This window comes from Microtus oregoni, unplaced genomic scaffold, assembly GCF_018167655.1.
Source record: "Microtus oregoni isolate MIOR12 unplaced genomic scaffold, Mior012 000065F_ref0000479, whole genome shotgun sequence".
NCBI classification, from domain to species: domain Eukaryota; kingdom Metazoa; phylum Chordata; class Mammalia; order Rodentia; family Cricetidae; genus Microtus; species Microtus oregoni.
In genome coordinates, this window is record NW_024543875.1 from 9,697,789 (window position 1) to 9,841,967 (window position 144,179).

A 144,179-nucleotide genomic window follows, 5' to 3' on the forward strand; every position below is an offset into this window, starting at 1 on the left:
CCTTACAGCTGTTTCAGCTATCAAGGGCTCTTCTGATGGCCTCCCATATCAATTCCCACCATCCCCACACACAGACAGACAGACAGACACACACACACACACACACACACACACACACACACACACACACACGGGGGGGGGGGATTTCTCTTTGAAACTAGAGGTCTTACCATTGTGATAAAATTTTAAAAAAGATTCATAGCTATCACAAATCAACTAACTTAAAAATACTCTTAATGTGATTTATGTCTGAAAAAGCCTGCCAACCAATTTGTTGAAAACCATGCGTCAGTCTCAACATGGGTAAATCACAATGTCCTTTATTTGCAGAATTTTACTTAGTTAATTCTCACATCTTCCAGTTTTTCACTATTAGACAAAAATATGTCCTTCATACAAGCATGTAAGATATTACACAATGAATAAGAAGTAAAAATTGCCAAGTTAATGACCAAAATAAAACTGTAGTTTTAAAGGTCATACTAGACAGGCCATGAGGACTGTCAGTACTGATCTCCAATACAGATCACCTTGAACCACTGAAAGAAGAGATGTCTCAGTGCTCAGTGGTATTACACAACACATTAAAAATAAGTTAAAACCAACGTACCTTAGCACTTTTGTTACTAAAATAGGAGTAGCATAAATTTTTTTCAGATTATTCTCAAGGGGCATGAGGAACCTGGACAGAATGAAGGAAACGGAATAAGCAGGTGACCTGCTCCTGGCCACATGACCCCTTGCATGCTCTAAAACAGGAGTGTCCTGGTGGAGCAGAAGAATCTGTTGAGAGCCAGGCTCTAAGCCAAGAGCCTCACCTGCCATGATCACCTTAGAGGAAGCTGTGAAGTTCAAACTAAAGAGCAGGGATGAAGTCCAGGATGTGGAACAGGATGCAGCTCAAAGAGCCTGGGCACTGGGCCCACCAAGCAGACACTCCATGGGACTGGTCCTGGGCGGTGACTGTTGTTAAGGGGTCTGCAGTTAACTCAGTGCTGGGCTGAGGTGCCAACTGCAGACCACAATGGGGGCTGGTGCTGCCCAAGTGTGTCCTAGAGGGATCTTCACTGCCTGGGCACAGGAGTGTGGCAACTCTGGGCCAGGGGCTAGGACAAGGCAGCAAAAGCACTAAGGACAGGGAAGGCAAAGATGTGTTCTCTCGGCACCCGTGAGTGCCGACTGATATGTGCCCCCTTGTGCTCCGTTTGTCTCATCACAGTTCAGGTGCTGCTAATCCTTGGCACAGCAAGCAGTATGCACTGATTTGGCACTTTACCCCCTCCCCAAAGAAGTCTTATTGGATGCCATGTTCGAAGAGTACTAAGAATTCTGAGGACGTAACCTGGAGAGGACTATGGGATAGGGGAGAAGAGGTCACGTGACTGAGAAAGAGAACAGACCCTGCCTGCTGTTGCGGGCAGATCCACAACCAAAAGGCAAGGACGCGAGGAGCTGTTCTGGCTCAAGATAAGCAGAACCAGAGAGCCCTGGCATAAGTGAGGCTGGGCCAGCAGTGAACTCCAAGACACTGGCCAGGTCCAGAAGTTGAGGGTCCCCATTAAGGAGATCGAGGTATTTTCTGTGCTCTGACCTTGCCCATGATTCTAGACATTGCCGTCCGCTTTAGAAGTAATTTTTCAAGTAAACGCCTTTGAAAACCATTATCAGTACCTTGATTCGGACAAAGAGCTTAGGCACACCAGAGCTTAGACTGGTTGGCTTTGTTAGAGCAAGACTGCTGGCTAACTAAGGGAGAGTGTCTACACTTCATATCTCTTGACACCAAAGAACCCAAAGACTTGGACACAATACAGGAGAGATGGACGCTTAACCAGCAAGATGCCAGTCATGTTTAGAGGCAAGGTCAAGTGTGTAAGAGCTTTAGAAACGCGTCCCAGCCACTACCGCGCTGTACTGACAGCCACAGGACCTCTCTGCCAAAGCAGCCTTATGCCTTCATTTGTTCTGGTGAGGCTGAGGAGCAGGGAGATGGAAGGGTGATGTCTCTGCCCCATGTGTGCACTCTGAGGTGGTGAGCGATAACTGGAGAGGCAGAGGCACTTCCACTGAGACGGAAACTCCCCTTCTAGTCCTGGCCGGCACTTGCTGCCGTGGTGTGGGAGGTCCACTTTCTGCATTGCTCAGGCCTTGGCCTTGTGTGTTGAAAAGGACATCAAGTGCCCATCACTGTCTCTGATACCGTGGCTATGCACTCTGAGAGCTATTATCCAAGCAAAGCCTGGCTCATCCTTCAAGCAGCAAGCCAGGCTCTCTGCAGGAAGCTCTCTGTGTTCCACATTAGTTCATATTTTTAAACTTAGCCTAGTGCTTCTCATAGAATCTGAGGCAAATAACTCTCAGATATCAAGCAAAGATGAAAAGCGGCATTTTTACCACCCAGTTACAAAGCCAAATAAATTTAATATTGGGCATAAAAAATCTACATTAGCCTTCAATTCAGATTCATAGCTTATAATCAAAAGTTGATTTTATTGTTTATACATTTTACAGACAAAATTTACAAATATTATAAACTTCCAAAATGAATTGATTCTCTAAAATGTACACTCAAACATTTCACATTCTAGGGTACTGGTAACTTCCCTCTCCTCAGAGAAACCACACACACACAGGGTCCTGGCCACAGAGTCACTGCTGCTTGTTTAGCTCTCTGCAGCTTCTGAAGTTTTCTTCTATTCGAAGTGAAGATTACTGGCTTGGGAAATAGAGAAAAGCAAAAACAAAGAAGGCTGAGACATCCCCATGCAATGACACTTTGTGCCACAGAACAGGGAGGTTTTTTATCAGTGTTCCAAGACATGTCTACTAAGTAGAACTGTTCTCCCAGCGAAGAGTTCCTGCAAGCTTCCAATGAAGGGGACGCGGCCCACTAATGGTATACCCCATCTTTACCCAAGGCACTGGCTGGCCATCCAGAGATTTTACACAGATACTTCGAGCCATAACCCATAGGAACAAAGATATACTTTGAGCTGAACAAACAAAATTGGTTGAGGGCCATTTTTAAGAATTATAAATCTATTGATAGAAATCAAATTTCTAACTCCTGCAGGAAGTGGCATGAGAACACAGCAATGTGCCAGACAAGCTTTGGCAATGCGACTGTCGGCAGTGACAGAAGGCACAGGGCTATTCATGAAAAACCAGATTTCTGAAATTCCCTGACCTGGCCCCCTTCTCCCTGGGCTTGTGTCCAGCATGTCCGTGAGTTTCCCTTGAACTTAACCAAAGGAAGAAGAACAAAGACCCCAGTGTCCCTTGACAGCAGGGCCTGCAGAGAATTGGGAGCCTCCACACAGACAGACCCATAGCCCGATGTGAAGGAAAAGCCCACGGGAGCTCGGAGCTGTGGCTACGGCGTCAGTGCTGTCTGTGCTCCCACCGCATGGGCCACCACACACCTGTGCACAGCAGCCGTCAGCGCAAGGGGTGCCACGTCACTCAGAAAGGCGCACTTCCAGAGGACATGCAGTCACAAACAGATGTGTCACCATCTCCGCTGTCCACTGTGGTGAGGGTTAAGTGGCGTGTCTTCAGTATGACTCATTTTAGTTCAGCTTTTTTGTTTTGTGTCACCTGCTGAGACTCTCGACATGCACTCCAGCCTCCTGCGGGAGCCCCAGGGTGCTCAGGTTACAGGTGTGCGCCACCTCCACTCCAGGAGACATACAATTCCTTTAAGCTGGTGTATTCCCCACATTTAGGAAATGCAGAAATTTTCCAAGTTGTATTTTTAACATTGGAAGAATACAAATGGAATCCAAAAGAGGGCTCTTCATGACTCCCACGGTGGTCGAGCATGGCAGGAGACAGAAGTGCAGACATTAAGAACTCTCTGTAGCTCTTAAAGAGTCTGTGGCACATCCCCAATGCGAGTGGCTCTGTATTAGTGGAGCTTCGTTCCACTTGTGGAAGAACACAAACCTAACGACTCTCTAGACAGGAAGAGATAATCATACAGCCAGAGCTATCCAATGCCTCCCAACTTGCACCTTAGCCGAGTTCCTGGTAGAACTGAGCTCTGCAGTGAAGCAGAACAAGGTTCATGCGCAACAGCCAAGTCCGTGTAAACACAGAGCAGCAGGGCTTCGGGTGTCAGCATCACTATCGTATGTTGTCCAGATAATGCACTTCTGGATAGAGACAGTTGACAAGAAGAGCCAGCAAGCCTTTCCCATTCTGAAGGCAATGGCCGGGATGCTTTATGAAGCAGACAGCTTGCAGTATCTGATCCTGGTACTCCACATACTGCTTACTGAGTGTCATGGATTCAAGAGCAGTCAGTACCTAGAAGACATGAGAGACAAATGAACCTAGTCTGTGACTGCACACCACTGACCCCATCGTGATCCAGTTCCCCTGGAGCCTGGGAAGGCAGCAGTCCAGAAGGCAGGCTCCGGGGACACATGGAGGAGCTGAGAGGAAGCTGCATCTGCTTCTCTTCTTGAGTGTTGTTGTCTCCTTGAGGAGGCTGCAGCAGCCAGGCTAGAATTATGACTCTGTCTCAACTGCCACGGCCATGTCCCTGCCTACCTTGTCCCTGTTCTCCCTGGTCCCACAGCCAACTCTCCCCAACCAGACGCGAACCCCCTCTCTTCACAGGTACCAGCGGCATCTCCCCAGGTGAAAGTGTAGCCCACTGTGGGGTTTGTTCTGAGGTTACAGACCATCACAGGAAACAGAGTGAGCTGCTCAGTGCTGCTGGGAGCACATGATAAGGGGACCACCTCGGCGGACGAAGTGACAGGTTAAGTTCCTCCATAAGACAGACAGACAGACAGCATGCCTGGGAGAAACACACATCCCCACAACCCTCTTCAACAAAAAAGCTAAAACAGTCTCCAGATCTGTAATTTCATCGTTTTTCTTCCTTTACTGGAGAAGAAAGAGAGATGGTACATGGAGAAAACAAAAATTCCAAACCACGACCTTGGGAGGTGGGGAGCTGTGTTTTCCAAGTGCCCAAACTCAGTCACCTCTGGGATTCTGAAGATATGCACCCCAACCCTGGAACACCCACCACACATGGAGTGTGCTACCTCCTCTCCCCTCCAGTTTTTGGAACCCCTGGTATTAAAAAAATATATTAAAAGATGGATTTGCTTGGTTCAGAATATAAAGAGGAAGATGTTCTTTAGTATGGTAAACAAGCAAGAAGCTTAGAAATAAATTACTAAGCTAGTCTTAAGCAGAACTTAGGGCTCAATTTTTTTCAATGGGACAGCCCCCACATTACTAATTCTTATAATTTGGCCCCTGAATGACCGACTGGAAGAGCTGGCCCAGATGAGTTGTCTGAAATCTGAAAGCCCTGCTATCTATCAAGTATGCAAGGCCATGTGAGGAGCAGCACGTCAAGTCTAACAGACGGGCCCGCATGACCTGTGGTCACAACAACAGCAGAATCCTGATGTACAATCTCAAATACACCAGAAAATCAATCTCACCAGACTCCCAATCTACCTACACGGGCTCGTCTGCCCATCTGTGAGGCTTTATGAAGAAATTCGGGACTCCAGCAGTGAATGACTAATACCCGATGTCCATGAAAAATCTACCAATCACACTAACTGATCTTTGCTCTGTTTGTTTGTTCCTTGTTTGAAACAGGGTCGGCCCTGGCTGTTCTGGAACTCACTGTGGAGATCAGACTGGGCTTGAATTTACAGAGACCTTCCTGCCTCTGCCTCCCAGTGTTGGAATTAAAGGTGTGTACCACCACACCTGGCTTCTGATCCTCACACGCCCTAAGCACTTGCCACAACAGACGCCCTGCAGAGTGGAAAATGAGGAACTTCCTGGAGATAAGACTGGCCACGTGAACCCCAGCCCCAACACCTACCACTTACTGTGTGCACAGGGACAAATTTCCTAGCTTCTCTCTCTCTCATGTCTCCCCATCTACGAGATCAGAATAGCTACCACTCTCTGCTACAGAAGCAAGCACTCAAGGACGGCAACCACTATTTCACTATTTCAAGCTGGCTCCATACCCAATTGCCAGATGGTAAGGTGAAAACAAGTCCCAGGAACCAGACCCAGGACATACAGCTATCCACGTGTTCAGTGCACACTTAACTTCTAATAGCTACCCTTCTGCTGCTTATTCAAGCACCTGCCTGCTACCTGGTCACTCTTAGGCCTCATGGAACAGGAACCACTGCTTTGGTTCCAGGGAAAGCTCAGCCAACTGTCATTTAAGTCAAGTGAGCCATTTTCTGTGCAGTGCCAGCCCTGGTAGCAGGAAGCACACTTACCATGCTCTCCAGAACCAAATTCAACCCTAGACCAGCTTGACCTGGCCTTGTCTCTTCATTGCTCTAGTCTGGTACCTAGAAAAAATCAGTTCAGGATCTGAGACAAGCCTACCCAGGGAGCTGGCTCTGGGCTACTGTGGAGCTTCAGGCCTGGGGGGCACACGTTAGAACTGCGGCCGCCCTTCTTAAACTCCAGCCTTGAGGTTGCTGTCACTGACCTGCTGAGCTTTTGGAGTCAGGTGTAATTCAGAGCTAGGCTTCAGACGAATCTGGTCTTCCGCAGGCACCTGAACTGACAGGAAGGCGGCCATACCTCGGGCAACCACACGGAACCTTGAGTGTTAACAACAGGTCAGAAGTGAGTGACCATTAAAGTGAACAGTTTCACATACAAACCGAATTTCCCATTTTAAAAGGAAACAAGATAGCTCCATTTCCAGATCCCTTCTGTAGTTAAGCTCTTCAGGGAAACCCTACTTAATGTTTCCTTCCTTGGTTACCCAAGTAGTGTGTGTCCACTCAGATTCAAGAATGAAAGTGTTGGTAAAGACAGAATAGCTGGGGGCTGGAGAGATGGCTCAGCGGTTAAGAGCATTGCCTGCTCTTCCAAAGGTCCTGAGTTCAATTCCCAGCAACCACATGGTGGCTCACAACCATCTGTAATGAGGTCTGGTGCCCTCTTCTGGCCGGCAGACATACACACAGACAGAATATTGTATACAAAATAAATAAATAAATAAATAAATAAATATTTTTTAAAAAAGACAGAATAGCTGGACAGTCAGACACGGTACACCATGGGGCTGCTACAGAGAGACTTGTGTACCGTCTTAGTAAGTAAAACAGTTGTCACGTCACCCAGCAATCCCACTCCTAGGTATGCACACAAGAGAACCAAAGACAGACATAGCCAAAAATGCATGCGTGAATGTTCACAGCAGCATTAGTCCACAGCAGCAAAGACTGAAGCAACCCAAATGTCCAGCAGCTTCTAAATGGACAATATGGCAGATCCACACCCATGGGTGTGCCACTCAGCCACGCAAAGGAATAAAGGGATGTGGCTCAGTTGTGGGACACTTGCCAAGAATGCACAGTTCAGTCCTCAGTACCACAAGAACATTAATAAAAATAAGCAAGAACTGCTGACACACGCTACAACACGGATGACCTCGGGAAAGCATTTCCAGATACTGAAGGCCACACACATACAATCCCATGTTTAGAAATGTCCTAAGAAGAAATCAGTCCACAGTTGTCAGTGATGGGGGAGAAGGAAACGGGGGTGACTGGTGACTACAGAGCTCACTTGAGGGATATTCTACAACTAGTGATGGCTATCACATTGTGAATATCTTTCAGTGATACATAGGGAAGGGCAGAGAAACCAAAAGGAAGATAGCACCTTGGCTCAGAATGGAGGACCACCAGCAAACTCTTCCCTGCCTTGAGATTCTAAGCCACAAAACCCAGACTTGTCTTTCATCACCTCTTACTAACTGAACCAAGCCCACCATGATGTCATGACAGTTCTACACTGAGTCCCTAACAGGCCTTGATTCCCCCCAAACTCAAAGGAGGGGGACCAAGTAACCAGAATGAAACAAAGGATTGAGATATTTTAATTCATCATCACTGGCTCAAAACCAAAATGAAATCAGCATGAACCAAAGGTAGGATTTGACCTTTAAAACAAAGTTGTAAACCAAGAACAAATCAACATGCTTTTTAGAATATAAAGATGTAAACAGTCTCTAGCCTTTTGCCTTCATCTCTCAGAAACCTATGTGCCCTAAGTCAAAAGCCTATTCCAGCGTCACACCTCTGCCAGGGGCAGCTGAGGCCCACCAAGGCGGGCAGTGTAAGCTTCCTCACCTGTTGGACAGGGGTGACTTCCGGCCCAAGCCGATAGCCCCCAGAATCCCAGAGCTGAGCCTCTCCTCGGCCAGGAGGCTCTGCCTGCCCTGCAGCATGAGCAGGATCCGGATGACAGACTCTGTCAGGACTGACTCATTCTGCTCCACCTGAGCCAGCGACAGCTGCAGGACCTGATGCCACCACAGGAACAGCTTTGCTTCTTCCTGTGCGGAGCTGGGGGAGGAGCCAGAGCAAAAGAAATGTAAGGACTTTTCCCACTCATGTCTAACAGAAACTCACATTTGAGTTTTACAGGAGGGAGAAATACATTACTCTAAAGTCATATGCCAGGGCCAGCAAGATGGCACTGAGTTTAATCCCCAGGAACCCACAACTACACATACACACACAAGTAAACGAAAACAAAACTGAAGAAATTAAAATTGAAGAAAATAAAACCAAGGTGAGTTGAGTCCATTGACATTAAGTGATATTAATGACCAGTGGATGTTAACTCTGTGGAGGAAGGGGAACACTCATCCATTGCTGGTGGGAATGCAATCTTGTGCAACCACTTTGGAAATCGGTGTTTCGGTTTCTCAGGAAATTCGGGATCAACTTACCCCTGGACCCAGCAATACCACTCCTGGGAATATACCCAAGAGATGCCCTATCACATGACAAGAGCATTTGTTCAACTATGTTCATAGCAGTATTATTTGTAATAGCCAGAACCTGCAAACAACCTAGATGCCCTTCAATGGAAGAATGGATGAAGAAAGTGTGGAATATCTACACATTAGAGTACTATGCTGCGTTAAAAAACAATGACTTCTCAAATTTTGCATGCAAATGGATGGAAATAGAAAACACTATCCTGAGTGAGGTATCCCAGACCCAAAAAGATGAACATGGGATGTACTCACTCATAATTGGTTTCTAGCCATAAACAAGGGTCACAGAGTCTACACTTGGTGATCCCAAAGAAGCTAAGTAAGAAGGTAAACCAAAGGAAAAGCATATAGTTGCCCTCTTGGCTATGGGAAGTAGACAAAATTGCCGGGGAGAAAATTGAGATCTTGGGGGTGGGGTGGGATGGGGGTAAGGGGAGATGGGGAGAGAGGGGGGAGAGGGGGAGAATGGGGGGAGCTTGGGGAAGGGGGAGGATTGGGATGAAGGAAGGTTGGATGGGGGAGCACGGAAGCACGGTTCTTAGTTAAGGGAGCCACCTTAGAGTTGAACCTAGAGTGGCTCCCAGATACCCAAGCCGAGGTCCCCAGTTAGTTCCTTGGGCAGCTGAGGATGGGGAACCTGAAATGACCCTATCCTAGAGCAATACTGACGAATATCTTGCATATCATCATAGAACCTTCATCTGGTGATGGATGGAGACAGAGACAGAGACCCACACTGGAGCACTGGACTGAGCTCCCAAGGTCCTGATGAGGAGCAGAAGGAGGGAGAACATGAGCAAAGAAGTCGGGACCACGAGGGGAGCACCCACCCACTGAGACAGTGGAGCTGATCTATTGGGAGCTCACCAAGGCCAGCTGAACTGTGACTGAAAAAGCATGGGATAAAACTGGACTCTCTGAGCATGGCGAACAATGAGGGCTGATGAGAAGCCAAGGACAATGGCACGGGGTTTTGAACCTATGTAATGTGCTGGCTTTGTGGGAGCCTAGCCAGTTTGGATGTTCACCTTCCTAGAAATGCACAGAGGGGGGAGGACCTAGGACTTACCACAGGGCAGGGAAATCTGACTGCTCTTTGGGCTGGAGAGGGAGGGGGAGAGGAGTGGGGGGAGGGGGAGAAGGGTGGGAGGAGGGGGAGGGAAATGGGAGGCTGGGAGGAGGAGGAAATTTGTTTTTTTTTTTTCTTTTCTCAATAAAAAAAAAAGTTAAAAAAAAAGAGAATTTTTAAAAAAAGCAAAAAAAAAAAAAAGAAAAGAAAACCAAGGTTAAAGTGTTAGCAAAATGTTGATAAAGTAATGGGTGTTGTAATTTATAGAAAAAGCAGTGCGCAAGAGAAACACAACATGCAACAGAGCTCAGGTGGAGGGTTTTTTTATTGGGGGAAGTAAATGGGAAAAGGGGGAAGAGGGGAGACAGGCCTTTGGGGACAGGAGGAGAGGAGAGGAGGAAAGAGGAGAGGGAGAGACAGATGGAGACAAAGAGAAAGAAAGAAGGAGGGGAGGTGGGCAGGGCCCTTTTAAAAGGGAACGCAGTGATTGTGCACAGGGCACTCTTAGTGGCTATGCTGAGGTGTGAACCCCAAAGTCAGGCCAGTACAGACGCCTGGTTACTAGCAATGGGGCTGGCACAGCTACCACTGACTGAACATTTGCATGCCAGGCACTGGGCTACATCCTCTGTCACTTGATCCTCATTTATAAGAAAGTTGGTGCCTCAAATATTGTGTGAGGAGATTTAAAAGAAAAAAAATAAATCTGCTCAGAAAATTAGCTCAGCAACTAAGAGACTAAGAGTCCCCTGTTGGGATCAATTGGAGTCCTGGCCTCCAGCTGCTCTTCCCTGCTAGAGCCTTCTGATCAGAGGATGGGGTTTTCACCTGTTGGCCCACTTGACTGCTGGGTATTTAAACCTCCATGGCGCTATTAAAGAAAGGGCTTTTTACCAGTGATTATACGTCCATTTGTCTGTCTGTCTCTGTGTGTGTTTGTGTGTTTCAACCGCCAGCCCCTTGCCCAAAGCTCGCGAACTGTATTGTAGCACAAAGAGCACAGATGGAGGCGCAGTGCGTTGCAGTCCCCCAAGCATGTGTACTCCCCTGAAAGCTTGCTTCACTTTTATGCATCCCTGGGTTCTGGTTCTTGAATTAACGCTTATGTAAACCGGGATCCCAAGTAAGGCAGCGGGCAAGCATACCTTGGGTACACCTGTTCCAGCCACTTGTTTAGGATGAGGAGCACCTTCATCTCGTTTCTCAGAGTCTGCTCACTGTTTAAACACTGAAGCAGGTAGACGTAGAGAGTCAAGCAGCTGCCGAGGGCTAAACACTCCTGCAGAAACTCTTCTATGGTGAGTTCAGGGACTTGAAGGGACACCAGAATGGGGCCCCATCCTAAATTTTGATTGAGGGAGCCTAGGAAAAAAACACCAAGAGGAAATATCAGTATATGCTCATGTACATAAGAATGTGCTGTGTTGATGCCAGAGACCATGTGGATGCCTGTGGTCCGTGCTGTCACCAGAAACCATGTAGAAGTCCATGATCCATACGATCCATGCTCCTGTTAACTGTAAAGGGCAGGGAAGCTTCTTTTGAAGTGGCATCAACGACTGCAGACTCACAGTTGAGAAAGAGGGACACAGAAGGCATCTATGATAACCCCTCCCCCCAGTTCACCCACCCCCAAAACGAAACAGTCTAAACAGAAAGCCATTGAAGAGAACTCTCAACAGTTGTGAGGAGGATGCTGACCTGATGGCTTCTGGCTGGGGTGCGGGTGGGAAAGGACGCAGGTCTCCTTAAGGGGCTGGCAACTGGGAGTTTGACCGCGTTCCAGTGAGTATATGGGCAGCACAAATTAGACTGGCTCTTTTTCTCCTTCTTTTGGTGGGGAGGTCTCAAGGTTGGGGGTGGGGGCAGACCTGGGAGGACTGGGAAGTGAGTGTGCTCTGGGTTCATGATGTGAAATTCCCAAATAATCAATAAAAATATTATGAAAAAAGGAAAGTATTCTAACAACTGTTTTCACTTTAGCCTCATGTAACACATCATTTCTCAGAGTGGCCTAGAATCCAGAAAAGCGAGAGATGCCCTGATGCTCAGACTGGAAATCCTCCACCGGCTGCTACTTAGCTAGGAGAGGTTCACAGAAATTAGAACTCAGGACCGTGTGTCTCAAAACTTCCTTTCTCGTTATGTGATGATGATTAGCATCTTCAGGTACCAAAGAGTTTTAACTTTAGTCAACCCAGGCTTTTCTAAGAAAATAAATCTCTCATAAGCATTTTTACTCACTAAAGTACAGCTCATTAACCATTTTGATGTTAGTAACACAAACAAATTTGAGTCCTGAGTGTTGTCCTGAAGGCTCTCAACCCTTTGGGAGGAGTGAAGGCAGGTGCACGGTGAGATACAAAGTACCTCCACAGCAGCCAGGGCAGGTGGCAGGTATGGGCATACCCTGGAACCTCACTCTGATCTTCTTCCTTTCTTGTTATTTATAGTAATATTTCATATCTGAATATCACAGTTGAGAAGAGCCATTCTAAGCAGTCCTTAATCACCATCTCCATAGCTTGGTGGAAGAGTAAGAACAATAAAAGGATGAGGAACAGGAAAAAGTGATCCTTATAGAATAGTTTTAAAAGTGGGACAAGAAGGCTGGGGAGGTGGCTCAGCAGTTAAGAGCACTGACCCGGAGTACAATACCTAGCACACACATGGTTGTTCACAACTTTCAGTAATTCCAGCTCCAAGTGATTCACACCCTCTTCTGGCCTATGTGGCATTTGGCACAGATGTGCTACACATAAAGACATGCAGGCAAAACACCCATATACAGAAAATAAAAATAAATAAATCATAAGAAGCAAGGCAAGAAGAAATAAAAAGATCTCTATGAAAACTCCTCTCACCAAACATGGTAAAAAAGAAATTACCACATAATTAATAAGTTCTGGTTTACAGCATTTGTTTTGAAAACTGACTTTGCTATTATAACATGGTTGGTCTGACATTTTAAAGCAATGTAAAAAACAAATTAGCATTTTTTTCTCTCTTGAAACATAAGATTGAACCCAAAAGACATGGGCCACATGTTCTGATGTTGACTAGCTCTTTATGGAAAAAAATTTACTTCTATCATATATATACATATATATATGTGTGTGTGTGTGTGTGTGTGTGTGTGTGTGTGTGTGTATATATATATATATATTGTGTTGTGCGGGTGTGTGTGTGTGTGTATGTATGTGTGTGCACGTGCGTGCGTGCGTGTGTGTGTGTGTGATATGAAAATTTCTGACAGAGAGAATTAGAATAATGCCACTTTGGGAAGAGTGGAACACTCCCTGACGACAGGCTTTCGTCTTCCTGGAAAAGGTCACTCCAATGAGAACAGAAGATGGTGTCTCTTACCTTCCTTGAAGTAGGCAGTGATGCAGGCTTCTGTAATTTCTGCCATGTGGCGGACCGATGCCAGGCTTTGGCAGGCTGCTGTTAAAAGGGGCAGCACTACCAACCCATGAACCTTTTGGCCAATCCAGGTCCGAATGCTGGCACCGAGGAACTCCGCTGTTGGAATAGTTGCATTGTTCATCATCATTAGGACTTCTGTAAAGAGGCTGCTGAGGGCCATGTGGCGGGCCTGGCTGTCCATGTCTAAAGGCAAAGACAGATATGCACTCAGACCACGAGGACAGGGACAGGAAAGAGGTCATAAGAAGAACAGTTCTTATCTGTTCTCCAGGGTCGTCACACTCCTGATGTCTGACTAGGCAGAAAGGATCTGATGACAACTGGATTTTATGAACAGGAAATAGGAACTTCCTCAAGTTCCCTGAATAAAGTATGTGAGAGACTAACACGTTAACTCCCACAGCCCCTCTCAGCCTTTCCTTCCAGCTTGTCTCCATTCCTGAGTGACACCTGACGCCCAGTGGTTACACTGGGCTGGGACTCAAGTAAGCTATCTTTATTATCCTTCCCATACTCCACTGCTGTCTCTCCAGACTCACTCTTAGTCCTGCCGAGTCTGTAACTAGGAGCCCCCTCCTCCCACTTCACCTCCATTTCCTGGGGATTCTACCACCTGGTGCAGACCCTGGTCCCTCCAGCTCTTTCCTGCTTCCCCTTTCAGCCTTCTCTTCTAGTCCATCTCCATACATCATGATGTCCACCAACCCACAGAAACACTCTCTACGGGGACCCCACAGTCACTCAGGTGGCTAGAATCCAGAGTGGGCGATAATAAACAACAGGATACCCACCCAGCCAGAAGCAAACTAGACAGCCACGCCAACAAACACACCTAGCATTTAATTTCAGAAGCCTAGATCCGAGAAATACAAACATGAACAGACAAGACAATACCCATCCTCTAGAAGCCAAACCCTATCGCAACTGATCCCGAGACAAGCAATTTAGTAGAAGCCTAAGGCGAGACCTTCAAAATAGTCATTCTCTATGTTCAAGGACCGTAAGGAGGATATGAATAAATGCCTTAATAAAGACTGAAAACACAAACAGCTGAATGAAATAATGAAAACAATTCAAGACATGAAAGCATAAACTGAATAACTAAAGAAAACCCAAAATACAATAAAACTGGAAATGAAAACTTGGGAGAGATATCAAACAAAAAGCTCGGAGGTAAGCCTCACCAAGTTAAAAGATATAGAAGAGGGAATTTCAGGGCTTGAAGACAACAAGGTCGAAGAAATGGATAGCTTAGTCAAAGAAAATGTTAAATCTAAAAAAATCAAGGGAGAAGGGGAGAATGGGGGGAACTTGGGGAAAAAGGAGGATTGGGATAAAGGAAGGTTAGATAGGGGAGCACGGAAGCACAATTCTTAGTTAAGGGAGCCACCTTAGAGTTGAACCTAGAGTGGCTCCCAGATGCCCAAGCCGAGGTCCCCAGTTAGTTCCTTGGGCAGCTGAGGATAGGGAACCTGAAATGACCCTATCCTATAGCAATACTGACGAATATCTTGCATATCATCATAGAACCTTCATCTGGTGATGGATGGAGATAGAGACAGAGACCCACACTGGAGCACTGGACTGAGCTCCCAAGGTCCCAATGAGAAGCAGAAGGAGGGAGAACATGAGCAAAGAAGTCGGGACCACGAGGGGTGCACCCACCCACTGAGACAGTGGAGCTGATCTATTGGGAGCTCACCAAGGCCAGCTGGACTGTGACTGAAAAAGCATGGGATAAAACTGGACTCTCTGAGCATGGCGAACAATGAGGGCTGATGAGAAGCCAAGGACAATGGCACGGGGTTTTGAACCTACGTAATGTGCTGGCTTTGTGGGAGCCTAGCCAGTTTGAATGTTCACCTTCCTAGGAATGGACGGAGAGGGGAGGACCTAGGACTTACCACAGGGCAGGGAACCCTCACTGCTCTTTGGACTGGAGAGGGAGGGGGAGAGGAGTGGGGGGAGGGGGAGAAGGGTGGGAGGAGGGGGAGGGAAATGGGAGGCTAGGAGGAGGTGGAAACTTGTTTTTTTTTTCTCTCCTTTTCTCAATAAAAAAAAATGAAAAAAAAATCAAGACACTATGAAAATACCAAACCTACAAATAATAGCTATAAAGGAAAAAAGAAACTCAGGTCAAAGGCAGAGAAAATATAGTTATCAAAACTGTAGAACCAAATTTCCTCAACCTAAAGAAATTAGCTATCAAGGTACAAGAAGCATTCAGAACACCAAGTAGAACCAGAAAAGAAATTCCCATGACACATCATAAGCAGAACACTAAATGTACAGAATAAAGAAGGCATATTTAAATCTGCAAAGGAAGAACAACCAGATCACATAATAAAGGAAGAAATATTAGAAAACATCTGATTTTTCAATGGAAACTTTGAATCCAGAGACACTCAGCGACATTTGATAGATGGTTAGCAAGAAGTAAAAAACTGAACATCAAGAAAACAATAAAATTTAAAAATGGGGTATAGAACTAAACAGAGAGTTCTCAAAAGATGAAACGCAAATGACAGAAAAACACTTAAATATTCAACATCCTTAGAAATCAGGGAAATGAAGATTAAACAACTGAGACTTCATCTAACCCCAGTCAGGCTGACCACAATCAATAAAACAAATGACAACACATGCTGCCTGGGGCATGGAGAAAGGGAACACTTACGCATTGCTGGTGGGAGTGCAAAGTGTGCCACTCTACAAATCAGGATGGAGGTTCCTCAGGAAGCTGGGAACTATTTACTTCAAGATCCAGCTATAACACTTTTGGGTATATACCCAAAGGACTCTACAGCTTATTAAAGAATTATTTACTCATGTTCATTGCCTTTCTATCCACAATAGCCAGAAATTAGAAATAGCCTAAGTTTTTATAAACTGATAAATGGATAATTAAAATGTGTTATACTCACACAATGTAATATATTCAATAAAATAATGAAATTTGGAGGACTGAGCTAGAAATAATCATCCTGAAGTAACCCAGACTCCAAAGACAAATGTTGCCTGTTTTTTCTAATATGTGGATGTTAGTTTCTAAACCTCCAGTAAGTGTTCTATAATCTGAGTAACCACAGAGGTCAGGCACTCAGTAAGAAACCAAGAGGCAATGGGATCTTTCAGGGAAGGGAGATAGAATATAATGTTATGGAGAGACAAAGGGAAACTACACCAGGACTACTAAATAAGGAGAGGGATATGAGAGCAGAATAAAGGAGGAAATATGGAGAGAGACAAGTAACACGAAAGGCCTTATGAAAACCCATATGGAAATGTGCTACTGTAGAAGCTTCCTAAGATACATGCATATATGCAGGTAATCTAAATGGAGTCACCACATCACAGGAAAGACAATGCTCCAACTAGACATGCTACCAAGTAAAGCCTTCAGTGTCAGGAATGAGTTACATCTTCAGTTGTTGGCCAAAGGAGTCCCACTGGTAAACCCTGAACAACACAGGCATTGCCACGGCGACTCATCTCAGTTTCAAATGAACAGCAGCAGCAGTTTTGATTTATGATGAACCTCCTTACGGAATCAGCCTGTCTTTGCCCTTCTTCTCAGTAGCAAAGCCATGGCTGATTCCTACAAACCAGGCTCGGCTCTAGTGCCTCTTCCAGTTCTTGCTACACACTCTTCCCAGGGTGCTAATATTCCTTGACTTCACAGTCAGCCATGACCAACCCGAGCTCCTACTCTGCTTATGATTCTGTTATTCCTTTCGGTTTTCTTACTTTGTATTATCTCACATGACTTCTTCAACAACAAGAGGATCTGCTTGTACTCAACCATTTTAGTGGACCACTTTCCTTCCCACAGATATCTGACCAAACACCAAGCCACATTAGGCAGCTGTTTCTGCTCTCCTCACACAGGAGCTCGCCTGTACCTAACACACAGGCTCTCCTTTAGGCCCCCATCTCAGGGAGGCCCTGGGCATTATCAGCTCCCTCTAGACCTATGAAGGGTCAGGGAAAAACTAGTTTGAGTATTCTGTCTACCTTCATAAGTTTTCTCTTACACGCTATTTCTTTTTTTTTTAAGATCTATTTATTTTTTATGGATACAGTGTTTCTACCTGCATGTATGCTTGCACTGTAGGCCAGAAGAGGGCACCAGGTCTCATTAGGGATGGTTGTGAGCCACCATGTGGTTGCTGGGAATGAACTCAGGCCCTCTGGAAGAGCAGCCAGTGCTCTTAATCCCTGAGCCATCTCTCCAGTCACTATACTCTACTTCTAACCTCAAAATTCCTTATCTTTTTACTATTCTACCAATAATTATAATTTTTGGTTTTTGCATTTTATTGAGCATTCTTGGTTGTTTTCAGTAGAAGTTATTGGCAGGATGTCTGTCCACTGACCTGCTAGCAATAAATACCTCCACAGAAATGTCTTGACAAGCCGTCAGGAGACTCTGAACTTCTACTTAGGAGCTGACCTCCTATAAAGTTGCTTCCTCCAGATCATCACTTAATGTCTTATCCAGCTTGAACCTCAGTACAGGTCACTTCACATCCTCATCTGCCAGGGTCAACCTCTCCTCAAACTGTAACACTGCTACTTGTCCCAGGGGCCCTGACTGTCTGGATCAGGAGTCGTGGTCTTGACCATCCTCCTCAGCTCACAAAGCCCGCACGAGTATGTGGCTTCCACTGGTCACTTACCAGGTGGGTTAAAGACAATGACGTCATCTAAGAGCTTAGCTATTTCCTGCTCCAGGACTGGGAAGGTGACTTTTCCATTTTGTTCCAGGGTACTGAGAAACTGAACCATCTGACGAGTGAAGGCTTGGCACTTTGGAACTATGTCCTGATGAGAGAGAGAGACAGAATCCTGTCAGTCAAATGAACTGAGCGAGAAATGTTAGCTCAGTACTCCTGGGGAGCACAGCATGGCACTGACCACTTGGCTCAGTTCTCCTGGGGAGCACAGCACGGCACTGACCATTTGAGCAGAGTGATGAATGCTGTGGGACAATGCTCTTGGACATTGTAAAGATTTGTCACTCAAATTTGGTTTTAATAAAACACTGATTGGCCAGTAGCCAGGCAAACAAACTAAGCATGATGGGAAGGAGAAGGGTGGAGTCAGGAGATGCTGGCCAGAAGCAGAGAGAGCAAGATGGGCATGCTGTACTAAGAAAAGGTACTGCCATGTGGCAAAGTATTAAGTAAGGAATATGGGTTAACTTTAAATGTAAGAGCTAGTTAATAAGTGTGAGCTATTGGTTGAACACTTATAAGTAATATTAAGCCTCTGTGTGGTAATTTGGAAAGTGACTGCCAGGTATTTGGGACCAAGTGGCTCCGAGACAGGAAACTTCTGCCAATGGAAGAGGACAGATTGGGAAGCCACAAAAGACCTCATCTAGCCGGCCCAGGAAATGTGTCTGCAGCTACGCAAAACAGTGATGGCATAGAGACGAGAATGCCCCGTGCCACAAAACTGTATTAACAATGCCTTTAACTAAACAGTGATTTACTTGTCAAAAATGTTCACATTTACTCTAACTCAAACCTCCAGCTTACACTCAGCACTCTCTCTGCCTCTCTGTGGACTAAGACATTCGATTTTAAAGCCCACCCACTGATCTCCAGTCTACCTAAGGCATAGCAAGTAAATGGGGAAAGTCAAACCAAAGGACCCAGGAGGCCATGAGCACACGGTGGCCACACCCAGCTTTCCCTGCAGAGCAAGTCAGGAGATTCATGGCTAGCCTTACTAGCACGTGTTCGACCTCTGGTCCAAAGAACATGCCAATTTTTAAACCACTCACTCAACTTACGAGATGCTTCTGGCCCTCAGCAGGAACAGAGAGTCCTGCAGACACTTTTAAGAGCTTCACAACGCGTTCAGCAGAACAGTCTTGGGCCAGGATGACGGATGGTGGGTAATGACTGCTGAAATAAGCCAGCACGCTCTGGTATGACACAAGGTCCACAAGATGCCACGAGAGTGAGCTTGTCTGTCCAAGAAGGCTTAGTAAAGGTGAATCCTAAAAAGGGAAGGCAGGCTGCTTTATGTTCATTTCCCAGAAATAAATATATGTCTCTAGTTATCTGTGGGAAGACAGCTTATGGTAAGAACAGAAAAGTTAGGGAACCAAGGAGGTACACACTCAGGTTAGCATCAAGTGGAGTCATGGCAAAAGGGCAGTAAGATCTGCGAGACTTCAGATGGACTTGGGTGTACACTGCAACATGGACTTCAAGAAGCACACTGAACTAAGAATTAACAAAATAAATTATCCTGGTTCAGCAGGGTTCTCTGGATTATTTAGAGCTAGACTAAGGGCTGTCCAGTAAAGTAAGCAGGTAGCTGAAGGCACAGCTCAGATGCTGAGCATCTACTCATACTGATGTCTGTAAGGAAAACATCATCAGGAGAAAACAATGCACTAAGAAGCCACAGCTGATCACAGCTCCCCAGACTTACTGTTTGATCGACCAACTGAGCTTCCTTTGCCAGCAAAATCATCATGAAAAGCAGACAGACAACCATGCTCTGGGTTTCGGGAAGGGGACTGGGATTCCAGGCATCGGAGAGCACACTGACCCAGTTGACTCTGCAGAGTACAGACCCCAGAAACAAGAAACAGCTCTTGGGGCTTCCACGCTCCACCTGAAGTGAACAAAAAAACAGTATAGTATATTATATGTATTATACATGTTTTTAAGAGGTCACTCTTCCCCAGACTATAAATATTCGCTGATAATCGTGCCTTATATAAGTAGCTATGTGCATTCTTGAGCTTGCCTATTTGTACTTCCCTGTCTACTCTAATGATTCTAAAGAGAGAAAAGTGCCCTTCCCTGGCCCCAAGCAGATGGAAACTCCCTGTCACTGAGCCCTGGAGCTGCAGGAGTGGAGGACCTCAGGTGAGCTGGAGCTCAAGGAAAGCTCTATTGGTGAGGAGTTCTCAAACCTCAGTGTGTATCAGAACAACTGCTGGCACACCCAAGAGGTGCTGGCTTCCCCGGGATGTGCTGGAGCAGGGATGAGCAAATTCTGATGTTCATAAGGATGCTCCTGAGACCACACTTGGAGAACCACCACACTGGGACATACAATATTAATATGAACTTCCAATGTAATGCGGTATTCTAAATGTTTCCACATGACTGGTCTTTACAATCTAATATTTAAATTCTATTCAGAGGTGTCCTTGGGTGCACTATAAGTACATAATCAACCTGAAAGCTGTATTTTATAGCCCATTTCACTGTTTCTAATTTGTTTATCTTAACAAATTTAGGCGCCATAAATTGTTTTTTTAAAGATTAATATTAAAAGCCCCACCCTACTTATAAAATAAGGATGAGACTGGACTCTGGTGGTGACTTGTGTTTGCTCCCTCCTGGAAGACAACTCTTCATCCTTTTACAGTCTGTTCTCCAGCCTTTCCATCAGGCTTGCAATTTAAGAGATTCTCAGCTTCTGGGTAGGTCAAGGCTACCTAATCCTTAAAACTCCTAAAGACAGACTCTTTCGTTCCTTGGCAGACTATTCCACAGTTTAATTAGTCTTCTACAGCATCCCTCTCACTGAAAATGTGCCTTAAAGGTCATTATAGAGAGCCAGCATTCTCTCATGTGTTCGTAATGATGATTAAGAATCTACTCAGGCCCTGCACCTCAACAGCTGAACAGGATCAGCGTCCTTGGAGCTCAACTACAGAAGAGCGGCTCCAGAGCAGTACTGGGTAGGGCTTCACAAAAAAAAAAAAAAAAAAAACACCAGAGTCCCAGTACATCTTAGTAATCGTTATAAATAATATTTGTGTCTTAGTGATGTGATCATCATGAATATAGAAGTCTATCAATTAAAGCCCTGAAATGACTCAGTAGCAATAAACATGCAGGCATTAGGTGAGGAAGAAGCACAAATGGAGTAATGAGCTGCTGCTGAAGCTGCCCCGGGGCTCTTGGAACTATTGCTTCTGTTGCAAAGGTTCACACGCACACTTCTTGGTCTTCCTTGAGATTACTCCAGGTCCTTCCATGTTTATGATGTGTCCCTGCTTGTTACGATGGCTTTATCTCCCACAATCTAATTATTCACCGGCATAACCGTTGAAATCAATTTGGAGTTGAGTACTAATTCACATTTTGCCTTCAAACAACATTCACAAGTAGGCCTAACAATATTATTCAATATTATAACAATGATTATAGAGATAAACACTAGCCAGGACTCAGTAAGCTAGGGAATCACGCAGCCTTATCTCTTAAACTAGAAAATGGCCAACATGTTGGGAACAGCCTTTCTCTGGGCTTTAAAACTGGTCTGAAAGATGTGTACAAGTCACTCACTAATGCATGGCTCCCACAAGCTGCTGCTTTCCACAGTATGTACCAGAGGGTGACACAGAAGGGACACACTGGGGAGGGGACACCAACAAAGGCCGGACCTTGAAGAAGGCCTCCATGAGCCTCTGGTCAGGGTGCAGGTCCTTCCACGGGAGTTTCTGGTAAGCACTATGAAAAGTGTAGAGAATGAACTCCGGCATCTTGGGTGCTGTGCATGCTTCACAATAATGCAGCAGATGCAGCCGCAGGGCTCCTTCGTCACCTGGCAATAGCTTGTCTAGAATTGTAAAAGGAAATACAGTTCAGGTCATTTGGTTTCTTTAAAAAGGAATAGGAAAGAAAAAGAAATGCTAACACAAAACACAGACTTGTCTTCTCAAGGTGATTAGCTTTCTTCTCCAAAACTTCTAAATGGCTTTTTAACACAAATGCACACCTACAGCCGCTGCCCTCTCATGTACCCAATCCCACTCCATTGCACATCTGTCTTCATTTAGTGTTTTGAGAGAATTCCTCAAAAGAAATATTTCAACATTTCTCAAAAAAAAAAAAAGACCAACAAGAACATAAAAATGCTCAGCATTAATAAATATCACAGAAAAGCAAAATAAATTCCATAAGGGCAGGGAGATTGCTAAACAGCTAAAAGTGCGTGCTGCCGAGGCTGGCAACCAGAACTTGACTCCCGGAACCCATATGAAGGAAGGAGAGAACCAATTTCCGCAAATTTTCCTCCACCCTCACCCTCCACAGAAATCACACACACACACACACACACACACACACACACACACACACTAAATGTAGAAAAAAATTAAAATCATGATGAAGTATAACTTCACACTGGCTTTTTAATCTATTCTTATTTTATGTGGATAGGTGTTTGCAGAAATGGAAAACAGCACGAAAGCTCCTCAGAAGCCAGAGTAGACAATACTCTCAGAAGCCAGAGTAGATAATACTCTCAGAAGCCTAGAGTAGACAATACTCCCAGAAGCCTAGAGTAGACAATGCTCTCAGAAGCCAGAGTAGACAATACTCTCAGAAGCCAGAGTAGACAATACTCTCAGAAGCCTAGAGTAGACAATACTCTCAGAAGCCAGAGTAGACAATACTCTCAGAAGCCTAGAGTAGACAATACTCTCAGAAGCCAGAGTAGACAATACTCTCAGAAGCCTAGAGTAGACAATACTCTCAGAAGCCTAGAGTAGACAATACTCTCAGAAGCCTAGAGTAGACAATACACTCAGAAGCCTAGAGTAGACAATACTCTCAGAAGCCAGGGTAGACAATACTCTCAGAAGCCTAGAGTAGACAATACTCTCAGAAGCCTAGAGTAGACAATACTCTCAGAAGCCAGAGTAGACAATACTCTCAGAAGCCTAGAGTAGACAATACTCTCAGAAGCCTAGAGTAGACAATACTCTCAGAAGCCTAGAGTAGACAATACTCTCAGAAGCCAGAGTAGACAATACTCTCAGAAGCCAGAGTAGACAATACTCTCAGAAGCCAGAGTAGACAATACTCTCAGAAGCCTAGAGTAGACAATACTCTCAGAAGCCAGAGTAGACAATACTCTCAGAAGCCTAGAGTAGACAATACTCTCAGAAGCCTAGACAATACTCTCAGAAGCCAGAGTTGACAATACTCTCAGAAGCCTAGAGTAGACAATACTCTCAGAAGCCTAGACAATACTCTCAGAAGCCAGAGTTGACAATACTCTAAGAAGCCAGAGTAGACAATACTCTCAGAAGCCAGAGTAGACAATACTCTCAGAAGCCAGAGTAGACAATACTCTCAGAAGCCTAGAGTAGACAATACTCTCAGAAGCCAGAGTTGACAATACTCTCAGAAGCCAGAGTAGACAATACTCTCAGAAGCCTAGAGTAGACAATACTCTCAGAAGCCTAGAGTAGACAATACTCTCAGAAGCCTAGAGTCGACAATACTCTCAGAAGCCAGAGTAGACAATACTCTCAGAAGCCAGAGTTGACAATACTCTAAGAAGCCAGAGTAGACAATACTCTCAGAAGCCTAGAGTAGACAATACTCTAAGAAGCCAGAGTAGACAATACTCTCAGAAGCCAGAGTAGACAATACTCTCAGAAGCCAGGGTAGACAATACTCTCAGAAGCCAGAGTAGACAATACTCTCAGAAGCCTAGAGTAGACAATACTCTCAGAAGCCTAGAGTAGACAATACTCTCAGAAGCCAGAGTAGACAATACTCTCAGAAACCTAGAGTAGACAATACTCTCAGAAACCTAGAGTAGACAATACTCTCAGAAGCCTAGAGTAGACAATACTCTCAGAAGCCAGAGTAGACAATACTCTCAGAAGCCAGAGTAGACAATACTCTCAGAAGCCTAGAGTAGACAATACTCTCAGAAGCCTAGAGTAGACAATACTCTCAGAAGCCAGAGTAGACAATACTAAATGGGCTGTAACTACACAACTCAGAGCATCCACACAGACATTCTGTAACTGTGGCAGTGGCCATTCTCCTGTTGGCTTCTTAGGAAAGCAGGAGGAAAAGGTGATGGAGAGGCTGAAGGGAAGGCTCCACAGGGCACCACATGACACCTCCCTACCTTTAAGACTGCCGTGCAGTGAGTCAACGCAGTCAGTGAACAGCTGCACAATGCTGGAGGCCACCACAGCATCACTCTCTAGCCAGGGGTAATGTCGCTGTTGGCTGCTTCACAGGAAGGAAACACATGCTTAGGAACGAGAGCAAGCGAGACGGAGTTAAGAGTCTAGGGCTGGCAAGTCAGAGAACTCGGTCTCTGCAGCCTGAAGCAGAGCTGGGAACTCCTGAAAGTGAGGACACCTGTGACATCAACCCTTAACACTGACTCCCCTCCCTCCTAAGGCCAGTACTGGGTGCATCTAGTTTATTTGCACAGCTTTACAGAAGAGCCACCCAGAGAACAATTCATAGCATTTGTATGATTATGTCACCCTGTATCCTGATGCTCATGAAACAATGTTTTCATTTAACGTCAGAGTTACATGATTAAGGGGGCATCCCTGACCCAATAATTTGATATACAACTTAATTCTAAAAATAGCTGAGTTAATAGAAAATGCTGAGATCCATATTTATAGACCTACTTTATGAAAAAAATCCTTAAGTATGCAAATAAATTCAACTTCCTTACTGTAGAAAATTGGAAATTAGTGGTTCATTTTGTTCCAAAATTAATATCAAGATAATATCACTAATTAATTGGTCAGGTGAATAATTATATAAACAAAAAATGGCTTGACTTTTATATTTTATCAACTTAAATGCCTCTGTATTAAAAATTGAATCTGTGAAATCATCATGACCTGTAATAAGTATCATTAGAATTTCAGTTTCCAAAGAAATCGGAGTACATGAAAAACTACTTACTTTTCACTGTCCTCTAAAACCAGGATCCAGGGCTTAAAGAGCTGGATGATCTGTGAGTACAGGGACCTCAGCACTGAAACAGCACAGTTGTTAGAAACAAGGACCTCACTCTGCCCACTGGCTCCAGCTCATACTAAGTGCACACAAAGTCTACTGTTCCTCCCTATAAAGCCTTTGCTGACACAGACACAATATGGTTAGTGCAACAACACAGGCTTCCCCTTTCAATTGCTATGAAGAAGAGAGCTTACTGTTTATTATAGCACAACGTCATAAGTAATTTTATAATGTACATTTTTCCAAGATACATGTTTCATTCTGAACATTATCCTAGCCTAGGTAAATGATAGAAAGAAGGAGTTAGAGAAATACACCTCTTTGAACCATACCCCCACCTAGGAGGAGCATAGACAAGCTACAGCAAGCATCCTATACTCGCTGTAAAATCATATAGATATGACAAGTATATGGGTTCACACCTGTACACTTTTCCTGTTCCCTCTCCTTGACATCTGAGACGATCTCTTAATGTTCCTATCTGAATTCCTCCTATGGAAGGCACGGCACTTGGCTCCCACCAACGGGAAGCACAATACCTTCTTTGCTGCTGGCCATCGGGTTTTGGGCCAAGGAGGAGATTTCTAAGTCAATCAGCCTTTTCACAAGGTATCCCAGAAATGTCTCCACATCAGCCATATAAGGGCTCCATTTTGAGAACAATCCAAAGCTTCTGAAGTCCAGCTTGGATAGCCGAAGCTTATGAAAGAAGTCAGAAAGCCACTGGATGGTCTCCATTACCTAGAAGAGACAACCAGGCGAACACCGCTCACTAAAAGTCCACTTTGGTGCAGAATCTTCCCCAGCCCCTTTCTTCTTTTCTGTGGCTGTAGAGGAAACCTGGGGCCTCATGATAACTCGGACAGCCCACCACCGAGCCATGCCTTCAAGCCCTTTATAGTATAGCACTACTGTGACGGGAATAGAGGTTTTTTTTTGACAGAACGACAAAAAGACAGAAAAAAAATAGTAGGTTTAAATTCTAAAGTAATGAAATCTTTACTTCAAATACATTCTTCCTTTTTCTTTATTTTTGAGGTTTTTTTCTTTTTGCTTGGTTTTGGTAATGGGTCAAGCTGGTCTCAAACTCCGAGTGCTTCAGCTTGATGTCCCGAGTGCTGCCAGTGCAGGTGTGGACCACACCCAGCTTCAGGTTCTTATGCGAAGCCACCATAGAGAAAACTGAGGGCTCGGAGGGCCACACCACGGAGGGATAAATCAGATGTGCTTGGCGGGAGGAAGGTTTGTACAGGGGAATGAATGCTGGCTTTCCTTCTGTTCAGACAGGAATGAAACTCCATTCAGGAGCATAAGAGAAAAGTAGTCCAGGCAAAGGTCAAAGACGACATAGAGCTCTTATACACACACACACACACACACACACACACACACACACCAAAACAAAAACAAAAAATGCAGCTTTTAAATGTGCTTCAATTGTTTGAAAATGCACAGCAAGGAAAGTGGGAAAGAATACACAAAGTTGCCCGAGACCAAAAGCTCATACCTGCTTGTCTGACAAGAGAACCTCTGAGGCACTATGAAGCACAGAGCTGTCCGCTGAAGCTGCCCCCTGCTGGCTGCTTGGGGCATCGCATCTCAGGGCTCTCAAAGTGGCTTTCCAGCACTCAGGACTCAGCAGCTGCTCTGCAGAGCCTAGAGAAGAGACAGAGACAACATGTCTGCGTTTTTCCCAAACCACTTTCAACCTGAAACAAACAACATGTGTACTTTACAAATAAATGATGATGAAGATGATAATAATTCAATCAAATCTGTAGGAATACATGGTAGAAAAAGACAAAAGAAAAGACAAAAAAGCGACTTAACTGGGAGTGAGCTCCACAGATGCCACTGGACCCCACCCTCCGACTGTGACGAGAAATTATATTAGTGTGAGAGTGTGTGTGTGATGTGTGAGTGTGTGTGTGATGTGTGAGTGTGTGTGTGTGAGAATGTGTATGTGTGAGTGTGTGTGTGATGTGAGTGTGTGTGATGTGAGAGTGTGTGTGTGATGTGTGAGTGTGTGTGTGTGAGAATGTGTATGTGTGAGTGTGTGTGTGATGTGTGTGAGGAGTGTGTGTAATGTGTGTGTGATGACTATATGTGTGATATGTGAGTGTGTGATGTGTGAGAATGTGTGTATAATGTGTGAGTGTGTGTGTGATGACTGTGTGTGTGTGATGTGTGAGAGTGTGTGTGTATAATGTGTGTGTGTGTGTGATGTGTGAGTGTGTGTGTGTGATGTGTGTGAGAATGTGTATGTGTGAGTGTGTGTGTGATGTGTGTGAGGAGTGTGTGTAATGTGTGTGTGTGATAACTATATGTGTGATGTGTGAGTGTGTGTGTGTGTGATGACTGTGTGTGTGATGAGTGAGAGAGCAAATTTAACATGACATAGAACTCCATATGGAAATTAGAGGACCATCTTGGGGTGTTGGTTCCCTCCTTTCACCATGGCTTCTAGGAACCTAACTGTGGTCATCAGGTGAGGGTGGCAAGAAAGTCACCTGCTGAGCCATCTCTAGCCTCATCTTAACCCTTTCAGGTGGCATCTACAGAGTGGAGATGGGCTAGCAGACACTCGCTGAGCGCTTACCAACCACACCCAGATGAAGACACTTACTTTGCACCAGCAGCCTGAGAACGTCACTGTACTGGTCAGGGAACTGGTAGAGTAGAAGGTGAGTCCAGTGCTTACAGAAAAGATTAAATGGCATCAAAATATCTTCATCTGGTTCAAGGCCCCAGGCAGTAAGTGCCAAGTGAATGGACTCCAGAAGCCTGGTACGATCAGACAGAGGAGGTTTAGTGGTGTTTAACCATTGCTTAACATCGAACTAAAAAAGAAACAGAAACAAGAAGCAGTTTTATTTACATTAGAAAATTAGATGAAGCAGAGAGTCTATGCAAACTTAAAAATCAAAGGCAATCTTGCAGTCAGCTGTCTACAAACACAGAAACTAAAATTCACACACGAGTGCACACCATGACGCCACCACCTCCATCGAGTCTCTGAGCTGATGGCATGTCCTCAGCTCAACAACCTTCTTTAGAAGTATGAAATCTTACTTGGGATTGGTTAAGGATGTGATCAGAAGCAGAACACTCACTTTGAATGTTCACAGCCCTAGGTTTGACACCTAGCATCACAAAAATAAAAAACCCAAAACAAAAACCACTCACCGACTAACTATTCACTATAGGCTTACACTTCCATTCTATTTCTGAAAATGCCATACATTTCTGCCTTACTATAAATTCCCTCTGAGGCCTCATCAGAGTTTCAGAGCTGTCCTTCAGTGCTAGTGTCGGACCCAGGCAGCACCTCACGGAGCTTATTTAACAGCCATCTTTTTAGTGTCATTTGTTACCTACTTCAGCTTATAAAATTCAGACTGCTGGAATCCTCCAACATTCCACACCATAAAATAACCTGTTATAGACTGGGCTCAGTCTCTTCACCCTAAAAAGCGCCAGGGATCCACTGCTTCATAATTGTCACAGAAGCATATTTGAAGGTGCTGACATTCTAGAGGGCTTAAGTCATTGCCTTGCTCGGATAGTCTTCTGTTCAGATGAGGACAAGGGAAGCTTATTTAGACCAGGTGTATTCAAATATGAATCTGACATGTGATGACTCACAGATCAAACACCACAGGAGCAAACTCAAGATACATTTAAAAAGGTTATTAAACTCCTCTTTCACAAGGGGTATTTCATGAGGAATATTTCATGACTGTACTAAGTTTTTAAAGAAAGCCTGGGCCGGGCACTCAGGAGGCAGAGGCAGGCGGATCTTTGTGAGTTCGAGGCCAGCCTGGTCTACACAGTGAGTTCCAGGACAGCCAAGCATACACAGAAAAATCCTGTCTCAAAAGAACAAAACAAAATAAGCTTGGGATGCTGTGCTCTGAGAGTCACACTCTGAGGTAGGACTGTCTGCGCAGCACAGCCGGTGTCCTGCCCATGGGGAGGCTGTAAAGTCGGGCTAATCTGAGATCACGCAGAGTAGAAAGGACCTCTTGACATGGGAAACAACAGTTGCTTCCCATTTTCCCAGGCGTAATCATTAGTACCTTGGTGAGCAGCATGAAAATCATGTCACTGTTGTCCTCGCTTAAGAACTGCACCACTTTCTCATACAGGTGGATGAACTCGGCCGGCGCAGCATTGGGGGTGAAGAACGGGGAGAGCAGAGAGCAGAGGCGCCTGTTCTTCAGGATGGTCTGCAGCACTTTCCTGCACTCCGACCTTGTGCCACTGATAAACACCTGCACAAAATAAACGGGAGCGGCCTCTCAATTTCCCTGCCGCTTCTCTGAGGCAGTCAGTCTTAACGGTACTAAGTAAGGTAAAATAAGTTCTTGTGAATGAAAATATAAAATCAAGCACTTTTAATCCTAGCCCTAGGGAGGCAGAGGCAGGAAGAACTCTGTGAGTTTGGGGCCTGCCTACTCAACACAGTGAGTTCCAGGATAGCCAGAGTTACAAAGTGAGACCCTGTCTCAAATAATAATAGTAATGATAATAACAATAACTTAATTAATGTGGCTCAAAGGCTAAGATGCACTAGAATCTCAGTGATTCTCTAAGCAGTCTTGGGGTCAAGAAGGCTTTTCTAAGGATGATCACAATAAAAATAATAGGCAGGACTCACGGGTATGACTTACTAAAATTTTAATTTTCACTGACATACAAAAAAATCATAAAGTGTTAAAAAAAGAGTCAGAAAAATATACTTACATTGTTCTCCAAATACTAAGTCAGTAACTTAGTATTGGAAGGACTCTTCCAATCACATCAAAATCCAAAAAAGGTACAAAGAAAAATAATCAGTAAGATACACACATACACACACTCACACACATACACACTCTCACACATATGCACAATCACACAGGCACACTCACTTTCACACACATACAAGCGTGCATGTGTGCACACGCACACACTCTGCCAATAAACAAACCAAAAGACATATAATTTGAGAGAACTTTAAATACGGAGGCTCGGGAAAGAGTTCAGAAGAGTATGTGCTGCACAAGCTGGAGTTCAGGAGAGTGTGTGCTGCACAAGCTGCAGTGCAGAAGAGTGTGTGCTGCACAAGCTGGAAGACCCGAGTTTAATCCCAAGCACCAGCATGAAGAGCCAGGAGCAGTGGCTGTGTGCCTGGAACTGATGGGCAATGAGGGTAGAGACATCAAGATCACAAGCTATAATTTTATTTATGTTTTATAAATAAAGCTTGCCTGAAGATTAGAGGGTAAAACTAAGCCACTAGTGGTGGCACACACCTTTCATCCCAGGATTTGAGAGAAGAGGCAGATGGATCTCTGTGAGTTCAAGGCCACCCTGAGCTACACAAGATCAATCCAGAAACAGATCCAAGTAATGGTGGCCTACACCTTTAATCCCAGCACTAGGGAGTCACATGCCTTTAATCCCAGTGCTAGAGAGGAATATAAGGCAGGATGAGACAAGAACTTGTTCTTTTTCAGTCTAATGATTTCTTAGAGGTAGAGCTTTCTAGTAGCTTGGCTGCTTTGCTTTTCTGATCTTTGGGTTGAACCCCAATATCTGTCTCTGGGTTTTTATTAATAAGGTAACCAGCTTAGCTCAAATTGAGTGAGAGTTTGTCTCATGAAAGGTAGAAAGTGATAAAGCTCCGGTCTCCATTCATAACTATTCTTATACACATACACAGCATAACAGCAATACAACTTTTGAAAGGGCTGGCATTCTACTTCCCTTATCAGATTAGCCAAATTTTATGGCTCAATCTCCAGTTCTACAAACACTGGTCCGTACAGGGACAAAGCTTTAATAAAAATGGTAATTCCTAATGTCAGTTATGATAGTGTAACTATGTGCAAATCTCCCAGCAGGGCATCACATTACACCAAAGGCACATAATGTTATAAACTATAAATATACAGTTACACCAAATTCCTTTGATACAGCAGTCACATTTTCAGAAAACAGTAAATACTAAAAAAAATATTGTAAGAACAATTGTCTCAGCCTTATTGTAGAAAAAAGAGAGAGACTTTAGCAAAATAGTCACCCAAAAAATGTGAGCACAACACCTTACAGCATGTCTTTATCATGGAACAGACATTTGACATGAGCAGGCAGGGCTGTACTTACTAGCAAGGAAAATTAGAAGATACACTTAAGTGTACAGGAAATAACTCAGCACATATCTGTCTGAAGTGTCTATGTAAGTACCTATGTAGGGGTAAAAATGACAGAGCATGTTTATAACTCAAATTATAGCCATTTTACTACTATGCCCCGGTATTTAGAATCCTGAGAACATTTTCTTAGATTCTGGGTTCTATACTGTATGGCTCATACAGAATTAGTAGCATATTAACTTAGATGAGAAGCAAGGTTCTTAGAAGAAAATAGACTATCGTCTGGTGACACAGCTCAGTGGTGGAGCGCCTGCCTAGCATAGGCAAGGCACTGAGATAAAACCCCAGAAAAACAACAAGTGGTTGAATCTGACTGGCATTCCCATTTATGGGTATCCAAGTGATCAATTAAGTTTGATGCGAATATGTGGCCAGGGTTGACATTTTTCAAACAAGTGGATTTCCTTTACAACACATCCATAGATCTGCATGAATACCTCGCCTTTGCACTGTTAAAACAAATCAGGTAAATAAATGGTGGCAGAAACAGCACCTGGGAGGCAGTGACAGTCAGGAGAGCAGCACTGAACCCAGCTGGAAGCCCTGAGCTCATTTCTTAGCCCCAACATTCACAGGGGCATGCTTTAGAGAAGTTGCTTCATCTTTCAAAGGCCACTTGCTTCTTTTTAAAAACTTTTTAGAGCAATACTGGGGATTGAACTTAAGGTCTCATGCATGCTACGGCCCCTACTTTTTTGGTTTTCTTGTTTGTTTAACTTTTTGAGACAAGGTCCTGCTAAGTTGCCCAGGTTGGCCTTCAACTCATTCTGTAGTCTAGGCAGGTCTTTACCTTGGGATCCTAAGCAGCTGAGATTACAGGATATGCCACTAGAATCCACTCTGCTGATCATTTTCAAGACAGGAATGATATCAACTATACAGAGTCAGTGTGAAGACAAACTTTAAAAATTAATTAGAAGCTATCTTGCAAATGATAAAGGAACTTCAGCCATGTTATTATTAGTGATACCAACAATCTATGCCAAAATCTGATGTCTACCTAGCCTTCCAGATGTGCGCCATCTAATCTCTTTTGTAGAAGAAGCAACATTCTAGACAAAAAATTCTACCAAAATCATAGGAAGCCAGCAATTCTCCAAAGGCTTCTGACTATATTTAGTCAAGACCCGGGAACTCACAGTGTCTGCGCCTGGCTGCCAGAGGGAATGGTTTTACCTGCCCCAAGATCTCGATGCACGAAGTGAAGAACTGCCTCGTAGGAGGATGGCGCTGGGTCTCATCACTGACATAGTCAACAACAGTAAAGAAGAGGCTGATGCCAATTTTCTGGACCCCAGGTGTAGGCTGCAACTTATAAGCATTCACTAAGGCCCTGTGGGAAAATACGAGCACAATATTTGTCCATGGTAAATAACCCGTGTTCTCAAATGTCTCTGTTTTTCTCACTCCTCAGGCAGTATTTACAAGCGACTTCAGAGGCCTGTGCAATAACACTTTAAAAATACTACATGTGGTAAATATGTATCTATCAATTACCAAAAATTTACTTTAGATATACAGTAATAATTTTATATGTCCCTCTGGAAAATAAAAGTCAACTGCTATTCTAAGAACCAATTAACATCCTGGCACGTATTAAAGTTTTTCATATATTGTATATAATGCATAGTTACTTGACTTTTGAGGTCCTTACATTTTTCACAAGTATGTGATCTCTGTACATTTTAAAATTCAAAATATGCCTGAGGGTGAGATGGGCACCAGGCACACAAGTGGCACAAGTACATATATGCAGGCAAAACTCTAACACACATAAAACAAATAAACCTACAATGTTTTCCCTAAGATTTTCTTCTAATACTTACTTTTTCTAGTATTTTCCTAGTGACAAAAACACCAGCCTGTGGCTAACCTGATCTAATCCTTCCCAAGCCCGCCCAAGGGGGACTCAATGCCCTCCACATGCCACCCCAATTCGCTGAAGGGCTCAGCAGCTTGCCAGGATGTAGAGTGTAGTTAACTTGTTCAGCTGGCTTTAAGAAAGGTGAGTGTATGCCAGGAGCTCTCAGAGAAAACCACATAGTCATATGCAAGCCACTGAGTACCCTGGAAAGTCCTCAACCCTGTAAGGAATTGTAGTGAACTTCATTCTACAACCTGAGTTCCCAGGTGAGTGTAAAACTGAAGCAGCCAATCCCACCCCTGAGTCTATGCCCGGTATCATCCTACAGTCCAGGGTCTGCCAGACAGGAGACCCTCTGTGGACCGTAAAGCAGCACTACCAGCAGTCAAGTCTGTTGTGTGTGAGTCACAGCCACTGTGAGTAACAGAGATGGCTAAGTTCCGATAAAACCATTCATAAAAATATAGCTACTCAGATTGGACCCCAAGTCTCTAGCTTTTGATTTGCATACTAAATGACTATGGGGGATACTATGGACGATTACTATCAACAATGAAGTTGGCTGGAAGGGGACGTCACAGGACTTACGTGATCAGGTTTTCCGCATGCACAGCAGCTTCCACAATGTTAAGTGTCGGAGGCTGAGCAGCTTCTGCTTGGAACTGCCTTATTTCTTTTTGCAGAACATGAATCTGCTGGCTTACCGCTTCGTTCTCATACATGCCTTCAAACTAAGAAAAGTTCAACGAGTCAGAAGACTTTCAACTTATTATTATTTGTTTGGTTGGTTGGTTTTCTTGTTGTTGTTTTGTTTTGTTTTTGAGATGGTCTTACTCTTTGGCCCAGGCTGTCCTTAAACTCATGGCAAATCTCCTGCCTCAACCTCCCAAATGCTAGGGTTAGATCCACTGTTTCTAGCCATCAACAGTCTTCTTGTCCCCTAATATTTCTAGAATAGGTGTTTTATTATAAGCACAGTGATTTTTATGATAGTCGATAACACAATTTAACCCAAAACTCGATTAAATGTAAAATGAATGGAAAATATGTTTTTAAAACCTACTCAAGGATTATTCTATCACTCAAGACAGAAGCAGAGGATAATGAGTTCAGAGTCAGCCTGTACTACACAAGATCCTGGCTCTAAAAAAAAAAAAAATTGGGGGTGGGGGGGGGCAATGTAGCTGACAGTGATGAGACACTTGCCTAGTATACACAGGCTCTAAATCCAACCCCCACCCTGAGAGTAGGCAGAACTATTAAGAACTCAGGGGTTGTTTGTTTTAATGAAGCATCACATTTAATTTAAATAGAATTTTTCTTCTTTTTGTGCACATGTTTGTTTTTTGGTGATAAGGTCTCACACAACTCAGGCTGGCCTAAAACTCACTAGTTAGCCACGGCAGTCACTGGTTAGCTGTGGAGGACTTAGATTCCTGATTCTCTTCTGGTTAGCTGTGGAGGACATAGGTTCCTGATTCTCTTCTAGTTAGCTGTGGAGGACATAGTTTCCTGATTCTCCTCTAGTTAGCTGTGGAGGACATAGGTTCCTGATTCTCTTCTAGTTAGCTGTGGAGAACATAGGTTCCTGATTCTCTTCTAGTTAGCTGTGGAGGACTTAGGTTCCTGATTCTTGCACCTCCACCGCTGAAGTTCTTGGACTTCAGACATGTGTCACCACGCCTGGCTTAAAGGCATTTTCTTATAAAAATACCAAAAGTTGTAGCTATATATTAACCTACAAAACTGATAAGATGATGAACTAATTTATCAATCGTTAAAATATTTGACAACATATTCTCTTTTCTATCTCAAATCTCCATCAAAAACAGAACCAGCATCTCCCGCTGCTGAGGTTCTTCCTTTCTCTTCATCTTTTTTTGGAGGCAGATGGGGCAGAGGGATGAGATGGGCTCAGAGTCTCATACAGTTCAGGATTCAACATGTTCTCCAGGATCCAATTAACCAAGGCATCCTACTGCAATTAGCTAAGAGCATGTGCCAGGAGTATTAGCCTCTCTAAAGGAGTAGATGCACTGGAGGTCTGGGGAGATGAGGACCCCAGTGCACACCCTAGTCCACTCCCAGGCTGGAGAACTCTAGAACCCTGGGCTACAGTCAGGAAGTTTCCATTTCTCTGTCCTGGCATCTTTTTCTATAATCTCTTGTTGGGCAGTGAGTAAGGGGCACTGGGAAATGAGGCTACTTTGGAGAGAAGATGATATCTCTTTAATATATTTTTGTAACTTCCCCAAAACAATATGGTGGGGGGGGGGGTGAACCCAGGTCAAACAAAAACAACTGACCAACTGACCAACTGAGTTCCTGGTAAGTTGGTCTGACTCTTAGTAAGGATGTGAGAAATAATAATTAGTGGAGCTTTTTGGAATATCTATCAGAAGTCTTCCAAGCCTGAGGCAGTGGCTAACGCTGCCTTTCTCTGACAGTGGTTCTGTCTGTGCACTTCTGGTATTCTCTTTAGGATGTGGACAGATGCACAGGCTATCCTAGGCCTAGGATGCACCAAATAGATATGAGGTCGCTTCTGGTTGAGGTCAGTGGTTTCCAACTAGAAGGATTCTGTGTCACAAGTGCTGAAAGCAAAATGCCTGCGGAAAATGCTCTAAATTGGGCACCCTAGCCCAACTTCAAGGCCACAACTGTTAGACCAGATGGTCATTGCGGAGGCACAACCTATCTAACCACAAACAATATGCTGTGTCCTTTTTTAATCATTACTGTTTGGCATGTGTGTAAGTATATGGCATGCAGGCATGCATGTATGTTCACACGGTGCAGTGCACATGCATGTGGAGACCAGTGTTTGATGTCAGGTGTCATCCTGTATCACACTCCATACACTGAGACAAGGTCTCTCACTTGAACCCAAAACTTTCCGATTGGATAATCTTGCTATCGAACTTGCCCTGGGGCTGCCTCCCAAGCCCTGAGAATAGGGGCTGGCTGCCACATCCGCCTTGCATTAACACAGTGCTGGGGATCTGAACTCTGGTCCTCCTTGAGTGCACAGCAAATGCTTTACCTACTGAGCCGTCTTCTCTGCCCCAGCTGTATTCTTTTATTCTTGATTTCACATTTCTGTGCCCCACACAGATCATTATCTCAGTGGTGGAGAGAATTTTAAGCGCCCCGACTGTGAAGTGAATGGTGCCTCTGCAGATGTTCATATCTGTCACGTGGCACGAATGAAAACTCTCTAGACACAAGGACAACTGAGCCCTGCGAATACCTCCTTGGTATCAGCCCTTGAGCACAGAGTTTTAAAGGCTCGTCTCTTTCAAGTCTCTTTATCAGAAATGACAAAGGTCAGTGTGAATGGAGTTTCTGTTGACAACTATGTGCAAGGGAATCTGTCATTGGTTCAGCCCGGCCATGTCACTGACAAACAGGGGACATGCACTTAGCTGGTTGAAAGTTGTGCACCCAGCCACCTGACATCCAAAAGAATAACAGATATTCAGCTCTTGGCCACTTGGGTGCCATGCTACAGTGGGCAGCCAATTTTTTCTATTAAATTTGAACTAAATAAGATGGGGGAGGTAAAAAAAAAAAAGAAAGTCTCTCATACACACACACACACACACACACACACATACACACACACACACATACACACACACACACACACACACACACACACACACACGTACATTATGGGCAGCTGTTGGAGTGAAGGAGGTACAGGTGACCAGAAGGGAAAAGTCCCAGACAACTCTCAGAAGTTGTGACAGAAGAGCACAGTCCAGCCAGAACAGGGAACAGGGGGAGATGATCTGGAGGGGCCCTAATGGACAGGCCACTGTGAAGGGTGACTTTGTCCTGTAAGTGCAGCAGAGAATGCGGAAAGGAACAGAACATTTGGAAGGCAGAGTTTTAAATCCTTCATTCTCTTTGTTTCCCCGCTCATCTAAACTTTTTTATATGCGCTACCCAGAAGCCATCTTCAGCTACCATAGCAATGACTGTAACCCATGTAAATAATGAAAATAGAATTGATCAACTTATTTAGATGAGGCCCTCATACACACTACGCTTAAAGTCTTGAGGGGCAAAGGTTCTGCCTGTCTCCCGCAGGCATCTCTGAGCACACATGGTGTTTTACTTCACAGTAACTTGGTTATATCGGACTCACCAATGTGGCACGTCTTCACACTTTCCCACTCCACTGAAAGACTGCTTTTCTTACTAAGAATAGAGAGGAGAAGGACTGGAAGACTTCAGCTCCTGACCAAGCAGCTGGAGAAAACAGATCAAAGCAGCGTGTGGAGCCCCTCCATTTGAGTCATTTCAAGAAGACAAAGGAAAGGCTGGACAAAGCATGTCCTCTCACAAGGTTTACAAAATGGGAGGCCCTCGGTGGGTCTTTTCCACCTTTTATTTCTAGGAATGGAAAAATTGTTCACTTGAGAATAAATCAATCCTGGGTTTAGCACATATGCCCTACAATACCAACTACAACAAAAAGAGCCCAATTCGTAAATCACTCCGTTTCCTCAGGGAACAGCGCTGAGCCATGAAAGGCCACTGCTGGGACTGGAGACCACAGGAGAAACACGTCTCACTTCTCATAAAACACACGCAGCTTTTGAATACTCCAAATAAGTTATACAACATCAAAGACTTGCAGACAGCTGGAAATATCCAGAAAATTTCTATTAAGTAAGAAAATGGGGTAATATGAAATCTTTGTAGATGAACCATTAAAAATTATATTTGTAAAACTGACTATAAAATGATTTTCCATGAAACTAATGTTTAGAAGCTGATCCAGAACGAAATGTTCAATTAAGATCATGGGCTCCATAATGACTCAGACTCAGAGAGAAAACAACGTCTGTGTTAGTTTAAAGTGAGGTCTTACTGCAGTATCCGCTCCCTCGGAACACACTGCTCATCTTCAAGATGGAGCTGAAGCAGTTAAGACGAACTGGGTGGCCTGAAACACTGAATGTGAAAGCACAGGTCCTGAATGAGGGTATGAGGACTGGGACATAGCTCAGTGATAAAGCACTGCCCACGTAAAAGGCTCTGGGTTCAATCCTCAACAACATTAAGATAAAATAAAACAACACTGGAAACTGACTTCTGATGGATGGATGAATGGATGGATGCTGATTGCTAACTGGATGATGTGGCCACGATACCTGGAAAGTCTATGAGCACATGTGATTCTATTCTGTAAAAGTTAAGTGAGACACTGTAAGCAAAGCACCTCAGAGAATTCCAGTGTATACAAGGAACAGGAAGGACTCTTAACAGGTTGGAAAAGGCAGTGGTGTCACAATGCAACATCCCCTCTGCTTGTCAGGAATGAACACCAGGGAGAAACCTGTATTCAAGTGCCAGAGCCAACTGAGGTTTGTGCCCTCAGCGATAAGAGTAAGTACACCTCTTACTAGGAAAAGGTTTTGATGTCCATATTATTCACAGCCAAATATTATCCACAAAGTCCCTGCAAATAGCTAAAGAATGATTATACCACGAAGGCAACAAGCCCACAGCTTCCTACAGACACGCCCATGACTATGAAGCACCGATGATACAAACACAAATAAGACTGCCCTGATCTCGTGTGAGCCATGAGATGAACAACAACACACAGCATCATCAGCACAACCCTGACAAGAGGAAGGCAGTGCCTTTCGCTGATGTATTCCAGGTATCTACCATGCACTGGAAGGTGCCCTAAATGATCTGGACAGATGACATATACATGAGGAAAGAAAACTGTTCCTGTAGAATTCTGGCTGGCTGGGGAAAAAGGACAAGTGTCTACAAGACATTAAGGACAAGCTGTCATGAAAGGAAGGGATGTCAGTCTGACGAGAAAATACAGCTTGCAACAGTGAGTGTGGAGGCTAAAAAGGACCACGGAGGACAGAAGCAGCAGTACCATGGGGAACAGTGTAGCCACATATATTTCAGAGAGTAGATAAAGTCTAAATGGCTAAAAAACAGATTGCTTGAGAAGTGGTTGAGAATTTTCAGACAGGATCCCTCCCTGTAAAAAGTTCAGAAGCAGGCTATGGAGGGCTGGTAGACACTGGAGAGTCACTGCGGGCTTCAAGCCTGGAGATGAGGCCAGAACTGAGACTCGAGGGCTGAATGGTGAAAGAATGAACAATAGAGAGAGGGCTGTAGGCAGGAGGCTCGCGGTAGCTCAGAAGGACTTGTGGTGGGCTACTGGGAGGCAGCAGCAAGAAAAACAAAGAGAAAGAAGTCACTGTAAATTGGCTCCACAGGCCAAACCAATATATCTGGAAAGGAACAAGACAGGAAGCATGGTATGTGGTACAGGGAAGAAATAACAACCAGACTAGGCTTTCATCTTGGAGAGCAAGTAGGCGGGACTGTAGGAAGAGCAGGTTTGGGTGGTAAAACGAGATCAGTGTGGGACCTGCGAAGTTATCTAGAGGTGGGCAGGTAGACTTTCTTGGCTAGCCTCATCAATACGCCCAAACTTCACCGCTGTGGGCTTCCATTTTATTCTGCCTTGCTCTTAGCTGCCAATGAACACAAGAAAAATAATTTTATCTTCAATTCCTAGAAATATCAACCAGCAAGTACTATACAGAGACAATCAGGAATTGTTATATAACTATCAAAATGAATTATTTTCAAGTTTCAGATTACAGAGTTGTTTGCTATGTGCATGCTTTATTCCCCTGGCACATCCGCATTCTCAAGCAAATTTGAGACTGGAGACAACAGTGACACAGGAGATCTGAAGGGAAATTCTCCGCTTCTGGGTTTTCCCAAAGTGAACTACAGGCAGGGCACGGCTGTGTGACCAGCAGGAAACTAGAACATGCTTTAAGAGAATGAGAGGATTTCCAATGGCGGTACGTACGGCCACCAGACAACAACTTTCCCAAATTCTTAAAACACCTTTGCCCTTTTTCCTTTCTTGTATGGGTTTTCCCCACAACCTCCCCTCTTCAATTCTCTCTTGAAACAAGCTCTTGTTACACAGCTCAGGTTGGCCTCAAAAACTCCATGCTTCTGCCTCAGCTTCTCCACTGCACCTGGCCTCCTCTGAATGCCGCTGCCTTCGTCCCCCACCTTCCTTTATTCTAGTGAACTCGCTGGCCCTCTTTTATTAAAAAATTAGCAACACCCATTCTTTTGAGAAAGAAGGCACAAGGACGTTGGCGAATCGATGAATGTCATCTATCATCTTGCTAACTTCCCTGCAGTGGAAAGTTACTTTGAAGATATTTTTAGAATACCTTCATCTCAAAATAAACTAAACACGGAATTCAAAAGAAATTTCAATTCAGGGGTTCAGATATAAAAAACTATGATCTCATTTTCTGGAAAGAAAGAGGTGAGTCACTGTTGGCTCAGGCTAACCCTGCTCTTCCTGGTGCTATTATCCACTGCCAGACCCCAGGAGTTCACAGGCCAGAGCAAGAAACCTGTTCCTTTCACCCAAGCACTCAGGAGGAGAGGCAGGCGGATCTCTGTGAGTCTGAGGCCAGCCTGGTCTATAGAGCGAGTTCCAGCACAGCCCCAGTTGCCTAATTATATACCCTATCTCAAAAAATAAAAACAAACAAAACCCTGAGCTTAATAATAAAATATCTCTCTTTATTATGGCCAGCTACAGCTCATCTTCTTCCTATCCTGTCTAACTCCACCCTAGGCTAATGACTTTTCTCCAGCTTCACAACTTCAGCCAATTTACCAAAAGGTAAATACCTCTACCCTGTTCTACAGCACTGGAAACTAAGGGAAAATTCACTGAAAGAAAACTAACTTTTGTTAGACTCTTTGGCATCTGGCATGCTTCAATACAACCTGAGAACATAAGCTGAAGTTATCTTGACTTACAGGTCAATCCTTTAACATTAGGCGCATCCAATGAGAACAAAAAAAATCTGAAATAAACTTCAAAGGATTGGAAAATATAGAAGTCTAACAGGTTATTTTAGAAAAGATATTTTACATGAAAGCAATAGAGAAGAAACTGGTCCAGGGAAATGTGGATCTGAAAAGGAAAGTGTGGGGAAGGGCAATCAAGAATGAGCAAATAAATGACTCAATTTTCAAAGCCAACAAAAGTATGGTCATGCAAATATAATTAGGCAGCAGGCATGCCATCTCTAAACATCCCTTCCCAGCTCAGCTACTACTATTGAGAAAAGCTGCAAAGGGGAAATGTACCACCCCATTTGGAAAATGAGCATAATAAAGTAAGCTATAGAAAATGTTTAGACAGAGTCTGGTGTGAAGTAAGCGCTGCACAGACTAGCTTAGGCCCAGTTTCCATTCTGAACTAACAATATCTCAGAACAAACTTGTCTATAATTGGTGTAACAAGATGGCAGGCAGTTGAAATTTTAGACAGATTACAACATATCTCATTTGCCTACTGGAAGCCCCACTTCCCATACTTGTCCTCAGTAGCGACCTGCTGCTCATACCACCGGCATCAGCCCTGTGGTCACTTGCACAACCTTCCCCATGTGAACCATGATCACTGTTCCAGAACACCTGAAACTGACTGATCTAGCACTGGGCCTAGACAGCAACACAGAAATCCACTCCATTATTTCCTCTAGCGGTACCCAAAATACGAGCATCAAAATCTTAGGAGGAACAAGCTGAAGCATCTGGGAACCTTCCAAATGACCTTCCTCTTCTTATAAGCCACAGACTTCTGGACAAACAGAAGTTTTCTGTTAGCTGTGGGAAATTGAGGACAACTTATTTTGCTCTCTGTGTATCTTCATTCTCCCTCAAACTCTAAAACTGTTTTGGAACACAGGACACATGTTCTCCTTCTTTGGATCTTTCTCATCAAAATGCCAATGTAAGGGACTCAATTAAAATTCTCTAAATTATGAGGAAATTAACAATCTCACCTGAACTGTCACAACTGCGGCTCCCTGGCACTTCTTACCACCACTGCCTCTGCACTCCAAATGCAGGGTGGTCTGCTCTTCTCGGTTAACATACTGCTTGGGCATCGTCTCCAACAGCTCACCATCCAGGGCAACCTGCTGAGACTCCCTGAGAGCTGCCGTCCTGAAAAGCAACCCCATGTGGGAAAGAAAAGTCAAGAAAGGTTATATAAACAGTGATCAAGGGGTTGGGAGTGGAGAGATGGCTCAGCACTCCAGAGTACTGGCTGGTCTTCCAGAGGACCTGGGTGTAACACTCAGCATCAATACCCAGCATCCACATAGCGGCTCACAACCTTCTACAACTTCTGGTTCATACCCCATTACCAGGAAGGGGAGTACATAGCATGCCAATAATATGTCAGCAGACAAATACTCTTGGATGCATATAACATACAAGCATCAAATGCCTGAATCAAATGTACCCAAAGAAAAACTGTCAATAAAAGAAATGATTCACAGGGGATTTGTAAAACTAAGCTTGTTTGTTGTTAATTAAAGAGTCTTGCCCATATATATTCCTCAAGAGCGCAAGTGAGAACCAAACCTTAAACAGGTGATGATTCTGAATGTACCGTGTGAACTCCAAACAAATGACTTCTCTACCCCTTGACCATTAACATATGTCAATTTTCTAAAAACAGAGGGTGGAGAGCAAAGCAGTGATACAAGAACATAAACTTCATGTTGTCCCTCCTAACACCATCTTTCCATATCAGACAGTTTTCTGAAATCATAAAATGTCTCATCCAGAACTAAACTCAGGAACAACCCCACAGGAAACACGTGACTAACAGTGTAAGAGTACCACATGATATGGAATTAAAAACTGTCACAGGTACTGGAGCGCTGGCTCAGTAAGAGCATGTATTATATTTTCATAGCACCCAAGTTCAGTTCCCAGCACCCATTCCAGGTGGCTCACAACTGCCTCCAACTGCAGCTGCAGGGGCCCCCTCTGGCCTTTGTGGGTGCTTGTGCTCATATGCTCATTCCCACACACTGAATCACTAGGGGACTAGTGCAGTGTGAGGAGGCTGACAAGGGAGGCAACCCAAATACTAAATCATCACCTGACAAAGCAGCAAGCAGCAAGAATAATCCTCAAGGCCTCCTGGTATTACCTGGCGTGCTGCTGCAACAGGTTCAGGTCTGTGCACATCAGCTGGGTGGTATCCTTCTGACTCAGCAGCACAGCTGAGGAAATGGGAGGCACAGGAGGCCTCACAGGGTGCAGAACAAGAGGAGGATGGGGAGCCTCGTGCTTCCGTAAGTTACTTAGAACCCTTTCTTTAGCTGAAAGAGAAGCCGCAGTTACTCAGCAATGGGTACCAAGCGGTGGTGATGCACATAGATACAAAGCCCTGGTCTGTTACTGTGATAATGTTTTCAGAATAGTTCCGTAGGCAAAGGGAGCCTAGATTGACAGTTAAAGGTGGAAAGAACTACACCTTTAACCAAGTCCCTACGAGCCTAATAATAGGCTACAAGGAACTAGGTGATCAGGAGCATGGCTGGAGAGATGGGTCAGTCTATCAACTGCTGGTTATATAAGCGTTAGGACCTGAGTCCAACACAAAGAACCCACATAGAAAAGAAAGGACTAGGCCCAGTGGCTCACATCTGCAATCCCAGGGAGGACAAGGCAGAAACAGTTGGATCCCTGGGCTTTGCTGGTCAGCCAGGAGCCTATTCAGTGAGCTCCAGGCCAACAGGAGACTTGTCTCAAAAAGCAAGGAGCATAAAGACTTACACTCAAGATTGACCTCTGCTCCTATAGATGTGCACAAGCACTAACACACACATGCACCTATACAAATATACACTCTTTCCCACGCCCAATACATAGAGACTCAATAATCTCATGGTTAAAGAGAGAAATCTCATGATCTTAAAGTATTACTCTAGGCAGTCTTGCATGCCGTGCTGGTTGAACTTAATGACAGCATGTGGTGACCTACTGAACAAATTAAAGCAGCTAGCATCTGGGTAATGGATGGGATTGTTCAGAGGTTTGTAGTTTAAACCACTATCCTGAGAAATAGGTGAGAAAGGAATGGGTATTACAGAATAGAATAGAATAAAAATGTGAAATCCCATCAAGTTTTGAATAGGAAAGCTGAAAGTGTTAAGGAATGAAAATGGTTCATACAGCTCTGTCTACTCTACACCGCCACAGTCGGATAGTGAGTGTGTGTTACTCACACAGCCCTGTCTACCCTACACCAACACAGTCAATAGTGAGTGTGTGTTACTCATACAACGTCTCAGCATCCACATAAGCAGCAGTCTAGGGCTATGGAAGAGAAATGATGATGCTGGGACTCACAGCTTGGCAGGAATCGCACAGTCTCAGCCTGACTCATCAAATCAAAATATTTCTATTCCCAATAGAAAGCTCACACCAATTCCCACTTCCCTCTCTTGACCACACTACTTAACCAGCAGTTAAGTGGGAACTCAAGAATGTGGAGACCAGGGCTGTCACCTCCCAAGTCCTTTCACTGAGACAGAAAAGAAAGGAAAGGTCAAGGGAACATCAAGTCGGTAAGGTGTCAACAAAACTTAAGGGTCTGCTGTGAATTCCAATGTTGTTCCAGCTATAAGAGTACATTTCCCATTCTTGGTGAAAAATAAAGTTGATAGCCATGAATTACATAAAGACATTTGTATTGTGTGCACCCCAAACAGATGGAATTAGCATTCCAGAAAGGTCAAGTGCAGCACTGAGCTTGTATTTTTCCACTAAAACTACCATTCCTTGCACAGAGTTTGTAAAATTGGAGAGCTACCATTTGATTAGATTTATGACATTACAGGTTATAACATTAAGAGCAAAACTAGAGGCTCTTTCAAATCCATTATAACTTACTATCAAAAAAAAGGATAACATATACTCATATTATTATCATTATTACTAATTATTATTATTATTATCTGTTATTGTTTTAGAGACAGGATCTCACTATGTAGTCCTGGCTGGCCTGCAACTCACTATGTAGACCAGGCTAGCCTCAAACTCACAGAGATCCATCTGTCTCTGCCTCCCAAATGCTGGGGCTAAGACTAAAACTTCCATACCTAGTCAAGAGAATTTTTTAAACAAAAGAGAAAAAATTAAATTCAGGGTATATTTATCTATAATGACCACTCTGATCAAAACTGGTAGAAGTTATTTTTCTCAAAACAAATTTGAGAAATTGAGAAAAATAACCAGGCGTCAATCTTTCCTACAATTTCAAGTGCACATTTAATCATTTGATAAATCATATTTGATTATATAATCATAATCTTTTTTTTTTTTTTTGGTTTTTTGAGACAGGGTTTCTCTGTGGCTTTGGAGCCTGTCCTGGAACTAGCTCTGTAGACCAGGCTGGTCTCGAACTCACAGAGATCCACCTACCTCTGCCTCCCGAGTGCTGGGATTAAAGGTGTGCGCCACCACCGCCCGGCATATAATCATAATCTTAATTGAGAAAAAACTTCAATTTATCTAGAAATCCAAGCATGGGGGGTTGTCAAATGCTAAAGACTGCGGAGAACCAAGAACTAGGTGCTGAGTGTGAGCATGACCTCTACAGCCAGACACTGCCACTTCTCAGCTCTGTGACCTTCCGCCCCAGCTTCCCTCCATTCTGGGCTGCAGCGAGGACTGGGTGTATAGAGATGAAGCTTTGCAGGCTGCGTGAGACACTACAGGTAGGCAGCAACAGCAGCACTGGCATTTCTAGAGCTAGCCTGGTGTTCCTTGCTTAGCAAACGTCCAACACCAGGAAATAAACATCTGTATGGACAAGCTGAGGGCGGTCTGCTCTTCCTCTGCACCTTTCCTTAGCGTTCTTTGTATGTGCACATGCAAGTTTTACAATTACAAAAATGTTTCTGGTGGAAAAACAAGGAAAGAAAAGGTGGAATTTAAGAAAATGTTGGTGCTTTAAATGAAACGGTTCAGCAGAAGCCCAAAGGGTCTCTTTTCTCTTTACTCACTGAACAAATTGATTGGGCAAAGCTGAAATAAAAGAGGATTTCTGTCTCTCCATTTAATATGTTGTAATTGTAATGTTAGCCAACAATTTATAATTTTATTATGTCTTACATTCTAAAAATATATTCCATAATTAATGTTAAAGGTAAGCTCAGAATCAATTTTCCATGTTTTAAAATCGGACATATTCCAGCAATTCTGTGGGTTAAATGGCCTTTGTGGCCTGGTCCCGAGTGCTAACTGATCATTTAATGCACTGTCTTTCTAGAAAAATCAACTATGAGAAACAAGCAGTCGTTAAAGAAACACACCTATAGTCCTAGCACTCAGGGGAACAGAGGCAGGGGATCTCTCTGGGTTTCTTGTGAGCTACACAGTGAGAGCAGGTCTCAAAAAAAAAAAAAAAAAAAAAAAAAAGGCGAGACCAGCCTGGTCTACAAGAGCTAGTGCCAGGACAGGCTCCAAAGCCACAGAGAAACCCTATCTCAAAAAACCAAAAAAAAAAAAAGGAAGAAAAAAAAGAATCAAATGTATTTCAATTCCATCGTAAGGGGTTTCAGATACAAAGAGTTACAAAAGAAAAGAACCAACTTCTGAATGTTAAAATTGCACACCCAAAGTAACAACATTTGAAACTATACTTTAAAAATAGTTCTGTAGTTAAAGTACATTTTTAGAGTGTTGCAGAAGAAGTGAACCATGAGCCCTGGTTCTCAGCTAAAGACAGATGTAAGGCTCAGTCTGAGACAATGAGGAGTAAGCAGAGTCTGTGGGCACCTCCATGAAACAACTCTTATGGAGACTTGCCCTTATGCAATGCATAAGCAAGGATGACATAGGTGGCCACCTTGATTTGGAGGCAAATGCTGTGGAAGAACAGTGAGGCGGCAGGGAAGGGAACAGCTGTGCTGGAAAGGCTGAGTCCTTAGGCTGTCCTACTGCTCTGAGCCGTCTGCCTCCATGCTTCCTTCATGAGGGATAACCAATCACTACTCTTACGTATGCCATTCAGGGAGTAGGTTCTGTCCCTCGGTGGCAGACAAGAAAACATGGGAAGTTTCTTCCCAGAAACTTAAAATGTATTTGTTTGTTCTTTATTTTAACTGACTGTTCCCAAACCAGGACCCTTAATGAACAATTCTAATTGGAGAGATAAGTGTGGAAACCTTAACCCTCCAAGGTTCTGACTCAGACTTTCTGTCTTTTGAAGGGGTTGACGCCACAGGACTCACCCAGCAGAGGATCAGTGAAGTCCACCTGTGTCGAGGAGCTGCAGGCCAGCGAGTGCGACTCAAGCTTGGCCTGCGTCCACTGACCAACTGTCTCCTGAAACTCATGCTGGATGCGCTCCATATTCAAGTACTCCATCCACAGGTCCTAGAAGAGAACCAAAGCACTTAACCTTGGGATATGAATCATACACATACAACTATGAATTTATATCAGTGTGTGCCTCAGTTTCAATGAGGTGACTCACTAGGCTCCCAACATTAGCATGAGTTGCGCTGCAAATGACCACTAACAATCTTAACAGCAGTCACGAAACTTTTTGCTAATATACCATGATTAGAAAAAAAAAAACTTCTAAACAGCCCCACTACATGCATATTAATTGTAAATACAGACACACTACTAGGCTATTAAATTATGTACATTATAAAACATAATGAAAACAGAACATTTTTAAAGTAAGATTTTAAAGTAAATACAGGAGCTAGCTTGCAGCAGTTAAGAACATATACTGCTCAGCAGAGGACCTGAGCTCAGTTCCCAGCACCCATGTTAGACAGCTCACAACCGCCTGTAAATCCAGCTCTGAGGGAAGCAACAGCTCTGGCCTCAGTAGGCAGCTGCATGCATGTACACATACCCTCCCACAGACACACACACACGGAGACATGCAATCAAAGATGAATTTACATTTAAAATAATAAAACTAAATCTTTAAAATGTTTTTGGTTTTGTTTTTAAATAAAGATACTGAAGCTAGGCATGACAGCGCATGCCTGTAATCTCAGCTCTCAGGCTAAGGCAAGAGAGGCTTGCTGCAAATTCAAGACCTCTGGTCTACATAGTGAGTGATAGCCCATCTGAGCTACAGAGCAAGACAATGCATGATAAATTAACCTGGATTAGCAATTTAAATTAAATTTTTAAAAAATGTACAAGAAATACAGGACACAGAAAAGTATGTTAAGCTACACCACAAAGGTAAAATCAACAAAAATTAAATGTGAACAACAACGGACAGAACTAGCTGGTTTCTTCAACAGATAAACTGTAAAAGGAAACAAATAAACAGAAAACCTATAGATTAAATAGGCCCATCAACCACTCTCAAAATGTGGGTCCCAATTCCAAGTGCCAAAATGAATAAAAACAAAATCTTCAGAGCTAGAGAGATGACTTAGCCACTAAGTACACTTGTGGAGGACTTCTCTGGCAAAGGGCTTAGGTCTGGTTCCCAGGACACATGGACAGTGGATCACAACTTCTGCACTCCAGTTCCAAGGGAGCCAACGCCCTCTTCTGGCCTCCATGGGTACACAGACTAACATGCAGACAGAATACTCATACCCAGAAAATAAAAAAATAAATAAACTAAAATAAATAAATAAAAACCTTGATGGCATTTATGAGACAACTGGAATTGAATAGGCTCTAAGCCTGGTTTCCTCTATAGCTTATCTGCTTCTCTACCAGAAGTTAACTATATACTAAATCTGGAGAACGTTTGATATATAAAGATTTTTAAAGATAAGGAACACCATAACTCAACATTTACATCTATCTTTATTTTTAAGATTTAATTTTATTATTTTTAATTATTTTTAATTTAATTTTATACTTAATTGTATGTGTGTATGTGTGTGACACATATGTGTGTATAGGAATATGAGGAAACGGGACAGTACATTCATCAAAGAATTTTTTTTCCACACAACGAAACATAGTCATTAAAAAGGGAAAATAGCTGGGCATGGTGGCACACACCTGTAATCTCACCAACCTGGATAAGAGATAAGAGAATAGCACAAGTTTGAGGCTAGCCTGGGCACACAAAGGAGATCTTTTGTCAAAAATTTAAAAAAATACATAAATATAAAAAGAAGGAATAGTGAGTAGGCTGTGCTTCTGAGTTCTGCACTCCACAGATCTCCAGGGGGCGCTCACATTAGAACAGCACTCTATCAAACAAGAGGTCAGGAGCAAAATACACTAGCAATGTGGTTCTGTGGCTCCTGACTTACTTTCTCCTTCTGAACTTCAAATGTCCTAAGGATTCAAGGGTCTCTAAGCTTCTCAGTCAGGCATTGCGACCAAGTCTCAAATCACTAATTCCAAGCCGACTGAAAGACAGGGAATTAGTCCCACTGGGGTCCTGCTCACAGCCCTGTCCTATTGCAGTCAGCGGCAGCAGACCCTGTTCCTGTGTAGACCCCCTCCTGTAAACGGAGTGGCTCTGTCACCGTCTGCACCCATGTCTCTGTCAGGCATCCTCAGCATGGGTACAGACAGGATGAGACAGAGGCAGGTCAGCAAGACACAGAATGGCCCAGAACCTGAACTTACACAAATCTACTTATACAGTCGTGTGTTAGATGGTAAGCAAAGGCTGATTCCGGGAGAGAGGCAAGGCTGCTGGAGGGACAGCTCACTGGGAGAGTCCGTGTATTTGTCTGGGGTGGGTATGTGCCCATGAGTTCAGGAGCCCCCAGAGCTAGAGTCACCTGACATGGGGCTAGAAACTGAATCTGGGTTCTCTGCAAGAGCAGTTTGGGTTCCTAGTCCCTGAGTTACTTCTCTAGCCCACATGATTACTAATTTTAAAGCACCCATGTTTCCACTATCTGTAAAGACTTGATAAAGATTAAGAATGCAGAGCACAAAGAAGAAATGAGTGAGGGACAGCATTCGAGAACTTTTCCTGCTCCTCGAGCCTTTTATTGTCAACTGTATTTTGAGCCTACATATTCTTTCTCAGGGTTGTGACACCTTTACTCTGTTTCCTAATCTAGCCGGTCCACTATCATCAAGCCCACTTTCTCTACCAGGCCCATTCCTGAATTCTCCATCTCTTATCTCCCTCCAGGCAGCCGCCCTAACAGAGCTCTCTTCTGAAGGCATTTCCTCTTCTCTCTTTCCTCTCTTGGTAAACAGCTCCTCCAGATAGCCCAAGTGGGGGTCGGGAGGACTAGCCATTCTTATAGATGTAATCAATTCAAAACCCTTCCTCCAGGGCTCCAGTGAGATCGCTCAGTGGGTAAGAACACTAACTGCCTTTATGGTTCCCAACACCTACCTACATCAGGTAGGTCACAACTGCCTAAAGCTCCAGTTCCAGGGGATCTGATACCCTGTGACCTCGGAGGGCACCTGCACACACGGCTCTCTTAAACTCACTTGGGCACAGACACACTCAGAAATAATACATAACTGTTTAAAAGCCTACTCCATTTATTCAACCATTGCCATAGTCATCTAAAGATTTCAGAGCAAAACCCGAAGTCTTTGGGAAGGTGTGTGTGGCCCTAGCTGGCTCCATCCTAGCTGGCGTCTGTAGTTCTGCTTATGCTACTCAGCTGCTACATCCTCGCCACACCACTGTGGACAGGTTGTGGTTTGGCCTGGACTAGTCTTTCATCACTTAACAACCATGTCTTCCCTTCAAACATCATCAAGCTCCCACGCGTCCTTTGGAGCTCACAAGTCACTACTTCAGGCTGGGTCTCACTGGGCTCACAGGGCACCGCTGGCATTTCTCTCCCAGTCTTGATCACAGATGTGACCTCTGCACATAAGCTCCCCCTGCAGGCAGGGACTCCTTCAGATTTCTCTTACTATCTTTGGCATTAATAACCTGGCATTCAATAAATACTGGTGTAAGGAAGAGAAGAATAAAGGGAGGAAAGAAAGACAAATATATCTACTGTAGATGAAATTCTATATGCAGTGTGGAAATAGAGAGGCTTAAGGAACCAAATGAAAGTCCCCCACATCTCAGAAGCTACTAAACCATATCCAGTGCAGGGTCAGCAGCTGCCAGAATTCAGCCCCTAGATAGAAATATTTCCAAGAGAGGCCTTCTTTTCTACTTCCCTGCCTCCTTTCAGCCTAGCTCCAGAAACCTGAAGAAAACTGAGTCTACAAGTTAGGGCTGAAAAAGAATCACAGACAGTGGAGTGTGGCAGAAAGAAAACCTATTAGGACACACAGGAAGTAAAGTCAAGTGGCTCCAAAAGGACAAATCAGAACTAGACACTGACAAGGAAGCCTCTCCATCACCTCCCTGTGCTGACCTATGACCTAGGTTGTAGATCACCTAAAATGCATCCCTGTGCTTCCAAGGGTAGAGATGGTGAGACATATTCAACAACAGGTCACAACTCAAATAAGCAAGAAGACAGTCAGACAAAAGCTTTGTTCTTCAGGTTACAAAACAGCCTAGAACAAGCTTCAGGCCTTCAGATGAGGCCAGGACAGAGCGGTCAAAGGTTCATATATACACTGACTAAACCTACCAGAATGACTGTGTGATCACCATTCTGTAACAGTAAGCAGTTTTACTACTGGATGAATATTTACATTTAGTTCAATTTACATTTAGAAATGCAAAAAAAAAAAGGTATTGTCATAGTTTTACCTGCTGATTCTGCATCACTTTTGCCAGCCTGTGAATATCATAATGCTTTGGTAAAGAAGGAATATAAGTATCTCCTTTTTGAAAATTTTCATCTTCTAGCCATAATATATATACATTGAAGAGCCTAAAAGATAAAAACACAATTACATAAAATGTAAAAAGATGTGCAGTCAAATGAAGTTTCTTATATTTACTAAGAACTCTATTACCACCATCTGAGAGTAAAGAAAGGCTTCCATGAAGAAATGAGTCTAGCAGCCACTGATTCTCCTAAGAAGCTCACAGTGGGACCCTCACACACCATTAAAACAAGATCCAATGGGCTGGAAAGATAGCTCAGAGGTTAAGAGCACTGATTGCCCTTCCAGAGGTCCTGAGTTCAATTCCCAGCAACCACATGGTGGCTCACAACCATCTATAATGAGATCTGATGCCCTCTTCCAGCCTATAGGCATACATGGAGGCAGAACACCATATACATAGCAAATAAATAAAAAAAATTTTTTTTTTTTTTGGTTTTTCGAGACAGGGTTTCTCTATAGCTTTGGAGCCTGTCCTGGAACTCCCTTGGTAGACCAGGCTGGCCTCGAACTCACAGAGATCCGCCTGTCTCTGCCTCCCAAGTGCTGGGATTACAGGCGTGCGCCACCACCGCCCGGCTATAAATAAAATTTAAAACAAAACAATATCCAACTTATGTAACAGGTTTGAAAGGGGCTCTGAGAGCCCTGCTATGGATGAAGGAGTAAGTGGAGGATATGCCTAGAGGAGTGCTCATACCACATCCTAGGATCTGAACTCAGCTTTGCTGTCCTGGTTGAGTCAGACAGAGCCAGTCTTAGTGCTTGGAAAATACCAAAAGCTAGTTTCTATCCAACTGCAAGCACTTGCCAGCTTAAGAGCAATGGCCACTCCTGTCACAAGGAAACCATAAATAAACCTGTGGATCTGTGTACCTTGCTCTCATTAAAAAGGAATTTTTTTTTAAAAAAAAAAAACTAGGCTTACAAAAGTTATGTCTTTATTTTTAAATATATTTATCAGTTTGTTTATGTTTTGCTTTTTCAAAGAACAGAATCATCTATCAACTAAAACCAATGGAATCCAAGGCATTGTTTGAAAACCAGCATGGAAAAGTAGTTTGCAAACACAGATGACCAAAAGGCAGCCTGGGGTAGCTCTGGCCAACAAAGCGGAAAACTACCTCCTTTATAAGCAGAATAGGGTACCAAGTACGAGAGCTACAGACAAGGATGGTGTATGCATAGATTTTTCTTCTAGGTCCTGACTCAGAAAAATGGATGCTTTCTAAAAATCCACAGAGGGAACTGGAGAGAGGGAGTATCAATGACCTAAAATGTTCCAAGAGAAAATCTCCTAGCAAAACTGGTTAAAAATAAAAGGGGAGGGTCCTTTAACCACTCACAGTAAGGGCTAAGAGCAAGTCCTGAGGTCCCCAGGGTCAAAGCAAGCCTGAGACCTGGGTTTCCTCACTCACCAAGGTGTTCTGTAATTGAGGACAATGCCGAAAAGCCATATTTACGCGGTCTTGCTCTAAGACAACCATTGGACTAAATTACATTTACAGGCAGAAACTATACTAACCAAACCTAGCTCACTCTGAAGTTCCTAACACTTAGGAACAGACCAATCTGTGCCCAGAATGATATGCCCCTGGATTCTGCCAAGGATCTCAGAGCTAAGAAACCCTGTATTAGTCATTTCTTTCTTTTAACAATTATTTAAAAGGTTCTGGTAGTTATATGCCTACTTTGATCAATTTGTTTTGGCTTGCCTCTATTTTCACATAAGAAAGAGAAGAGTACCAGCCCTCTGGGTTATTACTCAGACTCAAACACTCAACAAAGCTACATCCAAACGTCTCATGGAAACATCTCTAGGTATGAATCAGTGTCAAAGCCACCTCCCAAATACAACCTAACAATTTAAGAGTAACATCTGAGCTCCTGAGCTCCGTATCAAAGCTAACCTCTCCAACATCGTCTGAGCCACAAATACCAGCAGATAGCTAAGCTACCTTACCTTACTAGCTCCCTGTGCAGTTCTGGAGACGTCAGATAAGCAGGGGTCCCAGCCTGCGGCTCTGCTGCCCCTTCACTGCCCTCTGCTGGAACACGGAGGGCCTTGCTTGCAGCATAGTGGAAGTCAGCCACCTCAGTCAGGCGTCTTTTCATGTCTTTCAACAAATTGATATGCGAGGGACTTTGAAAAAACCTTCTTCCAATACAACCATCTACGGGCAACCTTAAAGAATAAGGAGAACTTAGAGCCTTTGAGCAGAAAATGCCTAAGTGGCTGAACACAGTAGTCATTCAGTGAGTTATCTTGCTATACCTCAAAAGCTATTTTGAGTATATAAGGAAAGGGTATACAGAGTTCCCCTGAGCTGAGTCCATTTCTATGGTTCTAATTATCCATAGTCAACCATGGTACAAACAGAAAATTCCAGAAATGAGTAAGATATGCTTAGTTTTACTTTTTATTCCATTTAGTGTGTGTGTGCATATGTGTGTGCGCGCGTGCGTGTGTGTGTGAGAGTACAGGTGACATTCCACATCATTAGTGTAAAAGCCAGGAGAGCTTTTAGGAGTCAGCCTTTCTCCTTTCACTGTGAGTTTCTGGGATCCAACTCAGGTTATGGGGTTTGCATGGCAGGCACTACTACCCACTGATCTATCTTGCCAGTCCTAGCAACTTTTATTACAGAATATTGTTACACTGAGCTTTCTTTAGTAGCATATATACTAAACTAGTATGCTGTTGTAATTGTTTATCACATTAATAGTTATTCTGTTTATCTCTTGCTATGCCCAATTTATAAACTGAACTTTATCATAGGTATGTATGCAGAATATGCAGAGTTTGGTACCAACTGAGGCTTCAAAACTCTACAGGGCATCTTGGAATGTGTCCCTAGAGATAAGGGAAAAATGCAGGAAAGTGTCCTTGAAAAGAATGAAACACTACAAATCAGGGCATCGGTCTCTGTTCGTGAAGAACTAGAAATCTAACAAAAAAGAGAGGGAACCAAAAGTCCGTCTGTTTCTTTATGTTTCAAAGGAATGAAGGAAGGGGCTGGAAGGAAATTAACTAGGGCTGGAGAGCAGTGCTTGATGCAGTGGACAGTCTGGGCAGGTCAGCAGTACTATGCAGCATCCCCATGCACAGCCAAGGGTTACACTCATATATCACTCCTCTTCATAAGGTCCCCTTGCGGGCCTCAGGGAGGTCACATATGTAGCCTCAGCTTGAAACATCTTCTCTCCCTATACACCTCCAGAGGTTCTCTGCTGAACCTTGCCCAGTCCCCAGGTACTGTCTTTGCCATGGTAGGAATAGATGAGGGTAAAGAGAAGTTGCCACAAGGCACCCCAAACTCCATTAAGATCAAGTCTCTTAAGTATTGAGCACATAAAGAATCCTAGCTATGACTCTAACACATCTTCCACAGCAGACCATCTCAGAAGTGAGTTGATAGGAACTTACTACAGTACTGGGTACCATACCCATATTGTGGTCCAGGGCGATGAAGATATAGGAGGAAGAACTTCTGCCAAATGAGTGGAAGAAGAGGATGATCAGAAGGTGTGACCAGAGCCTGGTGGGCCCAGCGATAAATCATCATCCTCTGCAGGGATGGGACGATGGGCAGCTTCAGCTGGACCTGGGCTTTCTACAAGAGAACGGAGCTTTAGCAATCCCCAAACAAACACAATCAAAACACTATGCTCTAAAGGTAAACATTCTGTTTTCACTTCCATAAGAAAAAGTTATTAAAACATTTTCCAAGCTCACTAGCTGACATTTTAACCTCTTTGGCAGTACAGAGAAGACCCCAGAATCAGCATCTTCCTGAAGAGTTATCTAAAGCATGGGGAAGGAGCACAGGGGAGAGCATTTGCTCAGCGTGCTGGAGGCTCTGAGTTCAATCCCAGCACTGTAGTGAACTGAGGCAGAGAAGCAGGAGGATCACAACTTCAATGTCATCTTCAACTACATCATAAATTGGAGAACAGTCTGGGAATACCTGAGACCCTGTCTCAAACAAACCAAAAAAAAAGAAAAATTCTAAAACTAACCTCATGTCCATTTCTGAAATTCCTTTGCATATAAAATATTATACTATCTTCCAATCATGACATGGTTCTGGCATTCGTGAACCCACATCAGCTATAACAGCACACAATTTGCATAACATTGAGTTCTACAGCACCCTATCATCAAGGGAGAAGAGACCCAGAAGGTCCATCCCTCCATGTGGATGGAAGGGGAAGAGAGAGAAAGCTGGGGGGGGGGGGGTTGGTTTGGGGTTTTTTTTTTTTCCTTCTTCTTCAGTTGAACTCCTGCAAGGTACACATGCTCCTGTAAGTAATCCTAATTAAACTTATTGGATCACGGGGAGAAGAAAGGACGGTAAAATGGAAAGGAATCAGCTGGGAAGCAGACGGGATCCAAAGAATAGAAGGAAGATAAGAATCATGGAAGGAATATTACCAAAATATAGTATAGGTACAGATGAGACGTCCATTATGATCACTAGAACATGCTAGCAACTTTAATAAAATCTTAACTTCATAAAGCAAATCAGTCAGATGACAGAGAACCAAAAATGAATCTGTCAAATTTTATCAATCTTGAAAGTCTATATTCTGTTTTGTTTTGTTTTTGTTTCTCAAGACATGGTTTCTCTGTGTGACAACCCTGGCTGTCCTAGAACTTGCTCTGTAGACCAGGCTGGACTGGAACTCACAGAGATCCTCCTGCCTCTGCCTCTTGAGTGCTAGGGTTAAAGGAGTGGGCCACCACCACCCACTGAAAATCTATATTTTAACAGGGATTTTAGGGACTGAAGAATTCCTTGACAGACTCTGAAACCTGAAAGCAAAGCCTCCACCACAGTCCTACAGTAGATCTCCGGACTGAACCATTAGCCCAGGCTATTCCACATGCTGGTCACCGCAAGTTTTCCAAAGAAACTCAGAGACTCAAAATCTCTGAAGCAGGCACCAGAATCTGACTTTTCACAAGGTTTAACGAGGAGTTTGGGGTATACTTGGGCACAAGAACAACCACTTCACAGCAACAGCAACCCTCTACATTCAGACTAAGATGGCAGTCCTCTGTGACAGGGTGGGGACTTGGAGAAGCCAACAGAGCCTTTGGTTCCACAGGATTTCAGATGCTGAGAGTGTAAGCCACCTCCAGTAACTCAGATGCAGGACACTACTGTACCTTTAGAGCTTGGTCGGGGGTAAAAGCATTTATAACCAACTCCCCTTCAACAACTCTTCGGAGCTGAGAGTCCTCTTCAAAGATGGATTCCATGTTCAGCACAGTCCATGCAAACCAAACCTACAACACCAAGCAAAAGGGAAGGAAAGAATCCACTAATTCCAATTGATGAACATATCCTCCTTATAAGGTTAAATCTTTTTTAGGATTGAAGGTATGGTTCAGTGTACAGCATTTGCCTAGTGTGTGCAGGTCCCTCAATTTGATCTATAGCATTGAAAAACACACACATACAGACATCAGGCAACAAATACTGAGCTTCTAAAGTTCCTATGTATTATTAAGATAAGTGAGTATGTTCTTGTCACATGTATACAATTAAACAAAACAAGTAACTGGAAAAATGCTAAATTCTTCTAGGGGTAAAATAATGAGGACTGCATTTGGGGGTGGAGTATTCTAGAGCTAGGCAGGAAAGATGGCCCATCAGAGTCTCAGTGAGGCAGAAAAGCAGAAGTAGAAAGTCTACATAGAGTGAGGAACTGGTGTCGACTCAGTCCCCAGGAGAGCAGGCTAATAGACTGCAGGATCCTACTGAGGCGTAAGGGAGAGAACAGCTATGACCTTACGCAGCCTGAGATGGGCAGTGTGGCCGAGGCCACACACTGAGTGCTGACTAAGGTCTGTTCTGAGTACTGCACATACACGTTCAACTGCAGCCCCGTCTGAGCACGAGGACACTGAAGGCAGAGATAAAAGCAAGCCGCCCAAGGCACAGAGCTAGAATGGCAGAATCACTCTGAAACCTGGGCCACGTACCCCCAACACTTGATCTCTCTCCACTCAGCCCCCCGCCAGCCTCAGTAAGGATGGTAACAAATGGCCCTCAGTAGACAGCATACCTGCGTGGACATGGACAAGCCCTCCACGAAAGAAGGTGTGATGTTGCCTGCCACAATCCAGCTCACCAGCGAAGAGAGCAGACTCCGGTCACAGTGGTAACCCAAAGCGTTCTACATGGGGGAAGAGGAGCAACAGAGTCTCTGAAGACCCTATCATTGACTCTTCCAAGAGTATTAGCAGTTACCTCTACATTGGAAGATTCCAACAGGACACAGGTTTCGTGGTGTTGCTGAACTCAGTTTCAAGCGTTTCATTCAGAATTTTGTCCCTATGTTCATCAGGGAAATTTGCCTATGATTTTCTTTTTTTATCATCTCCTTAACTGTTTTTGGTATCAGAGTAATACTCCTTTTCATTTTTTGGAATAGTCTGGAGGGCATTGCAATTAGTTCTTTAAAGGTCCGGAGAGTAGATCAATGACCCAGTCATGATCAAGTGCATGATGTACATGTATGAAAATACTATCCTGAATGTCATAACTATGTATACACTAACTGAAAAAGAATTTTAAGAATGGGACTGTCTGATGCAGTAGTCCCAGGGTGCACCATGGGAAACCATAATGACATCCTGCAGTAGTCCTGGAGCAGACCAAGGAAACACACAATGAGCATTACAGAACCCCAGTGTACTCCCTCCTCTATGCAGTCCCTGGGATATAGCCAGTGGACTCTGACTACCGAGATAAAAACAACTTTAAAGTGTAATTTATAATAAAAAAATGAGTTGCCATAGATTATTACCAGGAATTGTATATTAGGAGACCCTTTTAGCAGCTAATATCTAGCCAACGGCTGAAACATATTTTCTTGCAGTTACCTTGTGCTGTTGGTAGAGCAATTTCTGCACACAATCTTCCTGCATCAGGTGAAAAGCTGTTTTACACAAGTGGTCCATGAGGAAGAGAATGGGCTGTTCTCGGTACCACAGATGCTGGCTTATGAGAGCCTGGACCCAGAACTCTAACACAGCCACAGGACCTACTTCATTAGGCTGCATGCTCACACATATGTGTGCCTGTGAAGAAGTTCAGGTGATGTGGATGATTAACAACCTCCCTCCCTCCCTCCCTCTCTCCCTTCCTCCCATTGTTAGAACACATGCAAATACTATCTTCTTCCACAAAAGGCCAACTCTAACAGCCTTCCTGTACCAAGAGATTGGCACACCATGTCATAAGAGCTAACACCACAAGTTCTGTGGGAAGAGGAGGAGCATATTAAGGGATTTGTTAGGGCCCTGACCTGGATCATGCTGTTAAGAAGCTTCACGTTGTCCCCGTGGCTGGTTCCTGTCAGATGCTGTGCCACTTTGTGGGTGACCTGCTGCGTGACCCCCTGAGGAACACCACTGTCCAAGTGTAGGAAGAGGAGAAGGTTCGACATAAATCTGAAGAGAGCAAAGGATCACGCCCTTTACCTTCCAATCAGGCAGAATTGCGAGTGGTCCTGTGTGGGTTTTGTTGGTTAGCTTTGCTATTCTCTGCTGTCTGAGACAGGGTCTCATCGAGCCCAGCTAGCCTCTAACTTGTTATGTTGCTGAAACCGCCCTTCAACACCAGACCTCCAGAAGTGCTGGAATTATAGACAAGCACCAATGTAGCAGATTTGGGGCAATGGGTAGGTGGTGTTTAGGGAGGGAGCAAGAGCTGTAAGCATGCTAGACAAGTGCTCTACCACTGAGTTATATGGCCAGAGCTCTTTTCTTTCTTTTTTTAAAAAGCTGAGCCATTCTTTATGTATACAACATTCTGCCTGCATGTATGCCTGTGAGCCAGAAGAGCGCACCAGATCTCGTTACAGATGGTTGTGAGCCACCATGTGGTTGCTGGGAACTGAACTCAGGACCTCTGAAAGAGCAGTCAGTGATCTTAACCTCCAAGCCATCTCTCCAGTGCATACACACACACACACACACACACACACACACACACACACACACACCAGAGCTCTTTTCATTAACAGCAGATAATTACTTATGAAGAAACAGAAAAATGTTAAATTGGTTCCATTTTCCACCATGTTTTTTAGGGACTCTGATAAACCTCTCATAACAATAAAACTAGAATCATTAATCTAAACAATGTTCATTAACCATATTGTAAACAGGAGTACAGAAGTTTTCTGTCTTTTTAAAAAAATAAAAATAGCCAGGTGGTAGTAGTATACAGCTTTAACCCCAGCACTTGGGAGGCAGAGGCAGGTGGATCTCTATGAGTTCAAGCCCAGCCTGGTCTACAGAGCGAGTTTCAGGATAGGCTCCAAAGCTACAGAGACCCTGTTTTGAAAAACAAATAAATAAATAAATAAAACAATCAAACAAAAAAATACTATTAGGAGACAGAGGGATGGCTCAGCAGTTAAGAGCATGTACTACTCTTACAAAGGAGACAAGTATTATTCCCAGCATCCACATCAGATATCTAACAGCCAGCTCCAAGGGATCTCTGACACCCTCTTCTGGCCTCTGTTCCTCTGTATGCATGTGCCCATACTGCCACACAGACTCACAAAGTACATAAAATTAACAATAAAAATAAATCTTAAAAAAAGACAGACTTTTAATTTACTCTAGAAACCAGAAAACGTCATTTCTACTTGCTGGGATATTTCTGTCAGCAGAATATACTCACTGCTCATTCTTCAGAAGGTAATACTGGCAAGGGTAGAACATGGGTAGAATCTTATCCAGAACATGGACCACTGCTCTCAAGTGCCTTGATTGGACCAGCATTCCCAATAGAGGGATTCCTTCTGCACATAACTTCTCGATGCTACAGAGGAAGAAAGGGAAAGCGAGTACTCAATCACTCGTTCATAAGACCGTATTCCTCCAGTGAAATGCAAGCCTACAGGACCCAGATTCTCTCAGTTCTCTAACATTTTTATGACTAACCTACACACAGAATTACTACAATCATAACTTAGGAATACAAAGAGTTCTTAAAAGTCTCATCTATATTTTCATCTCATTAGATGAGTAATTTGAAAGCATTGTGCTCAAATTTACATGATATCCCAGGAACAAGATGAGAACCCACAGTTGGCCTGACTCAAGTGTCCCAGAAGCTACTGCAGCCAAGGGGAGATTGTAAATCAAATTCAGTCTGTCAGCTTAAACTGCAGTGTGTCAGATACATTTTCTTTTCCTTTGAAATAATTTCAAAGGAATAATATAGATAGATAGATTATTTTTCTTTCTTTTCAGAGGATATATATATCAAAGTATTGAACAGAATAAAGGGCTGGCCACTTTAGGCCTGTGTCCAGCTCCAGGGATCCATAGACTCTGGCCTACACAGGTAGCCACACACATTATGGCATACACATACATACATATTTTTTTAATTATATAGATCTTAAGAAATATCTTTTAAAAGCAGTGTTTTAGCATGACCATGACCCTGGGTGACTTTCTGTTATTGCCTGTATTCCCTATAGTGTTATATTTGTGTCCATCTAAGTCTGTCTATTCTACACCCAAGAGCCAGCCCAACTGCTCTAAGTTACTTCTCTTCTACTCACAGACTGTAGCTATGGAACAATTCCAAAGGGAAACACATATTCTCCTTCACTCCCATCAGTCGTCAGTATGTACAAAAAGAACCCAGCAATAACTAACAACTACAGTATCAGAATGGATACAGCATCCAGGGAAATCATGAAACAAATTAAAAAACTATAGTCAGAGAAACAGACCAGACACTATTCTGAGAATGTAATGAGCATTGTGACGAACTCATGCTCCATAAAACCAGTCAGTACAATCATTTCCATCTCAGGGGTGAGAAACCTGGGGTCTAAGAAACTACCGTGGCACTAGAGCTCTGGGAATACAGCAATGAGTGCAATCCTAAATAACCGCCCCCTTCTCTAGAACAAGTCTAGATCAAGCGTGCTCTCACCTACTTTCACATTTGTCCTACCACACGGCCTTCCCTGCGGCCCCAGTTAAGGGTATCTCCTATTTTCCTCATCTCACCTCCTCCCTATAAGGTAGCTGCACCTATACTCATCCATTCTACCAGCATTTTTAAATATGTGTACAAGTTCTGTAGACATACAAAGGAATATGAAAAGTCCCTACCTTCTACAAGGAAGCTTTAGATGCATTAAAACTATGTATTTGTTTTGGCAAATAATCAGGAATGAATTTGGGCATTATTTCTCCTTTTATAACAAGGCTCATTATTTGACCCTAATTAACACCTTAATGAAGGTCTCATGATTGGGATGTAAAAACATGAGTTTCTAGAACTCCTACCATCAGAGTACCCTAGAGGTTCAACATACAGTACCTGTGGCCAACAGCTGTCACAGCTAAGGCAAGATAGCAGCCAATGGGCATGCCTGATTTCACAGCCTTCAAGAGAGGATGAAACACAGATGACTCTGTCATGTCAGGTACCGCGCTGGAGAAGGGAACAACTGGACAATTCTGCTGTGTTCTAAAATCATTTTTGTGTAATTTTAACCTCAAGATCAAATTCCAGGCCCACTGGTTAAATGAGGTCTCAGGAGTCTCTCCATATCGAACAATACTGGCCAGATAGGAAACCTATGACAATCATTCATTTTAAACAATGTTAGTCATATACAAATTAAACAGCAACTTAATTTCCCACCTCTGCTGTGATCAACAGGGCCCTTAGAAGACAAGGCACTGTTTTCTTCCCTTCAGTGGATCACAACTCCCCACTACACCGACAAGCTTTATGAACCTGATCTCAGCTCAACACCACAGTGCTGGTAAACACATCCAACAAGTCAGAGTTAGGGGCCTTGCGGATAGCATTTACCAACTTAGTTTTATAAAAGGTAATATCAAGCCACCAACAATTCTATCAGCTTGCAAAGGCTTAAAAAATGTCACTCACTTCTCCTGAGTTGTACGTGTGAACTCCAGCACAGTCCAATAGCTCAATCCAAATTCTCAAAGACAAATGGTCCCAAAGAGATTAATTTTGTCATGTGTGGTGGGACAGGTCTTTAATATCAGAATTTGGGAGGCAGAGGCAGACAGATCTTTCTGAGTTCGAAACCAGTCTGATCTATACAGTAAGTTTCAGGACAGCAGGGGCTACACAGTGAGGCTCTATCTCAAAAATAAAGGACAACTTTTTAAGAAAAAAACTTTAAAAACTATAAAAATTAAATTTAATATCTTTAATTAGCATAAAGAGTTCTTAGAAAACATAAAAATCAGAACTATAATTTCATCTTCCCAGGCAGTTTTTAAGGAAGACTTATGTTGGCAGTACCTGTTTCATACTCTCAGAAATAAGCCCAGTGTAGGGCTTCTGTGACAGGTGCTTCTGATAAGCCTCCAGGACCAGCAAGGCTACTTCAGTATGCAGAGCTTGATCCAGATGAAGTGTGCCCTTTGAAGCAAAGTTACAAATATACTATTCTGTATTTAATAAACAGTCCTTTAGAAAACAATAGCAAAGGCAGAACAACAAAACAGGACATTGGATCCAGAAGACAAATGTTTCAAAAACCATATTTCTCTAAAGTGAAACTATAACATGACACCAGAGGAAGAGCTCTCAACTCTAAAGAACATGTACACTGCACCAAGGCATGCCTGAAACAGTCAATCCCAAGACCCCCACCCCATCCTAGATTATAGGTTAAGAATCTTACCACCTATCAATAAGAAATGCTTATTATCAACCACACAAGAAAATATTGAACACATCAAGTACATTCCTGTTTGCTGTTTCAGCATCAGTGAAAACACCACACTCAGAAGTACAGGTAAATACTGCCTTATAGGCTGGGTGATGGTGGCGCACGCCTTTAATCCCAGTACTCAGGAGGCAGAGGCAGGTAGATCTCTGAGAGTTCAAGGCCAGGCTGATCTACCAAGAGCTAGTTCCGGGACAAACTCCAAAGCTACAGAGAAACCCTGTCTCAGAGGAAAAAAAAATACTGCCTTACAAGCCTGGAGTTACCTATAATATTCCCAAATAGTCTGTGGCAAGTTTCAAAAGCTCCATTCCCTAGCCCCTTCACAGCGGCTGACCCATGGCTCTAACAAAGGAGGGAGGAGACACTCAGAAGGATCTGGATGAAAACATGTGGGAAATGGAAGGCCTATAAGATGTTCCAGTGTGCTCCATGGATCCACCAGTGTTCACCTGTCCAGTGCTCAGGGCACAGGCCTCCACTACCCTACCCAGCTTTTACGTGGTTGCTGGAGACAGAACTTGGGTCCTCATACCTATACAAGCACTTTATCAACTGAGTCAACTCCCCTCCAATGGGATAATTTTTTAATGTAGAATACCTTCATCAGAAGATGTTCACGACACAAAGCAGAGCTGAAGAAAGGGTAATTTGGGGGATGTAGCTCTATAGTGGAGGGCCTTCAGGCATGTTCAAAGTCCTAGGATCAGTCCCCAGAGGAAGAAAGGGAAGATGAGGAGAGCTTAAACTCTACACAGCTGAAAGGATGTGCAGGTCTAGCAAGTGGCACAAAGAGACGCTAATGCTTTAAGAAATGCTTTCCTGAAACTGATGCAGGCAAAATCTCCTGTTTCTCAGGAAGGGCGTACCTGTTCAGCAAATCCCCAGTTCAGTCCTTCTAGGATCACACAGGCCAACTTGTTCTTGACAGCTGTCAAACTGTAATTCAATAGCCAATCCCGAATCACAGCTACCTCAGAGGCAGAAGGTTTCCAGAGATACAATGGCAATTCTTTAAACAAGTATAAAGAAACCTTTTTAAAAAAGAAAATAATAATTAAGTGTAAAACTCAGGAACAGCCAGGAGGTGGTGGTGCATGTCTTTAATCCCAGCACTCAGGAGGCAGAGCCAGGTGAATCTCTGTGAGTTCTAGGCCAGCCTGGTCTACAGTGCGAGTTCCAGGACAGCTAGGGCTACACAAAGAAACCCTGTCTCAGGAGAACAAAAAAAATACTCAGAAACAATATTATATTATCAAAAGCATTATCAAATTACTTGCAAATTTTCCTTGGAAAGGATGTGGAGGTGAATTTGATTTTGAGACAAGTAAAATTAAAATCATGGACAAACAAATAAACAAATAAAATTAAATGCATTTTGGGTTTTTTTGTTTTTTTTTGTTGTTGTTTTTTTTTTTTTTTTTTTTGGTTTTTCCAGACAGGGTTTCTCTGTAGCTTTGGGGCCTGTCCCAGAACTAGCCCTTGTAGACCAGGCTGACTTTGAACTCACAGAGATCCTCCTACCTCTGCCTCCTGAGTGCTGGGATTAAAGGCCTGCGCCACCACTACCCAGTTTAAATGCATTTTTAAACTAATGATATACCTAAAACACAGGTAATCCTTTGCAAAGGTCAGGTTTTCTTAGTAAGTGGTAAGTTTTCATCCAGGTAAACCACCATACTAAAACACAAATTTCTTTCTTTCTTTCTTTCTTCCTTCCTTCCTTCCTTCCTTCCTTTCGTTTTTCGAGTTAGGGTTTCTCTGTAGCTTTTGGGGCCTGACCTGGAACTAGCTCTTGTAGACCAGGCTGGCCTTGGACTCACAGAGATTCACTTGCCTCTGCCTCCCAAGAGCTGGGATTAAAGGCATGCACCACCACGGCCTGGCTAAAACACAAATTTAAAGTGATGATAAATCGGGAAAAGTCACTGAGTTTTTAAAGCATTTTTCTTCTCTACAATGGCATCTAAAGATACTTCTATTTGCTGAAACTCAATCTGTTGAGACAGAAATAGGTCAATGTGAAGACAGATGAAATCAGATCAAGAGTTGGAATCTTCTGAAACTAGATGCTGGGTTCACTATGAAATTCTATTTAACATTATTTGTCTGTCTGTCTGTCAATATCTGTGTGTGTGTGTGTGTGTGTGTGTGTGTGTGTGTGTGTGTGTATCCTAGTCTGATATGTAGGTGAGAACAGGCTTTGGGTGAGGTGGACGGGACCCGGGGACAGATCTGTGGAGTTGGCTCTCTTCTTTTACCTTTATGTGGTTCTAGAGATGACATCGGTCATCAAGCTTGCAGATCAAGCACTTTGTAAGTTATCTTGACAGCCCTCTATTTCACACATATTTGAAATATTCTATATTAAAATGGGTTTTAAACCTGTGCTGGGCAGTAGTGGCACACCAGGCACTCGGGTGGCAGAAGCAGGTGGATCTCTGTGAGTCTGAAGACAGTCTAGTCTACAAGAGCAAGTTCCAGGACAGTTAGGACTGTCCACAGGGAAACCCTGCCTCAAAAAAACCATTAATTAATTAATTAAGTTAAATAAATAAAACCTGCTTGCACAAAAAAAAAAGTCTACAACACTACTTTTTAAATTACCTGTATGCACAAATTAAGAAAATGCAGGTTCACCTAATGAAATTTCCTTTAAGGGGAAACAGAATAATTAACTTTATGATGTCACTTTTGTTTTATGGATTTTTTTTTGAGTCAAGGTCTTACTCAATATCCCGGGCTGACCTGTAACAATAGGCTGACCCTGGCTTAGGCTAGCTTAGAACTCACTGTGATTCTCCTGTCTCAGCCTCCAAAGTCCTAGACTTACAGGCAGGAGACACTGCGTTCAGCTGACTCCTTTTATAATGTTTAAACAGGGCTGGGCAATGAAAATGCAATGCAAGTACTATATGAAGTTGTGATTTTACTAATAGCTACAGCTTAAACTTCAAAAATGGAAAATTAATTTTAATAACATTGCTTCATATATCCATTATAATATGAAATGTTATAAAATATTAAACAGTTCTTCAAAATTCAGTAATTTACACATGAAGTACATTCTAAATAGGGACTGCACCCAAATCAATACATTATGGTCATCTGTATCCGTATCATCAGACATTACAGGTTTAGAATTTTCAGACTCTTGTGCTGTTCCAAATTTTCTTAGAACAAAATCTAAGAAAGACTAGCAGGAATGGATTTTATTGGTGTGATGCTAATCTTGATTGTCAACTTGACTACATCTGGATTCAACTCAAACAGATACAGCCAGGATGCTTCATTAATTCAGGAGTCTGTATTTGTTTGTTTGTTTGTTTATGTTTTTAAGGGCAGGGTTTCTCTGTACAACAGCCCTGGATGTCCTGGAACTTGCTTTGTAGGCCAGGCTGCCCTCACCCACATCTGCCTCTGCGTGCTGGGATTAAAGGCACGTGCCAACATCCCAGCTACTTCAGGATTCTTTCAAAAGAACAGTCGGCATTCTTACCATTCCAACTTGGTCAATGGTCTCTTGCACTCTATCCAAAAGGACAGAAATAATCTCAGGATGAACAGCTGTGATGGCCCCCAAAAGCTCACGACCAACCTTTGAAAAAGTCTCTCTGGTGGACAAGGTGACATAAGATACCTAAATGAGAGATGGGGGAAGAAATGGCACTTTTAATGCTAATTACCAAACAAAACACATTTTCAAAAAAATTTTTCCCCACAAACATAATCTCACATTGAGCTTCAGCTGACACCGTTGGAGGAGGCTGCTCGTTCATTCCCGGCTGCCCAGACTCGAAAAAAATCACTCAGAAACTATATTATTTGCAGTACTGTTTGGCCAATAGCTTAAGCGGATTTCTAGCTAGCCCTAACATCTTAAATTAACCCATTTCTATTATTTTCTATTTTATCATGAGGCTCGTGGCCTACTGGCAAGGTTCCAACTAGCATCTCAGTCTTTCTCCTCTGGCGGCTACATGGCTTCTCACTGACTCCGCCTGCTCTCTCCTTCTCTATCGGCTTGGAATTCCCACCTTGCCCTATTCTGCTAAGCCACTAGCCGAAACAGTTTATTCATTAACCAATAAAAGCAACACATAGACAGAAGGACCTCCCACACCATGACACCATGGTCAAAACTAAGTTAGAACTTGAGATAGCAAACTACCCACGATGAGATGGGAAGATGGTAGGAAAGAGAACAGCAAATGGCAATGCAAGTGTTTACAGCCATGAGCTCAAGGGCTGGGCTCAAAGAGTGTATCCCAGCAATGCACAGGGGGCAGGAGCCTGAAGCCATGGGCCAGGAGAATCATTTGAGTCCAGAATATGGAGGCCTTTAGTTAACATAGTACGATCTCATCTCAAAAAGAAATTTTCTCATTCACAATGAGACAAATGAGTATCTAAACATTAATTTGAGGAAACCACTAAAATGATTGTTTTCTTTCCTTTTTTTTTTTTTGTTTCTTTGTGTATCTCTGGTTGTCCTGACTTGCTCTGTAAACCAGGCTGGCCTCGAACTCACAGAGATTTGCCTGCCTCTGCCTCCTAAATATTGGGATTAAAGCATACTTAGCCTAAAATGAATTTTTTGAAAATACATTTCATAGAAATACATAATCCCTTCTAGCCGGGCGGTGGTGGTGCACGCCTTTAATCCCAGCACTCGGGAGGCAGAGGCAGGTGGATCTCTGTGAGTTCGAGGCCAGCCTGGTCTACAAGAGCTAGTTCCAGGACAGGAACCAAAAGCTACGGAGAAACCCTGTCTCAAAAATCCAAAAACAAAACAAAACATAATCCTTTCTACAAAATAAAACCCTAAGTATAAAGTTCCTAAACCCTCAGTGTGTACAGGACTGTCCTCCAAGACAACAACAGCCATCTTCAGGAATTCGCTGGGCCTACCTACAAATGACCATCACAGCTGGGTTGTTGACACAGCTGTGATTCCCTCAAAGGAGGAGAGGGGAGAGATCTATTGGACCCTCCCTCACACCTGAGAATCCAGTCGTTTCTATGCAGTTTTGTCCTAACTGCTCAAGACCCCAGAGCCTGGGATCTCAGGGAGGTCTTTGCAATCCTTGCACTTCTCCTCTAGTAGAGAAGGGGCCCATAAGCACTAAGAAATACAAAGATCTTTCCTCAGCCTGTCGCTGTGTAATGAGGAAAATTAAGGCAGATTAAGGCAATTACCTTTTCCGTTTAAGATGGACAACTAACAGCAGAGCTAAACCAAACTTCTCTTCCAAGTTCAATGTTTGCTCTATGATCTCATTTCAAGTGACCTGGAAGTTACTGACAGGAGCAGAGGAGTGACGTTTGGTGTGTGGCTATAGTAACAAAAGACTGACTATTCCTTCCCAAAAGTCTTCATCAAATGCCAAGAGATAGTAGTGGGAAATGGAATAATAAATTATAGGTTTCAAAGTTCTCTAAAGCCAAAGATGTTCTTTTGATTTTTCCATCCTGTCTGTAAGCGCAGGCAACAGCTTGTAAATCACATTTTTTTAAAACAATACCCAAAGAATGAATGGACAATCAGAAGAAAGCATTCAAAACTTCACATTCTAACCTCATATATCTCCAGAACAATAATTTTGATGAAATCTTCATCAACATTGGTTCTTCTGGCCCGAGCCATCTGAGCAAAGGTCGTCAGAAGGCAAATCTCTTCTGAGCTATTCATGGAAGAAAGACACTTCTCCAAGTTCGCAAAATGTTCTGGGTCTGCAAGTTAATAGGAAAAAAGTGGCAAAATGGGTTCAAATATTTAGTTACACAACAGGAAGAAAGACAACATAAAAATTAATATTCACAAATATTTAAAAATAAAAATGGTCTTCCCCTTTCCACGACGGAATCCTACAAGTTCAGAAAGAAAGCTGAATCAGTTGAACTCTGAGAGTTCAAAAAATTCAGTATAATGTAGACTCAGCAAAAAAAATTAACATTAAACTATGCCTCAACTCCGAGAAACAATTGTAAAGGACTGAACGAGGCAGAGAATGTGGACCAAATCTGGAGGCTAACCCAAAAGATCAAACACCTATCACTGCAATGCATGACTGCAGCCACCAGGTGTCACTGTCACCCAACCGTCCACTTCACTGCACCTGCAAATGCACTGTCGTGGCCAGCAGCAGCTCAGCATGAGCAGGGCACTCCAAAGAGATTGGCTCACAAGCAAAGATTAAGGACAAGAAACTGGCTGTAGCAGACAGTATATAATCCATCCTGCCCCATTCTCAGAGGACACTATGTAAGCAATATTACAGGATGTCACTAGAGACAGGTTTGATAACCCTGTAATACATGTAGGAACCAGATGTGGAAAGCAAAAGTTTTATAAAAAGATATGGGCAAAAAAAACATATTCATGAGATATATCGCAGCCTGGGGACAGAAAATCCTTGCGATTGAAAATGGCCTTACAAAGGAAACTTAACAAGTACTAACCTGTATCAGACACCCTGCTAATCACCCAGGCCCCTTAAGGACTGTCTCATCTGTGACTATTACTTCACCCACAGAACTGGCAGTCGGAGAACAGGCTGTGAAACACACCAGAGCTGGTCGCTCACACTCAACTATGGAAACAGTAATGAAAGCACTTCCCCAGGACAGCGCAGACGCAGTTTATGAAGCAGAGAAATAAAACAAAAACAAAACTAAGACACATAAACAAAAATAGATTTGTGTGGAACACACACAGAAAGAGAATGAGAACAGAGAAAACTGAAGAAAAAAATGATGAATGTCTGCAAAAAATTGAAAATTTTTTTTTTTAGTTTTATGAAGTATGGCTTTCTCTCTTCCTTTCTTCCTTCCTTCTTCTTTTTTTGAGACAGGGTCTATCTACATAACGCTGGCTGTCCTGGAACTCACTCAGTCAGGCTGGCATTGAACTCACAGAGATCTGCCTGCCTCTGCCCCGAGTGCTGGGAATACAGGCAATGCAGAGGTTTAGAAAGTTAGAAAAGAAATTTAGAAAGAGATGCTGATAAGTCTTTAATTCTGTTAGTATTTTATTATGTTTTCTTTAATATTAAGGGTAATGATAAATATCTTAGTATGTAACTAAGTTGTCTGCTTTTTATTCTTTTTTGTTTGTGTTCTTGTAAAACAGGGTCTCTCTACATAGTCCTGGTTAACTTGGACTATGCAGGCCAGACTGGCCTTGAACTAGAGGTTCGTCTCCCTGCTGCCCAAGTGATAGGATTGAAGGTGTGGACTATCATACCTGGCTCATACTCTTTTTTAAAAAATGATTCATTTATTTTGCCTGCATGGATATTGATGTGCTACATATGTGCAGTTCCAGAGACCAGAAGAGGGTGTCAGACCCCTGAAACCAGCCCTATAGGTTCTGGAAATCAAACTGGTACTCTGCAAGAACATTTTTAACATTATAACACAAATACCAAGCAGTACAATGTTAGTATGTATTAAACATAATCAAATCTTCACTAAAATTAAATTTTGTTATTTTGGTATCAGGGATTTATTTTGTTGTTAGGGACTGAACCTAGAACCTTATACATACAAAGGACACACACAGTCTACCACTGCGCTACAAAGTTAAGTTTTTGAAGAATTACTGTCTACCTTCCACCTACTTCATAAAATCAAGACAACTTAAGAAAAATAAGACAAAAAAAATTAGTGGAACAACTGGGCACAGACCTTAACAGATTTCAAGCCAATTAACATCACTTGTTGACCAGACTAGAATTTTACGCATGGAAAGAATCATTCATCAAAATTAGGCCTTTGTGCTTACTGCACAGAATCTAGACCTAACTAACTTATATTTGAGATATGCCACCTTCTACCTAACACATCGGGACAATGAGGCAGTCTCCTGAATGCCAGAATCATGCCACGGTGCTTCTGAAAGCAGAAGGGCTGGCGCTGCGAGAGCAAACACGCGCAGGGAGAAAAGCCTGCCCTGTCAAGTACCTTGGAGTTGCCTCTTGCACTCGGCCGGCTGCAGGGAGGCACAGAGGTGCTGCAGGTTTCCACTCTCAGCCTGGTGCATGAGGTAGAAGAGCTTCCAGAGCATCGGGACTGACAGCGTGCCAAAGGGCATCTCAGACATAAACAGCCAAATGCCAAGTCTGCACATTTTAAAAGGCAACAGGAAAAATTTTATATATTAGAAAGTTTCACCACAGTAAGAAAGTGGAAAGAAGACTTCCGCCCTCACATTACCACAACTTTCCCAACACACACATGAGGGAGGGACGGGTATCCTTTACTGTAAAAGCTTTGTGCCAAAAGTATTCGAAATTTTTGGAATTTTTTGACATATATTTATACATATATAATAGCATGTACCACAGAGGAGACCGAAATCTAAACAGGGAAGCCTGCTACATGATTCACAACAGCCAAGATATGGAACCAGACGTCCACTAACAGATGAATGGATAAAGAACATATGTACATATATGCGATGCTATTTTATTTATTGGAGAAAACAAGCAGACCAGTCAGAGGGAGGAAGACAGCAGAGAGGTAAAGGGTCAAATGTGAGCAAGGTACAATGAAGGATCTGGATGTTTGTGTGCACTCTGTACACACAGCTCTAAGGATAAGTTTATACAGTATTTTTTACTGTGCATGTATTTACTTTGGCACAGCGCATGAGGTCAAATGTGGAAACATTTATAACATAATATCAGCTCTAGAAGTTTCTTGATCTTTCTGTGCTAGGGATACTCAATCTGCATACATCATCAACTTGTTCCATACTTACAAAAACAAAGGAAATATTGTTATCACAAACTTACACATGAGACTTCTCAGACATGTGCAGAACATTAAGAAAAAGTGCTGGGTTTTGAATCAGAGATCCTTTTTAAGGCCCCAATGAGAGAGAGGCTGTCTTAGTTAGGGCTACTATTGCTATGATGAAACACCATGACCAAAGAAAGTAAGAAAAGGGTTTATTTGCTTACACTTTGTGTTGGTTTGAATAGATATGGCCCACAGACTCGTGTGTTTGAATGCTTCGCCAATAGGAAATGGCACTATTAAGAGGTGTGGCCTTGTTAGAGGAAGTGTGTCACTGTGGGGGTGGGCTTTGAGGTCTCATAGGCTCAAGCTATGCTCAGTGTACCACACAGTTTCCTTGTGCTGCCTGTGGATCAAGATGTAAAACTCTCAGCTACCTCTCCAGCACCATGCCTGTCTGCACATCACCATGCTTCCCATCATGATGATAACAGACTGTATCTCTAAAACTGTAAGCCAGCCCCAGTTAAATGTTTTCTAAGAGTTGCCATGGTCATACTGTCCCTTCACAGCAATAGAAACCCTAATTAAAAAACACTCTACATTCCTCTTACCTTTTGGCTTTCAGGACATGTAGGACAGCTCTGAGAAACAGTTCATCAAATTCAATCTGCAGTTTCTCCATGGAGTAGGGCTGCAGCGTTAATCCCACGCACGTGCTATGACTCACATACTGTGCCCAGTGGTCACTGACGTAGCCAAGGGTCATCCTGAGCGTGAGGAAAACAGCACAGCACTTTTCAGTCACTCACTCGGTGTCACCTGACATCACAGTGAAGGACTAATATTAACTAAACACCTACTATCTGCTCGGTTCTGAAAGCAATCTGCATAGGGGCGGTGAAAACCAACCCCCGTTAGAGCTTAGCAGGATGCATAAGAGCAACAATGGTGAATAACACGCTAATCCCTCACATGGCTGCTACTGACATTTCACGTCAGGCCGCACACACAGCTATCCTCAGCTGCATGTGGGCTTCAGGGCACAGGACAGATACACACACTAGAACCTCGCCCTTCTATGGGACCCCAGCCTTTGAGGGCATCCTATAATCTTCATAAAGCTGACTGAAATCTAAAATAAATAAATGTAAATCAATTTAGTTTGGAGAACAAAAGTGGGGAAAGGGAGAGATTTTGCATTTTTATGAACTTCTTTTTGAGGAAAGAAGTGAAGCTGATTTACAGGAAAGCAGTACATAAACTCAAAAACATTTCAAACACTTGCAAATAAAACAATAAGCCCATCTTTCATTCAAGTACATGTTCTCCCAGTTCAAATACAGCGTGACTTATTTAAGCCTTGGAAGTTTTCTAAATATTTAAACTACAGTAAGAAATGAAAGAACAATGCAGGGAATAATGGAATTACTGCGAATTCATTATAGCTCAGTCTGTGGCAATCCCAAGGAAAAGCAGGCTGTGGACAGAAAGACAGAACAAGAAAAGGGAAAGGAGTGAAGGCCTGTGTGGTGGTGGGAAAGAAATTGGCCCTAAAGGGAGTGGCACTATTGGGAGGTGTGGCCTTGCTGTGTGTCACTGTGGGGTGGGCTTTGAGGCTTCATATATGCTCAAGTCACACCCAGTGTCTCAGTTCACTTCGGGTTGCCTGCAAGATGTACAATTCTTTCAGCTCCTTCTCCAGCACTATGTCTGCCTGCACGCCACCATGTCCCACCATGAAGCTAATGGACAGAAGAACCTCTGAACTGTAAGCCCCCAATTAAATGCTGTCTTTTTCTAAAAGCTGCCGTGGCCACGGGGCCCTCACAGCAGTAGAACTCTAAGACTCCCTGCATCTTTTCTGACCCTTCTCTCCAGCAGCAGTTTTGAAAATCAGAACTCCAATGATAATTATATTTTAAAAAATCAATTGAATCTGAGACAATTAATCAAATAATTTCACTGGAAACATTTATAAAATCCCCATCTAGGTGATGGAAGAAATACCTCACTTTTAAGAGAAGACCTAACTAAGTATGAACATCCATCCCTCTGCAGGTCTGTGTCTAAGCAAGGAGACAGCGGCATGATGTGTCAACAGCAACATTACCTGATCAAGTATCCAATGCGCTTCACAAACTGCCTATAGCGGGCTCTGTTAAAGGTTTCTAACCCCACAGCCAGGAGTTCCACTAATGAGTTAGCAAAGGCAAAAATTTTCATCATCTCTTGGGGCCTTGTTGTTTCAGGTAAATAATCACCTAGAAGTGAAGCGTACAGGAAACATTACAGAACACAAGTACATAATCCAGTGAGAAAGCCAGGAGGGTTGGGACTAATCCCATCTCTCTGGCTCCAAATCAAAGTGGGATGTACAGTAAGAACAACATATTTAACCTAGGTAACATGTACATTAGCTGGCCTTCTTCACTTAAGCATGAAGTTTAAAAAAACGTACAAATATAAGAGAAAGAAGGTTTTGCATAGGTGGGCACAGGAAAACACCCCAGGAGCAGCCCACCCAAATGCAAGGCTTGATGCTTCCTATATGGAGCTTGTACCAATACCACCTTTCAGTCATGACAAGAAAAACTATCTACCTTTTGCTTTAAAGCCAAGAAGATGTTGAAAGAGTTCATGAAAGGGAAACTGGGACAAAAGGACGACCAAGTCATCTTCATTAAGTAGAATCCAACTGGTCTCAGGGTCTTCATCCTAAAGGGAAGATGCCACGTCACATCAGCTACCCAGGCTGGGGTTACAGAGACTAAATCCAAGTCACAATGTGGTCCTTAGAGACCCCTCCTCAAGAACAGTCTCCTCACTAAACCTCTGTGTTTATAAAACTAACTTGCTTCAAGTATATCAAGTAATGCAAAATAGAATAATACCATGTATATAACGGCTAACAAGAGTTCTTGACTCCAGCTGAACATTAGATCACCCGGTAGGCTCCAGAAAACTGGCCCCACGTGTGGACCTGACAAGTCTCATAAGTCACCCAAGGGAGCCTTAGTGGAGCTCGTGTTGAGAACCAATGATGTGGATGAACCACAGCCCCCACACACACAGACTTTTCGGATCCAACCAAGCTCTTAGCAGTCTCCAGTACTAACTTCTTCTGGGTTGCTTTTGCTTTTCCTTGCTTGCTGCTATTGTTTTGGGTTTTACGTGTTTCCTAAGGGAAGCAGCTTTTATTTTTTGCTGTTGTTGGTCTTTTGGCCTATGTTTTTTTGATTTTGGGTTTTTTCTCTTTTTTGTTTTTGTTTTTGGTGGGTGAGTGTCTTGCAATCTAGCCTCATCTGTCCTACATATCAGGATCCCCCTTCCTCTCCCCATGCAGTGCTGAAATTAAAGGCATACACCATGATGCCTAACTCCCTAAGTTCTTGAATTCACTCCTTTTTAGTGAGTGCTAACCAAGAAGCAAGCACCACTGTAGAATCTGTCTCTGGGGTTAACTTCAGGGAACCCATCAAAAATAAAAAGATTTAAAAAAAAGAAAAAGACTATTTTAAAGAAAGACCACATTAGGGAAAAGCAAAGAATGAACAAACAAAAACATTATTTTGTTACAGTCTTCCAAAGAGAATTTATATTAGCTCCTGAGAAACTCAGTCTTCCCACAAGTGTTTGCATGCCCACATCAGTTCCCACCACCTGCCCACCTGCTACAAGCCATCAGAAGGGATAAAGAACAAGACAATGGGAGCACTCATCCCTGAATGGGAGCACTCATCCCTGAATGGACCCTGGTGCAATTCATCAACATGACCCCCACAGAAGCATGGGGGTCACTTTGGGGACTGTTGTCCAGTTTCTATTCCTCAGACAAAGGATTTTAGAGAGCATCTTAGAACATAAAATTCGGGTTTAAGACAGATTACATCTGATGGCAAGGGCCTTTGCCTGCTGAGGTTCTGTGCTGGCCAAATCAGGGGCTCAGCCAGAAACAGGCCCAGGAACTTCTAATGAGCAGAAGAAAAATCCCTTAAATATACACCACTAAAGATGGGCAGAGGTGGCACACATCTTTAATCCCAGCACTTGGAAGACAGAGGCAAGTGGATCTCGGTGAGTTCGAGGCCAGCCTTGTCTACAAGAGCTAGTTCCAGGACAGGCTCCAGAGCTACAGAGAAAGCCCTGTCTCAAAACAAAACAAACAAACAAACAAACAAAAAAGTCAAATACACCACTAATCACTTGTAGAGGAAAGAAAAATCAACAAGAGTTATCTTAAAACTTCTTTAAAATTGTCTTGAGAAACTAGATTTTCTTATTCATTAGATTTTCATCAAAATTATTCAGAGGTCATCTATGAGATCCCAGTCCCAGGAACCTGTTACTGTGCAAGATAAAACCTCAATACACATTTCACAAAGTACCACGCTACTCCATTTTCCAGTTCCAGCTTCTGCCATCTGAACACATCTACAAAGGACATCAGGGTGGGCTACTGGCTCGGGAACGTGCTCTAGAGGTTTTACATTTAATGACCACATGACCTGAAACAAGTTACCTTCCTTTACACATCTGTTGTCCCTATCTGTAAAAGAGGGTCTCAACATTACTCACCTCATAGGGTCACTGGGACAATCGAGATTTACAAGAAAGTGCTTAGAACAATGTTTTGCATGTACCAGAGCTCAAAATTGATTAAAGTGAACACTGCAGACACAAGTTACCTCTTCTCCTCCTTCATCTACGAGTGTCCAATTCCCAGATGCAGGCCCTGAAGATGATGGCTTCCACTCACTGGGCTTCATGTGGCACATAAACTCTGCTCGATTTCTAAAAGACAACAGACAAGAATCTGACCATATGGACATAGAAAGTGTGATACGAGCACGTTTGGATCACCTAGGCTAAGGAAGAGTCAGTAATCAGCCCAGCCGCCAAATGGTTTAAATGATCAAAAAACAAAAACTAAGGCCAGGAATAACAGTGCTTAGCTTTAAATCCCAGTACTGAGAAGGCAGAGGCAGGCAGATCTCTCTGAGTTCAAGGTCAGCCTGGGATTGATGTTAACAAGTTCTAGATCTGGTCTACATGGTGAATAGCACTTGGTGTTCTTGCACAAGCTAGCATTCACATCAGGCAGCTCCTGCAACCCCAGCTCCATGGGATCCAGAACCCTCTTTTGGCCTCGATGGGCACCCACACTCACACATACTGTATATGTGTATATCCTGACACATACAAGTGCCCATGATTAAAAATGTACCTTATCAAAAATAAAAAAGGTATTATGCAGTTGATAGACAAGCTGTTTGGGGCCAAAAGGCATACATAAGGCAAACACGCCCAGTCAGACATTACCTCCCTGGTCAGGGCGGCCTCTGCGTGCAGGCAGTAAAGGATGGAGGCCAGAAAAAAAGCGGCAGGACTTTCCAAGCGGCTGTTCCACCTGATGAGCAATGTAACCAGAACCGTTTCCTCTTGGACCACATCTGCAGTCCTCTGTGAATAAGTACCCCTCCACTTCTCTCTTTAGACAAAACCTCCTACAGACTCCAGCTCTGAAGTTCAAACATTTCCCTTTCCCCATGTGTCCATTGGTATGTGTCACTTGCATGTTGTCAGAAAGTTTCATTTTTCTTATGTATAAAACAGCGGGGGCTGGAGAGTTAGCTCAGAGGTTAAGAGTACTGGCTGCTCTTTCTGAGGTCATGAGTTTGATTCCCAACGAACAAAAGGCGTGAGTTCAATTCCCAGCAACCACATGGTGACTCATAACCATCTGTAATGAGGTCTGGTGCCCTCTTCTGGTGCATAGGCATGCATGCAGGCAGGACACTGCATACATAATAAATCTTAAAACAAAAACCAACAGCCCTCCTTTGTACTTCTGCTATGGACGCCCTCCTGGTCTCTGGGCACACACAGTCCCTCTCTGCATCCTTTAATCAGCTACTAATCATTTCCCAGGAAGAGGCGGCTAGTTCCCACATTCTATCTCCTATAGTGATCCTAGTCAACAGACCCTGAGGCAGGTTAGCTGGTAGTAACAGTGTCAGGGTCACCAACAAGCAGGCTCTGCATCCTCCCAGGATCAAAAACATGCCTGCCCTTTTATTGTGTGGCCGGTTGGGCTCCTGAGGCAGGAGAGGCATAAATGCCTGCAGCCATCAATGAAGTAATGAAAAAGTACATACTATTCTGTCTCCAGTTCACTATCTGTCCAAAGCAACCCCCCATCCCCCCGCTTTTGGTGTAACCCAAGTTGACCTTGAACTGATGATTCTCCAAACAGTCACAAGCTCTGGGGTGCAGCGATAACAGGTGTGTCCCACCACCCCTGGCCTAATCTTCCTTGAGTACAAGTTTTGCTCCCTGTTCGAAAACCTCTCACTTGTTCACAGGCCAAGCCACATCAAGTGTAGGTCCTCCAGCTTTGAGGCCTTCTACCCTCCAGTCTCCACCCATGACCTTCAGCTATCTACACCCCAGCCCTCTGCAACCCTGGATCAGGGCCTCTGCTCACACTCTTCTCCCCAGCCCCTCAGCTAATGACATCCAACCCACTCTCGGAAGCCGACTCTTCCACTGTGGACCTGTCTCCAGCTGCTCAGCTCTTTACGGCTACACTAACTCCTTGGCAGTCCTCACGGCTCCACAGTTCAACACGTACACCAGATCCCCCTCTAGTCTAAGGAACTTACCATCTCTTAGTCTGTGACACACAATGAGAGACAAACCCGCTAAAAGGGGGAGGACACGAGAAAGGCTAATAAGCAGCTAGATGTACCACTTTGGGACAGGAGTATCAAACCCACAGAAAATCTGCAGTATTAAATTCTAGAATGCCAACACTTCCCTTAGCCATTCTCTCTGGATGTGGGCAGTTAAGGAAACCAACACTTTGATAGAGTATTCAATTTCTATTTTTCAAGGCTCTTCCACACTTACTTGACAGGAGACATCAGCAGGGCAAGGGACTGCATAAAATGAAAGACCCCTGAAGGGTTATTCAACACTTTGATCTGAAATCAGAAAATGAAAAAAGCATACTGTAGAAAACCAGCTCATGCTGGTTTACACGTATCGAATAAGCAAGATGCTAGTCAGAGGACAAAGCTAAGTCTGACACCTACTCCAAAGCACAAGGCACAGCTGGAGTGGTTACCTGCACACTATCTCAGAGCAGAGGATGAGCAGCTGATGTCAAACACCTGCAGCAGCTGTTGGAGCACAGCACAGCTGCTTTAAACCAAGAAAAACAAAACCTCCTCCTCATCATTATCAGAGTGACTTAGGCTCCACACCACCAGAAATATTAAAGAAAATATGAAGGAGTTGAGTTGAATTTGATATACATTTTGGTTCCTGCTATCTGAGTGGTGGCTAGGAATAATAAAAATGGCCAAAGGGGGCTTGGCATAGGAGAAACTATAGACCATATGGTCAACTGATAAGTGTATGCACGCTGATAACAGACCTAGATCTCCCTGCTATGCTAGTACCAATTGTACTGTGAGATGGATTAGAGTTGTGGTGATTACTACAGAAAAGACAAACAGTCCTGGTAAGCTGTCCTACTCAAACCTTACCAAATTAAACTAAACACTTGTGGGCCTACCAAGCTGGGTTGCAGCTGAACTTTTGCAATTCTGTGCTAATCTCTTCACCTGTGATGACCCAGAAAGTGCTGGCACTAACCCTATACACATGCACTCCTGGTTTAAAGGCTTTGTTGAGGGAACCAGGGAGAGGGCTCAGTGGTTAAGAGCACTCACTGCTCCCCAAGAGAGAGGGGAAGGTTTGGTTCCCTGCACCCAGATCAGGAAGCTCACAACCACTTTTAAGTCCAGTTACACATCAATGCCTTCTAGCCTCTGCAGAAACCTACATGGATACTGTGCACATAAGTCCATGCAGATACATTAAGAATACAAGTAATAGAAATATATGTCTTTTACATTTTTATTTAAATAGCACTCGATTAGGTCTTTGGGGGATGGGTTGTTTTAGACATTTCTTAAGGAAAACTAATAAAAATACCCACCACACCCCCAGAATCAAAAAATCATCATACCTGAATGAAAGGAACAGCCCATTTACTGACGCCAGCTGGGCACCGGAGAATGTGGTTGAGGAGGAAGAAGTGATCTCCAGGACAGCCAACTCTTTGTAATACTGACACCTGAAGAAGAAAAGACTCGTGTTTTCACTAGTTTAATAAACTCATGCACGCAGTGAGCTGGGGGTGCATGCAACCTTTCTAGAGTGCCCAGACATAGGTCTTCTCTGTAAAACACCTCAATTTTCCAAATCCTGACACCTTTCTTCTCATGTTAAGCATCACTAAGTTTGTCATCAAACATGATTAGGCACGTGGTGGGTCAGCAGTCATTCTTCACCTCCCTCTGCATTTCCTCCTGACCTGGAAGCCAGAGCTCATTAGACACACAAAGTAACAAGACAAATCACTTGTAACCATCAAAGAAAAGTCATTAACTCATTAAATGAATTAACTGGAAAAGCTATAGAATAAGAAATATGAAACACAAAATAAGAAACTATTCTTAGATTACCCAAGCAATGAAAGACCTCCTTGCCTACAGCTGTTCCCTTACCAGCTTCTGCAGCCAGAGAAGGGTGTCCTCGTGGAACTGGGCATCCTCACTCACTCTCCTGGTGAACATGAACAAGACGCTGATGCACTCCTTCAGCTGACACACATCAGAGGGAATGCTGACTGTCAGTTTAGAGCCTGCAAAGACAAGGGGCTTAGCTGAGAGCTCCTAATGGTACTGGGGACTTTTAGCTTCTCCACTTAAAACAAAGAAACCAAAAAGTGTAAAACATTTAGTTCAGATAAAAACCCAAAGAGGCTGTTCACTTCCTGACTGAGGGTGCTCCTGCTGCCATGACCCTTGAGAGACTATGTCCTACTGAACTGAGTCAAAGCAAACACTTCTGCCTTAAGCTGTCTCTTGTCAGAAGAGCAGTAACACAAAGAGACATCACCAAGGAGTGGGGCTGCTGTAACAAGATTGACATGTGCTCCGTATGCCTTTGGAACTACTGTGCTGGATAAACATAGAAGAGTTTAGAGCTATGAGCTGAACAAGCACTGAACTTATATAAGCAGAACTTGATGGGCCATTCTGCTGAGAGTTTGGAAGACCAGAGTGTTAAGAGAGATACAGACAATCAGGGCTTGGCTCATGAAGTGTTTTGGAGCTTGTCTTAGTTAGGGTTTTCATTGCTGTGAAGAGACGCCATGACCACAGCAACTCTTACAAAAGAAAACATTTAACTGAGGTGGCAGCTTACAGTTCAGAGGTTCAGTTCATTATCATCATGGCAGGGAGCATGGCAGCATAAAAGCAGACATGGTGCTGGCTACATCTTGATCAGAAGGCAACAGGAAGTGAACTGAGACAGTGGGAATAGCTTGAGTATAGGAGACTCAAAGTATACTCCCACAGTGACACACTTCCTCCAAAAAGACCACATCTACTCCAAAAAGCCTCACCTTTAAATAGTGCCAATGTTTTGGGGGGCATTGTCTTTCAAACCACCACAGAGCTAAGCAAGAACTCTATTGGGAACTGGGACAGAAGTTATTCCTGTGGTATCCTGGCAAAGAATCTTGACCATCCTACCCAAAATTACAGACTAATTTGTTTGGAGGAGAAAATCTCAAGACAGGCAGTTATTAAAGTTACAGCACAGCTAGTGCTCTCTTTCTTACCCAGGTCTACGACGAAAGAGAGCAACAAGGGGAACAGAAAGACATGAACAACGTGTGGGTTAGCCAGGAAAGGGGCGAGTTCAAAGCTGCAGACAGGGCAGTGCTGAAGAAGAGAAGCCTCGGGTTCTGCACTGGGAGGGCAGGACACACGGAGGGCAAGGCCCTAAGCATTCAACACTCCAACTTGTGTGTGTATTTAAAAGGTCAAGCCTAAACTGAGAATGCCCTGAAAGTGTTCCTTCCTGGTAAACAAGCATCAGCAAGTATATTTGAAAGAAGTGGGTCACACTCTATTTCTGGCTGGGGGAACTCAGTGCCACTGTCCACAGTACGTAGAACAGTAAGGGGGCCATGGTGTCTTGCTCCAAGGTTCCTCAAAGCTGCAGGGTAAGGCTGGACAATATGGGCAAATCAAATTCCCTGCAGAGAGGCACTGCGGGGCCATCAAATAAGGCTGAGAACATGAAGCCTAAGTTGCCATGAAGACCTCAGGATGCTGAAGATGCCAGAACCAAGGGACATCCACCAAGGAGAGCAGCAGGCATGGAGCAGATGTGGCCAGTCCAATACAGAGACTATAGTGCTGTAGGTAGCAGAGTGAGACAAGGAGGGCTACTAGGGACTTTGGGCGCTGATGATTCAAGCCCCAGATGCCCAGACATGGGCGACAGGATTTGATGCTTACCCTGCTGGCTCTCTCAGAACAAGGGCCTGCACCCTCAGGCTGGATTCTACAGCCTGAACCAGACCACGCCTCCCTGCAGCTCTGTCTGGGACAGAGACTTAAGAAGCCATCTGTGCTATGATTTAACAGCTTTCAATTTATGATACCTGGCTCCTCCACACTTTGTTATACTGTACTGAAACTAAATCACATGATGTGAAACTTCCCATCAGTAGAAGTGTTACAAAACATCACAATTTTCTTTGTTCTTAGGATTGTTCTGAAGGCTTCTCGAGATTTTGCATAGAGATGTGATCTGAAGATTCTCCCCTGCCCCCACCCATCCCTGGCATTGTGGCACATTCATGCCCTTGTGCTCTCTCTCTCTCACTCCCTCACTCACTCACACGTGCATACACACACTCTCTTATTTCTCCCATCTCTCTCTTATTCTCTCTTTTGCCATGGTTTGGTTTGGATTTTTATAGAGAGAGTCTCACTATATAGCCCAGGCTGTCTTAGAACTCACTATGTAGACCAGACTGGCCTAGAACTCACAGAGATCCACCTGCCTCTGCCTCTGCCTCCTTGGTGCTGGGCCTGGCTTTATTCTCTCTTAATGAAGGTTGTATCTAGGCTTTTAAGGGATGATTCTCCTTTCCATTAAGGCCTGGTCTTGTTTAGATCTCCAGGTAATATGCTGTCTAACACTCTTCCTCCCACCTCGAGGCCAACAAGGGCCTCCAGGTCCTTTCTCCTTATGAATTGCATTCTCTCTCTCTCTCTCTCTCTCTCGCTCTCTAGCTCCCTCCCTCCCTTTCTTTCTTTCTTTTTTTTTTTTTTTTTTTTTTTTTGGTTTTTCCAGACAGGGTTTTTCTGTGTACCTTTGGAGCCTGTTCTGGAACTCGCTCTGTAGACCAGGCTGACCCTGAATTCACAGACATCCACCTGCCTCTCCCTCCCCAGTATGGGATTAAAGGCATATACCACCAATGCCCAGCTTGAACTGCACTCTTACAAAAGGAGTTACAGGTTAGTTTTCTTCCAGACCAACCACTGCTATTCTTTTATTATATTTAATAAGTTTCAACACTTTGATTTGGGGCAACTGAACAATGCTGAGAATTTTCAAGACTATGAGGATTTTTGAAGTTAAGCTGAGTGAAAATTGAATTGAGATGACCAGGGCTAAAAGCAAAACACTGTGCTTTGAATGTGAAATCTTCCCTAATTTACTTCAACACTTGGTGCCCAGTTGATGGTGATTTCTGGAAGGTTGTGGAACCTGTAGGAAGTGGAGCCTTATTAGAGGAAGTGGGTCACTGGGGGCTGGTCTTCAGGTTTTGCATCCTGAATGAGGATCAATGTGAACAGCTGCTTATATCCCGCCATCATGATTTCCCTGCCATGAGGACAGATGTAACTATTTGAACTGTAAGCCAAATAAATTCTTCCCCTCTCCCAAAACAATCCCCCACAAAGTTCTACTTGGTCTGACAACGGACTCTGTTAGCAGAGTGCTTAACTTCATACGTGTGAGAGGGCAGAAGACACACCAGGGCAGAGCAGGGAACCATCACAAGAAAAGAAAGAATAGAATTTCTACTTCAGAATATTACAGAGCTCCAGTTAGAAATTCAAAAAACAAGAATGTGAGGGGGGAAAACAAGTAAATAAAATGCAAGAGAAAAGCAAGAGGATGAAAAGGTATCCTGAGGGCTGGACAGCTCCGTCAGTGGGTAGGGCACCTCTGTTCCCCCTGGGGGCTGGACAGCTCCGTCAGTGGGTAGGGCACCTCTGTTCCCCCTGAGGGCCCACCAGGTCTTGATGCCCAGCACCCACGTGGCAGCTTACAACCATCCATAACTACAGCTGACTCACAGTTACCCTCAGTTCTTTTCCACAGTCAAGTATAAATGAAAACTCACTATTTACATACCTTGGTCTTGCTGGGAAACTGCTAAAGACCTCAGAACAGCTGAGCTATTGAGCAGCGTGTAGATGTACGACTCCACTTGCAACCTCGAGAGCACAGAAGTGTAAGAGTGAAGAGCCAGTGTCTGGTGGAGGTGCTCAGATTTGGCATCAAACAGCTTCTTCAATTCTCCCAGGACATTTTCATTCATCTCTACTCTCTGGTAGTGGTGATGACCGTAAACTTTCACTTGATCTGCGCAGATACCCTACCGGCAGATAAAGGAGGAAATATGAAACCAGCTGCCCCTGATGCAGCCAGGCAGCAAGTGGAAGACACAGGCTTCAGCGCCATTTTTGAGAAGCTTATAATCACAGTGAGGGCCCAACTCTACACATACAAAACAATATGAGCAAATAACAGCCATGAGTCAGAGAACATTGCCAACCACAAATACACGACAAGTTCCGTAGAGAGTGCCCCAGCAAGGTCAGCATGGAAGTAGTAACATTTGTCCCTGAAACTCACAACTGGCATCTTACTTTCTATGCTAAAATTACCAAGGCCAATGTGCTATCCCTCAACTACACAGTATCCAAAACACCTCTAGATCTACCTCATTCTTTCTGGAAAGGAATCCTTCTCCATTATATAAATTTCTCCCACCATACTTTGAGTCTATCCTTTCTTTTCGTTTTCATGTTGCTTTAGTTTTATTTTATGTTCATGACTGTTTTATCTGCATGACTGTATGTGTACCAAATGCACATCTGGCTGCCCATGAAGGTCAGAAGAGGGCAATAGATCCCTTGGAACTGGAATTACTAGTTACAAGCTGCTTACATGCATGCTGGGAATCATACCAGTCCTCTGCAAGAGCAGCAAGTGCTCTTATTTCTCCACTGGGCTTTTTCTCTACCTTCCTTTCTTTCTCAGTATTTCCAAATGTGTCTCTTTCCACAGAATCTATAAAAAGATATACAAGGTTCTGCACAATGAAAGGTAGGGGCCAGCAAATCATGTGTCACCAGTATCTCTTCCAGCTTTCCTTCAATGCCAAACGTCAAAAATGGCCTTCTCTTATTGCCATCCCTCCCAGTCCCTTTTAATAAAAGGCAGCTCTGACCTCCAGAGGGTGTCACATTTAATGGGCTTTCCTACTTTCTTATCCTCTCTCTACTCACTGCACACTTGTGGCATTATACCAAAATCTAAAACTAACACTGTACTGCTGAGTTTTACCTTGAGACACAGCTGCTGGCTTAGACTGTGTGTAGAAGTGTATATATCTGCATATATTTGTATTTAGTTAGTTGCTAACACTCTCAGTTAGAATCCTTCATGCAAAAAAACACATTCCTGCTTTTCTTGAAAAATCCCAAGATGTAGCAAGTCAATCATCAGTCAGCTAGCTGGCAAGAGCTGCTTTCCCTCTAGACGTGGCAGGTGCTCCTCCGCTGACCACTGTCCTACTCAGCCCTTGCCTACACGTTACTGCCTGCCCCTGTGGCCATTTGATCTTGTGATTCCTGGACTGATGGAGCCAGGGCTGGATAGGTTTAACACACAGACATCCTAGACAGCAGCGAAGGAAAGGCAGCTCAGCTACCAATTCCCCAAGCTGAGAAGCTTGACACACACAGCCAAAATACCTGTACAGCCATTTGTTCATCCTTAAAGCTCCACAGTCGACTTTTGGCGTTTTGGCAATCAGACATCAAAGTGAGCAGCTCGGCCTCAGCCAACAGCAACTGCTTCCTGCATCGTGAGTAGTTCAGAAGCAACTCATAAAACTCATGCCTGTCCTGATGAGCAATGCTGTCAAATTCTTCTACATATGACTCAACATTTTCCAGCCATGAGCCAGGCTCCAAGAGTTTTAGCTGTTCTTTAGTAAATGGTACTAGTTCCGGTGGAGATGGGAGCTCTGGATAGAGTCGCTCACTGCAGACCAAGGGCTTCACAACCACCAAAGCTGGTACCTCCACCATTTCAGCTGGCAACTCAGGATACAGTTTCTTCACTCTGGGTGGCTGAGAAACTTCTTTGGCTTCATAAGAAGTATGTGAACTAGCAATCTGAAGCAGCTTTGAACTAAGGGCTTCTTCATCTTCTTTCCTGGTCTGAGTTTCTCTGACTTGTAAACTTCCCGTTTCCTGCTGAGTACATGGGAAACCAGACTGTGGTGTGCTTTCTGAAGGTCCATGTTGCATCAGTGTGCTTTCCTCGGTCTCTGTAAAGTGCTTGGAAGGTTCAACTTTAGTTATAACATTGTCTCCAGGGTCGACCTTCAGCCTGATTTCACCATCTCCATCATGGGCTCTGATCTCTGCCCTTTCCTTTAGGTCCTCTGTGTCAAGTATTAGAGAGCCTTCATCACCTACAGTCAAGGAGGTGAGTGGTATATCAAACATTTCACTTTCGTTCCATCCACTGACATCCTTGTGGAGCTGGGAATCAGCTGACACTTTCAGATCATCTCCCTTGAGTTCACAAGCTAGAGATGGGATTTCCTGCTCTCTAGAAGTCTCTGGAAGGGAAACTACAACAGAAGTCTGGGGGGCTTCATCTTTCTTCTTTTCCTAAAAGCAAGATATGAAATATAACAATAGCTGATTGTTTCAGATGAAGAATTTTAAATTATACATAAATATCTACATTTGACATTAGGGGGTTCTTCCCTCAGCTTGCTAACCCAATGCCATTCTTAGGAGTGCTTTTTCCTCTCTTAATAAGCTCTCTGATTCCACGTCAGGCCCATGTCAGTTTTCTTTCAGATCAACCACTTGAATAGATTTAAATATAAAAATCTATTATATTTAATAGGTTTCAATGCTTTGATTTAGGGCAACCGAACAATGCTGAGACTGTTCAAGACTATAGGGATTTTTGAAGTTAAACTGAGTGAAAATTGGATTGAGATGGCCAAGGCTGAAAGCATTGCCTTTTCTCTGTCTCTCCTGGAAGTTCCCATGACTGTCACCTAACCTGTCCTTTAATTTCTCTGAAACTCTAGTAAAAACTACCCTTGAGCTTCCTCTTGAGTCCAGTTCTAACTTTTTCTATTAATAAGGAAACCTCAGTTTCCTCAGTCACTTGTGGGGGCCATGAGCGGACCCCAAGGAAGCGTCTCTAAAGACTGAAGTGCTGACCCCAGGCCACAGCTGTCAGCGGTTGATAACGTACACCAAAATCAAACAGCGAGGTCCCGAGCCTTTGAGCATTTGTGACATGGGCTCACAAGCACCCAGAGAATCCACCTCCCCACTACCTTTACAATTATCACCCAATATAGATGGGGTGTCCCTTTCTGCCACACTTTCCCCTTGAGCTATGACCCTAACTAAACATACTGCATTTGCAGGAATGTACCCTCCCAAAGGCGCCACCTCCTCTTCTCCGTATGACTGTGTAAGCTTCCTAATACATTCAGAAGTGAACTTTCATGCCAAGGTGGGAATCTCCTGCACTCCACTTTGATTAAAGACGGTCAGCTTCCAATTATTTTGCCTACTTTAGACAGGAGGGAAAAGGGAACTAGGAGACATTGTGAATATAACTATCTTCACCAATAGTGAAATAAAATGTAAAACACTCAAAGTGTTCTCAAGCCACTAGCATAATAATTCATGTCTCTGGTAATTTTAAGAAATTTTCTTAGCCAAGTAGTAATGATATACACCTTTAATCCTAATCCTAGCACTCAGGAGGCAGAGGCTGTGGGATCTCTATGAGCTCCAAGGAAGGCCAGCCTGGTCTACAGAGAGAGTTCCGAGTTCCAGGACAGGCTCCAAAGCAACATAGAGAAACCTTGTCTCAAAAAACCAAAAAAAAAAAAAAAAAAAAAAAAATTTGTTTCTTTTTAATTGATGTATATGCATGCACGCCTGTCTGGGTGTGTACCACATGCATGCAATGCCCATGGAGGCCAAAAGGGAATACCAGATTCCTGGGATCTGTTACAAGAAACTGTGAACCCCTCAACATGGGTGCTGTGAACAAGATCCAGGACCTCTGCAAGAGCAGCAGAGTTCTTACCCACTGGGCCAGCTCTCCAGTCCAAAAGACATGTCTTATATATAAAAACAGACATGCAGATAACAAAGAATCTGTATTTATTCAGTTTTTTACCCTCGCACAAGTTGCATACACATAAGGAAGCCATTTTTAAATCATGCAGGGCCAGGATACAGTTCAGTGGAAAAGCACTCACTGTCAAAAAGCCTTGGGTTCTACCCCAGAACAACCAAAAGATAAAAACTAAAATGAAATCATTCAAAAATATGTGGATATACTGCAGAAATGTAAGTTCTTGGAATATAGTTACCTCTTTTTTTAGAACAGTTAAGTAAGCAAGAATCATTAACCGTAGTGAGTTCCTCCAGTTTACTCGGGATGAATGTAAAGACAGCCAGTGGCAGCCAAAGGAACTGGTTTCTGTGATAGACTGCAAAGATGCTTAATTTCCTTGAAGAAACTTTATTAAAATTATCATTTTTTGTTCCCAGTCAACTCAGCCACAGTCACAACTGACAGAGCAACACTGAAAATTGCCTTAGGAACAAGCAGAGCCAGAGCTAGAAAGGCCTGCAGCTCAAGAGCTCCCCAGGATCAGCCGAGGGGTCTCCAGAGTCACCTCCCCGAGTCCTTGCCAGACGGGCGGGATTCTCCAAAGAGCCCTCCCATAAGGAGCTCCATTTTCAAGACATTTGTGCACTGTTCCCAGAGGCTGCGACATGGCTTTCGCCACTGAGTCACTTCTCCAGGTAGATTCTCATGCTATTAAAGCATCCTGTGCCCTCTGAGCAGAACAACTGTCTCCTTCTGAGAATTTGCCTGTGCTTCTGTTCACAAGTTATATTCTTCCTTAAAACTTTTACATCACTTCTGGTCTTAGAAATATTTTTACTTTCTCCTCTACCTTGGGCTTGTCACAGTAAAATGCCCTGAAGTGTTGTGTGTGGTAGGGAGAAGGGAAAAGCTAAATCAGACACACAACAAGCTGTCACCAACAGTTATCTCCTGGAGATGGAACTCTGGGAATGTCCATTTCTGTATGCACGTGCACACTAACACAGACATACTTCTTTAAGCAATGTGGAAACAGTCATGCGGTTATGCTTGTTCTAAAACACACATGGATGTTTCTACTCCAGACTATAAGTCCCACTTAGTCCTGCAGATTTTATATCTCGAATGCCAAGGAATCATTTTGGAGGAAACAACAAGTGGGCATCATGTATTCAATAATGACTGGATCTCGGGAGGCACAAAAGAGGCCAAATAATAGGATATAGCATTGCCCAACTTTATTCTAATCACAATTCATGCCTAGAAGAAACAAAGGAATTAATTACCTAGGCAATGGAGCAGGGGAAGCAGGACCACAGGGATGCACAGGAAGGGTTAAGCAGAAAACAATCCATCCATCAATTATTAGACACTCTTATTGGTTGTTGAGACAGGGTTTTGTTACCAAGCTAACCTAGAATTTGTTATGTAGTCCAGATGGCCTGGAACTCACAAACCTCCTCCTTTGGTCTGCTGAGTGCTGGGATTACAGACATGTATCACCACTCTGCCTTACTCTAAAATCTATTAGGTCTTCAGAGTAAATCCAAATCTAAGATTCTGTTCTTCTTACCCTAAGTTTACTAAGATAAATGAAGTCCAGATGCTCGGGGCTGGGGGAATGTTTTTACAAAGATGCACACTAATAGAATAAAAACATCATTAGGGCTACATCTAAAGTATCCAGTAGTAAACACCAGATTGCTAACCACAGCCTGTCATCCTGAAGTCACCTACCAGATTACTGACCACTGAGGAATGTGTCTGACAAATCCAGAAGCCACAGCTCTCTACTTCACACAACAGCACACGACACCACCCTTCCTGAGCTAAGCCTTGAATCTGCTCAGCACTGAGAAGTTTCAATGATACAGGAGTTTATAACTTTGTCCAAACAATAGCCAGCGTTAACAACTGCAGCTATTTACCCTAAAGCAAATCTGTTTTCTTAGACAGGCAAGCATGGGGGTCATGGACATTTTCTATTTGTTTTCTTATGTTAGTTCTTCAGTGACAAAGCTTGGACACGTGCTTCATGGCTGGTTCTTATTTTTTTTTTAACTCAGTCAACTTTATCAAGTGACTAGAGGAATTATGAAAGGCACTGGGAACAAGAGTGATCCCTCGCTCAGCGAGTTCATTGTCTGACAGAGTAGACTGTGGCTGTCAAAATTGCTACAGATGAGAAGAGGAACATAAAATGGCTCACAGTGTTACTGACAGAGGGAGAATCACGAGGATGATAAGGGAACGCTCCGAGTGAGCGCGGTTTAAACTGAGACAACAAGCAGTAGCTGGGCAGGGAGCCTGGAAGGGTGAGGCCGAAGCTCTAAAGCAGGAAACTACACAGAGTAAGACGGGTGTGACAGAAGCTCAAAGGGAAGCTGGGGCTGTGGTCCTTAAATTATGCTTCTGGTCCCATCCTCTGTAAAATGAGAAAACTATAGAACTTTTTAGGGGGGTGGAGCTTTGAATTTTTTTTTTTGGCTTTGTTCTCTGTTTTGAGACAGGGTCTCACTATGTATCCCTGGCTGTCCTAGAACTATGTAGACCAGGCAGGCCTCGATCTCACAGAGATCAGCCTACCTCTGCTTCCCATGCCCATGGGTGTGCACCACCAAGCCCAGCTTTTGGAAGGCTTTTAAAAAAACAGCAATCTAAGAGGCGTGGTGGTTTACACCTTTGATATCAGTACTCAAACAAAAGCAGTTGATCTCTGTGAAGCCAGCCTACCTATTCAGTAATATGCATGTGTATGTGTGTGTATTTATATGCATGTAACAACCTAGCTTCAGTTCAGAGAATTGCAGTAAGAAAGAATGTGAAAGTGAGGGCAGTTCAGCAAAAACCCTCCTTGCAAGAGTTGCAACAGTTATGATGAAGAACCAGATCATGCAGAAATTCAACTCTCAGAGACCGATAAGATTTGGAGGACGGGGCAAAGTGTGCGTGAGATTGCTAATTGAAGCAAATGTCTTAGAAATGAGCTTTAACATGAACTTCATCAGTTGAGAAAGTAGAGTATTGGATGTGTATGTAGGAAAACTGCCTGAAATATGTTGATAAAATAGACAAATCATTTTTCATAAGACTTAAAAGCTTAAGATATTCATTTTTAATTTAGAAATTATATGAAACAAAATAAAGAGAGGATCCTCTTTACTGACTGTTTTTAAGGTGTCTGTAATATGCTGTCTTTGGACAGACAGAGACTTATGTAAAATAATGATTAAGTTACTGGACTGAAAGCCATGATTTCTGGCTTTCCCCTGAGCTAAACCATGCTAACTGTATTATTTAGGATAATCATTTAACCTGTCTAGATTGTAGTTTTATCACTTATCTGAGGAGAAAAAAACAGATTATTAGTATTTAATATTCTGTTCTCTATAGATAACTCATGTTATAAACTACCAATTCCAGGCTCAAGGGGGTTTATGCATGGCTGGTTAACTGTTTGTCTGAGTTCTTGATCAAGCCAATATACTGCAAAATTACTTTTCTTAAAATGTTTCTGAGCCAGGCATGGTGGCACATGCCTTTAATCCCAGCACTTGAGAAGCAGAGGCAGGTGGATCTCTGTGAGTTCGAGGCCAGCCTGGTCTACAGAACAGTCAAAGATACACAGACAAACCCTGTCTCGAAAAACCAAATATATATGTTTCTGACAGTGGGAAGATGACACACTGCATAAAGTGTTAGCCATAGAAATATGAGGACTGGGTTCCAGCCCCAGAGCCCACACGCAGATCCTAGGTCATGGCCCCGAACAAACTTAAGCTAAACAGCAATCCCCAAGTCCCAGCCAGAGGATCTGTCTCAAAAAGTAAGGGAACCAGCTCCTCCTGAAGAACAATACCCAAGACTGACCTCTGGGCCACAAACATTCACCGGAACAATGTCCAACCAAATCTGCACTCAAGCCCCCTCACCATACACACAGAGGTTTCTATTTTTAAGCGCTCATAGGACGCAAAGTAAAATAATAATAATAATAATAATAATAATAATAATAAATAAAAGGTCTGTTGAAAGTAATGTTTCTAGAATGAGGTAGGAGGCTCAGGTTCAAGTACAGCCTGGGCTACACAGTGAGGTCAGCTTGTGTGTGTGTGTGTGTGTGTGTGTGTATAAAATTGTCTCTAAGAAAAAAGAAAAAGAAATTTCTGACTCTGAGGTGTCTAATTCTACACTACCTTACAAAAAGGGATCCGCGCACTTCTTTGACACTCTATTAAAGTTCCCACAAATCGCTGTTAAAACTTGTTCACAGACACACACACAGAATTATACTTTGGACTTAGTAACACCACCAATTCTGGGGTTTGGGATTAAGGCAATGTTATTTAGATCCAATGGTCAGGTGTGATGGCATGTCTTTATTCCCAGCAACCCAGAAGCGGGCTAAAAACCCTGTTTAAATATATAGATATAAATATATAGATATAGATAGATAGACAGGTCTGACCGCCACGTTGGGGTAAACTTTAATTTGTTCACTGCAACAAGTAAATAGGAGCAAAATGAAAAATTCAAAACATACCTAAAACAAGTCAACTTAAAACCACACTTGTGGCATGCAACAATCCAGAAAACATAGAAAATTCAAATCCATCCCTACTGTGCGGTCTCTGCCCTGTGTTGATTTCTGGATATTCATGTCACATTGTAAACAACCAGATTCACAGGAAATAACACTATCGCCCTGAATTTTGAAAACGAAGGACTGACACATCCCTGAAATCCATAAACCATACCTCCCAAGGGAAGGACGGTTCTTCTCCGTGCATTTCCAGAGGCTGAAAATGTTCCCATATAACAAAGGACACGTTAGGAAGTCAGAGATGGGGCTAAGGAGGAAAAGACTTTGGTGTGGGAAGCCAAGAAGACGAACAGAAGATAAAAGCCCAGTGAGGTCAGGGCTGGGAGGCGGCCAAGTGGCCCTGACAGCCGCCCGACCGCACGGGACCCTACGACTCCGCGCGGGGAGCCGAGGGCTAGTGTGGGAGCGACAGCATCCTCACCTTGCTTTTGGTCCGGCTGGCCTTGGCCTTGGCCCGGCGGGGCTTCACGGCCTCGGCCATACACTCTGACTCCGCGGCGTCGCCGTCTGTTGCTGTCAAACTCCTGCAATTCACGCAAGCCGTCCGGTTCCGGCCTCCTGCCTGTCATGTGACTGCGCCTCGGCCACTAAGGGAAGAGAGGCGGCCGCAGGAACCTGTACGGGCTGCGACTTGGAACAAACTAGCCAGGGACTACTTGCGCGGGAAGGCCCCGCCCATTCTCGCTCTGGTCACGCCCCTGCCCAGCCCTCGCCCCGCCTCCGGTCCTGCCCTCTGTCCACGGCCCGTGTGTCCGACGCAGGCCGCAGGGGGGCACTCGGAGCAGCCCACTGCCTCCCCAGCTCTGCAGAGAGGTCTTCAGACTGGACCTTGCAGTGCTAGAAGAGGCCTTGGCAATCTGACTTTGATCCCTAGACAACCAATTCCAGCCTAAATATACTTTACGATTCCGGAAAGAAACCGGATGTCCATTCAAAGTGTACTCCAGTCTGCGGCTTTATAGAAGATGATGGTACTACCATCTCGGGTGTCATGAGTTTATGTGGAAGGCACTTGATAACAGCAGGCATCTCTATATTATCGTTACTATATTTAAAACACGCAAGTACTCTTTGTTCTTGTGTTTATTGGTAGGGTCTGCCAACCCTCCTGGAGGGTCAGCTCCTCAGAGCAGGATAATTCTTTCTCTGATGTATCCCAAGGACCTCCGAAACAATAGCCAGCACATAGGAGATAGTATCTGATGAATGGAATGGAAGGATATGAGTTGTTTTGTTGGGGTCATGAAAGGGTTCTTAGGAAAGCTACGTCCCTCCTGGGTGGACCTTCCTAAAGCGGCTCTACAAGATCCTATGCTGGCATCTCTGTTGCCCTCCGGTGGTCATTCCCCAGTAGTGACAACTTCTACGGAGGATTTTGGAGTTTTTCATTGTTGCTGTCAATTACTCCCTGCACAGCACCCCGTAGGAGACGTTATTTTATCCTTCCTGATTACTAAATACATTACTAAAAACTGATGTGGGTTCTGACTAATTTAAGCTAAAATTACTTCAGCGTCTTGAATCAATCAGCACGTCAACTGAAAAGTGTCCAGTTTACATATTGATTTTACTGAACTCTACACAGAAGTGATCTCTTCCATAAAAAAAAAAAAAGGCTTGTGTTTCCACAGGAAGAAAAACACACAAAGTATCCTTCTTCTATTCATCTCCCTTTCACAATCTCCTCCACTAAAAGAAAGTGAGGAAGTTAGGTCACTGAATTAGTTATTTTTACATCCTCAAAGCATCAAACGTGCTCAGACTAAACCAGTCAACACCTTGATTTCTGACTTCAGTCCTAGAACGGTGACAGAGATCTCTCTTGTTTTAAGTCACCCAATTTATAGCACTTCGGCAGTCCAGCTTTCTGATACAAACTCCCAGCAGTGCATCCTTTGGTCAGACTAACTCAAGTCCGTACTTTGTACTGTTTTCCGATTTCTGTGGGGAAATTAAAGCGCAGTCTCCCACAATGGCAATTTACTTAGTAACACATTTCCAAGGATGTGTGTATGTGTGTGTGTGCGTGTGTGTGTGTGCGTGCGTGCGTGCGCGTGTGTGCGTGCGTGCGTGCATGTGTGTGTGTGTGTGCGTGTGTGTGCGTGCATGTGTGTGTGTGTGCAGGGCACATCTACGTGCACAGAGCTCAGAAGGCGGCTTTCAGGAATCAATTCTTTCCTTCTACCATAGGTTCCCAGGGTCAAACTCAAGTCCTGAGACCGCTTGGCAAGCACCCTTACGGACTGAAGCATCTCCCCAGCCCTTTACAGCACATTCTTTCTCCATTTCCTTCTCATCCCTGCCTCACTTCCTCTTCGGCTGCAGTTTCATTACTCGCTTCTGAAACACACTATGTGATCTCAAACCCTTCTCTCAGGATCTCCTTCTAGGGGACTTCAAGCTAAGACAGCGAACACCAGAAACAGTCCTTGAAAGTGTTGGGACAGGATGTTAGTGTTGCTCCCACCCACCCAGCCAGAAGACAAGGTTCTCAAGGGAGGAGAGGGAGGAGGACGGTGACTTCATCCGAGTTGCAGCCTCGCCATCACTGAGGCCTCTCTGGTTACCATCAGGGAAGAATTCAGGTAAAAGCTTATGCAACTTCATTAGCATTTAAAAACACGGGGCAAGCATAATTCTAAGGACCGCAGTGTAAGCTGGCTGTTACCAGCTGCTGGCCCTACACTGTTGGAAATCACAAGGTCGGGACACTGGGAGAATGATGGAGGAGCTGGAAAGCTGATGCAGCAGCCTTGAAAGAAGTGAACAGAAACCAATGAAGAAATGTATTTTGTAAGAGCATAAAGTAGATATGAATATGAAAAGAAATCATGTCACTTCTACACTGCTTAGCTTTCTTCAGATCCCATGAGTCCCACACCAGGCAGGCCCATCAGCTGTCCATGATGCAAGGGAAATGGTGCATTCTGCCTGAGCATGGTTACTCAGCACCCAGGAGGCAGAGCCAGAGAGATATTGTATTCAAGGTCAGTCTCAAATACACAGCAAGAACCTGTTTCTCAAAAGGGGGATTAGGCAAAGACTGGAGGGAAAAAATGGTGCATTCTGATTCTGCCATAAGCAAATCTAGAAGACTCAGGTACATTAACCCATTAGGCAGACACATCAATTACCATCCTGTCTTGGATCTGTGCCTCTCTACCTCACTTGAGGCCTCATAAACAATTCCTTCAACCCACCTGACAGAGGAGGGGAAAACTCAGACATGGTTAAGACCAGCTCGGCTCTGCACTCATTGTTTATGTGGGGGTGGCCTGCAGCCACACTGCAAAACTCAAGAGTGACTGAAACAAAGATGACAAGGTGTACTCCCAGTCAGTGCTGTGCGATCGGGCCAGCTCACCAACGCACCAGGAAGGGAGATGCAGCCCAAGGTGAATGATGCCTGGACCGGTGGACTGGACAGGGAGGACAGTCTGAAGACTGAAGGGGAGAGGAGGGAGTGGGCGGGATTATGTGAATAAACAACAAAATGTGCAGCTGTCTGTGTCTTTTACAGTGCCTACAAGGGAACTGCCACCACTGCCGCAGGGTGGATGCGGAACTGCGTGGCGAGGACAGCTCATCCGGCAGACTACCCTGGATGAGGACTCTGTCCTTGGCTGCCCCAGTGTGTCCTTGGTAGGCCCATGAATAGAAAGGTCATGGATAGAGAAATGAGACTGTATGACGACCCTCTACTGACCCCATGTGACCTAGCGACCAGTGCGGATAATCTGCGTTGAGACTGAACTCTAAACCTATCACCATCCCGCAAAAAGACCAACCAGGGAATAAAAACATCAAATCTCTCCCACTTTGGAGGAGCTAATGGCTTCTCCCTGCCAGGACAGATGCCAGGAATGGGTTTGCCCTTTAGCCTATAGTGTCTGGGCATTTCATAGAATTCCTGATATGCCATATGAAATCCCACTTAACGTTACCTTAGACTAGTATTTCTCAAATTATTTTTCCATTATCATTCCCCTAAGAACTCTTTTAGACACTTCCCTAATTGCCATTCTCATGAAATTTTAATATGATAGGCATATTATATCTTTGGTTAGATGCTATGGATGTGCTTTAGATCTATGAGAGAAGAGGGGAGAGGTCCGGGATCGCAGAGGTGGCTCAGTGGGCAAAGTCTAGTAGTCAAGTGTGAGGACCTGGGTTCTGATCCCTAAAACCCACATGAAAGTCAGATGTGATGAGGAACTGTTGGGGCTGCTGACCCCTGGCCCCTTGACTTTCGTTGCCTGCCTCAGACCCTTTGCCTGCTGGAGTGAACTGAGCAAAACACCTTGTTTACCTGTGCCTGCAGCTGCTCTGAGCACGAGACCTTGATGGCAGGGGAGTGGGTTCTGATGAGGCCTGCAGCTGAAAGATCCCGAGAGCTGGGGCGTGGTTATCAATTAAGGATCCCTATGGAGCACAATACACTTGGCATTCTTGTATCAAGGATGACCCGTGTCCCCGTGTCTCTGTCTGTCTGTGTGCGTGTGTTTTTAAGTCTCCAGCTTAGTTCCCAACTCACATACCGTCCCATAGTGCAGGCTCTACAAGGAACAACTGTAACATCAGGGCTTCTACATCATGAGAAATGAGGACATGAAAGTCCCCAAAAGCTCAAAAGCCAGCTAGCCTGACATATACAGTAGCAAGGAACAGAAGGCCCATGTCAAACAGAAGGCAAAGAGCGGCCCAAGGTGATCCTTTCACCCCCACACACAGGGGCAGGAGCCTGAACTCACACACTCACACACACACACACACACAGCGAGAGAGAGAGAGAGAGAGAGAGAGAGAGAGAGAGAGTCAAAGGAGCATGTAAAGCTTAGAAGAGATGTATGTTTAGCACAAGAATCCATGCTAAATCCCAAATCAACAGCAACTTTTATTTTACTTCATGTCAAGCAGACAAAAAAAGCAATAAAATTAAAATATTATTTGACATTCATGAAACACGTTTATATCAATTATGCTGATTGACAGAAAACATAAATCATTGAGGACTTGCCAACAATAAATAATACACTTAAAAACAGAAAGTTCTATGTGCAATAGACAATTTCCTGAGGCTTTCCAGTTTGGGGAAGTCAATGGACCTTTGCAAACCTGAGTTTCTCAAAAGGATGCCCAAGTGGTGCAAATTTCCTGTCGTGACAAGGAGTGGCCACAGCTAAGAGCATCTTACATTGAAAGAGGGGAAATAATGGATCTTTGTGCAGGGGGAGATTGAGATGGGTTCTCACTGTGTATACAGGCTGATCTCAGACTCACAGTCTTCCTGTCCCAGCCTCCAGCATGCTGTGATCACAGGCAGGCACCTCCATGCCTGGCTTTCAATCTTATTTTAATCAATGTGACAAAGTCCTGGGAGAGTGACTGCAGAGGCGAGGAACACGTTTGCTCTTTGCAGTGAGACAGACACTTACAATACCCAATAAGACACGGTGCTAATGCACGTTGTAATAACCAGTACCAGTGTGCCACTTTCCCAGGTGTGAATACCACATAAACAGTACATGACCTCCTGCCGTGTGGGGCTGGCAAAAGGAAGAGACAAGAATGCCTCTTTAAATGTTCCAGAGCACAGCAAGGGATGCGTAGGGGGGCATGCATGTCAATCACAGGCACATGTGTGGAGGCTAAAGTGCATGCATGTCAATCACAGCTATGTATATGCCACAACACACGTGTGGAAGCCAGAGGCTAGCAATGGAGTGAGTTCCAGTGACGGCGCTGAGGTCCTCAGGCTTGCACAAGCACCGTGACTCACTGATCCAACGTGCCCGCACTCCTTTAACTTGAGCACAAGCATGGCAGCCTCACCCAGGGCTAGACACAGAGTTTGTAAGGCTATCAGAATTGTAAGGAACCCGATTTCACCCTGCTGGCTTCCCCGTCTGTAAAATGAGCAAGACCAATCGTACACATCTAAGGCTTCCAGCCAAAAACAAAGGTAATTTTAAATATTGCACCACCAAGGAAAGGTTTCGCTGTTTCCATGCCCCTACTTCCCACAGCCCAAAGAGCATCTTTCCGCTGCTCACACCATCTTCCACAGCTCACACCATCTTCCACTGCTCACACCATCTTCCACAGCTCACACCATCTTCCGCAGCTCACACCATCTTCCACAGCTTGCACACCATCTTCCACCGCTCACACCATCTTCCACCGCTCACACCATCTTCCACCGCTCACACCATCTTCCGCAGACCTGCCTGCTCAAGCCAACACTCAGAATCCAGAGTGACCTTTCTCCCCAGATAGAAAACAACACTCATAATCTTAGCAACTAAACAAGAAATAATTCTTCCTTCTGGGGCACTATGTAAACTTTCTGAGAAGAAAAAAAAAAGAACTCTGCAGACCTCTGCTTGCTAGGTTGAGTCAATATCTACTATAAATTTAAAACATCAAAAAATTTTCAAGAAGAATTCACATCCAAGTCTTCATGATTGACACAATCTGGTTATGAACTGTGCTGCTCTCAGGGCCTCTTTTCACGCCATAGAAGCAGTAACTGGAGAAAGCTTTCTTTTCTGAAAGAAAACAGCAAAGACATCTCATTTGAATGACCTATCCATGCCAACTCAGGAGGTCAAGGAAGCAAATGGTAAGGAGAGAGTCGCAGTCACCACGGAAACTCTTCATGATAATAACATGGGCACTGATATTTTTGACACACATATTTTTAATTCAAAAAGTATAATCTGTCTTTATTAAGAATGTTAGAATAAAAAACATGAATAGCAGCTAAAGTCAACAACTATTGAACAAATTACTAATAATGCCTAAGGTCGCCTATGATATTTCAACCCCTACAGTACAGTCAAATATATAAATAGTACAATACATTGCTTAAGTGAATTAATTAAACCAAGTTTCTTTCCTTAAAAGTCTCTGAAATTGAGGCTGGAGAGATGACTCTGTGGGTAAGAGCACTTGTTGCTCCTCCAGAAAACCTAAATTCAGTTCTCAGCCCCTATCAACCGCCAGTGACTCTAGTTTCAGGAAATCCAACACCCTCTCCTGGACTCTGCAGGCACTACACACATGGAAAGATGGGACTGGGATGGGGGGAAAGAAAGTTTTTTAAATTCTCTGAATTAAGCTCCAATTCATTGAATTGGTGAGGAAATTAAAATGATACAATTTGAGAGACTCAACTCATGAAATGCATAGGCATTAGCATCTTGCCTTGGCACATGGGACACCTGGACTCTGGGGAGCGAGAGTTCTATATCAAATGCTAGTCCTAATCCTGTAACATATGTGTGTTATCTAGATGAGAGCAGGAAACAAAAGGGTAAAATATTATTTTATATAACTATATAGTATATAAGTGTAATATTGCATTATATATATTTATTTAATAAGCTCTTGGGACTGCCAGTGCTTTGTCCCACGGCCATCATTCGCACTATGGTCCAGAAAGCAGCTCTGCCAGATGAGGAATTCACTCACAGTATCCCTGCTTTGTCTCTACTCGGGGCTCAGAGAAAGAAGCAGCCTTATGAAAAGGCTACAATTTATATTATGTGTATACCTAGTTAGTGAATGAGGGTTTTTATTTTTTTATTTTTTATTTATTTTATTTTTAATTATTTTTGGTTTTTCAAGACAGGGTTTCTCTGTAGCTTTGGAGCCTGTCCTGGAAACTAGCTCTTTTAGACCAGGCTGGCCTCGAACCCCAGAAATCCGCCCGGCCCTGCCTCCCCATTACTGGGATTAAAGTGCGCCACCACTGCCCAGCTGAGAATAAAAAATTTTATGTCGTCAGTTGCCATCTCTTTATAGCAAACTTACTCCCACCTTAAACATATTTATGAAGGAATTTAAGGTGTTCTATTTAATATAAACTGATACAAGCTAATTATTTCTATTTAATTAAGACAACCTGGCTCCTGTCCTGTGTAGCTAATTAGGGATAACTCAGCAAAGAGGCGGTTTGGGGGCCTGAAGCAAGGCTGGATATACTGACCTCCTGTGCTTTCTGGTGGGTGGGGCACGAGACAAACAAACCACCAGAGAGCACTGCCCAAACCTGTGCTGCTTCCTAACTGACAGTAAACTTTATCCATACCAAGGAGGGCAGAAGTGGCACTTCTCTAGGTCTTGCCATGGCTTCCCACATCCACCCACTCTCCTGCTGTTCCCAGAAGCACGTGAGATCAGAAACAGGCAAATGGCTCAACTCTTCGAAATAGTTTTCAATGAAGAAGTAAGACTGTCTCGTCAGAGACAAATGGGAAACTAAGACAGACTACACATGGAAGAAGTAGATCCTCCTTCTTCTTTGCTGCTGAAATCCCATACAGTCACGTTGCAGGCATGGAGTACCCTGTACAGGGAGTTTCCTTTAGTATTGCTTTTGGCTCCTGAGGCGTTTCTCACACTGTGAAAATGAGCCAACTGTCTGAGGGCCCAGAGAACCAGACACTGTGGTCACCTCTGTAGCTCTGGCTGGTTAGCAGTGCCGAGTTCTCCTCCAAGAATCCTTGTGAGGTGCTGGTTCGACTAATGACAACCTGTGACCTGGTACAGGCTGACTCCCATGATCCTCCTGTGTTTGGTGAGCATGACAACACTGATGTGTGGTTTTCACTGACCTCTCCCCTTTCAGGGAGTAAGGAATACGTTAAAGACTGAGAGCCATGTGTGTTTTGCTTCTGGAGTGCTGAAATGTAGGTGTGTAAAAGCTACAAAAAGGGCTAAGCAAATTCAGAGAGCCACGTAGTAATGAAAAACAAAGGGGAAATGGCCTCATCCCAGCAGCTTTCCAATCAGCTTGCAGCTGTAGCACTACAGGCAAAACCGGAAGGGAGGAATGCCACACCCACCAGGATGCTCGCCTCTTGGTGACGTTCTAAAGAAGATCCCATGGCTTCAGAAACACAAACTGACAGGATTAAAAGAAGGTTGAAGACTCTTACCGCCACTGGCACTACTGATAGAGCAAAGTGTAGTCCTCCACCAAGGAGTAATCTGGGTCTTCTGCAAAGAAGAGAACATGAGACAAAATTAAGCTAATCATTGGGCTTAATAAATCCGGTGTTTCTCAACCCATGGGTCACAATCCCCTCGGGGGTCAAACAATCCTTTCACAGGGGTCCCCTATCAGTCAGATAGCCTGCATATCAGATATTTACAGTACGATTCATAACAGTAGCAAAATTACAGCTGTGAGTAGCAAGGAAAATTATTTTTTATGCAGATCTGTGTATGTGTTCAAGTGCTCAGCACACATACAGAAGTCAAAGGTTAACTGGTGAAGGTCAGTTCTCTCCTTCCACCAAGTGCGGTCCAGGCATCGAATTCAGGCTGCCGACCTTGACAGCGAGCACCCTCTGAACCATCTTACCGGCCCCAAAATTCTTAACAGTCTTGAAACTTTTACTGGGATGCCAAATCAGCCTCAGTCAGCTCTTCCCTCAATCCCGTGAATACAGCTTCTTAAACGGCTAGTGCCCAAAATGATAAATTTTTAAACACGCTACGGATCTCCTACCACGCTAAGGGTTTGAGATGATAGGAGAAGGCAAAATGCCTCTCTTCAAAGCTGTTGTAATTAACCAGAAAATAGAACTGACCAAAAAAAATGTTGGTATGTGTGGTTCTCTCTGCGATATTGCAGACGGAAAGGAGCTCAGCATGATCTGAAAACAAGTCCTTGTTGGGCAGTGTGCAACATTATAATTAATAATAGAGTGAGACCCTGCCTCAAAAAGAGAAGTCTTATGGTAAGATTCAAATACAGGCACAATCTCTTAGGAACTCAACCCTATCAGGAGTGCCCAACCCACCGCCCATGGGCCACACGCAGCCCAGGATAGCTAGGAATGTGGCCCGACACAGACTCAGAAACTTACTTAAAACACGTCTATTTTTTGTATGTGGTAACTAGACTGCACGGTTCTGTCTCAAGTACGGACTCTGTAGATGATGGGGCCATGTCATAAGGTCAACAAGTCAGATTGCCTGGTTCTTATTTTAATCTAAGAACATCTGCCCTGGAAATCCCAAGAGGCATACCTGGTAGATGTTTAGGAACTGGGAGAGGTCCTCTCCTGGAAGAGATGAAAATCAAAGTCTTTCGGGTGAGCTCTTACTATTTTCGTATCTTTCTACTCAGTCAAGGCAAATGATCTACAGCCCTGACTTGCAGAAACCCAGAGGGCGGGTGCATATGAAGCCGGCGAGCAGAATGCACAGGAGTCAGGAGTACGGAGCTCTGCCCAGGCCCCGCTGACAGGATTTTCATCTCAGCTGTTGATCTCCTGGCATCTCAGAATCTTTGTACATGGACTGAGAAACACAAACAGCTCTCGACTCTGCGAGAGTTGTCGGCTCAGTCAGACGAACGGTTTTGAGTGGTCCTTACGGTTGACAGTGTGCATTGACCTATCTCCCAAACACCCTCCACTTTTCCTAAAACTGGATGGAAAACTCGGCAGATGAGACCTCACTCCACCCCACCCCCACGGTTTGGTGTGGAATAAAGGTTTCCTTTCCCTCCAGACCCTTTATATTAGGAGCAGCATACTTTCTGTGCAATGGGCCAGTGGAAGCGGCTTAGCTCTGCTGGCCACACTGTCTCTGGGGCACCTCTGCTCAGGTCTAGTAGGAAAACAGCCATATAGGAAGAGAGATCCGCTGACCACGCTCCAATACCTTTCTATGTGAACACCGATCATTTAAAAATATAAGCCAGGGCTACATAAAGGAATCAGTGATTATGAGTGCTCACTGAAAGCCAGGCAGTGGTGGCGCAAGCTTTTAATCCCAGGAGGCAGAGGTACACAGATCTCTGTGAGTTCAAGGTCAGCCTGGTCTACAGAGAGAATTCCAGGACAGGTTCCAAAGTCACCCAGAGAAACCCTGTCTAGAGTGCTCGCTGCTCTTTGAGGAGACCCAACACCTCTAGGTTCCAGCTCTAGGGAATGTGATACCCTCTTGTGGCCTCTGTGGACATTCACAGAAACACAGCATGTAATGACACAGACAGACACACATACATACAGATAAAATAAATTTTAAAAAAATGTAAGCCCGGTGTAATAGCTTATGACTGTAATCTTAGCACTCGAGACCTGGGATAGGAAGATCTCTGTGAGTTTAAGACCAGTCTGGGCTACAGAGTAAGATCCTGTCTCAAATAAACACAAACACTCATATATACACACACCACAGAGAGAAAGAAAGAGAGAGAGAGAGATCCTTCTTAACTCATAGGCCCTATAAAAACTAGTAGATCATATCTGACTCAAAGGAGGGCGTAGTGTGCTTATTCCTATCAGCCATAGAAAGGTATAGAATTTATAAACAAGTAATAACGGTCATACTCAAGTATGCTATAGGACCCTGGAAACCAGAGCTAATAAAAGCTATATAATATTTGTTCTAAAAGCACTATTTCAAAAAACTAAGTTACCTTAGTAGGTAAATTATGTCAATTTGGTCAATTAAAAATAAAAGGTAATGTCTTAATATAGTTATATTAATAATATAAAAATTTATTAAAATATTTTCTTCACACGAGAAGCAGTTGGTTATTACCTTGCTACATTGGGCCCTGTAGTCTTTCCTTGTGGGGCTGCATTCCGCTGAGAAGAGTAGAAATTCTCATACATGATTGGTGCTGCAATTTTTAAGACATGTGACATCAGAAACAGGTAAGGGTTGGGGGTAGAACACTTGCCAAGCCTACAAAAAGTCCTGGCTTCGTCACCCAGTGCTAAAAGACACTGAGTGCACATGCCTGTCACTACCTTGGTTCTCAGGGGGTGGAGGCAAAAAGATCTGGAGTTCAATGTCATCTGCAGTTGAACAGCAAGTTTAAGATTAGCCTAGAATATGAGACCCTGCCTCAAAGTAAATAAATAAATAAACAAAAGGTAGAGAGACCTAGAACAATCTCCAAAAGCCTGTGTTTTAGAGACTTTGTCCCCAGCTTAGCACTAATAGAAGGAATAGAACCTTTAAGAAATATAACCCAGTAGGAACAAACCAGGTCAGGTCACTGCAGGCATGGCCTGGTCTGCTCCTCTGTCACATCTTGGCTGTAAGATGAGCAGTCCACTGGGTCACTCTCTACCACAGTGTGCGGCCTCACTAAGCCTCGAGAGCAATGGCATCAACTGGACTAAAGCTTTGAACAACTAGAGCTAAAAGTAAACATTTCTCAGACAATTATCACATGGACTCACTCGTAAGTGGCTTTTAGACATAAAGCAAAGAAAACCAGCCTACAAATCACTACCCCAGAGAAACTAGACAACAATGAGGACCCTAAGAGAGACATACATGGATCTAATCTACATGGAAAGTAGAAAAAGACAAGATCTCCTGAGTAAATTGTGACCATGGGAGAGAACAGAAGAGGAGGGGGGAAGAAGGGAGGAGAGCAGAGAAAAATGTATCATTCAATAAAATCAATCAGTTAAAATAAAATTAAAAAGTAAAGTTTTCTCTTATTGGTCAGTTTACAACAGTTTTTGTTACAGCAGCCGAAGCTGACTAATACAGCATCTTATATCCTCTGTAACCCAGGACAAGAAAGACTGATACCATTGCTTAGCTGCGCCCCCATGCTACCCAGCTTACCTGGTGGGGTATGTCCAGTTTTACGCTGGTTTACAAAATATTGAATATCCTTTTCAATGCTGCACAGTTCCAAACTCTTACGGACTTGTTCATACATCTGATCAACACAAGATAAAGCATTATGCAGAAGTTTACTGATGAGAATTAAGGCACCGCTCTATAGAAAAGGAACGTTAATGAGCAGCCAACTCTTTTGCAACTTTGTTTTGAAAGCAGGAGACATTCCCAAGACCAAGGGTTCTGTGGGAACTCCTTCAGCCAGTAGCCTTTAAGATACCAGCCCACTTGGGTGTGGCCTCTTATACAATAAATGCCAACACAAAACCTGTGCTTGCTCTCTCTGCTGCTGGATTAGGCTCCTGTTCCCCGTTTGTGCAGAGGACTATAATCTGTGAGTCTACCCCTAAATAAAGAACCCTTGATTATGCTCAGTTCTGAGCTAGTGTAAAATTATTTTCTAGCGTCCACCTGCACAAGACTCACACAGGGCACCATTCTAGTACATCTGGGATATTGCCTTTTTTAGATGAAAAAAAATTAAAATGCAAGGAAATATTCTTTTCTGGCCAGACCAAAGCCCTGGTTATTTTTTTTAAGTATTGATGGAATAAAGAAACTATATGCCAAGTCCCATGACTAAGTCTCAGGGCCACCCACAAACGCAATCACAACTACTTAACCTGAGGATAAGTCTTTCCATTCGATTCTATGGGTTTCCTGGACATCTGATCATTCTAAAGTCATGTCCCATCTGAGAGAGAGTGGGGCTATTACTTAGCAAAGGCTGTGATAACCGTGTCTGGTGTCTTTGATATCTGGGGACCCAGTTACCTTTGCTGTGCAAGTTAATTCTGGATAAGCACCATGAGAGACAGAAGCAAATCCTCACCCTGGGGTGACCATCAGCCTGCCATGAGTCAGTCTGCTAATACTTGGTACAGGAAGTGATGGCATTCTACCCTGGAGCTGTCTCTGGGACTCACATTCATCTGTGACATGTCTGGTGTTTAGGTTTCCTTATCTGCTATCCATCCCTAACTCGCAGTTTCGCAAAGACTCACGATGGTAAAATGGACCAGGAGTCAGGAAGACGACAGCAATGCTCATATCTTTATCACTCTGTACCCCAAATGGAAGCAGGAAGTGGGGAGAGGGTGAGCTAACAGGCATTGATGGTGGCTCTCACACACAGAGCACGGTCTTCTGTGACTGCTTCTCACTTACTTCATCATCGGTGACACACTGCTGCGACAGCTGATTCAGATGTAACCACAACGCATTCCGGAAGAAGTTGATACGCTCACATTCTTGAGCCTCAAACACCTACAGGAAAACAGTTACATGTACACGCATACGTAAAGAAGGGGCATCTGTTTAGACTGGCTATGACGTGAACACTATTAACCTACATTGATGGGTGGAGTTTAAAGAGTAAAGCAGAAGAAAGTGCTTAGTGTGAGCATAAAGCCCCACAGTATCAAATTGTAGAGATAAGTCAAACGAGGTTCATTTCATCAAATAAGATCAAACAAATGAAATTAAAAAAAAAAAAACACTGAAGTCGGTCTGGGGTATGGCTCAGTGGACTGGTGCTTGCCTAGCATGCATAAGGCTCCAGGTTTGATCATCGGCACCTCACAAAGGTAAGAGAAATCACAAAGCCCTGGACCTCACACCAAGGGCATCCCCACTACCGTGAGAGAGGAGAAAGCAGGCGTAGAGAGTAAAGTTTAGGCTGGGACAGGCTGGAACTTGGGACTTGCAGACAACTTCAAAAAACATGGCTGGGGTTGAGAACCTATCTCAGTGGTAGAGCATATACAAGCATGCGGTTCTAGGCTTGATTCCCAGCACGCACGACGCACGCATGCACCGCGTGCTGGAGGAGACAGACACAGGGACAAAGAGAGAGTATGGACACGCCCAAGAGGAGGGGAGACTGTGTCGAAGGGTACAGGCAGGCCCGCTGATCATCATAAGACCTTGGCAGGGCAGGGAGCAGCTGCTTCCCACTTAAGGAGAGCTGTGAATTGGCCATTGTAATCCCTGAATTCAGAGAGACTGCCTTCGAGCTGCCACCCTAGAGTTCCTGACTGACAGTCCACATTTCTACCGAGTCCAAGGATAATACTGGTTCTGCTGGTCCTGGGACACTGTTAGCAACTGGTGCCAGAAAGCTGAGGAACTTTCTTGTGTCTTTTAAGTTTTCTCTAGAAAATTATGGAGTCCTGTGTATTCCCCTTCGAACCTAGCAAGTACAGGCATGACTCTAGGAGGAACTACAGAGCTCAGTCCGCCACTAACTGATGCAGCCCTGTCATGCCCGCGCTAACCAAATATTAGACTAATGCTTTGGAGGGAGCTGGACGGTGAGGTCAGAGTGGGGGAGGAGCCAAAAACATGAGGATTAGAGGAAATTACTCCAATCCCTTCCATTCTCCACTTAAGTCCTCAATTTCTAACTCGCCCTCACGCTCAGTGACTGAATGAAGCAGGAGGGGCTAACATGAAAGCCGAGTCTCAGATTCTAGGGGAAGGTGTGCTCTGTCCCACGCTGCTTCCAGTCCCCGGGACCTACCTCGCAGGCCTTAATGTGCTCACTCTGCCAGTCTTCTCGGACCTTCTCCAGCGTGTTGATGTGGTGCATGTAGGTTTTATCTACAATGGACGGGGAGTTGATTTAGAAACTAGACAGGTATGCTGGATTGTAGCTGTTCATTCTGAGGCCCATTAATCCTGCATGTTCATAACAATGAAAACAGCCGCGACCAACCCTCCCCTCACCTGAATCCTCTACTGCGGTCTTTGAAGTTGCCAGTTTCACAAAAAGCTGCAAGGACCAAAACCAGAAAGAGATTAAGAGAAGCTGATTCAGGCATCCATGGCCAAACACATGCAAAAGCAATAGCAATGGAGAGGTAAGGTCTGGTCCAAGTCCTATATACGTCCCACTTAGAAGTAAATCTTTCATCTTCTTGGCATCTGAAAACAACCACCCTGTGTCTTCCTGTAGACACATCTCCCTGCCTCGAGCTGTGGATAATATTATATTTGAATTATATGTTATTACTTTATTTTATTTTATATTTTGTGTGTGTCTATGAGTGTCTTATATGCATGTTTTCTGTGTACCACATCTGTGCCTGGCACCTGCAGAGACCAGAAGAGGGCATTGTACACCCTGGGAATGGAGTTAGAGATGGTTGTGAGCTGCCATGTGTGTTCTGGGAATCAGACTTAGGTCCCCTGGAAGAGCAGTCAGTGCTATTAACTGCTGAGCCACTGTTCCAGGAATATTACTAAATGTATTATTTAATTTATTCATATTATTATTATTTCAGTCCACCCACAAGAAGCATTCTGTCAGCAAACAACACAGGAGCTGAGTTTTGAATACATTTAAAAAGGGTGCCAAGCCACTGCGCTCCAGTGATGTGCACCTCTGGTGCTGTCCCCAACTCGAAAATGTTCAAGGGCTTTTTTTTTCATTCTGAAGATTAGACGCCAAAGAAGTTATTGCCAGAGACTTGGGATACAAATCTATTTTTAAAAAATAATAATTTAAGTTGTTTTGTAATCTTTATTTTTAATTTTTTGAGATGGGTTTTCACTACGTAGTCCAGTCTGATATTAAACCCTCATGACCCTCCTTCCTCAACCTTCTGAGTACTAGGACAACCTGCACATCATGCCTAAGCCCTAGTTGGTTTAAACCAACACGACCGCATCTCTGAGTCTTCAGGTACCTTCTCTTGTTGCTTCGGGTTGACCACATTGGCACTGCGCTGGACAGCCTGCTCCGCCTCATCCTTGTCCCGGCACTTCTGCTCATAAGTCTTCTTGGCCTTCATTACAAACAGAAGGTGGAGATGGGTGAGCAAGATACCCAGTGTGGAAATCAGCCAACACAGCCCTCCAGGCCAGGTTCAGGCCCAGCACAAGCTCTCGCTGGTGCTGGAATCGACAGAGATTGGGCTCTCGGAGGGAAGGTGCCCTTCACTGCTCTCTGAGGAGTCCCCAGTTTCAGTTCTTTTCCAGACTACTCAGAGTTGGGCGCCTGCCCAAGGAAACAATAACTGCCATTTGGCACAAAGTACTCAGACGCTAAAGACCAAATGCTTTGATGTGGTTTCCAGCAAGAAATAGTGCAAGCAGCCGGGCAGACCACACGTGCCATCCACAGTGATACTTTCAACACCACTTCACAGTCATAATGCTACATATGTAGCGGTGTGACTTCTAAAAGATTCTGTTGTAGCGCACACTAAGAAACTCATGGAAAGCTAGGAAGGGAGCTGTAACGACTTGTCCCTGGCTTGCCACGCATTGTTACTAAAGCACTTAAAGGAAAGTAAGCATTTATAATTCCAAGGTATCTTAAAACACAAAAGGTCATTCAGTAAAATGAGCAACAAACAAAGTTCAGAACTGCCATTAGGTAGAAAGTTCAAAAACAAGATAAATAGTGTGTGTGTGTATGTAGGTGTGTGTATCTGTGTGAACATATGCGTATGTGCCTATGTATCTGTGTACATTTGTATGTGTGTATATTTGTGTGTCATATGCTTTGCATCACATCCTAAAATATAAGTGGACTGGTTTTTATTTTTCCAGGTGTCATGTTAACTATCCCAGCAGAGATGAGCAAACATCTACTCAACCCCATCAGGTAGCAACAGACCAAAGAGATGATTCCACTCAAGTCCAGCTTGATGGACCAATGACTTTGACTGTGGATAATTATAGGAACAAGGGTGAAGGTCACCTACAGAAGTATGGACAACCTATGGGTAGTTATACCGCAGAAGAAATGTTTGCCCCTTCCCAGAGCTATGATCTACCCAAGTCCTTGTTGACAGCATGGCCTTGTGAAGCCCCTTATCCTGCCCTGTGAACCTCTCTCTCCTGCAAGAGAGAATGTTACTGGGTCCAGTCTTGCTAGGGCTGTTGATAGCCATGATACTGACTTAGAAGGCAATAGCTCACCACGCCCAGAGGACAGAGTTCTACACCAGCTCGTCAGAAATGAAGCAGCATTGTACCAACACTCTCCTATCCTCAAGGCCTTAATAGGAAGGAAAGTCAAGTGTTTTCCTTAACAGAAGATCAATAAATGACATCACGGAAACATCAGTTGAGTAGGAGGATGTCCATGAACAGAATGTTTGATAATGCCACTGTTATAAAAACAGCAGCAGCCAGTGTAACTCACATCCATGGTCTTCTTGTAGTGTGTGTTCTTCTGTTTGTGGAAAGCATCCATTATAGTTTCTGTCTGTGAAGAGAATACAAAACACTGTCCATAAAAACTGTAAGTTACTGCTAACAGCAGCTCGTCTTGAGGGCTAAGCGTTCAACGTGGGTTATCCAGTTTAGTCTTCATGTCACTCAGAAGCCAGATGTGCTCTCTATTGTCCCCTCATCACAAATGAAGACAGTACAGAGCAGAGACTAAACTTCTTGCTCACGATGTCACAGGTGGTTAAAGACACTTTAACTGCATCTTATTTAGCCTGGGCACTCACACCCCGAGTCCTGAACCCTCAAAACATCACCAGAGTCTCGCTGATCACCATGGAGTGCTTTCTTCAGGGAATCTAGAATCAAAGGACTTTGGTTTCCAGAAGAAGTTTTAAATTCTTGTTAAAATACCATTTGTATTTTAAGAGCATCTTTATTCTGGAAGCTTTGTCAGCACAGGCAAATTAGGAGTTCAACCTCTACTTCTGTGGCTCCTCAATGACATACGCTTTATGACAAATTGCCAGGGGAAGAAGGAAGTGTCTGTAGCAGTGCTAACAGAAACTGTTCTATGATCTAGCCTCATCTAGCCAGCAAGGTAAACTCCATGGAGTTCGCTTGAGTACAATTTCTTCACTGTAGTTGCTACGGTGCTACTTTTGTTAGCCAATAAATGCCTGCCTCTCAGACCCAGTTCTTCTGGTCCCCATTTATCTAGCACTTTTATGCGAAGTCACTCCATGATCACAGTAGTGTTTCTGTGTAAATACTACATCTCCATTTTCCTGATGATCCCAAAGAAACAAAGTCAGTGTTAGTGGCTTCAATGAGATGGCTCCCAGAGGCTCATATAGCAGAATGCTTGGTCTCTAGCTGGTGGAAGTGTTTGGGAAGGATTAGTATGTGTGGCCTTGTTTGGAGGAGGTGTGTCATTGGGAGTGGGCTTTGAGCCCACACCATTCCCAGCTAGCTTTCTGGCTGCCTCCTGGCTATTGCCTCAACACTAAGCATTCAGCTACCGTTCCATTGCCATGTCTGTCTGCCTGCTACCATACTCCCTGCCATGAAGTCATAGATCTCAGCAAACTTTTTCTTCTATAAGTCGCTTAGTTCATGGTGTCTACACTGCAGCAGCAAAGCAATGAGACTGTCAGCAAGGAAGAAAGCTGACATTTGCACCAAGGAGCCTATTATTTATTACTGAAAATGAGTTTCAAATGCAGCTCTTACTGGATACATATAAATTTAGGTTTTTATAGATTACCATAACAGACAAGCATGGATGGATTTTCAGGATATTTGGATGAAATACTTAAGGTGCTCTCACTTCAAATGGAATAATGAAACTCCCTCCGGGGAGCTTCAGAGAACCCAGAACTTACCTCCTAGCCTTCTCTAAAGCAGAGATAGCAGGAAGTAGCTACTCGTCTAGTAATGAAAAAGACAACGCAGGCACAGTGACAGGGCTCCAACACCAGCCCCACATGGAAAGACACATGACAGAGACTGGCCGCAGCCGCCGGGGAGCTGAAGTCCACGGAACTGACTAGCAAGAGCTAGTTTTACCTCTTTAGTAATCACAGCTAATTTTCCTGGGCTACTTGAGCTGATCAATTCACAGTGCTGGCTTTGCCATGGTCCTTTTAGTCCAAATATACACTTTGCTATGCATCCAACCATCCAGTTGGTGGTTGCTACTGGTTTATAATTGATAGTCCAACGTATCTCCTTATCTCCAAGTTCTACATAGAATCAGACCCCCTTCTTGGGTGCTGAGTGATTTACACTAACTCCTTACTTCCGATCAATCCCCCTCTGCCTTCACAGGGACACCAGTATTTGAAAGTTGTCAAGACCCTAAAAAACAGCCATTGACTCTAAGCAGACATGGGTAATTTCAGGAACCTGGGTGACATGCATTGCTCAAACCCACTCAGGGAGTTAGTCGTGGCATGCCGAGTCCATCTCTATCTGCTAAGTAGCCTCGGCCTAAGTCTTCTTGTGTCCATGCTCACACAGGGTGATCCACTCATGGTGACATCAGTGAGCCCAAATTCTCTTGCAGGTGTTTTCGGAGAAGATGCTCTTTTAGCATTTAAGTTTTCTGCTCCGACCAAATCGAATGTGAATGTGTTTTATTATTGATGATGCAGAGGATTTAAAAATAAAACAGTAAATTACATGTAGAGACATAGCTCAATACTGTACTTGTACAGAAAACCCAAGATCCTGAATTCAACCAGTTGCATAAGAGAAAAGGAAAGAGAAGAAAGAAAAGCAAGCAACTGCCTGGTTCTTTTGATGAGTAGAAACAGCTCGATTTCCAAGAAGTGGAAGGTCAGAGCAAGCAGTGTGACAGGTTTAAAAGGGGAAGTTAGCACTGAAACATTCTTTTTCCCAAAACAAGTTCTTTAAAAAGAAAAGAAAGGGAGGGGTACCCAAAGTCACCCCAGAGTCTGTTGTGAAACACTTAACTACAATTTTCTAAATAAACTTCTGACTTTTCAATGTTTTGAAAGCAGCTTCTGCTGAGAAAGGAATTGAGTCCGGGCACTCAGCACAAGGGTCAGGGTGGCCAAGAGCACCTAAGGTGAGGAAATGACCCTTTTTAAGTGGGGTCAACACGAACAGCTCAGTTAACTGTGGTATTACGGTTCTTTTTATTTTGTTAAACTGTTCCACCTGAGACACGATATCTCCTTATCTTTTTAATGACTCCTTTCTTTTCTTGCTTTTGAGACAAGGCCACGCTAAGTAATCCCCACTGACCTGGAACTCTTTGTAGAAACCAGATTTGGTCCTCCGGGATGTTAAAGATGAATGCCACCACACTCAGCTTTACATGTTTTAAAAATTGTATGCCTGTGCATGTCTGTGTGTGAATCCAGTGCCCATGGTGGCCAGAAGGAACGTATACCCTTGGAACTGAGTTACAGATGGTTCAGCCATCTAACACGGTACTGAGAAAACTGAACCCAGCAGCACACATTCAACTAACTACTGAGCCATCTTTCCAACCTCCCAGTTCGTTTGCTGTCCTTTCTGCTAGGTGTGGTGGTGCACACCTTTAATCCCAGCACTCAGAAAACAGAAGCAGGTGGATCTCTGTGAGTTCCAGGACAGCCAGGGCCAGAGAGAGACGGCCTGTCTCAAGAAGGGGTGGGGAAAGGAGAGGAGAGGAGAGACAAAAAAATTATCATTTCAGAGCTGGAGAGATAACTTGTCAGTTAAGGGAACCCAAATTTGGCTCCCAGCACCCATGTTAGTGGCTCAGAAACTTCTGTAACTCCAGCTTCAGAGCTTGTGATGCCTCTATGGTCACCACACACACATACACAAACACACACCAGTAAAAATAAAGATAATTCTTTGTAGGAGAGGGCATAGCAGGGATCTGAGGCAGGTATCTAAGAGAAGTAGGAGGGAGAAAAGCGGGGGTGATGTAATTTATTTCAATTAAAAATAGGTAAGTAAGGGGCTAGAGAGACGGGTTAGTGACTAAGAGCACTGGCTGCTCTCCTAGAGGACGAGCATTCAAGTCCCAGACTCCACATGGCACTCACACCTGTCTGTAACTCCAGATCCAGTCCCAGACTCCACATGGCACTCACACCTGTCTGTAACTCCAGATCCAGTCCCAGACTCCACATGGCACTCACACCTGTCTGTAACTCCAGATCCAGTCCCAGACTCCACATGGCACTCACACCTGTCTGTAACTCCAGCTCCAGGAACCTGATGCCCTCACGCAGATATGTGTAGGCAAAACACCAACGTACATAAAAATTATTTTAAAAGGTAGATGAATATAAGGTAACTTTTTAAAAACCTGGTGCCAGGCACAGTGGTACACACCTTTAATCCCAGCACCTGGGAGGCAGAGATGAAGGATCTCCGTGAGTTAGAGACCAGGCTAGAGATACAGAGAATTATATAGATATACAGAACTCCCCAGGGAGACCCTGTCTCAAAGAATATATCCATCTGTATTTCCTTAAGAGATGGCAGACTTGGTAATGTCAAACAAAAGAATCTGTTATCTAACGAGGACAACATCCACGATAACTCTGCCTGGAAAAAGGCTTTGGTTCAGCTGCAACCTCAAGTGTGATACACAAGCTTGAGAGAACATGTGAAAGTGTCTGAGGCAGTGTTCCTTAACCGTCTGTGTCTGTCCTTCCACACTCAGAGACACTGCACAAGCACCGGCTGAGAAATAGGAAGAGGTGGCAGTGTGCAAGGAGTAGCTCTTAAGCCAGGTGTAGCAGCACATGTCCACAGTCCTGGTACTCAGCCGGTGGAGGCCAGAGACTCAGCTATACGGTGAGCTGGAGGTCAGCCTGGGCTTCGCGAGACTGTGTCTCTAATAAAGGGAAAAGCAGCTCATGAAATGATGGCAAATGTGAGAAACGGAGACACACACTTTTCTTTTTCTTTTTTCTTTTCTTTTCTTTTCTTTTTTTTAGCGAGGTTTCTCTGTGGAGCCTGTCCGAGAACTCATTCTGTAGACCAGACTGGTCTTAAACTCACAGAGATTCGCCTGCCTCTGCCTCCCAAGTACTGGAATTAAAGGCATGCGCCACCACCGTCCGGCTTATCATAATAACTTATTCACTCCCATCACCTTTAATATATGTAGAATAAATCCCATCAATGTAAAAGAGTCTTGTGGGTGTTGGAGAGATGGCTCAGCAGTTAACAGCACTGGTTGCTCTTTCAGAAGACCTGGGTTCAGTTCCCAGCACCCACATGATGGCTCACAACTGTCTGTAACTTCAGTTCCCAGGGATGGATACCCTCTTCTGGCACCACAGGCACCAGGTACACATGTGATGCACTCGCATGCATGCAGACAAACATACATGCACATAAAATGAAAATTAATACATCTTCAAATAGAATAGGACCGTTCCAGAGCTGCTTTGAAGATGAAACAACTTGAATTCCCCAGGGCCAGTTTCTCTGGTTATAAGTAGGATTATTCCATTCCGTTATGAACTTCAAAGGAAGTGTGAGTCTGCCTCCCACCCCAGCTCTTCAGTCCCTGCTGCCTTGCAGAGGAGGACTGTGATCTGGATGCTCACTAGCTAGGCTGTGCTTGATGCCACTGATGGGAGTAGAGAGAGCTCCAGCCACTGTCTTGACAGGGGCAGCAGATCTGAAAAGAAGATACACAGAAACAGAACCACTGAATCCTGTAAGAATTTTGCCCAGGTTCTGGCCTCAGGCTTGTATGGGAAGCATTTTATTGACTGAACTATTTGTCCAGCATTCCTGCAGTTTTTTTTAAAGGAAAAGTGACCTGGAGTGCATGGGCATACGCTCTAATATTGAGTCTCTACATGGAATCTCCAATATGTAATTTCTCGGGTCAGAAAAAGGTTATGATTGTATTGGGGGTGGGAACCAAGCTGTGCAGGGTTTTGTTGTTGTTGCTGTTGCTGCTGCTGCTGCTGCTGTCATTTGAGACAAGGTCATACCATGAGCTCTGGCTGTCTGGGAACTCACACTGTAGACCAGGCTGGCCTCCAACTCACAGAGATCCTCCTGCCTCTGCCTCCCAAATGCTGGGATTGAAAGTGTATGCCACTATGGCCAGCAAGTTGAGCAATTTAGCAACAGAAGTGCCTGAGATTTTCTGCAGAAGAGAGGAGATATGGTAACACACACCCCAAACTAACCTTTTTCTGCAGAAGAGAGGAGATATGGTAACACACACCCCAAACTAACCTTTTTCTGCAGAAGAAAGGAGATATGGTAACACACACCCCAAACTAACCTTTTTCTGCAGAAGAAAGGAGATATGGTAACACACACCCCAAACTAACCTTTTTCTGCAGAAGAAAGGAGATATGGTAACACACACCCCAAACTAACCTTTTTCTGCAGAAGAGAGGAGATATGGTAACACATACCCCAAACTAACCTTTTTCTGCAGAAGAGAGGAGATATGGTAACACACACCCCAAACTAACCTTTTTCTGCAGAAGAGAGGAGATATGGTAACACACACCCCAAACTAACCTTTTTCTGCAGAAGAGAGGAGATATGGTAACACACACCCCAAACTAACCTTTTTCTGCAGAAGAGAGGAGATATGGTAACACACACCCCAAACTAACCTTTTTCTGCAGAAGAGAGGAGATATGGTAACACACACCCCAAACTAACCTTTTTCTGCAGAAGAGAGGAGATATGGTAACACACACCCCAAACTAACCTTTTTCTGCAGAAGAGAGGAGATATGGTAACACACACCCCAAACTAACCTTTTTCTGCAGAAGAGAGGAGATATGGTAACACACACCCCAAACTAACCTTTTTCTGCAGAAGAGAGGAGATATGGTAACACACACCCCAAACTAACCTTTTTCTGCAGAAGAGAGGAGATATGGTAACACACACCCCAAACTAACCTTTTTCTGCAGAAGAGAGGAGATATGGTAACACACACCCCAAACTAACCTTTTTCTGCAGAAGAGAGGAGATATGGTAACACACACCCCAAACTAACCTTTTTCTGCAGAAGAGAGGAGATATGGTAACACACACCCCAAACTAACCTTTTTCTGCAGAAGAGAGGAGATATGGTAACACACACCCCAAACTAACCTTTTTCTGCAGAAGAGAGGAGATATGGTAACACACACCCCAAACTAACCTTTTTCTGCAGAAGAGAGGAGATATGGTAACACACACCCCAAACTAACCTTTTTCTGCAGAAGAGAGGAGATATGGTAACACACACCCCAAACTAACCTTTTTCTGCAGAAGAGAGGAGATATGGTAACACACACCCCAAACTAACCTTTTTCTGCAGAAGAGAGGAGATATGGTAACACACACCCCAAACTAACCTTTTTCTGCAGAAGAGATGAGATATGGTAACACACACCCCAAACTAACCTTTTTCTGCAGAAGAGAGGAGATATGGTAACACACACCCCAAACTAACCTTTTTCTGCAGAAGAGAGGAGATATGGTAACACACACCCCAAACTAACCTTTTTCTGCAGAAGAGAGGAGATATGGTAACACACACCCCAAACTAACCTTTTTCTGCAGAAGAGAGGAGATATGGTAACACACACCCCAAACTAACCTTTTTCTGCAGAAGAGAGGAGATATGGTAACACACACCCCAAACTAACCTTTTTCTGCAGAAGAGAGGAGATATGGTAACACACACCCCAAACTAACCTTTTTCTGCAGAAGAGAGGAGATATGGTAACACACACCCCAAACTAACCTTTTTCTGCAGAAGAGAGGAGATATGGTAACACACACCCCAAACTAACCTTTTTCTGCAGAAGAAAGGAGATACAAACTAACCTTTTTCCGCTGCAGCTTTTGCTTTTCCCTGAATTCTTCCATCCTCTTGGCCTCTTCTCTTAGAGTCTGCGCAAGCTGGATGTGACACTGGGCTACATTGTCTACCTCTGTAAAGAATATTGCAAATAAAGTCAAGACCCACATGTGTCTAAATCCAAATACACACAATGATTCAAAACTATACTTACAAATCTGGAGCGAGAAAGAAAATTAAGAATAATTCTCATGGCCACCAACACTCATTGAGGTCCTTGTTATGCCTGATCAAGACCAATGTTGTCTTTTTTTTTTTTTTTGAGACATGGTTTCTCTGCGTAGTCCTGGCTATCCTGGGCTCTATAGACCAGGCTCTCTTTAAACTTAGAGATCTGCCTGACTCTGCCACCACCACCCAGTTCAAAGCTAAATCTTTAGCTTAGTCTCTAGCAACTGTTACTAAAACCAATTGTATGCCCAGGACTGGGGGGGGGGGCAGGAGGGTGCAGCCAAGGTCAGTCAATAACCTTACGTCCTGAGATAGATGCCAGTTTTAATTGTCAACTTGGCACAGCCTAGAAGCACCTGGAAAGGAATTTCAATGAGGGATGGCCCGTGGGTGTGTCTGCAGGTGGTTGTCTTAAGTTAATTGATGCAGGAAGATCCAACCTACAGTGGGCAGCACCATTCCCCAGTCAAGAGATCCTGATCTTAAAAGTGGAGAAATCAGCTGAGCACAAGCAAGCAAAACACCAATGCACATAAAAAATAAAAAGGAATCATCAAATTTGATTCTCTAGCTCTTTTCATGGTCTCTGGGTGCTTTCTATCTCTGGTCTCTCACGAGCCTAAACATATATCAAACATTCGTGCAACCTTTTAGCCTCTTAAGGTTATTTTTCCTTATAACAGAAAGGAAAGAAGGAAAGAAAAAGCATTTTGCTCAAATTAGGCTGGGTGTGGTTTGTGTACACTTTTAATCCCAGCACTTGTGAGGCGGAGGCATCAATTGAAGAGAAAAGAGGGCATTGTCTATGGAGAGGGTGAAAGAAGTGTTTCTTTATGCGGCTTTTACACCTATGGTGTATAGCGCATACAGTTTGGCTTCATCCCACTGCTTTTGTGACCCCTGCCCAAGGAATATTGTGAAACCAATCCGCCTCTGCCTTTAGTAGGCCATAAAGAAATTCTTCATCTTGTCTGGCAGTAGCTCACAGGACCCAGTTCCCTCCGGAGGAGCCCCACCCCATGCCCTGCAGGTAGACCTAATCCTCCAGAGACCTGGAAGACTCTGAAGAGCCTGGCTGGCTTTCCCACTCAGTCTGTTAACGAGCCTATCCAATGAAGGCTCCATAAAAATCAAAACGGACAGGGCTGTGGGAGCTTCCTAATAGCCAAGCGTGTGGAGATTATTGGGTGTTGCTCATACCAACAGAATGGCGTGGCTGAAGCCTGCTGAGTCCATTCCTAGAGAGTGTGCTCAGAGAGGACTTAAAAACTCCTCATGCCCCTCTTCCGCCCCCTCGCCTTAACCCACTGCCTTTGAAAAACCCTTTATTATAAACCAGGAAGGGTAACTCTTTCCCTGAATTCTTGGAGCTACTGGAGTAAATGAATTGAACCAGATGGGGGTTGTGGGAACCTGACCCTCAGCCCGTTAGTGGGCACAAGTCTAGCAGGTCTAGGAGCCTTGGGGCAGGAATCTAAGGTGGGAACTGAGCCTTCAGGCCGCAGGATCTGATCACTTCCAGTTGAACTGGACTAGAGGACACTGGCTATTTTCTGCTGCAGACAAGATTGCTTAGTTGCTACGGGGGGGGGGGGGGATCCTCTCAAGTGATGAATGGGTCAGAAATCTCCTGTGTTATGACACAGCCACACTCTTGTGTGACAGAAGAGGAAACAGATAGCAGAGGTTCTGATGGGAGAGCACTCAGCCAAACACAAAACACTTCAAGTATAAGTCATACACACTGTGCCTTTTGACACCTTTCACCTGGAAATCCTCTATGAGGAAAGACAAAAAGCCCCAGAAGCAGAAACCCTAGGGAACACTGAGCTGGGCAGGACTCCCTGAAGAGCAACACGACATGTCTCAACCCAGACCTCCCAGATCCTGGTTATGAACACATTACTGTAACTAACTAATAAAAATCTGATGATGTAATTCCCAGTCAAATTCACAACCAAATAAGGACAACACTAGTGGACATGCCAAAGTGGGAGAGAAAAGTCCATGAGGCCCAGCACACTCTGGGCTGGAGAAAGATTGCTGATACCCATTGAGAGAGCAGGTCTAGGGGAGTGGTGGGTGGCCCACGTGCCAAACGACAATAGGAGGAAAGAATGACCAGGTGATAAGTTCTCTGAAGACTGTCGTAATCAAAAATGTCTTGTAGAGCTGAGGCCATTGGCTATAACCACTGGCCGAGCAAGTCTGACAACTTAAGTTAGATTCCTAGGACCATGACAAAGGTCATATGTGTGCCGCACAGCTGAGATCTAGAACTCCCAGTGAGACGGGAAGCACTGAGTGGAGAAATTCCCAGAGGCTTGCCAGTCAGCTAGCCTGGAGTATGTTAGTAAAAACAGGAGAGAGCCTGCTTCGACAAGGCTAAAAGCGCCCAAGGTTGTGCTCTGACCTCTACATCATCTACTCTTATACACATGATGCACACACTAAAAAATACAGATTTCTTCCACATAAAAATGACGAAAACATCTGGAAATCTGGGAGACATGGCAAGACAGTTCCAGCATTGCCCTAGCGACTGAGGTCCTGTGGAAGTGTCCCTGGGGAGAGAAAAGTCACACACGAACACACAAGACATTGGGTGAGTCTGTCAGAATCAGGTGAGGTACAGACCAGCACTCACGGAATGATATCTCTGAGTTAAAAACAAAGCAGGACAGAGTGTTCCTGCATGGTGTTCTTCCCATTTGGAACTCAAGAACACACAGAATCTCAGGCCCTACTCCAAACTCCCTGAGTCAGAAACTCAGAAGGGCCCAGGACTCTGTGCTAACCACAACTACCCAAGTGGCAGGCAGATGTGAGGTGTCTAGCTCAAGTCTGCTCTGCGGAGCCACTTCTCACCTTACAGTTGTGCTAAACCTTTCCACCCAATGCTAAACTACTGCTGAGAACAGAGCATGCCTCAGAAGGAGGACACAGAGCTTAGCAGCAACAGAAAACACAGTTTTGCACGAGGGGTTGGAGTGATGGCTGAGCAATAAGAAGACTGGCCGGAGAACCCATACTCGACTCCCAGCATCCACGTGGTATTGACAGCCACTGTAACTCCAGTTCAAGAGGATCTGATGTCCTCTTCTGGCTTCTGTGGGCACCAGGCACACACATGGTACACAGACATAGATGCAGGCAAAACACCCAGACACATAAAATAAAACACATGTTTAAAAAATTAACTTACGCTGCTTGAAGACCTCGAGGGCTCTCTTCAAGGTACTGAAAAACAAGTACATATACAATTTCAATACCGGAAGTCAAGTATATAAATTTATTATAACGTTTTCACGTGCTTCTCTTTGCCTACATCTTTACATGGGACTCCAGGTTCACTTTTGCCCTTGAGCTTCAGAAAACAGTAAAAAAGGAAACTTCTTAAGAGCAACCTCCTCAATCCCAGGCATAAACAGTTCTGCACTGTCTGCCTCGGATAGAGCAAAGCCTCTGCATTCTCTCTTCCCCAGCAGCAATATAGGGATTTGATCCCTTTCTCATAAGAACAAGTTGTCGTTTGAATATGGAAGCAAGGCAGTTAAAGAGAGAGCTCAAATCCTAGTTCACACCTTGGGTGAGTGTCCTTAGAGTGTGTGCCTGGGAGTCGAGACAGCATCTCACATAGCCAGGCTTGCTATGCAGCTGAAGCCAGCCTTAAACTCCTAAGGCTCTGACCTCCACTGCACGTGAGAGGATTGCAGGCTCATATCACCATGCTACCTCGAACATACAGAGATCCACCTGCCTCTGCTCCCGAGGGCTGGGATTAAAAGTGTGTGCATAGACTTACTGATTAGAAACTGTAGGACAAGCTTACTCCTTTTTAAAATTTTATCTTTTAATTGAAAAATAAACGTGTGCATATTTGCCATGTGCAACATGATATTTTGAAATCTGTGTGCACTGTGGTAAGTAACATAGCCACTGCCTCGCATCCTAACCGCCCTTCTGGAGTGGTGCACTTACAGTCTCCTCTCAGTTCTTCTTAAGAAGGATGCGTTGCTGCCAGCTACAGCCACACATATATCTCGTGAACTTCTTTCTCCTAACTACACCCTTAACACCTTTTTATTCCATTTTCATGTGTGTTGTGCATGTGTGTGAACACACATGTCTCCACATGTGTGGCATGTATGTGAGTGCACGTGCATGGGCATGTAAAGACCAAGGCTGAAGTTGGTGCTGGGAATCATTCTCTATCTCTCCCCTACTTTATTCTCGGAGGCGGGGTCTCTCAATCAAACTGAGAGCTCACCACTAGGGCTAGTCTCACTATCCAGTTAACTCTGGGGCTCTCAGTCTCCACCTTCTAAGGCTGGAATGACAGGTAGCATTTACACAGGTTCTGGGGAGCTGAACTATAGTCGTCACACTTGGCAGCAAGGGCTCCAACCACAGAGCCATCCCACCAGCTCTGAAATCTCCCTAACCTTGGCACCAGCCCCAGAGGGTTTCATTCATATCTGATTCTTTTTCAAAATTTCTAGAACATTTCTAAAAATCTCCTCACTTTTAATTCACTGCTTTATAAACATATCCCACATACTTGAGGTCTTTAGATCTGTTCATTACAGCACTGAATATATATATATACATATAATATATATAATTCTGTTATCTATTGCATTGTTGAATCATATTCACAGTAACTTTCATGTGTGCGTATATATGCGTGTGTGTGCGTGCCTGTGTGTGTGTGTGTGCATTATGAACTAAATGTTGGATCTCAGTGTGACACTTCCGCAAGGGTCTGTGTTCATGTCTGTCAGGGAAGCAGGTGCCCTTGTCCAGGGCCACTTTAACCTAAATCTGTAGCTTAGCATTCTTCAGACTGCACTGAAAAACTTGTGGTAACTTGGAACCACAGATCCTGTGTCCCATTCAGATCCATGAAAAAGACACAGCGTTTTCACAATTGGAAACAAGAAAAAAAAATTATAACTTGCGCGAGGGACGCAGCCACCTACTCCCGCGCAACAGCCCGGTCCTCCCGCTCAGCCGCGCAGGTTGAATCGACCAAAGCAATAGTTATGGAGAAGCCTAGTCCCCTGCTGGTCGGGCGGGAGTTTGTGCGACAGTACTACACCTTGCTGAACCAAGCCCCGGACATGCTGCACAGATTTTATGGAAAGAACTCTTCCTATGCCCACGGGGGCTTGGACTCCAACGGGAAGCCAGCGGATGCAGTCTATGGGCAGAAGGAAATCCACAGGAAAGTGATGTCACAAAACTTCACCAACTGTCACACCAAGATCCGCCACGTGGATGCTCATGCCACTCTGAATGACGGGGTGGTGGTCCAAGTGATGGGGCTGCTGTCCAATAATAACTAGGCTCTGCGGAGGTTCATGCAGACCTTTGTTCTTGCTCCTGAGGGCTCTGTGGCCAACAAATTCTATGTTCACAACGACATCTTCAGATATCAAGATGAGGTCTTTGGTGGCTTTGTCACTGAACCTCAGGAGGAATCTGAGGAAGAAGTAGAAGAATCTGAAGAAAGACAACAAACACCTGAGGTGGTGCCTGATGATTCTGGAACGTTCTATGATGAGGCTGTCAGCAATGACTTGGAGGAGCATTTAGAGGAGCCTGTTGTGGAGCCAGAGCCAGAACCGGAGCCGGAGGCAGAACCAGAACCCGTGCCTGACATCCAAGAGGACAAGCCTGAGCCACCAGTGGAGGAAGCTGCTCCCGAGGATATGCAGAAGAGCACTTCCCCGGCCCCAGTGGATGTTGCCCAGCGCAGGAAGACCTGAGGACGTTTTCCTGGGCATCTGTGACTAGTAAGAACCTTCCTCCCAGCGGGGCTGTTCCAGTGACAGGGACACCACCTCATGTGGTTAAAGTGCCGCCTTCACAGCCCCGCCCAGAATCTAAGCCTGAGTCACAGAATCTACCACAAAGGCCTCAGAGAGACCAGAGAGTTCGAGAGCAACGGATCAATATCCCTCCTCAGAGGGGACCCCGGTCAATGCGCGAGGCTGGGGAAGCAGGAGATGTGGAACCTCGAAGGATGGTGAGGCACCCTGACAGTCACCAGCTCTTCATCGGGAACCTGCCACATGAGGCTGACAAGTCGGAACTGAAGGATTTTTTTCCAAAATTACCGGAACGTGGTGGAGCTGCACATTAACAGTGGCGGGAAGTTACCCAACTTCGGTTTTGTTGGGTTTGACGATTCTGAGCCTGTTCAAAAGGTCCTTAACAACAGGCCCATCATGTTCCGAGGCACGGTCCGTCTGAATGTGGAGGAGAAGAAGACTCGAGCTGCCAGGGAAGGCGACCGCAGGGATAACCGTCTTCGTGGACCAGGAGGCCCCCGTGGTGGGCCAAGTGGTGGGATGAGAGGCCCTCCCCGCGGAGGCATGGTGCAGAAAGCAGGCTTTGGTGTGGGCAGGGGGATCACAACTCCACGGCAGTGAATTGCTTGGCCCCGATCTCCACACAGCAGCACACAGCCCTGGCTCCTGCAGAGCGGTGGTTTCTTCAACCAGCCTTTGGTGTCTCGGAGTAGTCTATTATAAACTGCTCGAGTTTGTACAATTTTCATTTCGCTTGTGTTCATGGTGTGTGCCCCCCACTCTCCTTTCCTCCCCTGACCTTTTAGTCCTTCACTTCCAGTTTTCCGGAACGATACTTTAGGAGGAGTAGGTTTTTAAAGAAGAGGAGGGGAGACTCTTTTCCTGCTCACGCAGAAGATACAGACTGGAGTTGAACAGCCATTCCCCACAGGAGTGCATCTCGCTTTCACTGACAATGGATGTTTCATTTGTTGGGAGACACAGGATTTGATAAACATTTTGTTTTTTTTTTTTTTGTTTGTTTGTTTTTTTGTTTTGTTTTTTTTGAGACAGGGTTTCTCTGTGGCTTTGGAGCCTGTCCTGGAACTCGCTCTGTAGACCAGGCTGGTCTCGAACTCACAGAGATCCGCCTGCCTCTGCCTCCCGAGTGCTGGGATTAAAGGCGTGCGCCACCATCGCCCGGCTTGATAAACATTTTGGAAGCAGGAAAAATCCATATTATCTGTCAAGAGTCACGTCTTCTGTCTGGTGTGGAAAAATTACCTTTTGGCAACTGCCACTGGGTCCGTGCTGGTGTGGCTAACTGAATAAAAGGTGTTTCCAGAACCTTGTTCTTTTGACATGTGATTACCAAACAGTTCTAAACCTCTGTTTTTGCCATTGGATTTTAAGTTGTGACATAGCCTGTCAATGTCTAGACCACAGCTAAGGATTTTTGTTGAACTGTTAGATTATTTTGAGGTAGAGTTTTTCATGTTTTATTTGTATTTGTAAAAGAAAAAAAGGACAAAATCCCCACAAGAAAACAAACCCCAAATCCGATAACATAACTGAGCAAAACTGTGCCTTCTATTTGTCTTTGATTCCGGTCCCAGCAATTGTTTAAAGAAAAGTAATAAAGATTCTAGATTTGTTTTCAGATTCAGACTAAAAAAAAAAAATAAAAATACTGCAACTGTCACTTGGTTGCACTTGCTGAGACAACGGGGCTCTGGGCAATGGTAGCCTAGAGTCAGAAGGACACTAGTACCTACTTGATCTCGGACTGTCCACATGGCTTCTTCCTGGAGAGATTCAACAGGTCTTTGCCATATTTCTCTTCAATTGCTGCCCTAGAGCGAACAGAAGAGAAGGTCATGGGTCCTACACGGAGTTCTCAGCTAAGACACATAAGACACTGCCCCTGCAGGAAAGCTGTTCATTTACGATAGAAGTTCAGAGATAACGTCACTGTCTAAGATATAAGGCTCAGGAATGAGAGAGAGAGAGAAAGAGAGAGAGAGAGAGAGAGAGAAGTAATAAAGGAGCACAGATAATACTGTGTAGAGTAAGTACTGCGGAAAGTGTGGGGGGAAAACAGCGTAAGACTAGTGATTAGTATTGGGTTGATAGAGGGAGAAAAGGAAGAGGGGAAATATGAGTAAAAGAGGGACCAGCAGGAGAGATGAGTCAGTTTTGGAAGAAGTAAAATGAAGACATCAGTAAATGCATACACTCAGATAATGTACAGCCCTCCGGATCTCAGGAGGCTGAGACACAGAACTCATACAAACCAGGGAAAGTCTGTGTGCTTTGAAAAGGGAAAAGTGAACAACAGAAAGACGGAGATGGAGGACAAAAGCAAAGGAGGCCAGAGCTGGCCGGCTAATCTGACCCTGGTGTTAAGTAAGGAAGAGTAAAGAAAGGGAAGAGAGCGACATACAGGATGGAGTCTGCTGCAGTCCAGGCTCCTTGCTAGCCTAACTGTTCCTTCCTCTGGCTCACAGAGGACTTTCATGCCCCTTTGTAAGGTTGGGTCATAGATGCTGGCCGTACCTACAGTCTAGAAGCATCTGGCCAGGTTTCAGCATGCCACCCCATGGCACTTGCATTGAGTTTGCCAAGAGCATGGTTCAAAGAGGTCTCGGGCACGACAGCCATAGAGACTGCTGGTATTTTTTAAATGGCCTCCCATGCCTGCCTAGTGCAGAAAGGAGACTTTTCCTGGGATCTCTCCTCTCTCCTCCACCGGTGTTGCTCATCTCTTGTCTGGCCTCTCCCTCTTATTATTGACAGTTCAAGAGCAGATCTCCTGAGCCTCTCTCTGTGTTGAGTCATGGCTCTTATCTGATCCTTCCTCAGCATGGAAGTGGAGTAGCTTCTCAAACCACACCAATCCCTCCAGGACTTAGTCTCCAGCTTTGGGAAGTTCCCTACTTTACTTTGGTATTAGAACCAGCAAGAACTAAACATCAGCGCTCCAAAAGTCATCATCCAACTTCTGAAGTGTATTGTGCGCAGAATCGAGCAGAGCAGCCCTGTCTCTTGTCCTCCATCCTCCTCCCTGCACTCTCTTGAAGGGCTCCAGAGAATCCCCATTGCTTCCAGGAGGAGGCTCTCTAGCAGTGAGGCAACACTGGGCAGGAACCCCACCCTCAGCAAGCACAGCGGTCTGCTGTCTGGAGAAAGGGGGCAGCGTTACTGAAGTGAAACTTGGGAGTCATGCTTGGAAACCAGGGAACCACCATTGGCATACAGGAAGCATAGGGGAAGTGATGGGCTCTGAGGCCATAGCCAGGGAGGAACCACGAGGACTTTGTAGAAATCCCCTTAGACTGGAGGAACCTTTACCTACCCACAAATCAGCCCAGGGTTCCTGTTTATCAGTTTGTCTTTTTTTTAAAGATTCATTTATTTTTTGAGTGTTTTTCTGCATTTATGTCTGTATACCATGTGTGTGCAGAGCAGGTAAAGGCCAAAAAAAAAAAAAGAGGGGCATCAAATCCTCTGGATGTGGAGCTATGGATGTTTGTAAACTGCCACGTGGATGCTGGGAATGGAACCTTGGTCCTCTGCAAGGGCTGTACATGCTCTTAGCCTTTGAGCCATCCCTCCAGCCCCTAATTGTCATTTCTGGAATATCCATCACATGCCAGGCATCTTTTTGGGTGCTCTGGACACTGGAAGACTGGAACAGAAGAGCTGCCTAGTGGAGCGGGCAGGTGTGTAAATCAACACTGTGATTTACCACAACAGGGTTATTTGGAAATGTAGAAAACACAAGACACAGAAGAGGGGGTCCTGCTCCTCCACTGTTAACTGCTGATTTATTTTTTACTATAGAAATTAATTCATGTTGGCTGTAAGACAGACCAGGTCTCCCTCTACAGTGTTTTCTCTCCCTTCCGGCTCTTCTTGCCCTTCCTTCTCCCTTCCTCCTTGTTCTTCTCTTACGTTCCAATCTTATTTGTTTCCATGCATGAGGAAAGGCATGTTCTATTTGTCTTTCTCTGTCTGCCCTATTTCACTTAAATGTGATGGTGATCTCCAGCTTCACTCGTTTCCTGCAAAGCCGATGCTTGATCAGAAATGCTTCTGCTCAAAGCCCTTCGTGCTCACCTTGACCTCTCCGTTCAAATGTCCCAGACCAGGAATAATAATCCACGGGCCAGATTTCCTTCAACAACTCACGGGCAGGATAATCAGACACGGCCTTTGCCATCAAGCCCGAAAGCAATCTCTTCTGACTCCCCGCCTGGAGTTCCAGGGAGCCCCAAGTCACAGTGGGTAGCCAAAATGGAATCTTTTGCCCGAGTAACTAATATTTAGCCATTTTAGCTTATTTTGCTACATATTCCCCAAACAGTGCTTCTGTTGAGTTATTAATTGCTTTGGAAGATCCAGGTTCCTTGCTCTGAGATTTTACAAATCATGAGCACTGATGAGGAAACAGACATCTGGAGAGACGATACATGTCCCTGACAATGACCAAGGAAGCGGGACCAGAAGAGGAAGTGATTAGACTCTTGTCCTACTGCTCTTTCCTCTCTAGGTCTCAACTTCCTGTCTATCGTGGGCTGTCCAAGTCTAGTCCCCATTATTTCAGACCGTGCTCTTCTTTGGAATAGGGGCGCGACAGATGTAAGTAGCTAAGATGAGAACATCCTGGAGCAGGGCCAGCGCCTAATCCATCATCGCAGGAATCCTCGCAAGAAGGTGAAGACACAAGCCAAGACCTCCCTGTAGTAATGAAGAGGGTAGGGACTATGGGGATGAAACACAAAGACTCCTAGTGACACCAGAAGCAACACAAACCACATTCTCCCTACAGCCTCCAAGGGAGCAAGGTCCTGCTCCCACCTGTCCCATAGCTCTCACCTTCTGGTGTCTGAATGAAGTCCTCCCTCTTACCACCTGGGGCTGCTCACTGATACCTCCAAGACTGCCCGCCTCCTACAGCTGTCTGGGCCACCTTTCCTGCCAGAGCCCTGCAAGGAATCCCTCTTCCATGAAGTTATCCCAGAATTTTGTTGCTTCACGTTTTATTTATTTATTTATTTATTTATTTATTTATTGTATTTTGCCAATTCCTAATTCTTTTTCTTTTTTCTTCCAAGACAGGGTCTCAACTATATAGTTCTTGGTTGTCTTAAAATCATTATGTAGACCAGGCTCACAGAGATCAGCCTGCCTCTACCTCCTGAGTGCTGCTGGGATTAAAGGCGTGTGCCACCACAGCCTGGCTATTTTGTCAAGTCTTCTTTTTTGGGGGTGGGGGGAGAGTCGAGACAAGGTTTCTCTGTGTAACAGCCCTAGCTGTCCTGGAACTCACTCCATAGACCAGGCTGGTCTTGAACTCACAGACATTCTCCTGCCTCTGCCTCCCAAGTGCTGGAATTAAAGGCATACATTGCCACCACTCGGTTTATTTTGCCAATTCTTAATCTGCCTCTTCAGAGCTCTTGAATATAGTTTCTTAATATAATTTGTGTGCTTGCTGCATTCTCTGTGCTGTTATATTTATAAATCTTATCTTTCAAATTGGTTCCTAGAAACTTTTGAACAGGCATCAATGTAGAAGAAACGTGAGTGTCAGAACTGATGTTGTAAAGTTTACGAGCAGATTTGCTGAGGAGACATTACATCACCCAAAGTAGAACTTAGCCAAGATGGCACTGCCTCCAAAATACACAGAGGACAAGAAGTATACTAACCAGGTCTGTTGAGATCAGTGAAATTTAGGATGTTAGGATGCTGGTGTTTGTTACAAAGATGGATCCTCAATTAGGCTTCATTCCCATAACAAAAGAACTAAATTACAAACGGTCATATCAAAGAACATGACTCTAAGGGGTGCCTCAAGAGGCTGCACAGGCCCTGGCCTGCCATTGAGTCCCCTGTGCCCTTGTCTGGTAAAACATACTTCTGCCAAGGGGGCAAGCTGACCTCAGGTAACAACTCTTGGAAAAGTACAACACTGGTGCACTAAATAATTCTGGCAATATCTTTGTTGTGTAAATCTCTCATCTGCCCAAGTGGCTAGTCTCATGTCTCTGTCTAAATGGTTTAAGGTGTGACCTGGGACTGGACCTAAACTTAAGGATGACAGTGTGTGTGGAAGGCACAAGCCTAGGGTGTGGATGAGTTACTAAAACCATCTACGCATGGCCGGTTCCCCCATGGGCATTAGCCAGAGCTGGATACATGCCATGCTAAAACAAAACAAACAAAACCTTTTTGAGAAGGCATATTAATATTTGTTAGGAAATATAATTTTAAGGTGTGTGGCTTTTGCTTATGCTGCATTTGTTTAACTCTGCGAAGCTGTGATTCTTTGTCTAAAACACCTGATTGGTCCTAATAAAGAGCTGAACGGCCAATAGCGAAGCAGGAGCAAGGGTAGGTGGGGCTGGCAGGCAGAGAGGATGAATAGGAGAACTCTGGGGAAGAAGGAGCAGCAACAAGACAACAAAGAGAGGAAGATGTCAGGGGTCAGCCACCCTGCCACCCTGCCACCCTGCCACCCTGCCACCCAGCCACCCTGCCACCCAGCCACCCAGTCACCCAGCCACTCAGCCACCCAGCCCCCCAGCCACCCTGCCACCCAGCCACCCTGCCACCCGGCCACCCAGCCACCCAGCCACCCAGCCACCCAGCCACCCAGCCACCCTGCCACCCAGCCCCCCAGTCCCCCAGTCCCCCAGTCCCCCAGTCCCCCAGCCACCCAGCCACACAGCCACCCAGCCACCCAGCCACCCTGCCACCCGGCCACCCAGCCACCCTGCCACCCAGCCACCCTGCCACCCAGCCACCCAGCCACCCAGCCACCCAGCCACCCAGCCACCCGGCCACCCAGCCACCCTGCCACCCAGCCACCCAGCCACACAGCCACCCAGCCACCCTGCCACCCAGCCACCCAGCCACCCTGCCACCCGGCCCCCCAGCCACCCAGCCACCCAGCCACCCAGCCCCCCAGCCACCCTGCCCCCCAGCCCCCCAGCCACCCTGCCACCCGGCCACCCAGCCACCCAGCCACCCAGCCCCCCAGCCACCCAGCCACCCAGCCCCCCAGCCACCCAGCCACCCAGCCCCCCAGCCACCCTGCCACCCTGCCCCCCAGCCCCCCAGCCACCCAGCCACCCAGCCACCCAGCCACCCAGCCAGCAGGGAGTCAGAGTGAAAGTAAAATATAATGAAGTAAGAAAAGATAAAAGCCCAGCGGCAAAAGGTAGTCGGGATAATTTAAGTTAAGAAAAGCTTGCGAGAAACAAGCCAAGCTAAGGCCAGCCATTCATAACTAAGAATAAGCTGTGTGTGTGATCTATTTGAGTGGGCCCCTCAAAAGGCCAAAAGGGTAAAACACCACACAACAAATATTAATTCTAGAATAATGCCAGTCACTTCTTGGGATGGTTTCATACCCTGTAGCAGAGGGTCTTCAGAACTAGTGAACACGATCAAAAACAACAAACACAGGGTGAGATGGATCAAGGGTGAAGTGCTTGGGGGGCAAATCTGACAGCCAGGGTCGGATCCCCAGAACCCAGGTAAAGGTCACGTACACACTGCAGCACACGCATGCCTGCATCCTAACAAGAAATAGCGTGCTATAAAAGAAAGACAGGGGGCGGGGCTTCCCGGTCCGGGAGAGGGGGCGGGGCATGTTGAAGGCCTGAGCATCTTACCGTTCTTTTAAAAAATCCTCAAATTCCTTGCAGTTCTTGCGGCCATTGTTCAGGTGCTGGATGATGCTGTCATAGCCGATAGTGCTGAGAAAGTCCGTGTTCTGGAGGAATGAACGGCAAGGCGTCAGACCAGGAACAAGCATGAAGAAGGGATGGGGCAAAAGGGGCAGGAAGCCGGTATTGGGACATCACTGAATCACTTTTACAAAGATGTGTGACCCAAGAGAGTACAGAAAAAAAAAAGCAAAGATGAACAGCTGGGAAGAGGGGTTGAAACGATGAAACTGAAGAGCCACAAACCAGCAGGGACAAGAGAGGAACAGAGACTTAAGAGTGAGAGGTGAGGCAGACTTAAGTCCCTCATAGACCTCCACTCACACCTAAGTCGGGACAGGAGAGATGGCAGCCTACTGTAGCCTCTTGCAGGGAGCACCTTCTCATTGCTTGGCAGAAACTGCCTTGGGCTACCAGATGGTAGTGGTGCACACAGGTGGATCTTTGTGAGTTTGAGGCCAGCCTGGTCTACAGACTGAGTTCCTGAACAGTCAGGCTACACAGCGTGTGGTAGTTTGAATGTAAGTAACCCCCATAAAGTCACAGGGAGTGGCACCATTAGGAGGTATGACTTTGTTGGAGTGGGTATGGCCTTGTTAGAATACATGTGTCACTGTGGGGGTGGGCTTTGAGGTTTCCTATGCTCAAGATACTTGCCAGTGTCTGAGTCTACTTCCTGATTAATTTTTAAATACATTAGTAAATACAATCTGAAGATCTGGAGATTACCCAACAAGAGCATGACATCACAGGGAAAACCTGTGGTGTGCCAATATTCTCTTCCTGGTCCACGGCATTCCCTGGAGAATCGACCATATTTGGTCCCTACTCTTGTCCCATAAGTCTGAGGAGGCAGGCAAGCACAGAGAAGCATCTCCTCTCAAAACTAGAATCAAGTACCAAGGGAACATGGGGGTGGGAAGAGAGGGGGGAAGAGGGAGGGAGGGGGGAGAGAGAAAGAGAGAGAGAGAGAGAAAGAGAGAGAGAGAGAGAGAGAGAGAGAGAGAGAGAGAGAGAGAGATTGCCTCAAGCTACAGGTTCACTTTAATCAGGGGCGAAACAACAGTCAGTTTGTCCTTAAACCTGCCTTAAACCAAAGCCCCTGACAACTCCTCCCACAGCCAGGAAGCCCCTGACATCTCCTCCCACAGCCAGGAAGCCCTCTTGACGGACTGGAACATCCACAAAAGTAAGCACAAGGCACGTAAGAAGGAAAGCCAGAGTGGAAGAAAGTGGCCACTGACCCAGTGGACTCATGAACCGGGGTCTGGGCCAGCATTGCTGCACATGGTTCCTGGCCCTAGTTTGGGAAAAAGAATATTCAATCTTTAATTAGCAACTTCACAACCCCCTGTTCAACACAGTATTTACATTATCCTTTACAAAATCCAAAGCCAGCCTCTTGACTCTCAGGTTTTCTGGGTGGCCCATTTCCCTCTTCTGAATTCTCTGAATTTGGCACTCTGTATTGCTCACACACAAATTTCTGTCCCAACTCTATTAAATGCGCCTTGAGTTTTATTCAACACTGTCAACCGCCCCTGCACCCATCACAGAAAAATCTCCCTTAATGTTATGTACCTCACAGGCCCTACGCAGAAGTGTGCAGGGTGAGATGTCTCCATCCTAATACATAAGGACAGGACAACAAAACATATCCCCTGGGGACGTGAAGAGAGGAATATAGGCTCATTGTCAAAGTCATTTTGTAGACAAACGTCTCCATTCCTACCCATCAAGAATGCTAGACTTCTCTGTACTGTGACATCTGGGAGGTGGTTTCCCTTTTCTTAATTAAGGGCACAGATAGTTTAGGTCTAGTGGGGCAAGGAAGCTAGAACAGTTTCCCGAAAACACAGACCTCCCAGCTGCAAGGCTCAAAAACAAACAGGTGCCCCGTCACTCTAAACCAGTGAAGAAAGAGAGGCAAATGAGAACTAAGAAAAGAGTTTCCCAGAAAAGCAAAGCACCCGGCGCCAGCTCCAAAGCAGCAGAAGACTGGCCTGTGCTGGCCAGAGAGCAGGAGTACCAAAGTGAAGGACAGTAAGATGAAGCAAAGCAGAGCAATCCACACGCAACCCAAGATAGACCAAGTCACACAGCACCAAGGGAGAGAGCCTGGAGAGAGCTCAGTGGGCAAAATGCCTGCTTCACACAGTGTGAAGAAGTGAGTTCGGTCCAGGCACCCACGTAAAAGTCAGGGGTCGCAGCACGTGCTTGTCACTGGCAAGGTAAGGATGAACAGATCCCTGGGACTTTCTGGTTAGCAAGCTTCAACTGCTCAGCAAGCTCCAGCACAAGACTGTCCCAGTGAGAGAGTGTCCCAAGAAACAAGGTGGACAGCTCCTAAGGGGAACTGCCAGAGGCTGGCCTCTAGCCTCTATACACATAGGGCACAGAAGCTTATCAGCTAATTGAGACCACAACCAGAGACAGTGTTTGTTAGGCTGAGGCAAAGACTGGTTTTTGAACCTCTCTTTATAGTAGGGGCACCAAGCATTATGTCTGAATTTTTATGATCTTGCCCCAACCCATGGGTCAGTCGAGACCCTAAGGAGGGGAGTGAGTTCTAATGTCTATGGGTAACTAGGCAGCTATCATGAAATATGTTTCAGAGTACATTACAGAGAAAGTCACTAATTGTAGGAAAACAGGTGTCTTTAGCAATTAGTCAAAAAGGGACTGCTAGTAATACCAGAAGGTTAATAAATTAGAATTAATTGGTTCTTAGGCTGGGAACTTAGAAGATAGCAGAAAGCTTTTCACACTATCTCAAGGTAAAACTCAGATACAGACTGCCATACTTTACAGCCTCCATTATCAGAGCTCATTAGTTAAATCAGGTGTTTGCACCATGGTCAGTTTCTCCTGGTACCTCCAGGCAGTGTATACTAGAGGCCCATGCCTCCCCTATGATGGTGCCAATTTTCCATAAGAGAGACAGTGTCTAAACCAGAGGTCACGTATCTCTGTCTCCTAAAGGTTAACCCAGTTCACATCTGTCGTTTATCAGGGTTGGCCAGGACACTACTCTCAATTTGCAGGCAGAAGCTCCGGCCTTGTAAATAAAACATCGAGCTGTAAAATGAAATGACATAAGCTGATGGAGGCTTCCCAAGCATCTGAGAAAATAGCTTACTGTGAATGACTGATCCTTGATCTGCTGAGAAAGCTGCTCTCATTCTCCTAGACTTATAACTTCATATTTCTTTATTTCTTTTTATTTATTTATTTATTATGTATACAATGTTCTGTCTGTGTGTATGTCTGCAGGCCAGAAGAGGGCACCAGACCTCACCACAGATGGTTGTGAGCCACCATGTGGTTGCTGGGAATTGAACTCAGGACCTCTGGAAGAGCAGGCAATGCTCTCAACCACTGAGCCATCTCTCCAGCCCCATATTTCTTTATTTCTACATTCTTATTTTTGGAATCTACATTTTAATTTTCTTATTCTTGGACTCTTCAGCCACCACTATGCTACATCCATGCCCCTAAATACGAGCACACACATAACATTTTTCATTTAAAAGGCCTATGTAGAGAACAGATCCCTTTAAACCAGTTCCGTCCTGCACCGGTGCCACTGTTATTGCAGTTCTTGCTTATTAGTGCCAAACTTCACTCATTTCTGGTTTATTCCTTTTCCTTTTTGTACAAATGAGCAGGATCATATTTTTTTTTATTTTTTCCTCTGTCTCAGGCCAAAGCAAGTGGAACAGAGCTAGAAAGACCGCTCCATAGTTAGAGTGCTCACTGCTCTTCCAGAGGACCCGAGTTCTGTGCCCAACACCCATGTTGGGTAGCTCACAACCCCTTGGAACTCTAGCCTGTAACTCCAGCTCCATGGGATCTGATGCCTCTGGCCTCCATAAGTCCCCACACTCATGTGTATACACACACACACACACGCACACACACACACACACACAAACACACATACATATACATAATTTAAAATGACAAAACTAAATCCTGGGAGCCTGTACTGTCTCTCCAGACTTGCCCCTTGAATACTTCTGAATCACATACAGGTGCACAGGGTAGAGGAAAATAATGCTCTGATGGGCTAAGGACAAGAGCCATCCCATAACCTCCTGAAACATGCCATGTTCTATACGGTAACAGTAATAAATCATTCCTTATGGACAGGCTTCGGAACAATGCAGTTACTCTAAAAAACTGACCAGCCAGGCATGGTGGTGCTCACCTTTAATTGCAGCACTCGGTCAGAGGCAGGAGGATCTCTGTGAGTTTGTGGCCAATCTACACAGTGAATTCCAGGACAGCCAGGGCCATAAAGAGAGAGGCTGTCTCAAAGGAAATAAAAACCTGAACATCATTCCATCTCAGTTCCTTTTTGACAGCTGCCTAGAACTTGATTCTACGGCTGTAACATGCTTTATCGGGTACTTTCCTACATATGTGCACAAACATCACTTCCAAAATTTTACAGTGGAAACAGTTTTTAATGTTGTATAATTTATCTTAAAAGACTTATTCTCAGGTGTTCTATTTGTTTTTACTATTGTCTGCTTTGAGTTGTGTGTGTGTGTGTGCGCTTGTGTACACTCACTTGAGTGTGGGTGTAAAAGGGATGTGTGAGTATTGTCACACTCCTGCCATAGCATGTTTGTTGAAGTCGGAGAACAACTACTAGGAATTGGTTCTCCCATTCCACAGTCTGTGGGATTTGGAGATTGACATGGGGTTCTCAGGTTTTGTAACAGGTACCTCCACCTGCTGACCCACTTGCATGGGTTCTGCTTTGGTGTTTTGAGACAGGGTAGCCAGCCAGCTTTGACCCTCCCATCTCTAGAGTGCTACATTTACAGATGCGCACCACTGTACCGAGCCCTGGTCTTTGTATTGTGTGAGTGTTGTTTATGTGTGTGATGTGTGCACACATGTGTGTGAAGGCGTCCAGAATCCGGAGAAAGATGGCAGGTGTTTACTGTCACTGTCTGACTTTTTTGTTGTTTTGTTTTGAGACAGTCTCACAGTGTATCCCTGACTGTATGAGAACTCTCTATGTAGACCAGGCTGGTCTAGAACTCACAGAAATCTGCCTGTTTCTGCCTCCTGAGTTTTGGGATTAAAGGTGTGTGCCACTGCATCCAGCTTGCCTTATTGGTTTGAAACAGGGTTTCTCCCTGTACCCAGAGCTAGGCTGGTGCCAGCAATCCTCCTGTCTCTAGCCCTAACAGTGTTAGAGTCACAAGTATGCATATGGCCACACCTGGATTTTCACGTGGCTACTGGGGATTTGAACTCACATCCTCATGGTTTTTTTTAATTAATTTTTATTGAGCTCTACATTTTTCTCTGCTCCCCTCCCTGCCTCCCCCCCCCCCCCATTCAACCCTCTCCCAAGGTCCCCATGCTCCCAATTTATGCAGGAGATCTTGTTTTTTCTACTTCCCATGTAAATTAGATCTATGCATGTCTCTCTTAGGGTCCTCATTGTTGTCTAGGTTCTCTGGGATTGTGATTTGTGGGTTGGTTTTCCTTGTTTTATGTTTAACCACTATCCTCATGTTTATATACCTAACACTTTTACCTGCTCACTCATATGCCTAACCGTGGCTCTGTATTTTAAATTACAGCTTTAAGTGGTTATTAGTGACATATAGAATGCTATTGCAAACCTTTTAAACCCACCACTGGGGAAGAAGAAGCAGGCAGATCTCTGTGAGTTCAAGGCCAGCCTGGTCTACATAGCAAGTTCTAAACCAGCCAGAGTTACACAGGGATAGTCCATGTCAAAAAGAGTTGGTCAACTCACCATGTTGCCTGTGTGCGTGTGTGTGTGTGTGTGTGTGTGTGTGTGTGTGTGTGTGTGTATTCCACCCCCAGTGTTTTGATAACCTCTTGGTACAGTTTCCGATATTTTTGCTCCTGCAGGGAGGGAGACCTGGTAGAAAGGTGTCCTGGAGAGAGGAGAATATGCAGAGGGCTCCAGAGCCGAACCGACCTTTTCCTTGAAGATAGCCTATTGCTAGAGGCCATCATGCCCACGTCAGGCACCTGCTTCAGGGTGTCATCAGCTGACACTGTGGCAGGACTATCAGAAGCAGCTGCTCCACGCTCATCCGCAAGGGGAGGGCCCTGGCTGCAGGCCCAGTGTCCTCTAAGTGATCTCTCCATGGCTGCTCCCAGTTCAGCTGCCTCAGACCTTGTCGCTAAGGACTTGGTGCAGAGAATCTTTGTGCTGTATTCTCTGTTTATCCTGGGTTGGAAAACTTTCTTCCAACCTCTGTCCATCTAGTCCCATCTGCCTTTTACGTTGCAGAATTTCCCACAATCGATGGCTCACCAGCAGGTCTTGCTCTGGTTTCTAATACTGCCATGTACCATTTGCTATTTTAGTATAGCTTGGAAACCAGATGACTGATAAACAAGAGCATTCAATCTCCCATTCAGGGATGGAGGCAGGGAGTGAGGCCTCAGGTTATAAAAGTAGCATGTGTATATTGCAGGGAATTTAGACAGTACATAAAAATGCTAAGACGGCAATTACTCTCCACACGTGGGTGCATATTCCGATCCCCCCACCCCATCTCTTCTGAGTGTCTCCCAAGTGGTCTAGATTGGTTTCCAGTTCTAGTCCCTCTTCCTGTCTCAACCTCTGGAATGCTAAGATATTGCCACCACATCTGGCTTCATCTGCTTTTCTTGCTTAACATGTTCATGCATAGCATAGTGATTTTCCTGCCTTCTGCTTTCGCTTATTTCCAGTCCATTGAGGCTGCTGTTTCCATTAACCTGCTGACTTGAGAGGAGCGCCATTTACACACTGTGGAGGTCAAGCATGGCTCTCACCTACAAAGCGCTGTCTGAGGGCTCCAGGGTCAAGGTGAGTAAACAGTATGGCTGGGGCAGAAACTGGGGTGGGGCACCACTCCTGCCTTCATCTATTACTATTTCATTTGAGAAAGCTGAAGGACACACCTGCTATATTGACTTTGACCTTGTGTTTGGGAGAATGTGGTGGAAGACACAGATCTCAGTTTTCACATCTGCTAAGGCTTCTCTGACACTTCTCTAGCTGACTACGACAACCAGTTCTGAATACATAATGTGTTATGTTTATCCCACCAGTATCTATCTGCTTTCAGCGAAGAAATCCTTACGTTCTAGACACATTTATTTGCTTATGCGGCTAGTATTGAACTGTTTTTTTGAATATGTCTTCAACTCATTTAGTCTAAGAAGGACTCGGAAACTCAAAACACTGTATATTTTAATCCTCCCCAAATCTCCCACATTCCGGTCTAGTCAATCAGTCAATAGACGGATAGAAATATTTGCCCAAAGTCACGTGACTTGCAAATGGTAGACTTGGGGTTCAAATTCATGTTTCCCTCTCAGAACCACAAATAAAAGGACTTAGAGGCCAAAAGTTGGATAGGATCCTGAGGACCAGAGTTCAGGTCCTAGCACTCACATAAAGACAGGCATGGTAGCCTGCCTATAACCTGAGCTTGGAAGACAGATGGGAAATCACCAAGAGAAGCTAGCTAGACTGTGCAGATCAGCAAGAGAAGCTAGCTAGACTATGCAGATCAGCAAGCACCAGGGTCAGTGAGACCCTGGCTCGGTAAATAAAGCTAAGGTCAATCAAGGACATCTGACATCTATCTGTCCTTCACACACATACAGGTGCATGCATTCCCACACACACGCAAACACTATACATATATGCCCACATACCACACACATATAAACAGAAAAATAAATAAACAGAAAGCTGTGTGGCCAAGTGGCTTCAGCAGACTTCAGTCTGTTTCACCATGCAGATTTTTGAGCCTCAGCTTTTTGTCCTGTACGATGAAGACAAAGGGCAAGATGGCTCAGCAGTAAATGCACCTTTCCCCCAAAGATAACAAGCTCAGTTCAATTCCTGCTCCTCCACGGCAGGAGGAGAGAAATGACTCCCTTAAGTTGCCCTCTGATCCTCCATATAAAGGCTGTGACACTCTTGTAAACAGACATACACACATAGACATACAATATATTTATTTTAAAATATAGGTATTTATACTGTAAGATTATTGTAAGGCTTGAACAAGATATTCCATTTATAGCTGGTAGCCTAATTGTTAATATTAATCAACAAGAATTCATCCATAGTCAGATCACTGGGGTAGGAAACAAAAAGAAAAGGAAATTCAAAGGTCAAATCTGAAAGTACAAGGAAATAAATGAACTTTGCAGCCTTTATCCCAAGTCCACGATTGTCCCTCAGGAGTTAATAAGTAACTGAAGCATTTTGGTGACACTGCTGGTGGACAGTTACAGTCTTTGTGGCTGGAGGCAGCAGTGAGAATATGGCTTCCTGTGTCTCACTTTCTCCCCCTGTGAGCATGGAAATGGCTCCATCACGCTGTGTTTATGGAGCATGCTGTGGTCTTCGATGCAAAGCACTGCGCATCTGTGCCCTCTATGCCCAGGCCTCACACAAATGCAGCCTTTGTACAAGGTGCCAAGCACCTGGCCTCCCTATTCCGGGGGGCTCCCTAGGCTTCCAAAAAGCACCAAGGCCAATTTGCATGTTTTACTCAAAACTGGAGGTTTTAAAATGAAATGCAAAGCATGGCCAGTCTTCTCCGGGCTCTTCCCTTTGCTGGCACCGCTCTGCCATCTCCCCATCCTGCTCCGCATGTTTCTGGTTTCTTCTTGATATCTCCCCCCAGCAGGACCCATTACGATTCATCTGTTTTCTGTTTCCTGGGGTAACAGATCTCAATGCCTGCTGGACTCTTACAGGAGTAAACAGGCCCACTGCAGCTTAGAATTAGCAGGCCCAGACTGGGACTCAGGAATCTCCGTGGTTAACAGCTGCCTGGGTGGTGGTGGCCGAAGAGGCTCTTGGAGCTTGTGCCTGGAGATGCTATGTGTGGTAGACGTGTCAGGTGTGGACTTGAGACGTAGCACAGGACAAAACATGAGGATGCTTGATGTGGTGCTTGTAGCCCCGACAGTGAGACGGTGGCTCCACGAGGTGCAGGCCCCATTTGCCTCTAGCTTGTTGTCTGTGTCTTCTGCCCACAGGCCACACGATAGGTGGGAGAGGTGGGGAGGGGCACAGAGAGAAGTCCTGAGAAATCCATGCAGCACGGTGCACAGGTTGGGCAGAAACTGGAGGTTCAACGTATACACCTCAAAGACTGAGTAAAAGCCAGGCTAAAAGCCGGAGAGTTGTGAATGCTGCCGTCCCTAGACAGGGGTGGGGAACATACAGAATGCCCCGTGGCCCGTGAACAGCAAGACTGTTTTATTATTATTATTATTATTATTATTATTATTATTATTATTATTTGGCTCAGACAGCTGCTATCTATGGCACATATAAGCTCACTGCTGGTTCTGAAAAGGTTTCTGTCTTTAAGTGGCTTCATGGTAAAGTGATAACCCATCGGCCAATGAGAATGTGATGCCCTTCTGCTGTGCTGCACATTACTGAGTCTTGTCTTCCGGGTCTTTGGGAGAGTTGAAGGGCACATGGCCTTCTCTGAGGGGATCACTTAGAGCCCAGACCTGGCTCCTCGGCTTTCCAACTTCCCCTCAGTCTGCCTCCTCCTCCTCATCCAGGACTCAAGGGTGGATGCATTCATGAGGTCTAATTTTCTTTCTGATAACAGCTTGCCCCCATTATTCCTCTGAGTCCTAATTATGCTTTGTCTTTTTATTTGTTTTTAAGGCAGGATCTCCATTTTTTTTTTATTTGAGACAGGTTTTCATTGGCAGTCCTGGAACTCACTCTGCAGGCCAGGCAGGCCTCAAGCTCACGGAGATCCACCTGCCTCTGCCTCCTGAGCGCTGGGATTAAAGGCATGCACCACCACATCTATTTTGCCTTTTCATTTCTTGAAGTGTAATATATATAAAATGAAAAATACAGATGTAATTTTTTGAAAACTCACAATCATACAAATTATCTTTTTTCCAGAATGTTCTTTCCTGGTCCCTCCCACTCAGCTCTAGCAATCTCTCCCTGTTCTTACAGCATTGTTGTTCTATTTCCTTTATAATAGAAACACTAGGTTTTTTCCTTTTCTTGTTGAATTGTGTTCCACTGTATGAATATGACACAAAATATTTATCGATTAGTCAGTTGCTATATGTCTGATTGTTTTCAATTTGAGACTTCGTAAGTAAAATTCCCACAAATACGCTTGTAGGAGTCTTTTTCTGCTTGTGTGGTTTCATCCCCCTTGGGTAAGTGCTTCCAGGTTGAGTTCTGGGTTATCAGCTGTGAGTGTGTGGTCAGCCTGCTGAGACCCTGATAAACCCTTCTCAGAAAGCCGGCACCATTTCATGCCCTCTCACACAGCACACGAGCGCCCTGGTGGCCTCGCGTCCTTGCTTGTGTCAATACTGACTTTTCTTTCCAATTTTTCGCTTCCGTTTGGTTGATTTTGAGGGCAGGGTTGGTGATATGACTTCACGGCATAGGCAAGAATGGCCTCCAAATGGAATTCACTATCCTCTTGTCTCAGTCCTCCAGTACTGGAGCTACAAGCACCTACCTTTGTGCTTAGTTCTTATAGTTTCAGTCATTCTTTGTGACTTAAATTTGAATTCTCCAGATAACTCCGATGTTAAGGAATTTTTCAAGGACTTTTCAGCAAAAGAAATCTTTTTTATCTTTTTTTTTTTGTATTTGTGGTGTGTGTGCTTGCAAAGCTGCATGTTTGCATGTGTGGTGAGTACATATCTGAGTACCTACGCTGTATTTGTGTGTGTGCCTGCCCGTGCCCTTGTATGCACATGTGGAGGATCAAACTTGACCTCAGGAGTCTTCCTCCATCACTTTTTGCCTTATTCCTTGAGGCAGGCTCTCTCAGTTGATCCCAGAGCTCATTGATCTGACTAACCTCCCCTCTCTGCCTTCTAAGTGCTGAAGTGCAGGTGAGCCAGCCCATCCAGCTCACATTTATGTGGTTCTGAGGATCCGATCTCTCGTCTTCATGCCCACACAGCAAGTGCTTCTAGCCCCTGAGCCATCTCCCAGCCTGAAAGAAATATCTTTTATAAAGGGTATTCCTAAGATGTTCAAATATTCTTCCAAGTTTTCATTGGATTGCTCATATTTTTCTTAATTCTAGAGATGTTAATACATTCTATTTATGAGTCCTTTGGCAGAAATGATATTTTTGAACACTTTTCTTCCTGTCTGTGGCATCCATGGAGTTCCTTGATAAGCTGTTTTAATGAGTAAAGATTTTTTTTGTTTGTTTGTGTTTTGTTTTGTTCTGTTTGAGACAGGTCTGGCCACAGTGCAAGCTGGTCTCAGACTAGTCAACCTTCAGAGTCAGCCTTCTGAATGCTGGCGTTACAGACACATACCCCAATGCCTAGCTTTCCGAACTATGTTTCCAATGACTATGGAGAAAGTGAAAAAATCTAATAAAAGTGACATTGGACACGGAATTTTTATTATATTGTCTTAACCCAAGATAAAAAAAAGTACGAATATTACACTCCGTCTTGTTTCACAACTGGATCATAAACAATTGTGAAAGTGCTTTATATGAACCTTTGAACTGAGAGTCACAGAAAATAGGAACCAGGATTTTCACAGAAATGGGGAAAGTGGTGCCGGGACTGGTAATGCCAGTCCTTACTGCCCAGTAGGTAACACCATGTTGGCAGGCTGAAACCAGTCATGAAGGGGGCTTTTACACCATGAATAACTGGCAGATGCTACAGGTCAGACTGTGGTGAGGGGAAAGGGTTTGGTCATTCACCTGAGTGTACAGACACGGTACCCACAAGGATACATGCAGAAGGCAGGGTGTGCAGACACAGTACCCACACACATGCAGAAGGCAGGGTGTGAAGGCAGGGTGTGCAGACGCGGTACCCACACAGACACATGCAGAAGGTAGGAGAAGATGCTGGTTCTCTTCCTCCGTCATTCCTTGCTATATTGCCTTTAGACAGGGTCTCTCTCTAAACTAAAAGTTTGGTGTTTCCAATGAGGCTAGCTAGCCAGGAAGCTCCC

At 44.3% G+C, this 144,179-nt stretch overlaps 2 protein-coding genes and 1 pseudogene across 4 annotated transcripts in view; 1 reads left to right on the plus strand and 2 right to left on the minus strand.

Annotated features, from left to right (window-relative positions):
* Nucleotides 1-2,473: 2,473 nt before the first annotated feature.
* On the minus strand, nt 2,474-93,761 carry Epg5 (ectopic P-granules autophagy protein 5 homolog). 3 transcript variants are annotated; one of them, XM_041640830.1, is made up of 44 exons: nt 93,667-93,761; nt 86,224-87,153; nt 84,596-84,839; nt 80,869-81,005; nt 80,328-80,435; nt 79,202-79,275; nt 76,978-77,083; nt 74,893-75,007; nt 74,403-74,553; nt 72,904-73,059; nt 71,513-71,670; nt 69,126-69,280; nt 67,047-67,187; nt 64,417-64,581; nt 63,118-63,237; nt 62,155-62,414; nt 60,490-60,630; nt 59,102-59,246; nt 58,677-58,874; nt 57,857-57,967; nt 56,955-57,074; nt 55,229-55,395; nt 53,745-53,966; nt 51,702-51,825; nt 47,290-47,434; nt 43,197-43,368; nt 42,034-42,196; nt 33,734-33,876; nt 32,458-32,614; nt 29,161-29,355; nt 27,708-27,921; nt 26,589-26,737; nt 25,621-25,822; nt 25,025-25,097; nt 24,219-24,322; nt 21,730-21,905; nt 19,755-19,940; nt 19,105-19,314; nt 17,984-18,128; nt 13,245-13,487; nt 11,024-11,240; nt 8,154-8,369; nt 6,497-6,611; nt 2,474-4,308 (listed from the first exon to the last, which is right to left on the minus strand). In XM_041640830.1, exons 1-44 carry the CDS (start codon nt 93,724-93,726, stop codon nt 4,126-4,128), a joined length of 7,716 nt encoding a protein of 2,571 aa, XP_041496764.1. In that variant the 5' UTR covers nt 93,727-93,761; the 3' UTR covers nt 2,474-4,125. The 3 variants fall into 3 exon arrangements, with proteins under 3 accessions (XP_041496764.1, XP_041496763.1, XP_041496765.1); XM_041640829.1 differs by having other exon boundaries at nt 24,219-24,325; XM_041640831.1 differs by lacking the exons at nt 79,202-79,275; nt 86,224-87,153; nt 93,667-93,761 and having other exon boundaries at nt 24,219-24,325; nt 84,596-84,732.
* A 4,364-nt stretch (nt 93,762-98,125) lies between these two features.
* The window catches only part of Pstpip2 (proline-serine-threonine phosphatase interacting protein 2), a 78,525-nt gene continuing 32,471 nt past the window's right edge, over nt 98,126-144,179 (minus strand). The window contains exons 2-15 of the mRNA XM_041640889.1: nt 132,116-132,216; nt 126,206-126,283; nt 121,841-121,875; nt 118,431-118,537; nt 111,070-111,132; nt 109,604-109,702; nt 108,642-108,687; nt 108,436-108,515; nt 107,082-107,180; nt 105,858-105,954; nt 104,811-104,892; nt 103,287-103,321; nt 102,188-102,248; nt 98,126-99,793 (exon numbers count right to left, since the gene is read on the minus strand). Of these exons, the coding sequence (XP_041496823.1) occupies nt 102,199-102,248; nt 103,287-103,321; nt 104,811-104,892; nt 105,858-105,954; nt 107,082-107,180; nt 108,436-108,515; nt 108,642-108,687; nt 109,604-109,702; nt 111,070-111,132; nt 118,431-118,537; nt 121,841-121,875; nt 126,206-126,283; nt 132,116-132,216 (972 nt within the window). The 3' untranslated portion in view covers nt 98,126-99,793; nt 102,188-102,198. The remainder of the gene's footprint in view (nt 99,794-102,187; nt 102,249-103,286; nt 103,322-104,810; nt 104,893-105,857; nt 105,955-107,081; nt 107,181-108,435; nt 108,516-108,641; nt 108,688-109,603; nt 109,703-111,069; nt 111,133-118,430; nt 118,538-121,840; nt 121,876-126,205; nt 126,284-132,115; nt 132,217-144,179) is intronic.
* On the plus strand, nt 123,540-125,072 carry LOC121440115 (annotated as a pseudogene).

Bases quoted from the DNA above. Each gene is read 5' to 3' on its own strand.
- Epg5 (XM_041640829.1), bottom strand. From the start codon at position 93,726: ATGGCCGAGGCCGTGAAGCCCCGCCGGGCCAAGGCCAAGGCCAGCCGG. The intron at 33,877-42,033 runs GTGAGATTGTTA...AACTTTTCTTAG, and splicing joins CCGCAGTTGTGACAGTTCAG to TTTGAAGGCATGTATGAGAA. The intron at 19,941-21,729 runs GTCCGGCCTTTG...TGTTCACTTCAG, and splicing joins TCATGGAGGCCTTCTTCAAG to GTGGAGCGTGGAAGCCCCAA.